The sequence below is a fragment of the Hypanus sabinus genome, chromosome 7 (assembly GCF_030144855.1).
Source record: "Hypanus sabinus isolate sHypSab1 chromosome 7, sHypSab1.hap1, whole genome shotgun sequence".
NCBI classification, from domain to species: Eukaryota; Metazoa; Chordata; class Chondrichthyes; order Myliobatiformes; family Dasyatidae; genus Hypanus; species Hypanus sabinus.
The window spans coordinates 71,793,482-71,933,612 of NC_082712.1; the positions used below are offsets into that span (position 1 = coordinate 71,793,482).

The 140,131-nt window shown below is 41.5% G+C and overlaps 2 protein-coding genes across 2 annotated transcripts; one reads left to right on the plus strand and one right to left on the minus strand.

The window, feature by feature from the left end:
- The first annotated feature begins 58,377 nt into the window (after positions 1-58,377).
- On the plus strand, positions 58,378-121,118 carry LOC132396346 (neuronal acetylcholine receptor subunit beta-2-like). Its single transcript, XM_059973860.1, has 6 exons — positions 58,378-58,488; positions 79,555-79,700; positions 84,811-84,855; positions 93,092-93,201; positions 94,690-95,641; positions 120,217-121,118. The coding sequence occupies exons 1-6, from the start codon at positions 58,443-58,445 to the stop codon at positions 120,367-120,369; spliced, it is 1,452 nt and encodes a 483-aa protein (XP_059829843.1). The 5' UTR covers positions 58,378-58,442; the 3' UTR covers positions 120,370-121,118.
- LOC132396345 (general transcription factor II-I repeat domain-containing protein 2A-like) lies at positions 65,424-67,753 on the minus strand. Its single transcript, XM_059973859.1, has 2 exons — positions 65,830-67,753; positions 65,424-65,744 (listed from the first exon to the last, which is right to left on the minus strand). Exon 1 carries the CDS (start codon positions 67,529-67,531, stop codon positions 65,834-65,836), a length of 1,698 nt encoding a protein of 565 aa, XP_059829842.1. The 5' UTR covers positions 67,532-67,753; the 3' UTR covers positions 65,424-65,744; positions 65,830-65,833.
- Positions 121,119-140,131: the final 19,013 nt, after the last annotated feature.

Here is a 140,131-nt window from a genome sequence, read left to right on the forward strand (position 1 = left end):
GATGTCAATATTTTGTTTACTATAATACAGTGAGGCCTGCTTTAAGTTCCTTAGCTTAGAATCTACAAGCCCTCCCAGCCCTTGGGAATGCAAAAAAAAAGGAACCACACTTGTCAGCTCCCAAAAATGAGCCTGTTCTCCAGTGTGCAGACAGAGATAAGCGATGCAACTGCCAGTGGGCCTACAATCTCAGTTTCTAGGGAGGCCGGCAGCTCTGGTTGTCAATGGAGCAACTCCACCCCTGTACCAAAATTGTACTGGAACCTCACAGCTGTCAGGACACTGAGACTGACATACCCCTGTAGGATCAGGTGGGGCTGACATTAGGATTCATTAACCTATGCCCCTAACTGGATGAGGTTCTGCAAGAACCACATTAATTGGTACCCCATGGTTATTAGCCCTGGGTTATTGGGAATTGTGACCACAATGTCAACAAAACCCTACCCCTGGACTGGGCAGAGATAATTGTCCTTGAGGCTTACAGGGTAAAGCAAGTTCATGTTTTTCACTATTATTTCCCCAGAAAGTGTCACCATAGGTGGCAGATCAAGAATCATAAGAAATTCTGCAGATGCTGGAAATCTTGGCTAACACACACAAAATGCTGGAGGAACTCAGCAGGTCAGGCAGCATCTGGAGAAAAATGAACAGTCGATGGCTTGGGGCAAGACCCTTCTTTAGGACTAGAACGGAAGGAGGAAGAAGTCATATAAGTAGGTGGGGGTGGAATAGGATTCCAAGTTGGCAGATAATAGGGGGGACTGAATGATGGAGAAGATGAGTGGGTGGAGGAGGGAGGATAAAGTAAGAAGCTGGGAGGATAGGTGGAAGAGGTATAGGGCTAAAGAGGAAGGAAACTAATAGGAGCGGTCAGTGAATCATGGAAAAAAATGAAGGAGGTGGGGAATCAGAGGAAGGTAATTGGCAGGTCATGAAGGCTGGGGAGGGGAAGAGAAGGGTGAAAAGGCCACCAGAATAGGGGAAACAAAATATTAGGGGTGAGTTAAAACAGAAGGGAGTGCTTACTGGAATTAGAGAAATTGGTGTTCATGTCATCAGGTAGGGGATTAACGAGGCAGAACATAAGATGTTGCTCCTCTAACCTATCTTTGGTCTCATCGTGACAATAGACAAGGCATTGGACCTGTGTAGGAATGGAAAGTTGAATTGGGATGTGTGGCAACTGGAAAATCCAGGCTATTACAGCTGACAGAGCAAAGGTGCTCAACAAAGTGGTGCCCCAAACTATGTCGGTCTCATTGACGTTGAGGAGGCTGCACCAGGCTCACTGTAGGATAAGACTCCTCTGACCACACAGAACACTGGATTTCACCAGCTTGTCCAAGTCCTGTTACCCGTTTGCTCGCAGAAGATTTGAAGAGAGCTATGATTAATATTTCAGTTATGACAGAGAAGAAAGAAAATAACACTAGGGCCCCACAAATTGAAATGAAGTCCTTATTTAAAGAAATGTTACAGAACTATATGGCCCTAGACTTCCTGCTGGTGGATGCTGAGAGTATTTAAACTGCTGTCAATGAGTCCTGCTACTATTTCATTGACTTGAGTAGTCACATAACAACAGTCATGAACATGAAATGGCAAATGAAATCCCATTGGATGGTGGATGGACACAACAAGATGGGGGTTGTTTGGGAGGCATTGTTACGCATTTGATAAGATATACCTCCAGCATATTGGCTATTATAGTGATGATCTACCCATCTATCCAGGTAGAATTATACCTAGCCCACACCTTACACAGAGATAAATGACAACAAACACCCTCTAAGCTGACAGCTGTTTTCTGTTCCCCATAATTGAAATTACAATAGAATTTGAGTCAGAAGTCCTTTACACCTTAGTGGACCTACAGTGTGTTGGTGACTGAAAACTATCATGGTTGCTGTTAAAGGTAAAAAGGGTAAGTGTGGAAAAATATTAAAAATATTGGCTCCAAGTGTTCAGATCACTGAATGGTCTTCCACACAAAGCTTGTGCAAAATATTTAATTTTCATCATAGTTGAAACAAAGTACATATATGGCTTTGAAAGGTTTCTATGTTTTGGAAAATGCAATGTGTTCTTTGGATGTTATTGTTGTTTGAATGAAGATTAATTTTCATTATTAAATAAACTATGCCCCAAGTTTACATAATAAGATTGCAACTAAATTGGTTGTGGTAATAATAATACTTGAATACTCAATTTTTAAAAATTATTTCTTGGCAGGCGGTTTGCTCTAAAGATACCCCAGTGCTATTGTGGAAAGCTATGAACGTGGTCATCAAAGAATAACATGATAACGTGACCCAACTGTATATAAAGCAGAGTCAGTTGATGGAGAGGATGGTGATTTCCCCTACGCTAGGCTGTTAATAAAAGAAGGACTTTGCTGTTAACAGTCAGTGTACTTGAGTTAATTCCCATAAAGTCAGAGCGCTCTCTACTAGACAAGAGCAGAGCAAGGAAACCTTACTGTTAGTGGTCAGGAAACCAAGCACTATTAAACAGACAACGAGTCGTTCCTCAATATGATCATTTGTCTAGATATATTTTGTTATAAAATACTCTAAAGGGGTCTTGGGAGTCAATATTATGAGTACATTAATATCTTGTTACCAAATCAGCGGATAACAAAGACTGGGATATATTTGTGCTGCTTTCCAATTAGTCACATTCACTGCCTGTCTGTTTTTTCTAATATAAAGGGAACTGACAAATACAGTTTGTTAAGTTCAAGGGAAATCAAAGCCTCATGGACCTGGGATTGTTTTGGGATTAACTGCAATGGAACAGCAGATCTTTAGTATCCCAGATTAAAGATGACCTGATAATGCTTTTGTTCATTACTGGGATGGAGTTTTGAGTGTTCTTTTACATGGAGTTGCTGGGATTGTCCTCCATGTGTTCTAGAGGCTAAGGGAAGACTGGATGCAGGAGCTTTGATGGTTAATGGGGAGAATTTCTGTCCAGCCACAGAAACTCAGGAGAGCTGGGGGGAAGGGTGGTGAATGTAGTGGCAGCAAATAAAGAAAAGCTTCTGGGGAAGCTGAAATGCCTGAATGTGGATAAATCACCTGGTCCAGATAGACTCTGAAGAGACAGCTGAAGAGACTGTGGAGACATTAGTAGTGATCTTTCAAGAATCATTGTGGTCAGGGAAAGTCTCAGAGGACTGACAATTGCAAAGTTGATACCGCTGATTAAGAAGCACAAGACAGGAAATTATAAGACCATAAGATCACAAGACATAGGAGCAGGATTAGGCCATTTCGCCTATCAAGTCTACTCTGCATTCAATCATTGCTGATTTCTTAGTCCTCTCAACCCCATTCTCCTGCTTTCTCACAATAACTTTTGATGCCCTAATGAATCAAGAGTTTAAATATGACAAAGGACTTGGCTTCCCCAGCTGTCTCTTTGCATCCTGAATGCAGGACAGCTTCATGTGATCTGTCCAGACCAAGAAAGGATGTTCTGCCCCCTCTGGCCAGTGTTGCCTTCCCTCCAGGGCCTCCTTGACAGCCAGAAGTTCCTGGTTCCTAACATCATAATTCCTCTTGGCTGTAGTCAGGCGACAGGATAGAAAGGCACAAGGGTGTAGATGGCTATCTGCAGAAGAGCACTGAGAGATGACAGCTCCAATGCTGACATCTGATGCATTCATCTGAACTATGAGTGGCTGTGATGGGTCTGGATGTTGCACACTGGGGCAGTGGTGAAACGTCACTTTAATTCCAGAATTGCTTGGTTGGTTCCGTCTGTCCAATGGAATCCCGCCGATGTCTTCCTGGTGAGTGCACTTAAGGGAGCAACAATAAAGCCGAAATTCCAGATGAAGCGGCAATAAAAGTTTGCAAACCCAATGAAGTGCCATACCCATATGACCGTAGATGGTTTGGGCCACTCTGCAACTGTCTGAACTTTGCTCACAATAAAGAAGCCTGCTCCTGCCAGCAATGTTGACAGATGGATAAACCCCATGTCCAAAGCCTCCTTGATGTATTACTCCAGGGCCACCATCTCAGGGCGAGAGAGGGAAAAGAGCCGGCCCTGGGGAAGACTAGCGCCAGGTAGGAGGCCTATGGCACAGTTGTATGGTCAGTGTGGGGCAGGGAGGTGGCCTTCCTTTTACTGAAGACCTCAAGAAGATCCGCATATTCAGCTAGAATCCCAGACAGGTCCACATATCCTTCGCTGAGATAGGAGAGGATTCATGAAATGAAGCTTTAGCTAGACCCAGACAGGTAGTGAGGCATGCTGGCCCCCACTCTTGGAGTGCTTTAGAAGGCTAATCGATCTATGGGTTAAGTCAAGATAACCAGGGGAGACCAAGTATCAGTGGCAGTTCAGGCAAATCAACCAGAGAGAAGTAGAGTTCTTCACTATGGTTGCCTTCGAGCAAAAATTGGAGGTGATCACTACATAGGTAGATCTAGCCAGTGCCCAAAGGTTGATCATCCAGGGTCTTGACTTTTGACTTTGGTCTTTTTTCTGTATTCCTGAGTTGGAACACCCCACCTTTGAGTTAGAGAGATCTCCATTAGTTTCCTGGCTGTGCTGGAGTCAATAAATGTCTTAAGATCATGGGTCTGAGATCTCTGTGACAAGGAGCTGCATGCATTACTCAATTAGGGGAAGCTGACTGAAGAGAGAACCGACCCGTCAGGACTCCCCTCTCTGCTGACGGGGATTCTCTTTTACTGGGCGCTTGTGACATGCTACCCGGAAATGTTCTGGATCGCCACAATAGAGGCAGGAACCTATTCTCCTGCGCCACTCTCGTTCCTCCTGAGGCAGTTATATGTGCCCTACTTTCATAGGTCCTCCGTGGACTGGGTGCCGGGTGGTGAGGGAGGATCAGAGGGCAAGGAAAGACGGTAATCAGACAGTGCATAGGAAGTTTGAAACATTCTTTCCCTGCGCCATTCAGTTACCCAGTTAGTTGTCAACTCGAATAGCCAGATTAATCAGGTACCCTGCTCGTCACAGACAGCATTATTGTGTGGGACCCCTGTGTCCAGTCCACGCTGGAAGGCAGTGATGAGAGATCTCTCATTCCATTCTGTCTCTACTGTAAGCATGCAGAATTTGAATGTATAGGCTCTCACCATCCCTCTCCAAGAGTTGGTGGGCAGCCTCCTGACCCCATGCTGAAAGGTTGAAAACTCTCCTACAGTGAATTGTTGGACTGAGCTGTGGGGTATTCTTGCTCCAGTAAAGCACTGACAGGCTGAGTGGAGACCATGTACACCTGTTTTTGCACATCATTACCAAAACAACCAGGCTGGTCTTGGAATGTCTGCGCACATTGGGAAATCAAATTCCTGCAGTCATCAGGATCACCAGAATATCTGCCTGGTGGTGGAATACTCAGTTCTTGTATACACACAGAGTCTGTGCTGTGAGAGTCCAAAGGCAGGAGTCAGTTCTGGTCCAGGCACGTTAGTGGCAGAAATTGTTAGGGCAGCAGAAAAGGAGGACCTGCGAGATGCAGGGTCCATCTTTGTGTGTTTGAAACTTGCTGCCAGTTTGTTCGGATATGGCCCAAATGTGGAGAGAGAGACACTGAAGCAGGTTGATAGTTCACAGACTTTAATGCAAACAGAGCCTAGAGGGAAAAGAAAACAATATACGTGAGGACAAACAGGGAAAATGATGCCAACACTCTGGCATCTCTTTCTTTCCCTTTCATAAATTTTAAAAACTCATAAGCAAACATCTATAATTTGTTAGATATCTGGCTTAAGCCAAAATGGGATTTAATTTTTCTAAAGGTAGGTTCAGTAGATTTAATTTAAGTAAAAGTAGTAAATTGCTTTTAATTAATACTATTTACAACATGAAAATTTATTGACAATGTTGAATAGTAAAGATACTAAAAACCATAAACCAAAACAATATTAATAAAAATATAGACTAAGATATAATTTTATACAAGACCTTGAGAAAAATTTTCTTATAAGTGACATCATCAGACTGAAATATAGGCCTAGCTTGTGAAACCTGAGCTTGTTTTTCTGCTGCACAAATATCAATTCTGTGTCAAACTTGAGATAAGCACACATGGATTTCACCTTCAAATGGAAATGAGATAATTTCTATCCTTGCTCCTGATGCTTGTTAAACAAGATAAAGCTTGCTCACACATACAAGAAGTTGAAAACTGCAACAAAATATTCATTCCTATGAACTGCACGATATTCTTTTTTTCACAGAAATCCAGAACTTGTCTAGGGACAAGTCAATAAATCTCATCTTGAGTGCACAATCAGTCTGCAGCTCACAAAGTTCTTCCTCTTTTCTCAAAATCAAGGTCTTAGACTGAGCGGACTATTTAGAGAAAGGATCCATCACCCAATCATACATTTGTGTTGAAAAGGAGGAAAAATACTGTTCAATTTTGTTCTGCAGTTCTTCCAGGTGGTTTTCAATAAGACTCTAGACTTTCCGATATTCTTCCCCAATCTCAAGCCCAAATTGCAGTGGAAATATTTCAGGATTTTCTTTTACAAAATGATTTTCCAAAGATTCTGTTTTCTTTTAAATACAAGAATCTTGTCACTTGAAGTCAAAACATTTTCTATAGGGCCTTGCAGAGACTTGTTCAACTGGTTCAAATAATGAAAATGTCTGTTAAGCAGGCTTTTTCATCTTCAAAGCACACAGAAAAATCTGGCCTACTATTTTCTTGAAAGTACTTCTGCAATTCACCTTTCAGCTCAAACACCTTGTTGAGAATTCTTCCTCTGCTAAGCCACTGGATTTCTGCATGCAAGAGGAGACTGGTGTGCTCTTTGTCCAGGTTTTCTCACAGTTTTTTAAACATTCTTGAGTGAACTGGTCTTGGTTTAATAGAATTAGCCATTTTTGTAGCATCATCCAGAACTTTATTCATTTAATCTCCAGTTTTGGACATTAACACCTCTCTGTGAAGAAAGCAGTGTGTTGTGATAAGATCAGGATTTTCTTTTCTTTTCAAGAGAAACAAAACCTCTCATTGAACCAAACATTGATGGAATACTGTACCATCAGTGCAGATCCCAACACAGTTCTTCCAAGACAGATATGAAGGCAAAAACATGAAATATATCTTGGCCTTTACTTGTTTCAGGCAGCTCTATGCAACAGAAAAGGTTTTCTTGAATTTCACTATCATCTGCAAATTGTACAAATGCTACACTACAACATGACACTTATTGGTGAAATCTGTTGACTCATCAACCTGGATAGAGAAGCTGTTGTTTTTCAGTTTATCACACAAAACCTCTTCAGCATCATGTGACATGTCATCAATATGTCAACTTATCTTACAGTTTGAGTGTGAAACCTGTCCAATTTCTCATATTGTATCTTGTCCTAGAATTTTATCCACTATAATTTTACATGCTGGCATTACTGGCTTCTCGCCAACTGTGTGGTTTTTCCTTTTCTAGGTAATAAGTTCTGCTACTAAATAACTTACTTCCTGAGTCCTTTTACTGACTATGACTCTATAAAAAAAAGACTTTTCTCTGTTTTGAGATTCATTGTAAAGACTGACTTTTTTTGTGTCAACGTTGCGTTACTACTATGAAATAACTCAGAATATTGTAGTTCTTCATCATTAACCTTATCAGAATTGTCCATAGGCCCAGTTCTAGAATCCCTCTCTTCCATCTCACACCTCCTCTTCAAAAATCGCTGCATTGGACTGTCAGACATGTCTGTAAAATACAGGTGTTAATAAAAAAATGGCATAATATATAACTGAACAAGAAAACTGCGAAAGATATGAAAACTTCACAATACAATTCACTTCTAACCTACAAAGTCCGCCTTTTGTAACATTTACAACAGCAAAGTGGCAGGCCAGCAGCTGAGTCATGGCACATAAAAATTCCTTCTTTTGAATGCAAATTTCCTTCCAATTTTCTACTATACTGTTAGAGTTTGTTTGCTCTCATAAGTCAGTTGGCAGCAAAAATCAGGGGAACTTGATGGAGGTAATTCAGGAGAGAGATGCTGATGACATGGCCCAAGTTGGGTGAGTCCATTCAATGACTGGAAAATGCATTTCCCACTCTCATCAGCCTTCTGCCCTCCACTTGGTGCAATACAGTGCTCACCAATTATCAACAGCCTCCTCTATCTCTCGTCAGAAACTGAGAATGGACTCAACCAAATAAACATGGTCCTACTGCCCACTACCATTCTGGTCTGAGACATCCTCTAACGAGATTGCCAACAGAGCTAATCAGTCATTGGCCACCACAGTGATGCTATCATCCTGCATTGTGTGAAGTTCAAAAATGATGGGTTTTTTTTAATTACGATCTCTTGCAGAACTCCTCATGACCTCCTGCAGAACCCGCTCCAGTTCAAGAGCAAACCATCCATGCTGTACAGGTCCCACCTTCCCTGATAAAAACCCAGTAATTCAAAAATCTTATGCCCTTCCTCCTACATAACTCCTTAGCCACGTATTAACCATATAACCTTCCTGTTTCTGACCTCACTAGCAAATGAGATCACAGCCCTGGAGGTCTTGCCCTTTAATTTAGCACCTAACTCTCTGAACTCCCTATGCAGAACCTCATCACTCCTCCTACCCATCTTATTGATACCTACATGGACCACGACTTCTGGCTATTCACCCTCCCATTTAAGAAAACTGAGGACTTGATCGAAGACAATTAGAACCCAGGCACCCGGGAGACAACATACCTTTCGGATTGAAGTCCCCTCCTCTCAAAACTTATAATGTTAGGAATGGCCTCAGGTCAAAGTTCTTCTTCACTGTAGCAGCCCTTTGCTGCCTTTTGTACTTGGGCAATGGATCTGATTGAAGTCCCCTCCTCTCAAAACTTCTGAATCTGGTTTGGACACTGGTTAAAGCTCTTTTGCATTAGGGAACCTTTCAGTTTCTCAAAGTAAAAGTGACTGCATTTATTCCTGCCTCCTGACACTCTCAAATTTCTGGCATACTGTGAATGTCTTCCACAGTGAAAATGAAGCAAAATAGTTATTAAGATCACCTGCATTGTTTTGTTCCTCCATTACCAGTTCTTCATGTCTTTTTCCAGTAGTCCAATATCCACTCTCACCTTTCTTTTACTCTTTATGTATCTGATATAACCTTTGGAATCCTCTTTATGGTGATGTGTGAAAACTGAGAAGATATTCCTCCTCTGTTTTGGTGATACCAACTGTTCACTAGGCAACCATTTGAAAGCCACTTGCATTTAGTTTCCTGAACATGTTATTTCAACACCCCTTCTCATTCCCACACCAGTCCTCAGCCTTTTCCACTGTCATGATGAGTCCAAACACAAACTTGATGAATAGCCCTCTTATTTTATTTGGAAAGCTAGTCACCCTGCGGTATGAACATTGCATTGTTCAGATTCAGGCAATTCACTCTTTTGCCCCATTTTACTTCCCCTCTTCTACTGGTTCACATTTTTATTGCCCCCCCCACCCCTAATTAACTAAATTCATTGCTAAAGTTTGGCCAGGATGACATGCTCAAATCAAGTCATAGCATACTGTCTCATAAGGAGAATGTTAATCTGAGGAAATTGTTGGGTGATCAACACATGGCTAATAGGATTCGGATAAAGGGACATAGGGCTTTCGATTGTACTGCAGGATTCAATAATTGAATTTTTTGTAATATGTTCTAAATGTTACTAAAGACTACTCAATAAGGAACAAGTACATTCGGCCAGAGACTCATTCCACCGAGATGCAACACTGAGCGTCATAGGAAGTCATTCCTGCCTGTGGCCATCAAACTTTACAACTCCTCCCTCGGAGTGTCAGACACTCTGAGCCAATAGGCTGGTCCTGGACTTATTTCCACTTGGCATTATTTACCTATTATTATTATTTAATTATTTATGGTTTTATATTGCTATATTTCCACATTATTCTTGGCTGGTGTGACTGTAACAAAACCCAATTTCCCTCAGAATCAACAAAGTATGTCTGTCTGTCTGTCTGTTATTAACTTATTGTTGGCTTAGACGCCCTTGGCTGGAAAGGTTTTGAGGATAATTTGCACTAAGGTCATTGTTTGACACTTGATTATTGTTAAATTATTTGTAGTGCTTAACTGCATTCTGCTTCAGTTAATATTAAAATAATTTAAGTACAAATAATATTATTAAAACTAAACATAGTGAAATGTAATCTTTAAAAATTATGAAATCATATCATCTACCCCCCTTTTGGAAGGTGTGAGTCTTGTGTTGTATACTGACCAAGGAAAGGTTCAGACAGGTCTAAAGTTTAAACTGAGGTCACAATGTGACGCCCTTCAGACTGGTATGTCTTATCTCATCTGGCCATAGGACATGCAGCAACCTCAGAAAAACTAGAAGGTTAAGGATGAGCTACACACACAAAATGCTGGTGGAACGCAGCAGGCCAGGCAGCATCTATAGGAAGAAGTACAGTTGACATTTCAAGCTGAGACCCTTCATCAGGACTAACTGAAAGAAAAGATAGTAAGAGATTTGAAAGTGGGGGGGGGGAGGGAGAGGGAGATCCGAAATTATAGAAGACAGGAGGGGAGGGATGAAGTTGAGAGCTGGAAAGGTGATTGACAAAAGGGATACACAGGTGGAGAAGGGAAAGGATCATGGTACAGGAGGCCTCGGGAGAAAGAAAGGGGGAGGGGAGCACCAGAGGGAGATGGAGAACAGGCAAGGAGTGATTGGGAAAGGGGCAGAGAGAGAAAAAAGGGGGGAGGGAGGGAGAGAGAGAGAGAGAGAGAGAGAGAGAGAGAGAGAGAGAGAGAGAGAGAGAGAGAGAGAGAGAGAGAGAGAGAGAGAGAGAGAGAAAGAGAGAGATAAATAAACGAACAGATAGATAGATAGATAGATAGATAGGTAAATACATATATAACCAAATAGGGGATGGGGTAAGAAGGGGAGGAGGGGCATGAACGGAAGTTAGAAAAATCAATGTTCATGCCATCAGGCTGGAGGCTACCCAGAGGGAATATCAGGTGTTGTTCCTCCAACCTGAGTGTGGCTTCATTGCAACAATAGAGGAGGCCATGGATAGACATATCAGAATGGGAACAGGACGTGGAATTAAAATGTGTGGCCACTGGGAAGTCCTGCTTTCTCTGGCAACAGAGCTTAGGTGTTAGAAATTTCCAGCATCTGCAGATTTCCTTGTGTTTAAGGATGAGCTATTTTCAAAGGTGAATACAGTTTATTTTAAATCTACCATCTTACTGCTGGCGATTTGTAACTTGTTGTACTTACCTTGGAGTAGTCTCACTAACCAGTCTGTGCATTAATAAAGCATGTGTCATTCTCATCAAAAGTTTGTTTAATTAAAAGTAAACTAGCTTTGATGATCAGTTAATTTTGTGTGATCAGTGCTTCATCTTAGGCAACTGAATGGCAAAAAGGACTACTCTAATTACAAAGTTAACTTCTACTCAGAAGTTTATATACAACCCTTATTAAGACAGTGTTACTTTTCTTTTTACAATTGCACAGTACAGTTGAATGCAAGTTAAGCTATTAAGATGGAGTGGCTTATTTTGATATCAAATAAAACATTTAAGAAGGTAGAAAGTAAGCATTCAAACAAAACCTTTGCAGTTCATAAATTCTAATTTAGAGTGTGTTCAATGCAGACACTCACTCACCATTCACTGGCTCATGAAGAATTAATAGGCTTTAATGTAGTATCTTGTGGCCATCTATGAGTTGAAAGCTATTCTTAGTCAGCTGCTCTGAAGTGAATGGTGTTAAAATTCAGGAAGGGTCTACAGCAGGGGTCTCCAACCTTTTTTAAGCCATGGGCCCCTGCTATTGACCGACTGGTCCATGAACTCCAGGTTGGAAGTGCCCTGGTCTACAAGTGTGCAGGGACAATTACGTTGCAAGCACCTGAGAACAAATGACAACACCAGGTGTTTACTGGAATGTACTGCACTCTATAAAGGACCTTTGGTATTGATGAATAGATAAAATTATTAAACCAGAAGTCCTAACTTAAACAGATCCCAAATCAAAATATAAATGTATGAAATACAAGTTTGCTGAGCTGTCCCACTTACACCTCAGCCTTCATATTGTCAGCCATGTTTAGTGCAGAGCTGATGATTAAATGCAGTATCTGCTGTCCTTTGAGTGCTGGCTCAAGCAGTAGGCTGCAACAGTGCAACCTGTGAAGTATAAGGGAGTTGTGACATCAATATCTGGATTTCCTTATTTCACTCCACCGGAGATTATGATTTCCCTCTGACTCTATAATGATGAATGTTGATAGCTTCACTTCTGTTACTCCTGCAAAATTCAATCGAATTCAGGCAGACCTTCCATTGCTCAAAGTCACTGACCACCTATCTCTGTGGCTCACTTGTTCTGGTGCCTGATTCCTGACACATGCACGGTGACTCATTGCAAAGTCGGGGCTGTCTCCACAGACACAGGCAGATGCACTCATGCAACAGCTTTACACCCATGAGCCCTCGAATCCAGGTGTACGGATGTCTAAGTTGTCCATGTGACCGGGACCTTTAATGGTGCTCTTAATGTTTTTATTCAATCACTTCCCAACTTCTTTTTATCTCTTAAAGTATTTAAGAAATCTTCTAAATTCCTAAGCTACACCTGGTGTTTCATTCAGAAAAAATTAGTCTCTCTCACCTTCATCAGCCACCGTTATTGCATCGGTCGGCATAACGATTTGTTGGGAATAATGTTCTGGGCACGACAAAACACAGGTTTCTGCTGTCAGCGTATGTATTACGTGGAAGAAAGCTCATGTGCATGCCCCTGTGCTGACCTTTTCTGCATGTGCAGAAAGCGTACAGTGTTCCCTCTGAGAGGTACTCGCTGAGCTGAGAGAGGAGTTTGCCTCATGGTTAATGGATGATAAAATAGCATCAGTTTTTATCCACAGAAGTGCAGTTGGTAAACAGTTTTGACATCTTGGCACATGTTATACATGTACAAAAACTGAAGACCTGTCACTTCAATCTCCACTATTGATTTAGGAATATTGTGCAGAGATATTTTTGTGAAAACAGTAACTGGTATGAATTTTGCTGTAAGAGGCTTTTTAGGTAATGCATCATCTTGTAGAATCATAGAGTTCTGCAGCACAGGTAAACCTTTCAGCCCATCTAGCAGCCAAACAGCCAGCCTGTTTTTCTTCATGGTTCCATCTACTCGCATCTGGACTATAGCCCTTCATACCTCTCTCATCCAACTATACAAACTTCCCATAAATGTTGCAGTTGAGCCTGTATCCACTACTTCTAGCAACTCATTCTATAATCACACCATCATCTGAGTAAAGAAGACCCCTCTCAGGTTCTCCTTAAATATTTTACCTTTCACCCTAAACCTATGACTATCAGCTATCAGCCTTTGGGATCTGTTGCTCTCTTCCCTCTGTTGCTGGATGTGGGGATCTCTTTGTGATGCAGCATTCTATCATAAGTTTTACCCATTTCAGGGTAAGTGCTTAATGAGGTTCAAAACTGCAAATATTTTTCTACAGTAGTCTGAAGCCAGAAGCAGATCAAAGAGTTCCTTCCCATTTGTTCAATGATAGCAGGAATATGTGTTAAACTTGAAAACTTTCCTTGACTTGCAACAATTTCTCTATCCTTACTCTGAGAAGGGTCTGCTGTAGATGGTACGTTGTTTAATTGACAGGAGACTTTCCAAAATGCAATCTATTGAACAAGTTCACAGTTTGGTTTTGACTTCATCATCAAATCCCGACTCTCACACCATGCAAGTCCTGGAAGCAATGCTCACTGATTACGTTCATTGCTTGATCAATATTTTGTTAGGTAAGATGAAGATATTGTGATAAAAATGGCACACACTGGCCAATTAATAATGGCATAGGATTAGTGAGACTAACTTTCCCATTTTAGATTAAAATTTTCTCTGAGCCTTGTTGAAACTTAGTTACAATGACAGGTATCACCTTTACAAATAAAATCTCCTGGACAGGAAACAATTTGTACCAACTCTTGATGACAGTACAGAGTTATTCAGACTTTGCTAATAATCTTCTGTTAAAGTTTAATCTTTTCTTCATTCTTATAGATTGAGTTTGAAAAGACTGAAGTGGTCTTTTTCACTTAAATAAAACTCAAAGACAAAAGGGAAGCTTATCCTTGATGTTGTGATACAGTAACATAGCAACAGGGGCTTACACATTTAGTTACACATAGTGAAACTTTTAAAGTCACAAAATCAAAGATGTGGAGTACTAAAGCAAGCTCCTGCACTTCCAGTAGAAATCAACATTCAGAACCTCACTGTCCCAAAATGCTTTGCAGGTAAAGAAGTGAAGCATAGTTACTATGGTAATACAGAAAATGAATCTACTAAATTACACACAGCAAGCACTTGCAAATGGCTGGCCAATTAATCTGGCACTGTTTTCTTTACATACATTTTGTGTCTTGGCAAGGTTGGCATGGCCAACACTTATTAACCTTCTCTCACAGCCTTTAATAAACTGTCTTGAACTACTGCACTGCATCCGCTGAATGTATTCCCAGATTGCAAATGGGGAAAGAGTTCCAAGATTTAGATTAAGTGACAATGAAGGTCCAACCTGTATTTTCAAGACAGATAGTGGTGTTCCCATGCAAATAAAGCCTTTGTCATTATTGATGGGAAAGATTGCAGGCTTGGGAGATTCTGTTGGAATAGACTAGGTGAGCAACTGCAATGCGTTTTATAGGTGATACACTCTTTGTGCCAGTGATGGAGTGTATGAATGTTCAGGCCGGTGGTAGGCTGTCATTCTGAGAAAGTAAATTTTGGGCAAGGCTCTTGTTTTTCAAAATAATTATGTGAGCCCTTTATGTCTGCTTGACAGGGCACTTTGGGCCTAAATATAGAGACATATCTGAAGGACACATTTTCTGATCATGCAGTGATCTAGTGTCCTGGCAGTGGGAATGCAGGTTTTCACCCTGTGGCCTCTAGAATTACCTAGCTCCAATGGGAGAAAGAGACTGGTGACCTGTGGCCAAATCAGCTAGGTGGGATATCAATTCCCTTGTCAAGGTGTCAGATATTAAAGAGAAAGGTTTAGAAACGAAGCAGAAGAGAAGGATTTTATGAGCCTCAACCAAGAAGAGTAAAGGTACATAGCTGGGCAAAGAAAGCAGGAAATGACTTGGATGCAATAGTTGGTGGAGTGTAGAGGTTGTAATCAGTTCAAGCAATGGAAGTTATAGAAGTGGGAAGGATGAGGCAACAGAAAGGTTCAAAAATGAGAATGTGATCACTATAAGAAAGTGATCAATGTTACACACACAAAATGCAGGTCAGGTAGCATCAATGGAGAGATATAAGTAGTCAATATTTTGGGCTGAGACCCATCATAAGGATGGTAAAAGAATGGTGAAAAAGCCAGAAAGAGAAGGGGCAGGGGCAGTAGGCCAAACTGGAATGTGACGTGAAGCCAGGTGAGGGAATGGGGAGAGGGGAATGGAGTGAGAAGCTGGGAACTGATAGATGGAAAAGGTAAAGGCCTGCAGAAGAAGGAATCTGAAAGAAGAGGAGAGTGGACTACAGAAGAAAGGGAGGGAGAAGGGGCACCAGAGGGAGTTAGGGGTAAGAGAGGAGACAGAATGGAAAACAGATAAAGGAGGAGAGGAAGAAATTATTAGAAGTTAGACAAAATGATGTTCATGCTATCAGGCTAGGCGCTACCCAGATGGAATATGAGATATTGTTTCTCGAGCCTGACAGTGGCCTAATCATGCTAGTATAGAGGCCATTGTCCAACGTGTCAGAACAGGATTGGAATTTTAAACTGGTTGGGTGCCAGTAAATTCCAGTTTTGGAGGATGGAGCTGCGGTGCTCGGCAAAGTGGAGTGCATCATCAAAGTGGAGGAGGTTACACTGGGTACCCCAACAGACTCACAAGAGAAGTGTTGCCTCTCTGGAAGAATTATTTGGTGACATGACTGGTGGTGAGGGAGGAGTTAAGGGGCAGGTGTGGCACTTGTTACACTTCCAGGGTGAGGGCCAACAGGGATATCAGTGGGGAGGGATGAATAGACAAATGGGTCACGGAGAGGGCAATTCCTGCAGAAAGTGGAAAGCGGAAGGTGGGTAGGAAAGTTGTGTTTAGTGATAGGATCCTGTTGAAGATGGTGAAAGTTAAGAGAATGTTGTGCTGGATGTGGAGGCTCTTGGAGAGTAGGTAGAGTCAAGGGAAACTCTATCCCTTCAGTCCTGAAGAAGGGCCTCAGCCCAAAGTGCCTGCTTTTCATTTCCATGGATGCTGCCTGACCTGCTGAGTTCCTCCAGCACTTTGTGTGGGCTGTTTTTCTACAATGTACTGTGTATCTTAATCAAAATGGCTTCTTTGTTTTGTTAAGAGTAGGAATGCTTCTTTATAAGTGATTTCTCTCGCAGTTGTTTAGTTTTAGACTTGCTTTTTTTAAAACTTTTTTATTGTATTTCAAGTAGCTACAAAATAAAAGTAGAGAAAAAAAATGTATATTACCCTTCCCCCCTCCCCTTAACCCCTCCCCCCAGCATCCCTATAGAAAAAAAAGAGAAAGAAAGAAAGGAAGAAAAGAAAGAAGGAGTGCCTGAATATCGGAAGATCCCCACATGCTCCATGGAGTTTGTAATAACTTTAATATATATATTTATTTCTTTCCCCAAATAACCAATTATTTCATCTTCGGAGCATCTATATATTTAATCCTGTCTTTTGTAAATAAGGGCTCCAAATTTTCAAAAATGTTTCATATTTATTTCTTAAATTATAAGTAATTTTTTCAAGTGGAATACAGCTATAAATTTCTTTCTTCCAACGATCTATACTTAAGTATGTATCCGATTTCCAAGTAACTGCAATAGCCTTTTTGGCTACTGCCAATACAATTTTTATAAATTCTTTCTGATATTTATTCAATTTGGGTATCGGCTTTATCCCTTCAATATCACCTAATAAAAATAATATTGGATTATGTGGAAGTTGTATTCCAATAATTTGTTCCAATAAAAATCTTAAATTTGTCCAAAAAGGTTGAATTTTAGAACAAGACCAAGTAGAATGTAAAAAAGTACCAATTTCTTGGTTACATCGGAAACATTGATCAGATAAATTTGGGTTTAATTTATTTATTTTTTGTGGTGTAATATATAATTGATGTAAAATGTTATATTGCACTAATCTTAACCGGACATTTATTGTATTTGTCATACTCTCAGGACATAGTCTTGACCAATTTTTTTCTTCAATTTTAATATTCAAGTCACTTTCCCATTTTTGTCTTGATTTATGGACTCCTTGTTTAATTGCCTGTTTTTGAATCAAATTATACATACAAGAGATAATTTTGAATTAAAGTTTCTATTTCATTAGATTTCGGCAATAACATTGTTTGACCTAATTTTTCTCTTAAATAAGCCCTTAGTTGAAAGTAACAAAAAAGAGTACTGTTTGATACTTTATATTTATTCTTTAATTGATCAAATGACATTAATATACCTCCTTCAAAACAATCACCTATATATCTAATCCCTTTTTGAAACCAATTATATAAAAGTTGATTATCCATTGTAAAAGGAATAAGTCTATTTTGAATTAAAGATCTCCTTGCCAATAAGGATTTCTTTATCTCATCGTCAACATTTGTGTTGGCGATAGAGCCATTAGCTGATTTAATTAGAGTGGACCCAGATATTAAGGGTTTTAGAGTTAATCAGGAAGAATACAAGATGAACTTATTTGCTGATGATGTTCTGCTTTATCTAACAAACCCATTACATTTGTTGCGTAAATTATCCTATAGATTAGAAGAGTATGGGAGAATATCAGGTTATAAAATAAATTGGGATAAAAGTGAAATTTTACCTCTTTCTAAAGGAGATTATAGTCAATGTCGATTAATAACCCAATTTAGATGGCCGGCAAATGGTATAAAATATTTAGGTATAAGAGTTGATAATGATATAAAGAATTTATATAAAAGCTTTAGACTTGCTGATATCGGGATTGTAGTCATTTGTTAACTAATGGGGGAATGTTACTTTGTCTTGTGGCTGGGAGCTAGGGGGTTTCCGCGGTCTTTTCAGGGAGTACGGGAGGTGGGGTTGGTGAGTGGTTGGATCTCCTTTTCCCCTAGACATATACCATCCTGTTGGGTAAGTGTTACACTTTGGATTACCAGAATCGGCAAAGTTTCTTGTGGTTATGAAAACTCTATCCCTGTTATGCTCAGGAGAAGATAGCATAAGGAGATGCAACTAAGGACAGCATCAATAGCAGGGGAAGTGAAACCTTGTTCTTCGAGTAAAGGGGAGATTTCAAATGCTCTGGAATGGAAAGTCTCATCCTGGGAACAGATGTGGTGTAGACAGTGTCACTACGTGCACTGGCAATGTCAGAGCCCAAATGTGGAGGTAAGACAGGCTCCAGAGTATAGGCAGCTGCCAGAGTTTATTCACAAGAATTCCAACAAAACTTCGGTGGGCTGGCTGAGCAACACTGCGAGATGTAACATTCTCAAAACTGGGAATCCATGATTAGGGCATCCTCTTAAATACTACCAGTAACTTGGAAACCCCACACCTATCAAAATAAACTTAACAAATGTAAAGGGGGTTTCTTCTTTTTTCTTTGTTACTGTGTATGTAATCAAAATGGCTTCTTTGTTTTGTTAAAAGCAGGAATGCTTCTTTGTTGTGAGAGAGTGCTGGAAGCTTGTTTGGGTTAAAATTTACTGATAACAAGAATTGTATTCCTTTGTAAACCAATTGGGATTAATGTTGTTCTTTCTTCTGAGTCTGTACGCTATTGTTGGCGGGCTTTTGGGGAGATCGGCGCAAGGGGTTGAGAGAGAGGACGCGATGCTGTAAGCTGGGCGAGGAACGGACCCCAAGCGGGGGTCCGAGGCCAGGAGGTACTCTGAGGAGAGGGGATGAAGCTAGATGTGCTTGGTTGACCACTTCAGATGGTCCTAAGCTGCGAGTCGAGGAGTTCGGAGGAGATCGAATGGTGACCAGAAGACTTCAGTAATTGAGCTCCAACGGTTGTGCACGAAGTGGTTTGGACTTTGATAAGTTTGGCGCCTTTTCTTTATTTTTTTTCTTCATATATACTGTATCGTTATTAATCACTTAGTTATAGTAACCTTTAAAAATTGTACTCATTTAATCGCTTATGGTGTACTGTCTGTTTTTGGGTGAGGCGGGGACATCACACAGCATCCACACCAGCTGATTACCCAGTTTGGCGGGGCCGAAGGTTGCTCCCCCTAGACGAGAACGAGCTGAGCGAGCCTGAGGGGACCCAGGGGGTTACATTGTGGGGTGCTCATCCAGGGTTGATTTCTGTGGAAGCTGTGTGATCACCCTCTTTAAATTATATCTGCGGCGAAGAGCTGGTGTGCCTTTGTGGGTGTGCGATTGCTGGTTATCGCTGCGTGTGTGTTGGGTGAGTGGCAGTGCTTGACTGAGGGAAAGCGACAGGGACTGGTTGAAAGTTTGAGTAGGTGGGCTGGTGGCAATGTTAGAACTGTCGGGCGCAATTACCTCAAAGTGACAGCTGCCAGTTCTGGGAAAGTGTGGGAAAATGTGTGTGGTTCGACTGGAAGTCAAATGCCACAGCTGGGGGGCTTATCATATCCGTAGCAGGAGATTGGTGGAAAGTTTTTAGGGTATCCCTTTTGGCTAGGGGGGCAGATAAATTGCTTGCAGTGCCAAGGGGATCTGTCAAGGGGATCAGTTGTTCCGTTGATCCGAGAGGTGTCAGGAAACTTAGAGGAGGCCCAGTGGGGGAACGGCTTGGGGTCTCTGGGGGAGCACGTTCACAGCAACGTACCAAGGAACTCCTGAAAGGAACAGACCCTATTCCTGAAGGCTTAGACGGACCAAGCGCACAGGTGTTGTTACGGATGGAGGGAAGTCAAGTTAAAGCCATCCTCGGCACCGGGGCACCGGTTAAGTTGCTGTACAGTTTGTTTTATAACTGTTATTGGAAGAACTTACCTTTGATGGCATTGAGGACACTGGAGATTTGGGGTACCAGAGCCGGTGATTATCCAGATGACGGTTGTTGGTCAGTGAAAATAGAGTTCTTAGAGGCAAATGTGGAGGTGACTGAGGTTCGTGAATCGTTAACGCTGATGTGTCCAGACACTGTTGAGACGGGCAGCGTTTCGGTTCTGGAGAGAACCAATATCCTGCTGGTGCGCTTGAGGGCCTGCCCGGAGGAGGCGGGTGAGCGCTGTTTAGAGGCATTGTCGATGCGCCCAGAGTTTCGAGCTGCTTGTGCAGACGTGTGTAGCAGCATTGGGCCAATACTGAATTCAAACAAGAGCCGGTGGTGGTACGGCCTGGGGGAAGTATCTGAGGGTGAGACCCTCTTAGTGGATGCTGCGAAATACCACGAGGGAGGGGAGTTGACTGCTGAAGACACCTCGGAGAGAGAGAGGTTGCGGCGACTGGGCCCTGAAGCTGTGGAAGACGTAGGCAGCGTGTGTGTGGATTATATTGCGCTGAGGAGGCACACTGTCAGTGACCAGAATATGGCCCTGAAGGCCGAAGAGGCGATGGCCTATCTGAGTGATGCGATGTGGCTTAAGGTGCTGGATCTGAGGAGTGGATGTTGCCAGATCCCGATGAGTGGGGCCGACAAGGAGAAGACGGCCGTTATAAATTCCCAAGGAGTCTTCCGGTCCGAAAAGATGCCACAGGGCATATCTGGAGCCCTTGCAACCTTCCTGCAGGGCAGGTGGAAGACCATAGGGGATGTGGAGGCGTTTGGAGTTTTGGTGTATGTGGATGATCTCTTGGTATTTGGATTTGCCTCAGGAGAATATGAAGTGAGGTCGTTGCAGGAGCGGCTGAGAACTACAGAGTTAAAGTGTTTTCTGGACACGTGCCAGGGCTGGCGAAGGTCGCAGCTCGTGAGTGACTGTCTGTACGGAATCAAGTTTGAAATGAAGACGGAGAGACTGGAGAAAGTAGATCTGGAAGAAGTCATGAGGAAGAAAAAGCTGGAGAGAAGTGCAGTGAATACTGAACAGGAGGCTGAAGAGACTGCAGGAGCAGTGCAGGCCACGTGTTTCCATTTGGAGATCAAACAGCAGCTACCGATCGCAGAAATGAGGAAGAATACAGATCCGATGGATAATGTGCTGGATGTGTGGTACATGCTGCCTTTTGCTGACTTTCCCTCAATTGAGGAAGAGACCTTTGGCCCTTCACCCACTGAGTCAGGTGTAGCGGGGAGAGTTAGCTGTGTGCAGTGTGGGGCATGAGTGAGAGGTTGAGAGAGGAGTTCGTAGTGGGCCCAAGGTAACCCCAGTTGTGTCCTAGCCTGAAGGGTTTAGGTGAGGGGGTACAGAGGTCTCAGAAGGGTTAGGGAACTCCCAGATAGTTGGCCTATGTAGCGCCTGAGGAACAGGGCGTGAGGTTTACTGTGTGGGGAGAAGATGTCACTGTTTATGTTTGGGTTACGGTGTGTTGGCAGGAAAGGTGGCGAGTTATTTAATAGTCATGAGGACGTGACTTTTATTTGGTGGGGGGAGAGTATAAAGGGGGTTTCTTCTTTTTTCTTTGTTACTGTGTATGTAATCAAAATGGCTTCTTTGTTTTGTTAAAAGCAGGAATGCTTCTTTGTTGCGAGAGAGTGCTGGAAGCTTGTTTGGGTTAAAATTTACTGATAACGAGAATTGTATTCCTGTGTAAACCAATTGGGATTAATGTTGTTCTTTCTTCTGAGTCTGTAAGCTATTGTTGGTGGGCTTTTGGGCAGATCAGCGCGAGGGGTTGAGAGACAGGACGCGATGCTGTAAGCTGGGCGAGGAACGGACCCCAAGCGGGGGTCTGAGGCCAGGAGGTACCACGAGGAGAGGAGATGAAGCTAGATGTGCTTGGCTGACCACTTCAAATGGTCCTGAGCTGCGAGTCGAGGAGTTCGCAGGGGATCGAACGGTGGCCAGAAGACTTCAGTAATTGAGCTCCAATGGTTGTGCACGAAGTGGTTTGGACTTTGATAAGTTTGGCGCTTTTTCTTTAATTTTTTTCTTCATATATACTGTATCGTTATTAATCACTTAGTTATCGTAACCTTTATAAATCGCATATGGTGTACTGTCTGTTTTTGGGCGAGGCAGGGACATCACACAGCATCCACACCAGCTGATTACCCAGTTTGGCGGGGCCGAAGGCTGCTCCCCCGAGACGAGAATGAGCTGAGCGAGCCTAAGGCGACCCAGGGGGGTTACACAAATTTAAACGTAAATAACCTGAGACCGCCTTACAAAGAATGAATCACTTGAGAAAGACACAAGGAACTCTAAATGATTAATGACTCTCATTAAACAACAATTAACCAATTCAGGTCTTCTAAAAGCCTCAGAGGTCAATGTTCTCTGGCTCCCTGTTCAAGCTCAAAAAGCTTATTACACAGAGGAACTGAGAAAAGGAAATAGTGTTTATACAAGTGACAGACGGAAGAGGTATAACCAAGATAGCTGTGTGAGTCAGGAGATTTATAAATGATATCAGTAGACAGTCTGTCTCCACAGATGGAGACAGCGAGCTGAGAAAGGGGAGAGGTGTCATAAATGGGACAAATAAATTTGAGAACAAGGTAGAAGATTGAGGCAAGTTTCATGAAATTGACAAGCACAGTATGGGTGCAGGAAGCAGCACAATGCAGTTATCAATGTAAGATAGAACGAGTTGGGGGCCATTGCCAGTGAAATCTTGGAGCATGGACTGTACCACATAGCCAGTGAAAAAGCAGGTATTCTGGGGTTGATGAGGGTGTTTTGGCGACATCTGTGATTTAAAGGAAATGAGAGGATCTGAAAGAGAAATTGTTGAGTTTGACGACCAGTTCTACCAGTTGGAGGAGGGCAGCGGTGGGGGGGGGGGGGGCGGGTGGGGAGCTGGTTAGGTCTGTTGCTTAGAAAGAAGTGAAGAGCTTAAGGTCTTCCTGACTGGACATCCATCATGAAAATAAGACTGTCACGGTCAGGAAATGGAAAGTATTTGAAGAAATCAGAAGAATGTGAAATGTTGTGGATGTAGGTGGGAAGGGACTGAGCCAAAGGGATAAATAGAGTCAAGGTATGTGAATGCAAGTTCAATGGGACAGGAGCAGGCCGAAACAATGGGAATACTGAGACAGTTGGGTTTGGGGATCTTGAGTAGGAGATTGAAACGAGCAGGCAGACTAAAAGAACTATGAGGTTGGTGGCAGTTGATGGTGCAGGAGACAATGGTCTAATGCTCCAGAGAGGGGTCCTTTTCAAAAGGCAAGTAAGGGTAGGTGTTTAGGAGTTGGCCTCAGCATGATAGAGGTCAGTCTGTCAGACCACAACAACAACATTTGTCTATGGATTTGATAGCAAGATTTGTATTGGCACCAAGAGAGTGGAGGAGATTGTGTTCAGAGGGTATAAGCTTCAAATAGGAGAGAGGAGTGCTGAAGATCCAGAGCAGGGTGGTGAAGAGGAGGATGAAGGCTGAGGATTGGAGAAGGGATCATTGATGTGCAGAGGGAATCCTCACCAAAGAAGTAGGCTCAGAGATGGAGATGATGGAAGAAGAGCTCAGTGTGGTGGTGGGCATGGAACTCACTGAGATGCAGTCACAGGGGGACAAAGTTAAGGCCCTTGTGGAGGACAGATGATCAGGTTTGATGGATGAATGTGATTTTATTCAAATTTGGATGGCAGTGGCTTGGTTTCTCAGTTTTCTGGATGTTGGAAAGGTAGAAGCTGAGAGCAATGGAATAGCTGAGTCAAAGAAAAACATGATTAATGGCTTGGTCAGGGTAGGCTAGAACTGGAGTGGAGATAGTGTAGCCAGAGACAAAAGCTAAGTATCTTGACAGAACAAAGAAGCACAGTGACGGAAATTCACATGACTACACCTGGTAAAAGCACAGCTAAGACATCTTTATAAGCATGTAATTTGACAGTGAGAAATAATACCAACAAGGTAAGCTGTCTTGGGATGACCTTTTTTGAAAGGAACTGGATAATGAACTGGAAATATGAATATGCACCCTTTTAATTAACAACTCTTTAGCCTGATAAGGAAAGACAATATATCTTCTTTACCCAGTTCTTGCATGAATGCCAGTGTGAAATAATTGATTTCAGAAGGGTGAGAATCCATGTCTGGGCCAAGAACGAAGAAAGCCTTTAGAAGAATGGAGGGAAAAACATATCAAAGAAGACAAAACCAAAACATGGGGAGCAACAACTCGGGAACAACCAGCACAAGAAAGAGGGATCTTGGTCTGGAGTATCAGAGAGGATTACCACCCACTGCCATGCAAGCCTGGCCACTTCATCTCACAGTGGTATTTGAGTTCAAACAATGTGTCTTGCAAATTAGTGTAAAAAGTGAAACAGTACATTAACACTAGAACACTAGAATACTACAGCACAGTACAGGCCCTTCAGCCCTTGATTTTGTGCTGACCCATATATTCCTTTAAAAAAAGTACTAAACCCACACTACCCCGTAACCCTCTATTTTTCTTTCACCAATGTGCCTGTCCAAGAGGCTCTTAAATACCCCTAATGTTTTAGCTTCCACCACCATCCCTGGCAAGTCATTCCAGGAACCCGCAACCCTCTGTGTAAAAAAAACTTACCCCTGATGTCTCCCCTAAATTTCCCTCCCTTAACTTTATACATATGCCCTTTGGTGATTGCTATTCATGCCCTGGGAAACAGGTACTGGCTAACCACCCTACCTACGCCTCTAATAATCTTGTAGACCTCTATCAAGTTTCCTCTCATCCTTCTATGCTCCAAAGAGAAAAGTCCCAGCTCTGTAACCTTGCCTCATAAGACTTGTTTTCCAATCCAGGCAACATCCTGGTAAATCTCCTCTGCACCCTCTCCATAGCTTCCACATCCTTCCTATAATGAGGTGACCAGAACTGAACACAATACTCTAAGTGTGGTCTCACCAGAGATTTGTAGAGTTACAACATGGCCTCTTTACTCTTGAACTCAATCCCCCTATTAGTGAAGCTTAGCATCCCATAGGCCTTCTTAACTATCCTATCAGCCTGTGCAGCGACTTTGAGGGATGTATGGACTTGAACCCCAAGATCCCTCTGTTCATCCACACTCCTAAGTAACCAACCATTAATCCTGTACTCAGCTTTCTGGTTTGTCCTTCCAAAATGCATCACCTCACACTTATCTGGATTGAACTCCATCTGCCACTTTTCTGCTCAACCCTGCATCCTGTCTATATCCTCTTGTAACCTTCAACCACCTACAGCTCCATCCACAACTCCTCCCATCTTTGTGTTGTTACGTATCCCATAACTGGATAACTTACCAGCAAAGATAGAGAGGTCCGTTGAAGTCTGATGTCACTATTTTCAAACATTTTTATTTATAAAGGGGCACAAAAGTAAGGTTAATACAAACATTCAGATAATGCATGTCGTCAATACTCAATCTAAAGCGCGGGTATAGTAATGATCATCATTAAGAAGTGAGCTCTACTGTTGTCTAGGGGATAATATATTGTCCGTTGGAAATATAAAAGTCACTCAGAAGTCAGCCTTTTGGGAATCGCTGGGTTTCACGTGGGGCGACCGAGAGAGAGAGGTTGGGGAGAAGAGAAAAAACTTGCCGGGTCTTTATGAAGCTTCCGTGAAATCAGGGGAGCGTTGGTTCCCTCTCCCCGATGTTAGTTAAAAGCGGTTTTCTGTGATTCCAGCCACAAATTCCAATCCCGGAATCTAACGCACGTGGCTTCCTTCAGAATGGCTTCCCGCTGCTGCGGGACACTCTCGTGTCTTCTTGGTGCGTCTGAGGGGCTGTCCCCCTGAGACTCTCCTTTATACTTCCTCACGGGGTCGCAGGTGTCAATCAGGTTGGGATGATGCAATCTCTCTCTCAACCAGCCCACCTTGCCCGAGGGCTTTTCACGTGGTCTCCATGAGACAATAGTCACTGTCGCCTTATTTTGCATCCCGGGTGGAACGTGCTCTTCGGCACATTTCTCTCTCTCCAACTTCCTGAGTCTATTCAGCGCGTCTCCCTCTCTCTCTCCCACTTCCTGGGTCTACAGACCCCCCCCTCAACGGGTGCTCTTGCGATTCTCACAAAGGAGGGTGCTGGGATCATAACAGTGTCATCCGCAAACTTACTCACCCATCCTTCTGCCTCTTCATCCAGGTCATTTATAAAAATCATGAAGAGCAGGGGTCCCATGAAAGTTCCTTGCGGCACTCCACTAGTCACCGACCTCCAGGCAGAATAATTTCCTTCCACTATTTCCCTCTGCTTTCTTCCTGTAAGCCAATTTTTTATCCAAACAGCCAAGGTTCCACTTATCCCATGCCTCATGACTTTCTGGATGAGTCTGTCGTGGGGGACCTTATAAAATGCCTTGCTAAAATCCACGTAGACCACATCTACTGCCCTACCATCATCAATTTCCTTCATTACCTGTTCAAAAACCTCTATTAGGCTCATGAGGTGCAACCTTCCCTTCACAAAGCCATGTTGATTATTCTTGAGTAGACTGTACTTCTCCAAATGCTCGTACATCCTATCCTTAAGAATACTTTCCAATAGTTTGCAGACTACTGGCGGAAGACTCACTGGTCTATAGTACCCAGGATGTTCCCTATACCTTTTCTAAACAAAGGAACTACATTCGCCATTCTCTAATCCTCCGGCACCTCCCCTGCAGCCAAAGAGGATTCAAAGATCATAGCTACTGATCCAGCCATCTCTTCTCTCACTTCCCACAGCACCTGGGGTATATCACATCTGGCCCTGGGGATTTATCAATCTTGATGTTTTAAAGAAGATCCAACACTTCTTTTTCCTTAATCTCCACATTGTCCAGCACACAGGTTTGTTCTGTTTCGACCTCACCCTGATCAAGATCCTTTTCATTTGTGAATACTGAAGCAAAGTATTCATTTAGGACCTCCCCAACCTCCTCCGCCTCCAAGCACATGTTGCCCTCTTTATCCTTTAGTGGCTCCACCTTCGTTCTCGTCATCCTCCTGTTCTTCACATACGCATAGAAGGCCTTGGGGTTCTCCTTAATCCTACATGCCAAGGCCTTCTCATGCTCCCTTAAAGCTCTCCTAAGTCCTTTCTTTAGCTCCTTCCTGGCTACCCTAAATTTCTCATGAGCCCCTCCTGCTTCTTATATCTAACATATGCTTCCTTATTCCTCTTGATGAGTTGCCTCATGTTTTCGTCAGCCACGGTTTCCTTTTCCTACCATTTTTTCCTTGTCTCAGTGGGACAAACCTATCCTGAACCCAGCAGGTGGTCCTTAAACTTCCTCCACATTACTTCTGTGCTTTCCTCTTTGAACATATATTTCCAATTTACTCTCACTAGTTCCTGCCTCATCCCTTCAAAGTTAGCCCTTCCCTAGTTAAGCACGTTCCCATTTTGTCTGGTTTTATCCTTTTCCATAGCTATGCTGAAGCTAAGGGAGTGGTGGTCACTCTCACCAAAATGCTCCCCCACCAAGAGGTCTGTCACCTGACCAGGTTCAATACCCAGAACTAGATCCAGTATGGCCTCTCCTCTCGTCAGCCTGTCCCCATTTTGTGTCAGGAATCCTTCTTGAACACACCTGACTAACTCAACCCCATCTATCCCCCTTGCAGTCAGGAGATGCCAGTCAATATAAGGGAAGATGAAATCACCCATAATTACAACCCTGTATTTTGTGCGCCATTCTAAAATCTGCCTGCTTATCTGCTCCTCAGTGTCCCGAGGGCTATTTGGGGGTCTATAGACTACTCCCAGCACAGTGATTGATCCCTTCCTATTTCTAACTTCTACCTCCTCCCTACCTTTTCTACCTCCCATCCTATTCCTTTTAAAACACCTAAACCCTGGTACCTGCATCAGCCAATCCTGCCCTTCCTCCAACCAAGTTTCAGTAACGGCCACAACATCGTAGTTAGACATACTGATCCATGCTCTAAGTTCATCCCCTTTATTCCTAATACTCCTAGCATTGAAATAGAAACATTTTAACCCATCTAACTAGCTACATTTATGTTTTGTCCCCTGCCTGTCCTTCCTCACCAACTCAGAACACATAGCATTATGCCCTTGTCCTTCTACCCTAATCTCTGCACTCACATTCTGATTCCCACCCCCTGCCAGACTAGTTTAAGCCCTCTCGAACAGCTCTAGTAAACCTGCCCACCAGGATATTGGTCCTTTTCCAGTTCAGGTGTAGCCCGTCCTTTTTGAACAGGTCAGACCTTCCCCAGAAGAGATCCCAATGATCCAGAGATCTGAACCCCTGCCCCCTGCACCAATTCTTCAGCCACGCATTCATCTGCCATAACTTCCTGTTCCTACTCTCTCTGTCTCGTGGCACAGGCAGCAATCCTGAGATTACCACCCTTGAGGTTCTGCTTTTTAACTTCTTTCCTAACTCCCTATATTCCTTCATTAGGACCTCATCCCTACTCCAATCTATGTAATTGATCCCCACGTGGACCATGACATTAAATATGAAGTTATTTGAGATCAGTGATATACATTCACGCTTAAGTAACTTGAGTGCTATTAAAGATTAAGTTGTTCTAAACTTGATGTAGGATCTTTTTGTTTGTGACATCAATTTATATCCTGTAGAGGTAATACGTTCAACCATTGATAATGTTACAGAACTGTATGTTGGAAGATATGGGATTGGACACTCGAGCTGAGAATACCAAAGCTTTGAATAGACTTGCTTGGTCTGAGATATTAGCCAGGGAGGCAGCTGGAGTCATTGGAGCAGAAGCAATGTTTTCACTAGGCCTGAAGACAATTTACTTCTCTGTGCTTAACTCAGAATTACAGCTAACTCTGTATTGCAGATTGCATGGGTTGACTGCACTGAGGCAGGTGAGGGCAAAAGAGAGAGTAGCAATTGTAAATTTAAGTTTTGTGTTTCCTGAAAAGCAATATTATTTTTTAACTGACATTCAAATTATTAGGAAATGCTACTTATGAAAACCAGAAGGGGACCAAAGATAGATTACCAAGACACCCAAGTGCTAACTGCAGAGAAATAGTAAACAAAGCCATCATTGGAGATGATTTGGGTATAGCTGGTTGAAGAGGAAGGACACAGGCAGGGATTGTTCCACCAGCTGAAAACTGGAAGAAGGAAAATGGAAAAGGATAGCACAGGCAAGCAGGTCAAAGGTGGCAGAACATTTGAGAATTGAAAGGGGATGGTGAGCTATTGTTACAGAACCTGAGTAGATCAAAGTTCAAAGTAAATTTATTATCAGAATATGTACGGGACCTGAGATCTCTTTTTTTTTTTGTTTTGCAGGCATTTAAAGAGGAGAAAAAGAAATACAATAGAATTTTGCAAAAAAAAAATACAAGAACAGACAAAGACTAAGAAACACTAATGTGCAAAAGAAAAAAAAAACTGCAAATAACAATAATACTGAGAACATGGGTTGCAAAGAGTCCTTGAAAGTGAGGCCATAGATCATAGCTTCAGTTCAGAGTGTGGTGAATGAAATCATGCAGCCTGGTTCAGCTTGATGGTTACAGGGTAACCACTGTTCCTAAACTTGGTTGCTTGGCACCTAAAGCTTCTGTACCTCATGCCTGATGGTAGTAATGAGAAAACGGCATGGTCTGGACAGATAGGGGGGGTTTGATAATGGATACTGCTTTCTTGTGGAGTCTAAGATCAGAGGGCACAGACACAGAATAGAAAGGCGTTCCTTTAGAACCAAGATAAGGAAGAATTTCTTTAGCCAGAGGGTAGTGAATCTATAGAATTCATTGCCATAGACTGCTGTGGAGGCCAAGTCATTGGGTATATTTAAAGTGAAGGTTGATAATTTCTTGAATAGTGATGGCATCAAAGGTAATGGGGAGAAGGCAGGAGAATGGGATTGAGAGGGATAATAAATCAGCCATGATGGAATGGGGGAGCAGACTCAATGGGCCAAATGGCCTAATTCTGCCTCTGTCTTATGGTCTTCTAGAATGAGGAGAGATTTGACAGAAGTATTCAAAACTGTCAGTGGCATAGAGAAGAAAAATGCAAGCAGGCTTTTTAAACTTAGGTTTGGTTAGACTAGAACAAGAGGTCATTGGTTAAGGGTGAAATGTGAATCGTTTAAGGGGAACTTCTCCATCGGAGGGTTGTGAGAATGTGGAACAAGTTGCCAGTGGATGCAGGTTCGATTTCAACATTTAAGAGAAGTTTGGATAGATTCATGGATGGGAGGCGTATGGAGGGCAATGGTCTGGGTGCAGGCTGATGGCACTAGGCAAATTTAGAGTTTGGCATGAGCTAGAGGGGCTGAAGGGCCTATTTCTGTGCTGAGTACTATGAAAAAGAAAGTTATATTTCAGGTCAGGTATGCTTGTCTGAATAGGGGAATGAAAGAATGGTTTAAGTTATAGAGAATGTGAGGGAGCATTGGACAGGATAATGGGATTAGAGTTGTCTTAAGGCTAAATTGAGTTCATTCAGATTTTGTTTTAATGAGACCATTTGGACAGAGAGAATGTAAGGGTTGTGAAAAGTAGGACTGTAGATTATGCCCAGATGTGTCAGGTTGTACTCATGAAGAAGTCAGGACTGAGCCAATATCAAAGGTGGCTGACCGACAGCACAGGCAGAGAAAGCATAGACCTGATGTTAAAGAATTTGATGTTGGATGTTGAATGTGGAAGGATGTAACATGGCCAAACAGAAGATGAAGTGCTGTTCCACAAGATTATGCTGGGCCCCGTTATAACAATGCAGGAGGTAATGCTTCACCCTGAGTGTGCCGGAGTGTTCAGGTTTTTATTTCAGATTGCTAGTTTTTTTAAACTTTCATTGACTTTCAGGCATATATTTGAATGCATTACAAGTTAAAAAGTTGTTCCGGAACAGGCTTGAAGTCGGCTCAGGGATAGTACAGCTGGCTCTAAACTCAGAGAGGTGAACTAAAAAGCAAGGGCAGAAGAGCTGATGTTGAACTCGCGATTTTTGATGGAGTGGTCAGGGAGCAGTGTTCTATAAGATGTTTCACATATTCCCAGGAATTTGGAAATGTTAATTTCACTTCCAGAAAAATCAGACAGGAAGCAAAGAGCTGTTTATGCATTATTAATTAGTCAGTACCTACCTGAGAGTGGGATAAATCAGAGATATTTATATTCATTTGGGGTTTGCAAAGTTGGGATGGGGAAGGTATGGAGTTGGTAGATGTTGAGAGTTTCCAGGTGGATTTTGGTGGCAGAACCTCTCACCAACCTATTCAAGGTTCATTGAAACCAAGCTGCTGACTTAGGGGTGTGGAATCCCTGTTAGATATGACTGTTAAATTTCATGACTATGATGATCAGAAGACAGCTATTTAGCCCACTGGATGTGTGCAGAGAATTCCCATGAGTTTTAGCCCACTTCTCTTTTCACTTGCAGCTGTGCAACATGTTCCTTTTCACACCTATCCACACTCAATGGTCATTTCTTCTACTGGCATATGGGAAGAAACCAGACTGCCCATAGGAAACCCAGAGGGCCATAAGGAGAACACACAAACTCTACACATATAGCATCAGAGGTTAAAGTTGATCTTGCATTCCCGGAGCTGTGTTTGTGATCCATGGGATTCATGTGGAAATGCTAATAACGTGCCAAATAACATTGTGTAAGTAAAGTCACCTCCCCTAACAATGAGCAATAAACCTCAAGGACAGAAAAAGAAAGAATCTATGAAATAGTCCCCTTTAACACTGGTGTATTGCTTTAGCACTTCATTGGAACTAAAAACCACAGATGCATGGCTTTATAGTCGATGTATTAAAAGACACATAAAATTCAAAACAAGATTGAAATGCAGAATGGCTGATTAGATTAAAAAAGGGTATTATTCAAATATCTTAATCAGTGTGCCAGCCAATATTCTTCTTGCACTGCCATGTACACATCAGCATTAAGTAACAAGGCCACCCATACAAATTGGAATCATGCTGCAAGACTTAATCTTGATTAAGAATATTGCGTAAGGACTGGTTTGCTTTCAATGCCTTTTTTAACAAGTAGAAATGTGTGTCATTCAGATTCATGGCAAATGAATATATGTTATCATCCATTTTATAGACAATAGACAGTAGGTGCAGGAGTAGGCCATTCAACCCTTCTAGCCAGCACCACCATTCACTGTGATCATGGCTGATCATACACAATCAGGAGTCCATTCCTGCCCTCTCCCCATATCCCTTGACCCCACTATCTATAAGAGCTCTATCTAACTCTCTCTTGAAAGTATCCAGAGACTTAGCCTGCACTGCCTTCTGGGGCAGAGCATTCCACATATCCACCACTCTCTGGGTGAAAAAGTTTTTCCGCATCTCTGTTCTAAATGGCCTACCCCTTATTCTTAAACTGTGGCCTCTAGTTCTGGACTCACCCATCAGTGGGAACATGCTTCCTGCCTCCAGCGTGTCCAATTCCTTAATAATCTTATATGTTTCAATCAGATCCCCTCTCATCCTTCTAAATTCCAGTATATACAAGCCCAGTCGCTCCAATCTTTCAACATATGACAGTCTCGCCATTCCAGGAATTAACCTTGTGAACATATGCTGCACTCACTCAATAGCAAGAATGTCCTTCCTCAAATTTGGAGACCAAAACTGCACACAATACTCCAGGTGGGGTCTCAGCAGGGCCCTGTACAGCTGCAGAAGGACCTCTTTACTCCTATACTCAATTCCTCTTGTTATAAAGGCCAGCATGCCATTAGCTTTCTTCACTGCCTGCTGTACCTGCATGCTTGCTTTCATTGACTGATGTACAAGAACACCTAGATCTCGTTGTACTTCCCCTTTTCCTAACTTGACTCCATTTAGATAGTAATCTGCCTTCCTGTTCTTGCCACCAAAGTGGATAATCTCACATTTATCCACATTAAACTGCATCTGCCATACATTTGCCTAGTCACCCAACCTGTCCAAGTCACCCTGCATCCTCATAACATCGTCCTGACATTTCATACTGCCACCCAGCTTTGTGTCATCGGCAGATTTGCTAATGTTACTTTTAATTCCTTCATCTGAATCATTAATGTGTATTGTAAACAGCTGCGGTCCCAGCACCGAACCTTGCGGTACCCCACTGGTCACAGCCTGCCATTCCGAAAGGGATCCGTTAATCGCTACTCTTTGTTTCCTGTCAGTCAGCCAGTTTTCAATCCATGTTAGTACTCTGCCCCCAATACCATGTGCCCTAATTTTGTCCACTAATCTCCTATGTGGGACTTTATCAAAGGCTTTCTGAAAGTCCAGGTACACTACATCCACTGGCTCTCCCTTGTCCATTTTCATAGTTACATCCTCAAAAAACTCCAGAAGATTAGTCAAGCATGATTTTCCCTTCATAAATCCATGCTGGCTCAGACTGATCCTTCTACTGCTATCCAAATGTGTCATAATTTCCTCTTTTATAATTGACTCCAGCATCTTTCCCATCACTGCTGTCAGGCTAACCGGTCTATAATTCCGTTTTCTCTCTCCCTCCTTTCTTGAAAAGTGGGACATTAGCCACCCTCCAATCTGCAGGAACTGATTCTGAATCTATAGAACATTGGAAAATGATTACCATTGCATTCACGATTTCTAGACTTAAGTACATCCAAGGGTACCTCCTTAAGTACCCTGGGATGCAGACCATCAGGTCCCGGGGACTTATCAACCTTCAGACCCAACAGTCTATCCAACACCGTTTCTTGCCTAATATAAATTTCCTTCAGTTCATCCTTTACTCTATTTCCTTTGGTCACTATTACATCCAGGAGATTGTTTGTGTCTTCCCTATTGAAGACAGATCCAAAGTACCTGTTCAACTCATTTGCCATTTCCTTGTTCCCCATAATAAATTCACACATTTCAGTCTTCAATGGCCCAATTTTGGTCTTAACTATTTTTTTTCTTTTCACATACCTAAAGAAGCTTTTACTATCCTGCTTTATATTCTTGGCTAGTTTACCTTCATACCTCAAATTTTCTCTGCGTATTGCCTTTTTTGTTATATTCTGTTGCTCTTTAAAAGCTTCCCAGTCCTCTGGCTTCCCACTCATCTTTGCTATGTTAAACTTCTTCTCTTTTGTTTTTATACTGTTCTTTACTTCCCTCATCAGCCACGGCCGCCCCTTACTCCCCTTAGGATCTTTCTTCCTCTTTGGAATGAACCGATCCTGCGTCTTCTGCGTTATTCCCAGAAATGGTAATGACACTATCAGAGGAACCATTGGGCATTCCAATTGTTAACCGATTTTCTTATGGCTATCAGGATGAATATTTGGTCATCAAGTATGTAGCCTTGCTGAAAGGTTTAATCCAATATAACAAAAAATACAACTCGTACTTTATGCACTCATGTTTTTATTATGGAAGGAGCAATCAGTAATTAAAATTCTAAACTTATCACCATTGCTACTACTTATCATTTCAAAGAATTGTTCTAATTGTATTACTCACAATTTATTTAATTCAATAGAAATAAATATGATCTGTAAATCGTATGATTGTCATTAAAATTTTTATTGATCATAGCAGTAGTAAATCCTGACAATTCTACTGAAAGTGTAATTAACTTTAAAATGCTTTGGATAATCTTTCCTGTGTCTTGAGACTTAATCTTTCCTTGAAGCTTGAGTATTTATCAAATGAACTGACATTCAATCATCTCCTCCCATGTGCATCTGTTTTATATATAGTTTCTCCGTTTTAGCATTCAGTGTCACCCTGACTTCATGTGAAATAATGCTCTGCTCTATGAATACCTTCTGAGCCATTGATTCATTTATCAAGCTTAAGGCTGCTTTCTGGTTGAAGGCCATTTTTAACTGTAAGCTGAGTGAGTAATTTATCAAGTTGCTTTCCGTTTCAACAGCACATAGATTAATAATAAGGCCACACACAGCAACTGCACTGTTTAAAAGTCAATTTCAGAAAATTGTCTGGAAAAAAATCATTCAATAAATCTGAACTTGAAAACTCCTCAGTTACGGAATTAGTTCATTTTACTATCGGTTTTCAGTCACTTTGATGGTACAATTTCAGGCTCTTTTTAGGATCATTTGATCTTGTGGAAAATAGTCATAAGAATCAAACAGTGCAGTTGAAGGCATTTTGGTTCCCCATGTCAGACTGATTCCCAGGTTGACTTGTTTGCCTTTTGAGGAAAGATTAAGAACATTATGTTACACTCTGTTGAGTTCAGAATAAGGTGTGATCTCTTTTTGAAACATACAAAATATTTAGTTTGACAGGGTATCTGGTGAATTGATGATTTTCCAGGAAGAACTGTCTAGAAATAGGAGTCACAGTCTGCAATCTAGGGGTCACCTATGCAGGACAGAGCTATTCTCAACGTATTGGTCATTACATGTTCAGAGATTGAGAAAATCAGGGAAAATGGTGTTATACAGAAACTGCCTCTGAGATAAAAGATCAACCATGATCTTATTGACTGGCAGAGCAGGCATGGTGATGGGGAGGGGGGGGGGGTGATTAGTGTTCTCCTGCTTCTATATCTTATTCCCTTCTAATGTGGTTAGCCTCTACATTTAAGAAAGAATAAATACACAATTGAAAAATTAAGAACAATTATTTTTGAACTTGCAGTAGAAGACAACTGCTACTATTTATAGATTGGAAAAATATGAGGGCCTCTTCGGCAGCTGTTTCTAATCCTGCTTACTTTGGAAAGTCAGAATCAGAATCATAAAAGGACCAAGACCCCCAGTTGCCCACCATCATAAACCATCCTTTACCGGCATTGCAAAGGCAGGGACTGGATAGTGAATCATGATAGCACAAAGGGAAGTCTTCAACCCTGTTTGTCTCTGCTGGCTCTTGGTTAGAACTTTCCAATTCATCTGTTTCTCCTATTTCTTTGTTTATCCTTGTAGCCTCAAGTAGTTGTGAAAGACCATGGTACCAACACATCCCTGCAGACCAACCAAAGGTTGCGATCTCACTAGGTCAGTGGTCCCCAACCTCCGGGCTGCGTACCGATATGGGGCCGCGAAGCATGAGGGGTGCAGTGGTAGCCAGCACACACACAGCACGTCTTTAAGAAAAAAGCCAAAATAAACAAACTAATTAATTAGGTGCCACCCGGCACGTAAATGTCGGCCCAGATCAGAGGCGATTGCTGATTGCTAATTAACTAGCTTGTTTATTTCGGCTTTTTTCTTAAACATGTGCTGGGTGTGCGCAGGCTACTGCTGCACCTTTGCATGCTTTGCAGATCGGTATCAGTCCACGGCCCGGAGGTTGGGGACCACTGCACTAAGTATTTCAAAAATTGTTTCACCATAACTTTCTGTCACTTTCTTCACAATCAGCAGGGATTCTAGGATTGAGCTCCGTAGTACTTGTGTTGACCTGCTTTCCTGAACTCATGATAGCTTTACTGCGAAAGTAAATTTAAAGTTTAGATATCCCAGTTGGGAATTGACCCACAATGCATCAACGTTTCTAGCTCAGCATTCTGAGTTAGCTATCCGGTGTAGGCCACAATGAGTAATTCAATACAATAGTCATCATTGTCCAGCAGCTATTGCATCTGTCCCAGCTTTTTCAAAGCTTATCCTCAATACTTCTTAAGGAACAGAGAACTTGTAAAATGGCAGGTTTTGGTTCTTGTTGGTTTCACTTTTCCAGGAGTCAGGAGCTGAGGGTGAGAGCAGTAACTTGTAAAAAGGCAAATCTTGATGATTAGCTAATGGAAGCAAACTTTATCCAATAAAAGAAAGGTTATGTTAAGCGGAGAGGCTATTTTGGAGTAGCCATTGTGACAGTGTGTATGTGAGAGGCAAGTTTTTTTGCACAAAGAGTGGTAGGTGCCTAGGATGGGTTATCAGAGCAAATAATGGAAGCAGGAAGCTTGATAGAGTTCCTGGTGCTTTTAGACACATGTATATGAAAGGAATGGAAGGATATGGATGACTAGCCATATAAGGGGAAGCTAATATTTAGTATACATTGGAATTAAAATTGACACAACATCATGGACCAAATGGCCTGTCTAGAACAATACTGTTCTATGTTCGAAAACTAGCCATACTCTTCACCCACGGGCGAGGACAAATTTGTTTATCATATGTCTTTCTTCATAATGGACCAGTCTATTCAATTGCAATATGAGCTCACTAGTTGCTGCTTAAGTGCATATTGTGTATTGAAACAAGGCTATCAAAGAATCAATGTTAACCACTGGAGGATGAAATTTCTTCAATAATAAGTCTAATCAGTATTTGACTACTCATTTTGAGTATTGTCCTTTTGACCAATGAAACTTCCAAAGAGCTTTACTGTGATTTCTGCACTTGGGTATTGCTTATTTTCATGTTACTGCAGATGGCAATTTTTTTTTGTGTGGAAGCTTCCAATTAGGTTTGTCAGGCAGAACAGAAGTATCTCAGGATACGAAGGAAGCAGTCTAGTTTGAGTCATGTTCACACATTTCATTCCCACAAAGTCAACCAGGACTGTATCATTCCCAAGATTCAATAATCCAGCAAGCTTGTTATACTCAAACTCTCACTTGGAATTCAAAGCTTTTCATGAATCCTTCCCTCAAAGTTCAAGTCATAGTTGACCATGCAAATGATTTTGTTTCATGGTCAATGCTAAGTAGCCAGGTGTTCACATGACATGCTCCTCCTTTACCATATACCTGGATTCTGGAGGATAAAGTACGTCCCCATCTTCCATGGCTTCCAATTCCTCTGTATTCCATCTATTTCAGCTAAGCATTGCTACAGTGAAACTCAGGCTGCCACCAGGGTTTAAGTGGAGAACAATATTTGATCCTGAATGGCAAAACATTATTCTGAAGAAGCTACATTCTCTTCTCTCAAGTTCAGATATTTAACCAGATGAAATATTGCGATATATTGAGAAATACTGTATTCACAAATGTCATGGAAGCGCCATCAGATCAGCAAAGAAACACAGTCGATGACATCACTACTATTTCTGAATGCTAAACCAACTCTCGAAAGACAAAAGCAATCAGATTTCTGACCATAAAAGTAGCCATCATTGTGCATGCATCATTTTCAAAGATTTATCACAAATTAAGTCACCATTGTTAATTTAAAGATGATCAGTAAGAAAGAATTGTTTTGTAAGATTCAGTCATCACTATCAATGTCTTTTTGGAATTCTAATATATTGTATTAAGTAGTCATTTACAGAGGCATCTTCCATGATAAATGTCTGTGCAAAAGCCATTCTCTATGACAGGTTATTAGTAATAAGAAAGATCAAAGGAATTATTTAAAATATTTGCTTGTGCTCATGACACCTATTAACATAATGGCGATCATTTAATCTTGCTGAATGTCCAGTTTCTACATTGAATATCAACCAGTTGGAGCAGTGAGTTGTGAAAAGAACTGTGGAAAACAGTTTCCTTTGATATTATGTGAAAATGGTGGAGCAGACTCGATGGGCCGAATGTCTGACTTCTGCTTCTTTGTCTTATGGTCTTACTGTCCTTACTATTGAGCATAGGACATTGGAGCAGGCTTTGCCCATCTGACCCATTGGGTCTGCCCTGGCATCTAATTATCACTGATCCATTTCCCTCTTAACCCCTTCCTTCCGCCTTCTCCCTATAACCATTCATGCCCTGACTTCTCAAGAATCTACCATACTCCGCCTTAAATACACTTAATAATGTCATCTCTACAGCCACCCATGGCAAAGAATTCTACAGATTCACCACCCTCTGGCTAAAGAAATTTCTCTTCAACTCCAATCTAAATGGACATCCCTCTAATCTGAGCCTGGTCCTAGACTCTTCCAGGACAGGAAGCATCCTCTCCACATCCATTCTATCTAGGCCATTTTACATTTGATAGGTTTCAATGAGATTCCACCCCCCCATTCTTCTGAATTCCAGTGAGTACAGGTCCAGAGCCATCAAACACACCTCTTTAATAACAACCTCTTTCAATCTCTGAATCATCTTCATGAACTTCTTTGAATCCTCTTCAATGTCAGCCCATCCTTTCTTAGAAAAGGAGCCTAAAACTGCTCATTATACTCCAAGTGTGGCCTCATGGGTGCCTTATAAAGCCTGACCATTACATGTTTTTATATTCTAGTCCTCTTGAAATGAGTGCAAACTTTGCTTTTGCCTTGTTCACCACTGATTCAAACCTGAAAGTTAACTTTGAGGGAATCCTGCATGAAGATTCATTAATCCCTTTGGATGTTGGATTTTTAAATGTTCTCACCATTTACTACACTTTTACTCCTTCCGCCACAGTACATGGCTATACACTTCCTGACACTGTATTCCATATTCCATCTGCCACTTCTTCGCCCTAATCTAAGTCCTTCTGTAGCCTCTCTACTTCCTCAAAACTATTTGCCCCTCCACCTATCTTCATAATGTCTGCACACTTGGCCCCAAAACTATCAATTCTTTATCTAAGTCATTGACATAAAAAGAAGTAGTCCCAACACCATTAGTCACTGGCAGCCAATCAGGAAAGGCTCGCTTTATTCCCACTCTTTGCCTCTGCCAGTCAGCCATGCTAGTATATTTCCTGTAATACCATGGGCTCTTATCTTGCTTAGCAGATTCATGTGCAGCACCTTGTCAAAATCCTTATGAAAGTGCAAGTACACAACATCCAGAGATTCTACCTTTCCTATCCTGTTTGTTATTTCCTCAAAAAATTCCAACCAATTTGTTAGGCAAGATTCCTCCTTAAGGAAGCCGTATGGTCTTTGGCTCACTTTATCCTGTGCCTCCTAACACTCTGAAATCAAATCCTTAACAATTGACTCCAACATCTTTGCAACCAGTAAAGTTAGGCTAACTGCCCTGTAATTTCCTTTTATTGCCTGCCTCCCTTCTTGAAGAATGGAGTGACATTTACAATTTTCCAGTATTCCAAAATCGTTCCAGAATCTAGTGATCCTTGAAAGATCATTACTAATGCTTCTATAATTTATTTTTACCTCTTTCATAACCCTAGTGTATAGTCCATCTGGTCCAGGTGACTTATCTACCTTCAGACCTTTCAACCTTCTCTGTAGTAACAGCAACTGCATTCTCTTCTGCCCCCTGACACCCTCAAACTTCCTGCATACTATTATTGTCCTCCACAGTGAAGACAGATAAAAATACTTAGTCAGTTCATTCACCATTTCCTTTCCCCCATTACTATCTCTCCAGTATCATTTTCCAGTGGTCCGATATCCACTCTCACCTCTCTTTTACTCTTCATGTATCTGAAAAAAAACTTTTGGTATCCCCTTTGATACCTTTGGCTAACTTACCTTCGTATTTCATCTTTTCACTCTTTATGACTTTTTAAGTTGCCTTCTGTTGGTTTTTAAAAGTTTCCCAAATATCTAACTTCCCATTAATATTTTCTCAATTATTGCTTTAACTTTTGCTTTTATGGTGGCTTTGAATTCCCTTGTCAGCCACAGATATGTCAGCCTGCTTTTTTAATACTTCTGGAGGCTGTTTTTAAACTGCTCCCAGAAACTCCAGACATTGCTGCTCTGCCATCATCCTGCTAGTGTCCCCTTCCAATCACCTTTGGCCAGCTACTTGCTTATGTCTCTGTAATGTCACACATGAACTATTAAATTCACACTGCTAACACTGCATTTTTTCAACTACCAGTCTCTTTAATTGCAATCCTCTCGAAATGCTGCCATACCAGTTAATTTACCAAATGATATGTGAAGCAGAGTCAAGTGAGTTGCAAATTGAATATTTTGTCTGGGTTTACAAATGGCATCTCTTTCTCAGTTACCCATATCTCTGGAAACATGCTGCTGTTTTACACAACAAATTCAAACAATAGCAGAAAAAGTTGGAAGCATTCAACTGGCCAGGCAGCCTCTGTGAAAAGAGAAAGAGGGTTAACACTTCAAGATGAAGACAACAAGGAAGAAGCAGAGGGCCTTCAGACCCTACTGATGTAGAATAATGTGAAATTTCTTCCAACCTTGACTCCATCCTTTCTCCCCAGTTCTTCGTTTTTCTATGTCTCTTCAGATCTCCTCCACCACATCGAGAGTTTCCAAATCCCTTATCGCAGCCATTCATCTGCACCTTTAGCATAACCATTCAAAACCTCATTGCACATCAGAAATATTTGAAGATAGTGCATTTTTTTTTCCTTTCAACAGATGCCCTATTGTTGATGCCTTTCCACCAACACACATATTTGCCTGGCTAAATTTGTCTTCAGGTCAAACAAATTCTCTTTCAATTCTATCCGCTTTCCCCAATCATAATTATATGTAGCTATGGGCACACGAATGAGCCAAAGCTATTGATGTCTTTTATGGCAGACGGAACAGATTTGGCTTCAGTGCTATCCAGCCAACTGCCACAACTCCTGTTCTGAACTGGCAGTGACTGAACTGGTACTGTTTCCTGCATTCAAGTAGAATTCAGATTTCATTTCACTCCAACCAGTTTCCACTCTTTCTTTTCCTTTCTGGACCTCTCATCCTCTATTACAGGAAATGGGCTAACCAAATCCATACAAGCCCATAGACTCCCACAGCTACCTTAGTTATACGTCTGTAAGAACACTATTCCATTCTCCCGATTCTTCATTATTCCTAAACTATGGTTTTCCCTCATAGTGAGTAAAGCTCTTGATAACAACTCAACTATTTTCAACATCACTGCCTTCAACAACTCTCCTCTTGCTCAAAGTAAGAACAGGATGCTCCTGGCCATTACTGACAATCCTAACAGCATCCACATTCAATTAATCATCTTTTGCAATGTCCACCAAGTCTGATATGTTTACTCTAATAGAAAAAATATTCACTGCTCTTCCACACCTAATCATGACTTTTTATATTTCCCATGTAACCATTGGATTTACATCTGCCTGTTCACATCTTCACCTTCTCCTCATATTCTTCCTAGGAGAAGCAGTGATTCACTTGCACTTCTTCCAATCTAGTAATCAGCATTTAGTGGTCGTAACCTGGTATCCTCTATGGAGAAACCAAGCATTGAAAGAAGGATCACTTTGTGTTTCACTTGCATTAATCTGCAGGAGTTACCCTGAGCTTCCATTTCCTGCCCCTTTAATTTTCCATTGCATTGCCAGTCTGAAGCTTCTCTATGTCCTTCTACATAGTAAGAATAAATATTGAAAATAACACTTCATCTTCTGTCTGAACAAGTTCTAGCCCTCTGGACTTAATGTAAAAATCACTGACATTAGGTAACTTACTCATTCCTCCAGCATGTTACAGATTTGACCATTTCAGCCAATCATTCAACTGTGCTTTTGGCTCAGTTTTTCTTTCTCCATTAGTAGAACATGGCCTGCTGGACATCTCCTACAGCTTTGTAAATAGCAAAAAACATAAAAGAAGCTTAAGATAGCAAAAAAAAAAAGTTGGTTCCTTTCACCTATTGATCTCACCCTATCAAAACGTATTCCCTCTTCATGTTGCATCTCTATAAGACCTTGATGAGACTTCACTCAGAATATTGCTTGCCATTGTGGTAGTCATATGATGCAATGGTGAAAGATGTGATTAACCTAGGGAGAAAGTAGAATAGATTACAAGGCTTTTGTCAGAACTGGGATGTCAAGGGGTTAATCTTCAAAGTCTTTGACTTATTTTGTCTATTCAATGTGCCTAAAGTAGAAAACTCATTAAGTGGACATTTCCCAAATGCACACATTTTACAAAAGGTATTATATTGAAAGAATATCAATATTGTTGCTGAACCTGGTATGATTCAAGAATAGATAGCATAACTTTGATTAGAGTGAGCTTTTAAGGTGCATCTTATAGGATGAGTAAAGTAAAGAAAGATTTAGGGAAAGATTCCAGTCATCAGGTCATAAATAACTGAAAACTGCAAGCAATGAAAACAAGGGATGTGACTGAAGCTAAACAAAGTGCAGAGATTTACGAGTTTTATAAACAGGGTTTAAACTAGTAAAGATCAATAACCCATGGGATATTACAAGTCAAGCAATTAATTAACTGGGAGCAAAATCAGTTCTTTCAAAAACAAAGGGAACTAATGGACAGTAGCGCACAGAATGCACCAAATTACAAGTGTGCTTTCACTTGGGATGAAATGCACTTATATCACAAATGATGAAGCTCAAACATCATCCATGCCTCACAGCAAATGCAATACTTTATTTTGCACTACATGTCCAGGATCTGCTTTGTTGTTTTTGTGCTGACATTGAAGGTAATGTTTGTAAGTATCGACACAAATGTGGCTTAATCTAATGCCATTGCTCAATTATCTAGTTTTCATGTTTAACTGCTCTAACCAAACTATCAAAAATGAGCTTTTCTGCCATTGGAAAAGTGATCCAGGAACACCTAGGACAAAGCCATTGTTGATTGCAGAACACTTTAGGCTTTATAAGCAGAATTAAAAAGAAGGGGAGTTCATTACAGCGCACATGGATTGAAGAGATTGTCTGAACATTGTCAGTTCTGTAAATGAGCTTAATGATGCACTAAGAATTGTTTAGTTTATGGAATCATAAAAGAAAGCATTCAAAAAACAGCTCCTAACTGAAACACATTTTACATTCAGAAGATCAGTTGAAATCACTGTTTCAATGGAAACCACAGACAGAGATGCAATTGAGTTTCAGACAGCAATGAAAGTGAGTCTGAATAAAAATACAGCATCTAAACAGAAACCAGCCTGGCCAAATAATTTTTACACTATTGTGACAGGGGCTCAAATACACCAAATAAGTACAGATTTAAAGCCAAAACTTGCAAAAAATGCAAAAACATGGGACATTTACAAACAGTGTGTCAGACAGCACTGAGAAGAGAAAAAGATAAAAAGTCAAGATACAGTTTCTAAAAGAGCACTAATCTGCATGGTGTTGATGAAAAATCTGAAAATGATGACAGTGACACAGGATTGTGTAGCCCTGAGATTTACAGTCAGAAAATTAACAATAGACAAGTAATATGACTTATGCCAGCAGTGAATGACAAATTAATTAAAATGATATTAGACACAGGTTTAGCTATTTCTGTCATCCCACAAAGTGGGATTGAATGGCATTTCAAAGATATCAAACGGAAATCTGCAGATATTCAACTAAGAATTTATGCTGGAGAAAAGATAACTCCTGTGGGAATGACATTCGTAACTCGGAAATACAACAACCAACAAGTCACATTGGGCTTGTATTGGTAAAAACAGAAGGACCAGCATCTTGGGGGTGTGATTGGCTGAGACAAATACAAATTGATTGGAGATCCATTCACAATTAGCATGCCACATCCCCTGCGATGAACTATATGAAAGTGAATTAAGAAAAGTACTGGATGATGCCACGATTGTCTTTATGCTGAACACTATGAACCATTGCCCAACAGAGGACAAACAGACGTGCCTCTGGTTGTAAAGCATATTGACCAAGGAAGGACCGTACTGAGTGAGTGACAAAAACAGTGGTCCGACAACAAGGGAACCATCTGCACCTAATTCCAAGTGAAAGACTGTCAGAAGCTGCCAGGTTTTCCTTATCAAACCCTGTTAACTTGATGTGGCTTGGTTTTAAGCTGGAAGAGAGTTCAAGGAGCTTCAGGAAAGCTCATTTAGCTTTTGTGAGTATATAGAACCTGAGTCTAATCTGTGTGCATTAAGTTTATTGTATAAACTTCATGTGGGAGAGAAAAATACTTTTTCTAAAAGTAACTGCAAGGACCAAAGCCCATCTAGATGAATGGAAGGCCAAAAAGAAAGGAGTCAATGGAGATATAAAAAACAGAGGATTTGTTAGATGATGTCATGGATGTGGAAACCAAGAAGAGTGATCAGATTGTGAAGGAAGCAATAGAAGTATTAATAAGAGAATACTCCAGTGAACTAAATGCACCTTCCCAAGATCAGGATGCACAAACTAGAAGAAGAAAAAGGAAGAAGAGGAAGACGAAGAAGAAACATGGCTACCACTTCCTGCAGTCTCAGAGTCAACACCTACAGCCACCACAGAATGGCCCCAGAACATGAGATTGTTTCACAGTCACAAGTCTCACCTGCCAAACAGAGTGATCCCCCTTTTCAGGACAGACGTTATTCCACAACAGTAAAATATCTTCCACAACAATTAAATTTTTTAGCTTGAATGGGACAATTTAAAATTTACTCCACTGAGGATGTCTGCTTAGTAGCTGTATGATATAACATACTCAGTGTATGGTTCAGATGCAATGTCTATTGAGTTGGAGTTTACATCTAAACAGTGAGTGTTGTGTATTTAATACTTAAGTAACATTTCCTATATATGTTGATTGATAAAGCATTTGTGTTCATTTAAATAATTCACTAGGAGTTATACATTAATTAAATACGTTATCACTCATCCACATAATACGTGCACATCTCGCTTAAAGTAAAGACAAAGTTAGACCCGCATTCTTGGACTCCTATGTCTTCCTTTGAATTAGTTTAATGCCTTGAAGTTACAAAACATAACCTTGTTACAGAGTGGAATTACAGAAAAGAATTCAGGTCTATTGAATCAGAATCCGTCTCCCTCTGTCCTCCCTCCACTAGCAATCCAAGGGAAACTGCGGTGGCACATTATGTTGATTTCTATTCAATATTGCCTGATACAGTTATGTAAACAGGAACATGTCTGACAGCATGCATCAAATGTTCTTTCAGATCATTTCTCTAAACTGGAATTTACTGTTTGTTTACTTCCTTCATTTAAATGCACTTCATTGTGGAACATATGTTGTCAAGTGAACTGGATGTGTTCCAGTTGCATTAATGAGGTCCCTGTATCAATGTCATATGATGCTAACTTAATTCTCAATGAAGGCCATTCTGGCATCTGTTAACTGGAGCTAGGTTTACCTTCTCCTACTGGATAGAGGATTGCCAGACTTTCCAAAAATCAGAAATCAGATGATGCAAGAAATGTGAAATGAATCCAGACAATGCTCTAAGTCAGTGGCCCATATGATCCCTGGGTGGCCATGACAGATTCCATTGGGACTACAAGTAAAAAACAGGAAACTGGGGTGAGGCAAAGGAGTTTCTAAATGGTCCATGTTAAGTTTACTGTTTTAATGAAATATTATTAAACTATAGAAAAAATGAATATATCCAATTTAATTGGAACCCCAAATGAAATGAATGGGAAAATATGCTAGGTTATGCAAATGACGCTGAACATCAATCATCATCTCTGCTTCTGAATGATCAAATCTCAATTCACACTCTGCAGGGCAGCCTACTGAACCCCACTCCAATTCACTGATTATAGAGTGAGTAGGTGGATGTGACCCAGCATGATACGCTGCAATGTGCTCCACCAGCTAGTGATTAGGATTACTTTGTTATAGATACTTATTGCCTGTTATGTCGCTGGCATTTTGGGCAGCGATGAAAGTCCTCCATCTCAGGCACTGTTCAGGCTTTCCTTCACCATGTCAGTAGCTTCCTCTCAGTTTTCACTGCTCTCAGCCATACAAACCCCAGGTGAAGACTCAGGAATATTGTTACACTCAGATGTAGAAGGATTCCTCAGTGCTGTTTTCATAACATTTGAGTTTTACTAGTAAGGGCTGTTAGCCCTGAGCTGACCCCCAAACCTGGAGGACCCTTTGACCTGTTATGGGTTACCCTACCAAGAACCAAAGCATAAAGCCCTGACTCAAGCCAATATACCTTTCTGGGTCATTGAGTCACACAATCCTCCAAGCCACGACAAGTCTGTAGTCCTCTTGGAGGCCTGTTATAGATAATTAAATGCTAACAGGGAACTATCTACACCTAATTCCAAGTGAAAGACTGTCAGAAGCTGCCAGGTTTTCCTTATCAAACCCGTATCAGCGGTGTATAAGGCCAAGAAAGACAAGACACTGGACTGCTTAAAAAAAATACTGTACATGATCATTTTCAGTCAGGCTGACAGCAAAGCAAATACAGTATTTAGTGAAAAAGCAGCCGGGATAGAAGAAGGTTTACTTGCACCTGATGAGTTTTCAAAATGAATTGCAGATGCTTGCAAGTCACATAATAAAGTAAAATCATTGATTCTGCCTGCAGTTTCTGTTGTAATTTCTCATGTTATGAATCAAACACATATGAAACTATTCAAGCCATAATCTTGAGCAACTCATCAGTGTCAAGGCAATTGATAAAATGTCAGTTGACATGGAAAAACAACCAGTTGCACAACTGCAAGTTAAGAACTTTGCCCTGCAAATCAATGAAAGCACATTATGTGATAATGAAGCCCTTCTGAAGACTTATGTTTGATTTTTCAATGATGATCAGGCCAGTGAGGAAATGATTTTTGCCTGAAAGCTTAGAACAGATACCAAAAGTGAAACCACTTTTTGAAGAAGTCAAGAGCTATTTCTTGGAAAACAATATTCTGCTAGAAAATATAAAGGCTTGTGCAACTGATGTTGCTGCTTTGATGGTTTGATGGCTTGACGACACAGAGGATTTATTGCTCATTTACAAATGCTGTGCCTGACGACTTTGCATACATGTGTCATCCACCTTCAGCATTTGGTTGCAAGAAAATTGGGAGGATGTTTGCTGCTGTAATAATGCTCTGAATTTCACCAAATCAAATGCACCGCAAGATCATCTTTTTTGACAACTTTGTGAGGAAAATGAAATAGATTTTAAATGGCTACTAATGCATTCAGAGGCCCAGTGATTATCAAAAGGTAATTGCTTTCATCGGTTTATTGCACTTTGGGATAGCATTGTAGCATGTCTAAAAGATAATTAGCTTGGAAAAACAATTGGCTGCTAAGTCTTGACATATTTTGCCTGTCAGTTAAAAAGCATTTGTAAAACATGCCTTGCAACCATATATTCAAAAATTCACTCATTTGCATCAGTCACAGGGTCTTCCTAAATATCCAAAGTAACAATATTAAGTGCTTTTTCTTTGTTGGTTGGAAGAATATCATATATTACTAATAAAGTATCCTATTCAGAGCTTTGAAATAGCTTGTATTTTTCATATACATCTGTAACATTAAATTTAACCTATAATCTGTTGAAATGTAAATATTAACTGTATATTAGAACAGTTAGTATATGTGACAAAAAAAAACTTCAGCAGCTGACAGAAACTATGGAGGGTAGGGTCCATAGATGTAAATCAAAGCAACAAGTGGGCCACAAACAGAAAAATGTTGACAACAACTGCTCTAAGTGCTCTACACACTGCATCAGAGAGGAAACCAAAGTTATCATTTCAGGTCAATGGCCTTCCAAGGGTTGCTTTTTTATTGCAGAACGTCTTGTAGTTATTTAGTTACTAATGTCACTTTGACTTTCCTTCTGAGAGCAACCATTTACAATTTATCCAACCAACTGCAGTGGATTGCTATTAACATTTGTAGCAAATTGCTTCTAACCTGAATATGAACTGAAGAAACGATGAAGCATTAAATGTATAAATGGAAATCGCAAACTGGAAGAGTCTAGATAATCCACCGAGCCCACAGTGGAATGATTAGAAATTTCCATCACATCCCACCACGTCACCACACCCCTACTTCAAGCAGCTCTCTATAACCATGTAATCTTTTAGAAAGAAATAGAAAAAGTTCACTGGGAAATATTTTGGTAAAATTTATGAGATGTTCAGAGCAAAAAATAACAGCATAGTAAAACAATATGTAATAACACAAATAAATAAAATAAATAAAAATTGATTCACTCTACAGTAAGTACTAGAGAACAAGAAAGAAGACAAAGAACAAAGAGCTCATTGTCATCTTTATTCTGAAAACTAGTTGAAACTAGACACATGATCACATCAATCAATCTTGAAAATGTTGAAAGGGATAGATAAGATAGTAGGAAAGTTGTTTTCATTGGTAGGCAAGACTAGAACTAGGGGACATTGCCTCAAGATTCAGGGGAGAAGATTTAGGAGGAGATGAGGAGAAATTGTTTTTCCCAGAGAGTGGTGAATCTGTGGAATTCTCTTCCCAGGGAAGCAGTTGAGGCTTCTTCACTAAATATATTTAGGATACAGTTAGATAGAATTTTACATAGTAAGGGAATTAAGGGTTATGGGGAAAAGGCAGGTAGATGGAGCTGTGTTTACGAACAGATCAGCCACGATCTTATTGAATGGTGGAGCAGACTCGATGGGCCGGATGGCCTACTCCTGCTCCTATTTCTTATGTATGTTCTCTTACTGTAAAACCTCCTGTTAAGTGCAATCTCAGGTGTAGTAAAAGGAAGCATATCATCTCCCTGTTCGAGAAATGCAGAGTTAGCATGTACCACAGCCCCCAATCCAGTGTATTTCACTGTCAGGTCATGTCAGTTTAAATGCACATTCTTTAGTCCTGCCTCACAGGTCAAACGAAAATTGTTATTATTAGGTATGCAATTCAGCTCTTTAATTATTTTATAATTACATCTGAGACCATCTTGAAGTCTGTGTATTACAAGGAAAGAAGCAAGACAACCATTCCATAACCGCTAATTGATTTTTTTGTTATTTAATCATCAATAAATAGGTTTATGTAGTCCACAATCACTTAAAGTAGCATTAAATGCTAAGTACATGGACATACTCATAAATGTACCACTTAAGTCAGAATCAGAATCAGATTTAATATCACCAGCATATGTTGTGAAATTTGCAGCGGCAATACATTGCAATACACAACAACAAAAATCTGTGAATTGCAGTTTTTTTTTATATATATATATATATATATATATATATATATATATATATATAGTAGTTAAATGAAAAAAGTAGCGCAGAAAAGAAATAAAGTAGTGAGGCAGTGTTCATGCGTTCAATGTCCCTTCAGAAATTGGATCGCAGAGGGGGAAAAGCTGTTCCTGAATCACCGAGTGTGTGCTTTCAGGCTTCTGTACCTCCTTCCTGATGGTGGTAATGAAAAGAGGGCATGTCCAGGGTGATGGGGGTCCTTAATGATGGATGCCACCTTTGTGAGGCATCGCTCCTTGAAGACGTCCTGGAAACTACAGAGGCTAGTGCCCTTGATGGGGCTGATTGAGTTTACAACTCTCCGCAGCTTACTTTTATCCTGTGCAGAAGCCACCCCACCCCAATAACAGATGGTAATGCAGCCAGTTAGAATACTCTCCACAGTACATCTGTATAAATTTGCAAGTGTTTTTGGTGGCAAATCAGATCTGTTCAGACTCCTAATGAAATATAGCTGTTGTTGCGCCTTCTTTGTAGCTGCATCAATATATTCGTAAGTAATGTATTTTCTGTTAAAGAATTTTGTACTTGGAACTTGTGCCCACGTTATCCTGAAGAACTGAACTCCTTTTCAGTTATGGTTGCCTCATTATATGAAGGACATAGAAGCTTTAGAGAGGTGCAGAGGAGATTTACAAGTCTGCTGCTGGACTAGAGTGCCTCCTTCAAGATATAGTGAAGTAAAATCCGTTTGGGGAGCATGCCTTTATGAGAACAGCATGAGTGAACTCGGCCTTTTCTCCTTGGAGTGATAGAGCATGAGAAGTGACCTGATAGAGGTGTACAAGATAATGAGAGACATTGTTCATATGGATAGTCTGAGGCACTTTTCCCAGGGCTGAAATGGCTAGCGTGAGTTTTAAGGTGCTTACAGTAGGTACAGAGTTGATGTTGGGAGGTAAGTTTTTTACACAGAGAGTGGTGAGTGCGTGGAATGGGCTGCCGGTGGCAGTGTTGGAGGCAGAAATGATAGTGTCTTTTAAGAGACTCCTGGATAGGTACATGAAGTTTAGAAAAATAAAGGTCTATGGGAAAGCCAAGGTAGTTTTAAGGTAAGGACATGTTCCGCACAGCTTTGCAGGCTGAAGTTCCTGTATTGTGCTGTAGGTTTTCTGTGTTTCTATGTTATGACATCCATATGTGACAATTAAACTTTATTCTTTCACAATGGGAATTTCAATGGAAAATTGTTTCTGGAATAAGAATCCAACTTACTACTCTTTTCATCTTCAAGGCTCATTACACCAAGCCAAAACCAGTTCATTATTTCCTTTGAAGCTCAATATATCCAACAGTGTGATACTCTTCCAGCACAATGAAGTTAAATTGTCCATTCAGATCTTCATGGCCATCAAACTCATTTTCCTCTAATACTGATGTGATGATACATCAGTGAGCCAAGGCTATGTTAGTTTCAGTTGTAGAATGCCAATGAACAATAAATTAAATATAAGTAAAACACAAGAGCTGGAATCTGCAGCAACGTATAAAATGCTGGAGGAACTTGGCCAGTCACGGAGCATCTATGCAGAGAAGTGGGCAGTTGATGCTTCACATTGAGACCCTTCAGAAAGAAGTGTTAACTGTCCTCTTAGACACTGCCTGACTCAGTGAGCCACTCCACTGCTTTGTGTGTTGCGATGAATGAAATACATTTTAGAAACTGTAATAACAATTGATTGTCCGTATTTAACAAAGAATATCAGTAAAACTGCTTCTTCTTGACATGCCAAGAACATCTGCATTAGGTTTCTAAAGACAAGAGAGGCTTAAATGTGCTTTATGAGATGTTGTAAAACAGAATAATTGCTTCTTCATCCAGATAAATGAGTTTGTTTCTGTCTTGGAGCGATCTGGTCGCTTCATCATCCATGTGATATCCATTCTGAGTGAATCACCCTCTGCAATACAGAGGTGAATGCCAGATGATATCAAAGGGTGTGTAAGTTGTTCTGTTTCAAATTATTATATAACCATATAACAATTACAGCACAGAAACAAGCCATCTCGGCCCTGCTAGTCCATGCTGAACACTTACTCTCACCTAGTCCCACTGGCCCGCACTCAGCCCATAACCCTCCGTTCCTTTCCTGTCCATATACCTATCCAATTTTACTTTAAATGACAGTACCGAACATGCCACTACCACTTCTACTGGAAGCTCATTCCACACAGCTACCACTCTCTGAGTAAAGAAATTCCCCCTCGTGTTACCCTTGAACTTTTGCCCCCTAACTCTCATGTCCTCTTATTTGAATCTCCCCTACTCTCAATGGAAAAAGCCCATCAACATCAACTCTATCTATCCCCCTCATTATGTTTAAATACATCTTTCAAGCCCCCCTTAACCTTCTATGCTCCAAAGAAGTGTAGAAGCATATCCATTGGAATCTTCAGGGAAGACTTTCTAGTATAGGAGTGGTACAAAGCTTTTCTGAGGATCCCTACCACCCATCCCACAATCTCTTTGACCCAGTACCTTCAGGAACGGGGTACGGGAGCATCAGGACAAGGATTGCCAGACTGGGTAACAGCTTCTCCCCTCAAGCTGAGAGTGTAATGAGTACTCTGTCACCACCAAGGCATTGTCACTAGGGGCACTGAGCTCTTCATTGTTTACTGTGTTGTTAATTGTTTACCTGTGCTATGCACTACATGCACTTCGAATCATGTTTTATTAACTTAATTGTGGTAATATTTCATGTCATGTACTGTGTGATATATGTTTTGTGGGTGCACCTTGGTCTGCAGGAATGTTGTTTAGTTTGGTTGTACTGTATATATGTACAGTCAGATGACCATTAATTTGACTTTGAACTGGGTGGACTCCAACTGTTTAATCCTCATCAGGATATTTTAATGAACTCTTAAAGTAATGTATAAAAAGAAATAGAAGGAGCCCAATCAATAACACCATGAATGTGGAAGCACACTAATAATGAAAGATGGCTCATGTCAGAGAATACTTGAAACTAAAATCACTGAGTAATGAAAAATGACAGAATATGCATGACTACTAAATCCCACAGCATTAGCAACATTTGTCCTCATGCCTCATTAAAGACATAATCCATTGGCTTTAAACTTTTATGGCACAATAGTACTTTGCTTTCAACTTGAGTCGATCAAGTGAGTAGCCTTGCAAATGCACTCAGTAGCTCTTCAATTGCCAGAAGCTCTTGTGAGGATGCTGGATGCAAGTTTCTCAAATTTTCATCTGAAATTATCATCAAACTTGTGATCACCAGTTACCAGCTGAACAACATGCCACAAGAATTCTGTACTATGCATTTGAAATTCCAGCAATAGCTCAACTGGTAATGATTATGCTGTGCTTTGCAGAATTAATTCATGGCTAATATTGATGTAGAGCTGCATGATCATAAGTGTTACTTTTCTGATGCTAATGCAGATCTCATCTGCTTGTAAAAGTCATCCCTTGGCACTAGTTCAATGAATTGATGCACTGGGAAGGATATTGAATGGTGTGGAGAAACAGAGGGATCTTCGACTGTCCATTCACAGATCTTGAAATGTAATGCAAAATGTCAATAAGCTAGTTAAAGAAAAAGTATGTAGATGCTTTCTTCAGGTAATTGAGGTATAGCATTTCAGGACAGGGACATTGTACTAAAACAGTGAAAAAGCTCATTAAGTCAATATATCCATTTCTGGTCACCACATTAGAGTAAAGCAACGATTGAACTGGGGAGGATGCAGAGGATATGTCAGGATAAAACAAATCTAGCAATGAGGAAAGACTGGATAAAGGAGGTTTGTTTTCTTTGAAACAAAGGAAAGTCAGGAAAGATTGAATTGAGATGCATAGTAAGGGGTCGACCTAGAGTAGATAAGAAGGGCCCACTTCTTTTTGCAGAAAGGTAAAGACTAGGAGGTATAAATTAAAATTCAATAATAAGAGGTTTAATGAGAAGTAAGGAAAAATGTTTCCATGCAATGGATGATAAGGTCTCGAACTCACTGCATGAAATGATAAGAGATGCAGAAACCCTCATCCCATTTAAGCAGTACTCAGTTGAAGATCTGTAAACTGCAGGGCCACAAAGCCATTGCTAGAAGGTGTAATTAGGCCAGGGATCACTTTGTCAACTGGTACAGATACAAAGGGTCAAATATGCCTGGTTGATTTTATGATTTGAGGCTGAGTTCTCTGTTGTGTACTAGCCAGTGAGAACTTTGGAAGATGAAGATGGCCGAGCATTCCATACCTAGTCAATTGGAGGATCTGGTGATACTCTGTTTCTTTCTCAAACAGAGGCCCAACCAGTTCCCCTTCACCAATTCTTTCATTCACCCAGCAGAGCTTATCCTCATGCTAAATAACTTCTTCAATTCCATTAATTTTCTCTAGATCAAGTGTATATTTATGGGCACTCACAGGGACCAAACTACTGCTGTCTTTTTGTTTGATATGTGGAAGAGCCTTTGTTTCAACCCTCCTCAGGCCCACTGCCACACCTCCTTATCTGGAGCATTAGTAGCAGCATTTGTCCCTCTTCCTGCACTCATGCTGAAATTGAACATTTAACCACTCTTGCAGCTGATGTTCACCTTGTGTCACCTCCAAATAGTCTCTCTCTGACTCTTCCCTTCCCTTTGTTGATCTGAAATATCTGCCTTCTTCCTTACCTGTGGTTTCTGCTCTTCCAGATTGGAAACTAACAAATTCACTGCAAACTCACAAGATAGATTGACTGTATTTCCTCCCAATCTAATTTCCATTAGAACTTCATTGATTCTATTTCATATTTTATTGATTCTATTATGGATTTATTGAGTATGCCCACAAGAAAATGAATCTCAGTATCATATATGGTGATATATATATATACTTTGAAAAATTTTACTTTGAACTTTTGAATTATTCCCTCAGTTCCTTTGAGGCCTTGAATTTGAGAAGATTTGGTATGTCACCAAAGATGCAGGCAAATTTCTACAGATGTACCATGGAGAGCATTCTAACCTGTTTCATCACCGTCCGGTATGAAGGGGCCACTGCACAGGGTTGTAAACTCAGCCAACTCCATTACGGGCACGAGCCTCCTCACCAACAACATCTTCAAAAGGCGATGCCTAAAGAAGACCCTGGCCATCAAGGATATGCCTTCTTTTCATTATCACCTTCAGGAAGGGGATACAGAAGCCTTAAGATGCAAATCCGACATTTTAGGAACAGGTTTTTCCCTTTTGCCAACAGGTTTTGGAAAGTCTATAAAGCCATGAACACTACCTCACTACTTTGCTCTTTTGTTCCACTATTTTATATATATTGCATATATTATTTTTGTAACTTACAGTAATTTTCATGTATTTCTGTGTACTACTGACACAGCACAACAAATTTCATTACACATAATAAGCCTAATTCTGAATTTACTCCAATGATGAAATATTCTGTGCAGGTGCTTCTGAAATATCTGCCTTCTTCCTTACTGTCTCTGTTCTTCCAGATTGAAAACTCTTGGCTGCATCTCAAGTATTTACCACATCTAAGCCTTTGCTCCTTTCTCCTTCTGGACAGAACAAGAGCTGAGTTCCCCTGGTCCTTACCTCCCCTGCCACTGACCTTTGCAATCAATGCATAACACTTCACAATTTCCACCAGCACCAGTTAAATTTCTCCACTAGACACATTTTCCCCTCACCTCTACTTGCTGCAATTGCTCCCTTTCCAATTCCTTGTCACTTCTTTGCCCCCACCTGCTACTCCTTATCACATAGCACTTCCCCATCTAATCGCAGGAGGTGCCAATTCCCTTCACATTGAGGAGCCCAAACTGCCATCCACTTCCACTTCTTCCCATTTAATGTATTGTACTGAGAAACCAATGTGGATTGAGTGAACTTCAATTTCCAGTTGCCTCGTCATTTTTATTCAACATTCTGCTTACTCTGATCTATACGTCTGTTGCCCTCTACATCAATATCCAAGTCATTTCATCTTCTTTCTGGGTATGTTGCAAGCTTCTAGATTTAATATTAAATTCTATCATTTAAATCCCTTGTTTTTTCTTCCTGTCAATATCAGAAACATTTCTGCTGCCTTACATAGGCATTTGATAAGGTACCCCATGCAAGGCTCATTGAGAAAGTAAGGAGCATGGGATCCAAGGGGATCATACTTTGTGGATCCAGAATTCACTTGCCCACAGAAGGCAAAGAGTGGTTGTAGACAGATCATATTCTACACGGAGGTCAGTGAACAGTGGTGTACCTTGGTGAACTGTCCTGACACCCCTACTCTTTGTGATTTTTATAAATGACCTGGATGAGGAAGTGGAGGGATGGGTTAGTAAATTTGCTGATGACACAAAGGTTGGGTGTGTTGTGGATAGTGTGGAGGGCTGTCAGAAGTTAAAGTAGGACATTGATAGGATGCAAAACTGGGCTGAGAAGTGGCAGATGGAGTTCAACCCAGTTAAGAGTGAGGTGGTTCATTTTGGAAGGTCAAATATGATGGCAGAATATAGTATTAATGGTAAGATTCTTGGCAGTGTGGAGGATCAGAGGGTTCTTGGGGTCCGAGTCCATAGGACACTCAATGCTGCACAGGTTGACTGTGTGATTAAGAAGGTATATGGTATATTGGCCTTCAGCAACCGTGGGATTGAGATTAAGAGCTGAGAGGTAAAGTTACAGCTATATAGGACCCTGGTCAGACCCCACTTGGAGTACTGTGCTCAGTTCCAGCTGCCTCATAGGAAGGATATGGAAACTATAAAAAGGGTACAGAGGAGATTTACGAGGATGTTGCTTGGATTGGGGAGCATGCCTGATGACAATAGGTTGAGTGAATTTGTACTTTTCTCCTTGCAGTGACAGACGGTGAGAGGTGACCTGATAGAGGTGCATAATGTGATGAGAGGCATTAGATAGTCAGAGGCTTTTTCCCAGGGCTGAAATGGCTAACACAAGAGGGCACAGTTTTAAGGTGCTTGGAAGTAGGTACAGAGGAGATGTCAGGGGTAAGTTTTTTACGCAGAGAATGGTGAATGTGTGGAATGGGCTGCTGGTGACGCTGGTTGAGGCAGATACAATAGAGTCTTTTAAGAGACTCCTAGACAGGTACATGGAGCTTGGAAAAATAGAGGACTATGGGTAACCCTAGGTAATTTCTAAAGTAAGTACATGTTCAGCACAGCATTGTAGGGCCAAAGGACCTGTATTGCACTGTAGGTTTTCTGTTTCCTTTTCTTTTTTGCTTTATATCATCCAGTCTGTTGAACATGTCCTTAAATACCAGAAACACACCAGCAACATTCCCTTCTCCTACCTACTACATTCGTGCCTGCACTCTATCAGAAAAAATCTTTACACACACACACACACCCAAACAAACCATTTCTCCAGTGTGATAAAGGGGCCTTCGTCTGAAACATTAACTGTTTCTTTTTTTCCCCACAAATTTTGCCTGACTGTTTAGTTTTCCCAGCATTTCCCATTTTCTGCTTTTCACGGAATCACCTGTCCACGCGGACTGTGATGAATATCTATGCCAATCCCACTTGCCAGTATTAGGCCCACATTCTTCTACTCCTTTCCGATCCAAGTACCAGCCCAATGGTTGCCTTCCCTTGCCATTCCAGATATTCATCAGCCTCTGGTCGGTTCAGTTTAACTATCCTGCCAGATAGTTCTAACCTCCTTACTGATAACAATACACATCACAGAACAAAAAACTTAATGTATTGGTGAAAAAGCAGGCAGCTGGAGGTCAGGCAGGATTTGCTAATTTCTCCCTACAAGTGTTGCAGGAACTGCAGAACTTATTATTTATTTACTACTGAGATAGAGCGCGGAATAGTCCCTCGCGCACTTCCAGCCTCGTCGCCCGGCAATCCCCGATTTAACCCTAGCCTAATCACTTCCACTGCCATGCACATAAAGAACACCTTCTTCTTTACATCCTTCCCCCACCTTCTCCCCTAATATAAACTATGTCTTTTTCCTAGATCTATCGAAGAGTTACAGACCTGAAATACTGACTGTTCCGCTCGCATTATCTGCTGCCTGACCTCCGGAATTTTTATCCATCACTTTCTACTTTCGATTCAATTTCTAGATCCTGCAACCTTTTTTTTTCCCATCGTCATGGCAACTTTGAAGATGTGGCATTGTTGGTCCAGAAGCCTGTCCCCCTCAGCAACTGCTGGGTGGACGGATTGACGAGGCGTGAGCAAGGAGTAGATATTCAAAAGTTTGTGGGAGTCAGTGCAATGTCACAGTGTAGAGATAGGATATGGAATGCTGATGGGTAGAGTCGGAGAGAGAGATAGGGACGGCCACAAAGGACAGTGTGCAGCCTGCAGCTATTTATAAGTACAGAAAGATAAAGGTTTATTTTGCCCATTCATCCGACCAGCAGAGAGTCTTTCCTCATAACCTAGACACCCAGTCCAATGGGGGTGACTCTTTCATTCACTCTCCCGTTGTTCACGACTTTCGTACTCGCTCTCTCCTCCTCCTCTCCACAATCTCCCCTCCCCATTCCGTTCTCGCCGATCCGGAGCCGGACTCGCCTGCTGCCTTCGTCAGCCTGCGTGCGGATCACAGGAAGCGAGAGCTGAGAGGGGGCTCGCTTCGCCTGTTCGCAATTCCGGCCTCACCTGGGTAACCAGAAGGGGTTCTAGGGGTGAAGACCATGCTGTTAACGTTAACAGTCTCCTTGCTGTTTCTCGTCTGCCAAAGTAAGTGCAAACTGGTCTTCCCGTGGTTATCGACCGGGGTGAATTTAACCAAATGTGGGGGAAATCTTATCCCAAAGGTACAGGGACAGGATCGCATGAGCTGATCTCTAGGAGCACAGTATTCGCAGATTTCACACCAATCGCAGTGTTACTGATGCAGCGCGTGTTTATTTCGGAGGATGCGGGAGGCTCTGAACCTGGGTCCCTCTGCTGTATATTCAGCAATGTCGGCGCTCGTTATAGTAACGCCATCCCACGGAACGATCTCTGCAGGGCAGCGCATCATCTCCCATTATCCGACTTGCCGTCTGAGTGGAACTTTCTAGAAAACTTGAATTTTGTGAATGGCAGCAAGAGTACTATAATTAGTTCCTAACCGGAAGCATTGACACAGTCCCGTGAGCTCCTGCAGAAATTGACACTCCCTACTCCAATTCACTCTTACTTATTTGAAGCTTATCCCGCTCTGCTCGCTCTACCTCCTACTCAAAATCCCGAAAGCGGACTGTCCGGGTAGGCCTATTGGCTCTGCCTGCCCCACTGAACTCTTATCCCGAGTCTATTCCATCCCCTTTGGTTCTGACCCTTCTCACCTACATCCACGGCTCTTCTCATGCTCTCGATCTCCGCACTAACTTTCAATTCCCTGTCCCTGACCGCCTCATTTTTACCTTGGATGTTCAGTCCCTGTACACGTCTGTCCCCGTTCAGGAAGGGCTCAAAGCCCCACACACAAAATGCTGCAGGAACTGAGCAGGAGAGTCGCATCCATGGAATAGACTGTAGTCTATGATTCGGGCAGAGACGTTTCAGCAGGACCGGAGAAAAGAAGATGAGGAATAGAGTTAGAAAATGAGGGGAGGGAAGGGAGAAACACAAGGTGACAGGTGAAACCGAGAGGGGGAGGGGTGAAGTAAAGAGCTGGAAAGTTGATTGGTTGAAGAGTTACAAGTCTGGAGAAGGGAGAATCTAACGAGAGGACAGAAGGCCATGGAAGAAAGAAGAAGGGGGGTGGGGGGACGAAGCACCAGAATGAGGTAAGGGGCAGGCAAGGAGAAAACGTGAAAGAGGGAAAAGGGGACGGAGAATGGTTAAAGGGGGGGGGCATTACTGGAAGTTCGAGAAATCAATGTTCATGCTGTCATTGGAGGCTACCTGGATGTAATATAAAGTGTTGTTCCTCCAACCTGAGCGTGGCTTCATTGCAACAGTAGAGGAGGCCATGGATAGTTGTATCGGAATAGGAAGTGGAATAAGCATGTGTGTCCACTGGGAGATCCACTTTTTCTGGTGGATGGAATGTAGGTGCTTGGTGAAGCAGTCTCACAATCTATGTCAGGTCTCATCTATATACAGGAGGTCACAGAGGGAGCACTGGACACAGTATATGACCCCAACAGGCTTACAGGTGAAGTGTTGCCTCACCTGGAAGGACTGTTTGGGGCCCTGAATGGTAGTGAGGGAAGAAGCAAAACGTGGTGGGGGGGGGGGGGACGGGAAAGATCTGCTTGGTTGTGGGATCCCATTGGAGATGGCAGAAATTGCAGAGAATTATGGAATTATGTGCTGGGTGCAAAAAGTACAGGCCCAGAGCCATCAAACACTCCTCATATGATAAGTCATTAAATCCCAGAAACATTTTCATGAATGAACTTTGAATCCTCTCCAACGTCAGCACATCCTTTCTTTGATAAAGAGCCTAAAGCTGCTCATAATACACTAAATAAGGCCTCAGCAGTGCCTTATAAAGCTATAACATTACATTCTTGCTTTTACATTCTAGTCCTCTCAAAATGAATGTTAACATTGCATTTGCCTTCTTCATCACTGACTTAACCTGCAAATTAATCTTTAGGGAGTCTGCACAAGGACTCAAGTCCCTTTGCACCTCAGTTTTTTTTATTTTTTTAAATTTAGAAAATAGTCTCTACTTTTATTTTTCCTACCAAAGTGCATGACCATACACTTCCCAACATAGCATTCCATCTGCTGCTTCTTTGCCCATTCTCCTAATCTGTCTAAGTCCTCTGTAGCCTCTCTGCTTCCTCAATACTAACTGCACCTCCTCCTATCTTAGCGTTGTCCGCAAACTTTGGAAAAAAAGGTTGAGAATCCTCAGGATTTTACTTGGGTTTTGGTTAACAATTCAACTAAAAGCAGCTTGTTCTCAATCAGTCAAACTTATCTGTGTCATGTTGAAATGAATCCAATCTTTGAGAAAGTGAACAAAACAAAAAGAAGATGCTAGAGGAACTCAGAGTGCTAGGTAGTATCAATGCAGAAAAGTGGACAGTCAAAATATCAGGTCACGACCCTTCACCTGGACACTTCATCTTCATTGTTGTCCAGATGAAGAGCTTTGACAACAGAAGTCAACTGTCCATTTCCCTCCATAGCTGCTGCCTGACCCACTGATTTTTTTGCTCCAGATTCCAGCATCTGTAGTCCCTTATATCAACAATGGGAAAGTGGTGTTCATTTCACTTTGGTTTCCCTTGGTAGTGGCAAGAGTGAGGACTGTGCTAGAGGGAAACCATTGAAAAGAACAAGTCTCATTTTGTGTGAGTTTCACTTGGCTCAATAAAAAGAAGTGAGGTTTAAATGGAGCGGCCACTACGGGAGTGGCATTTTTGCAGTAAACAGAGTTAGAGGCTTACCTCCAGAGCAGGGGTTCCCAACCTGGGGTCCATGGATTCCATGCTTAATGGTATTTGTCTATGGTTGAGAACACCTGTTCTAAAGGCTTCAGTGAGAAGAGGTGGTGGCAAAGGTTCCTGAGGGTCTGTTGGTTCGGCCAATAATAATAAAACTCTGAAGTTTGAGGCTTTGCCTCAAAAGGTTTCAGCAAGGAGCCACAGATGAGGTGCAGGCAAGGTTATTTTTAGAGCAGTTGACTAAAAGAATATCAAATTACAACTAAAGTAAGGATGCATAATCGGGTGATGTGTTGTAGCTGCAAGATGTCGGAGATGGTGGACCCCATTGTGATTCCTGATGACTACATCTGCAGCAAATGTAGGTTGTTTGAGGATCTCAGGCTCAAAGTTATGGACTGGAATCTGTGCTTTAAACAGCGCAATACAACAGGGCATGGGAGAGTTACCTGCACACCATCTTTCAGGAGGCAGGTTGATATTAAGTCACCTGGGAGCTTAACATCAAGGAGACATGAAATATCAAAAGTACAGATAGGTGAGCAGGGTTGGGTAGGGTAGCTTTGTTGGTAAAAAAAAACAATGAAATCATATTCTTAGGACAAAGTGCTGTAAGGTCAGAAGATACAGAATTCTTGTGGGGAAAATTAAGCTCAAGGGTAAAAAGACCCTGATTAAAATTATATACAGGTCTTCAAACACTAGCCAAGATGTGGGGTATAAATTACAAACTGGAGTAGAAATGACATGTAAAAAGGGCAATATTACAATGGCAGGTGGGTGCTCAGTAAGCAGGTGGATTGTAAAAATCATATTGGTGTTGGATTACAAGAGAAGAAGCTTGTAGAATGTCTTCAAAATGGCTGTCTAGATCAGCTTGAGATTGAGCTCACTAGTTCTAGATTGGATGATTTATAATGAACAAGAATTGACTAGGAAGCTTAAGGTAAAGGAACCTTTTGGAGCCAGTGAACATAATATGGAATTCACCCTGGAGTTCAAGAGGGAGAAGCTAAGATCAGATATATCAGCATTACAGTAGAGTAAAGATAACTACAGATGCATGATGGAGCAGCTAGCCAAATTTGATTGGAAGGGGACACCAGCAGGAATTATGGTACAACAACTATGGCTGGAGTTTCTGGGAGGAATTTGAAAAATGCAGGATCACTTTTGTAATTTATACAAAAGAAGCATTCTGAAGGAGGGCAACTGTGGCTGATAAGGAAAGTCAAGGACTGCATAAAAGCAAGAGAGAGGATATACAATATAACAAAAAAAGTTGGAAGCTAGAGAATTGGAAAGCTTTATAAAACAACAAAAGGCAACTAAAAAGCAATAAGGAGAAAAAGGATGAAATATGAAGTTAACCTAGCTAATAATATAAAAGAGGATAGCAAAAGTTTAATCAGATATATAGAATAAAAGGGAGGCAAGAGTGTACGTTGGACTGCTGGAAAATATGTTGGAGAATAAGTAATGGACCACAAAAAATGGTGGATGAACTGAATAATAATTTTTGTGTCAGTCTTCACTGTAGAAGACATCAGCCGTATGCCAGAAATACAAGAATGTCAGAGTCAGTATTAATAAGGGGAAAATGATTGAGAAGCTGAAAGGACTGAAGAAAGATAAATCACCTGGACCAGATGAACTATACTCCAAGGTTTTAAAGAGGTAGCTGAAAAGATTGTGAACGCATTAGTATTGATCATTGAAAAAACATTAGGTTTTTCAAATAGTTCCCGAGGGCTAGAAAACTGCAAATATCACTCCATTCTTTAAGAAGGGAGAGAGACAAAAGAAAAAAAAATTATAAGTCAGTTAGCCTGCCTTCAATGGTTGGCTTTATTAGAGTCTAATACTAAAGATAAGTTTTCAGGATACCCTCGGAAGTGCATGATAAAAGTGGCTGAAGTCAGCATGGTTTCCTTTAGGAAAGATCTTGCCTGACCAATCTGTTGGAATTATTTGAGGAAGTAACAGACAGGATAGACAAAGGGCTGTCAGTGGATGTTGTTTGCTTGGATATTCAAAAGGCTTTTGGCAAGCCACCATACCTGAGGCTGCAAAACAAGGTAAGAGCCCATGGTATTACAGGAAATATAATAACATGGACAGAAGATTGGCTGTCTGGCAGAAGGCAAAGAATGGGAATAAAGAGGACCTTTACTGCTAGGCTTACCGGTGACTAGTGGTGTTCTACAAGGGTTAATACTGGGTCTAATATTGATGATCTGGATCATGGTATTATTAACTTTGTGGTTACTTTAATGAATGCAGGGAGTCTGCAGAAAAATTGGAACAGATTAGGAGAATGGGCATAGAAATGGTAGATGGAAAACAATGTAGGAAAATGTATGGTCATACACCTTGCTAGAAGGAATAAAGGCATAGACTATTTTCTAAATGGAGTGAATTCAGAAATCAGATGTGCACAAAGTCTTGGGATTTCTAGAGCAGGAATGTTAATTTGCAGCACACACAAAATGCTGATGGAACGCAGCAGGCCAGGCAGCATCTATAGGACGAAGCACAGTCGCGTTTTGGGCCGAGATCCTTCGTCAGGACACCTTTAATAGCGGGTCTGGATCAAAGTATGATCAAAAAATTGAAGGACCGAGGAAGTTACAGATGGGGAGCAGTTAGAGAGGGTTTCACTGAACTCCCGTCGAAGAGAAGATTTGAACTTCTTCAGTGTAGGTGTCACTAGCAGAGGCTTTGCAGTAGTGAATTTGAAAACGCAAACATGAGGAAATCTGCAGATGCTGGAAGTTAAAGCAACACACACAAAATGCTGGTGTAACGCAGCAGGCCAGGCAGCATCTATAGGAAGAAGCACCCGAAATGTTGACAGTGCTTCTTCCTATAGATGCTGCCTGGCCCGCTGTATTCCACCAGCATTTTGTGTGTGTTGCTTGAATTTCAAGCATCTGCAGATTTCCTCATGTTTGTGTTAACTTGCAGGCTGAGTTGATAGCAAGGAAGGCAGAAGCAATGTTAGTGTTTATTTCAAGAGGGCTAAAATAAAAAATATAAGAGCAAAGATGTAATGCTCAGGTTTTATAATGCATTCGTCAGAACATATTTGAAGTATTCTGGGAGAGTCTAGGACCAGCAGGCACAGCCATGGGATGCAGTTTGAACAGAGATGCAAAGGAATTTCTTTAGCAAGAGGGAGGTGAATCTGGAATTGAATGTCACAGTTGCTTATGGAGGCCAAGTAATTGAATATATTTAAAGTGGGGGTTGATAGGTTCTTGATCAGTGAGAACGTCAAAAGTTTCTGGAAGAAGGAAGGAGAATAAGGTTGAGAGGGATTATAAATCAGTCTCGATCTTATGGTGAAGCAGACTCGATTGGTCAAATAGCACAATTCTCTTACTATGTTTTCTGGTCTTATTTTAGATCAACATCCTTCATTCAGTAATTTAATAAAGGATATCAAATCAACAGAAGGTTAGATAAACATACAGTAAAGCTTAAACTCAATTTGTAGTCCTGCTGAATGAAGATTGGTTCATGAATAGAAATGCATTTATGTCCCAGGGAAATGTATTCACAACTAGGAGAATATATTAATTTACATATTTGATACAACTATAAGATATACTTTTGCATCTGTTAAAATAGCCAAAAGTGCTTTTCAGCATTTTAATTTTCACAAATTAAAATATGACATTTTTAATATATTTAGAAGTAACAATATTTTACTTAAGCAGTAATTTGCTATTCATTTTGTGTAGGCTAAGTAAATTATGCAATTCAGCTGACAGGATTTAACAACAAACAGATCATAGATTCAGAGCTCATTTGGCCCGTCAGATCTACACAAATTCCATCTGTCACATCTCCTCACTCTTGTAGCACTGCAGATTGTTTTCCCTTTATTTCTACCATGCAGACCAGATCATAAATAGTCTCTGCAAAATACTGTAAGCTATTTTTCTTCATTTCCTAATCTCCTCTCACTCTCTGGTCCAGATGAAACTTCTTAACCAAAACATCGTCTGTCCACTTCCCCTCACATTTCTGCATGACCTGCTGAGTTCCTCCGTATTTTTGTTTGCTGCTACATCTTTTGTCTTACACATTTAACTCTTGTATTCTGTGAACTATCAACCAACGGCAACAGTTTCACTCTATTTGCCCTTATCTTATAGACCTCCACCAAGTTTCTCTTCAAGGATAAAAACACAGCTGAAATTCTTAGGTCTAGACCAGGGGTCAGCAACCTTTACCACTGAAAGAGCCACTTGGACCCGTTTCCCACAGAAAAGAAAACACTGGGAGCCGCAAAACCCGTTTGACATTTAAAATGAAATAACACTGCATACAACGTTTTTTTTGCCTTTATGCTATGTATAAACAAACTATAATGTGTTGCATTTATGAAATTGATGAACTCCTGCAGAGAAAACGAAATTACATTTCTGCATGCAACAAAAACATTTTGAACTCCGAAAAAAAGACGTTGGGTTGAAAGTTACTTTTAAGTAAAATACTCAATGTCTATTTGAGTCCTTCTTGTATTTATGAAAAACGCCGAACTTAAATTTTCCGCCAGCAGCAAACCAAAAATAACATCAGCCAGCTGTCAGCCTGAAAAATAAAAGGACTATTTCACTGAACAATGAAAAAATATGAATATACATAAAATAATAGGCAATTAAAATATTTATCATACTTGGTTAATGGGATTTCTGCTCCTGGACCTCAGCGCATAGCGTCTGCACATCAGGGCTGTATGACGTCACCTTCATCTTTACACAGGATCGCAAGCTGTCATCTGTGAGGCGTGCGCGATGTTTGTTTTTAATAAAGTTCATGTTGGAGAACACCTGCTCACATACATATGTGGATCCAAAGATCGACAGGACTCCAAGCGCATACTTTTTCATGTTTACATAAATGTCGGGCATAGCATTCCATGTTTCGAACACAAGTTTGTCCGGTTTTGGAAGGTTTTCAATATCACTCCATTTGTGATTCTGAGCAAGAACGGCCTTCTGACGGGCAACATCTTCAAGGTCTGCTGTCAAGCGTCTAAACTTGGACACCCATATGTCTTTGTCGGCTATGTCGGCCAGTTCCATCTCAAGATCAGGTTGACTCACACCTGCCAATGCAGTTGTATTCAGTAGGGAAGGATCGATGCTTAAGGGAGTGACCGGGAAGGATAATGTGTTTTTTTCCTCTCTGAACTCACAGAAGCGTTTCCCAAACGATGTTTGCATTGCGATGATTGCAGAATGTAAATACTCCGAAATTATCATGTCGTGACCTTGTTTGAACTCTCTCAAATTGGGGAAATGAGACAAAGTGCCTTTCTGTAAATCTCTGGCAAGCACTGTCAACTTGCGCTCGAATGCCAAAACATCCTCCAACATGTGCAGGGCTGTGCGTCCTTTCCCCTGAAGAGCTGTGTTCAGCGTGTTCAGGTGCGCTGTCATGTCTACCATGAAGTGTAGCTTTTCCAGCCACTCTGGCTGTTCCAGCTCAGGAAAGGTGATCCCTTTGCTGCCCAGGAAAGTTTTCACTTCTTCCAGACACGCGACAAAGCGTTTCAGCACCTCCCCTTTGGACAGCCACCGGACTTTGTTGTGCAGCAGGAGATCAGAATATGCGCTTTCCAGCTCGTCCAGTAACAAACGGAATTGACGGTGATTTAAACTTTTTGCCATTATTTTATTGACAATCTGAATGACAACATCCATTACTTCTGTGCATTCCGGAGGAAATGTTTGAGCGCACAGTGCCTCTTGGTGCAAGATGCAGTGAAAAGTCAGCAGCTTTCTGTCCAGCGACTTCTGCAGTAAAGCCACAAATCCCTTGTGCGTTCCCGTCATATTCGGTGCCCCATCAGTAGCTACTGACACCAGATGGGTGGTCTTTATTCCTTTGGCTCTTAAACAATTCAAGACAGCCTCACAGATGTCCTCCCCCCGTGTTTGGTCTTTTAGAGGTATCAACTCAATCAGTTCTTCCTGTGGCCCGGCAGAGTTTACATACCGGCAGAACAACGCTATTTGTTCAATATCACCTTTGTCTTTAGACTCGTCACAGGCAATCGAGTAGGCCACAGCTGAATTGATGTCTTTAATTTGCTGTCTTGTGATGTCTTCTGCCATTTTTATGGTTCTGTCTTTGACAGTCTTTGCAGAGAGGGGCATATCCCTGATTTTCTGCACAATTTCACTCTTGTTTTTAAAGTCCGTGAATAGATGTTCTGAAATCTTAATGAAAGATTCTTTTATATATTCACCATCTGTAAACTGCTTCCCGTGCCTGACTATTTCCTGAGCGGCAATATAACTGGCGTATGTCATTGATTTTCCAGACTTCATCCATTTCTGGAAATGATTTTTGCTCAGATCAACCTTCCGCATCAGTTCCGAAACGGCTTTTTTTCTCTCATCTCCATCCGGATATTTTTGAGAAAAGGCTGCGTGTTTATTCTGGAAATGCCTTGCGACATTTGACTTTTTGTTGTTTGCTGGTTTCTCATTGCATATTAAGCATACCGGTAAACCAGTCTCGTCAACAGTGAAAGCAAATGAATCTGTCCACGTATCATTAAACGTTCTGTTTCCTTCAGTCACTTTTCTTTTTTTAGAATTCTCCATATTTGGCTTACCTTGGATCGAAAAATTAAAGAAATCGCGCACTGGCGGGTGTCAGGTATTGGCAGTGGTGACGTATATTAATAGCGATAAAAACACGTTGTAGCGGTGTGCTCACGCAGTCAGTAAACTGCAGTCGAATAACTTTGTTCGAACTAAACAGCCTTGCTTTTAAGCCTCCCTCAACCCAGCCCCCATGGACGCAGATGCTGCAAAAGACGTGTACTCACAAACCCCCGTAGGCTATCTCCCTTAGCCGGAATGCTGGCTAATTGTGAGCCGTTTCGGATGTGCCAGGAAATGTGTCGCCACACTTAGATTGTACAAGATCACCATAATCTTCAAATTTAGAATTACATTTCAAAAGCTAACAAACTAACATAAAATACATTTTAATTAAATACTGACCAATTATTTCCCAAAGCCACAGGGAGCCGCAGCACAGAGGTGAAAGAGCCACAAATGGCTCGGGAGCCGCAGGTTGCCGACCCCCGGTCTAGACTGTTCTAGTTAGACCTTTCTGCATGTTCTTTAGAACATCTAAATGACTTTTGAGGGCCAAATCAAAACTTTAATGCACATACAGACAAAAACTTGGAGTGCTCTATTGATGAAATGTGGCCTGCGTGCTTGGTTCAGTAATGTTAACAGATAAGCTGTCACATACACTCAGTGGCCACTTTACTGCCTATACCTAATGAAGTGGCCAGTGAGTTATGTTCATGGCCACCTGCTGCTGTTGACCATCCAGTTCAAGGTTTCACCGCAGTTGTAGCATGCGGTTACTTGAGTTACTGCCACCCTCCTGTAAGTTTGAACCAGTCTGGCCATTTGCCTTGGACTTCTCTTATTAAGAAGCGATTCCCCCCACAGAACTGCTGCTCACTGGATGTATTTTGTTTCTCTCACTATTCTCTGTGAACTCTAGAGATGGTGTACGTGAAAATTCCAGGAGATCAGCAGTTTCGGAGTTACTCAAACCATATGCTGTACCATGTATGACACCAGCATACTAGACCACCCAAAAGCACATGCTCATTCAAGTAGGTCTTGACAAAGTCAGTGACAACTGGGACATGTTCAATCTGATCCAAAGATGAATCCCTGTACACCAAATTCAAAGCAGACCTGCAAGTTTTTGTCCGTATCCCTTGACCATACCTTCACAGTCCTCACCATGGTGAAGCGGTCCTCAGTCTCTGCCTGTATATCAGGTGAAAAGTACGACCAATTGATCAGACTTCCCAAAGTGTGGGCATGGGATGACATCTGCTGCAAGAGGTGAAATGAGTGGGATAATTTAAAGCAGGAATTCTTGCTCATTGGACCCATCATAAAGCAAACAGAAGTAAACCCTGCAGCTGAGCTTTCCAGAACCCGATTATAAAATTCATTGGTAGGTCCATAGTTACAGAGCGCTATACATCATTACTGATAAAATCCCTGCTAAATCTCAGAGGCCACTTTGTTAGGTACTTCCTGTACCAAAATAATGGCGACTGAGTGTATGTTTGTGGCCTTTCTCTGTCGTAGCCCATCTTCTTCAAGGTTTGATGTGCATTCAGAGAAGCTCTTCTGCACACCACTGTTGTAATACATAGTTATTTGTGTTACTCTTGTCAGTTTGAAGCAGCCTGGCCATTCTGCTCTGATCTCTCATTAACAAGGTGCATTTTCCCACAGAGCTGCCACTCACTGGATTACTTTCTTTTGCACCATTCTCTGTAGACTGTTGTACATGAAAATCCCAGGAGATCAGCAGTTTCTGAGATACTCAAACTACCCTGTCTAGCATCAACAATCATTGCATGGTCAAAGGCACTTAGGTCACATTTCTTTCTCATTCTGATATTTGGTCTGAACAACAACTGAACCTCTTGACTATGTCTGCATGCTTTTATGCATTGAATTGCTGCCACATGGTTAGCTGATTAGATATTTATTTTAACGAGCACGTGTACACATGTACCCGATAAAGTGGCCACTGCGTGTATATTAAAACAGTCACAGAAAGAAAATAAATTTCACTTATAAACTCCCCTTGAGCACATGATGTGTAAGAACTGGCTACCATATTTGTGGAGACAGAAAACTGCAGAGGCGGGAATTGGGAGAAACACAAACTGTGCTGGAGAAGTCAGCAGGTCAGACAACATCTATGGAGGGAAATAGGCAGTTGATGGTTTGGGTTGAGAATCTTCAGTACAGATGAGGTGTCTTGACTAGAAATACTGCCTGTCCATTTTGCTCTATTGATGCTGTCCGACCCAATGAGTTCCTCCAGCAATTTGCGTGTTGTGTCACATTTATATTTGTAATTATAGGATGTACTTCTGCAATAATTAATTAGCCAGATGCCACTGGGTATGTTGAAAACCCAGTAAGTCACAATGTAAGTAAGATGTAGAAAAGACATCTGGTTGTTGGTACGAAATAAAATGTAGAGTACAGGCTATTTGTTGAACTCTGTTCCCGACATTTGGATCAATGAATCACATTGGCAAGAATATGGGAAGGAGAGCAAGCAAGTAGGCAGTAGTAAGCCAATTCTCTAATAGTATTGTTGTACAGAAATCACTGAAAGCCAACAGGCAGATACAGCAGACGGGAAGGAAAATAGAATGATACTTTTTATTGCAAGAGGTTTGAGTACAGGAGTAAAGATGTCTTCTTACAGTTGGAGCCTTGGAACCATTCCTGGCTTATTCTATACAGTTTTGGTACTGTTACTCAAGAATACAATACTTGCCATAAAGTACTTGCAAGGCTTTTAGAATGATTCCGGGAATCTTTAAATTAGAATGTTTGACCGCTCTTGGACTGTACTCCTTGGAGTTTAGAAGAATGGGGGGGGGGGGACCTCATAGAAACATTTTGAATGTTGAAAGGCAAAGGCACAGATAGAGTGGATGTGGCAAAGTTGTTTCCCATGGTGGGGGAGTCTAGTACGAGAGGACATGACTTGAGGATTGCAGGGTGCCCATTCAGAACAGAGATGCAAAAATTTTTTTTTAGCCAGAGGGTGGTGAATCTGTGGAATTTGTTGCCACGGGCAGCAGTGGAGGCCAAACAATTGGGTGTATATAAGGCAGAGATTGATAGGTATCTGAGTAGTCAGGGCATCAAAGGTTATGGTGAGAAGGCAGGGGAATGGGACTAAAGGGGAGATTGGATCAGCTCATGATGAAATGGCGGGGCAGACTCGATGGGCTGAATGGCCGACTTCTGCTCCTTTGGCTTATGGTCTTATGGCTTGTAGTACAGTATTTGCAAGATTACTTCCTAAGATGACAGATTTGTTCAAAAATAAATTCAAGCACCAAATTAACAGAATGTAACATTAGAAATAGAAACAGGAAGAGGCTATTTGGCCACTCTGTCACTTAATAAAATCCTAATAGATCTTGACCCAAGTACTATTTTTCTGTACCATCCCCATATCCTTTGACTTCCTTAATATCTCAAACCTATCAACCTATCTGGAATGTACTTAACAAATGAGCACAGTGGCTAGAAGAGTTGCTTCCTCAGCAACCCATGTTCAATCTTGACCTGTGCCTTGTACAACAACAGAATTCCTCCCCCAGCAAGATTGATCCTTCTCCTTGCTGAAACAGAGTTTTAACATACATCATTCACCAGCAGGCATTAGAGGGAGGCTTGTTTAAAGCTATAGAGAATCCAGGGATATGGAGATTGTTTTATTTCAATTTACAGTTTCATTTTGGGAATTTTCCACATGGATCCAATGGCACTGGCAGAAGATTGGCTGACAGGCAAGAAGCAAGGAGTGGGAATAAGGAGGGCTTTTTCTGCTTCGCTGCCAGTGATTAGTGGTGTTCCACAGGGGTCTGATTTGGGACTGATACTTTTTACGTTATATGTCAGTGATTTGGTCGATGGAAATGATGACTTTGTGGCCAAGATTGTGGATGATGTAAAGATAGGCAGGGTGGGCGTCATTTTGTGTGGATGAAGCAGGGTATCTACAGAAAAACTTGGACAGATTAGGAAAATGGGCAATGAAGTAACAGATGGAATATAGTGTTAGAAAGTGTATGGTCATGCACTTTGGCAGAAGATATAAAGATGTACACTATTTTCTAAATGGAGAAAATTCAGAAATCAGATGTGCAAAGGTTCTTGGGAATCCTCATGTAAGATTTCATAAAGGAACTCACAGTTTTAATCAGTAGTAAGAGCGTAAGACATAGGCCACTCGGTCCATTGAGACTGCTTCTCATCTCTGTTCTGAATGGGCATCTAAAACATCCTCTGCACATGCGCACTGTTTAGGCCTTTCAATATTTGATAGGTTTCAATGAGATCCCCTGTCATTCTTTTAAACTCCATTGAGTACAAGTCCCGAGCCATCACATGCTCCTCATACTTTAACCCTTTCATTCCCAGAATTATTCTCGTGAATCTGCTCTGGATCTTCTCCAGTGCCAGCACATCTTTTCTTAGATAAGGGGCCCACACTTGCTCACAATACTCCAAGTCTGACAAATGTCTTATAAAACCTCAGCATCACATCCTTGCTCTTATATTCTAGTTCTCTCAAAATGAATACTAACATTGCATTTTCCTTCCTGAACTACCAGTGACTCAACCTGCAAGATAATCTTCAGAGAATCTTGCGCAAGGACTCCCAAGTCCCTTTGCACCTCTGATTTTTGAATGTTCTCCATGTTTAGAAAATAGTCTATACCTTTATTCCCTCTACTAAAGTGTAGGGAAGTACACTTCCCTACACTATACTCCATCTGCCACTTCTTTGTCCATTCTCCCAATATGCCCAAGTCCTTCTGCTTCCCCAACACAACATGCACCTCCACCAATCTTTGTATACTCTGCAAACTTGGCCAAAATGGCATTAATTCTGTTATCCAAATCTGTAGCATATAACCTGAAAAGAACCAGTCTGAAAATCAACCCCTGTGGAATACCACTTGTCATCGGCAGCCAACCAAATAGACCCCTTTATTCTGACTTGAGCAGGGGTAAAGGAACCCCTGAGAGGCAGTGATCATAATATGATAGAATTCACCCTGCAGTTTGAGGGGGAGAAGATAATATCAGATGCATCAGTATTACAATAGAGTTAAGGAAATTTTAGAGGCATGAGAGAGGATTTCGCCAAAGTTGATTTGGAAGGAACACTGGCAGAGATTATGGCAAAGCAGCCGTGGCTGGAATTTCTGGGAGCAATTCGGAAGGTGCAGGATAGAAATATCCCAAAGATGACGAAGTATTCTGAAGGGAGGATAAAACAACCATGACTGACAAGGGACATCAAAGAGAGCATGAGAGCAAAAGAGAGGGCATCTAACCAAGCAAAAATTAGGGGGGATTTAAAGGATTGGGAAGTTTTTAAAAACCACCAGAAGGCAAAGATTAAATATGAAGATAAGCTAACCAAAAATATCAAAGAGAATATCAAAAAGCTTTTTTAAGATAAAGAATAAAAGAGAGGTGAGAGTGGAAATTGGACTGTTGGAGGGGTGGTAATGGTGGAGGGGTAGTAATGGTGGACAAAGAAATGGCAAATGAACTTAATATGTCTTATTCATCAGTCTTCACTGTGGAAGACACCAGCAGTATGCCAGACATTCAAGAGTGTCGGAGGCAAAAGTGAATGTAGTTATAGGCCAATTAGCCTGACTTCAGTGGTTGAAAAGATCTTGGAGTCCATTATTAAGGATGAGGTTTTGGAGTACTTGGAGGCACATTATAAAGTAGCCCAAAGTTAGCATGGTATCCTTAGAGGAAACCTTGTCTGAAATATCTATTGGAATTCTTTGAGAAAATAACAGGCAGAATGCACCAAGGGGAGTCAGTCTTTGTTGTTTATTTGGATTTACAGAAGGCCTTTTAGAACTACCACACATGAGGCTACTTAACAAGATAACAGTCTCTGGTATTACAGGAATGATACTAGCATAGATAGAATATTGGCTGATTGGCCAATCCAGTATTGCCTTTCTCCTAGTGGGCTCAGCCACAAGATGCTCTAAAATACCATTTCATAGGCAATCTACAAATTACCACTCTTGGGATCCAGCACCAACCTGATTTTCCCCAATCTTCCTGCATATTGAAATCCCCATGACTATCATGACATTGTCCTTTTTACATGCCTTTTCTATCTCCCTTTGTAATTTGTATTCCACATCCTGGATACTAGTTGGAGGCTCGTATAAAACTTCAATCATGGTCTTTTTACCCTTGTAGTTTGTTAACTTTACCCACAAGGATTATGTCTTCTGATCCTATGTCACCTCATTCTAATGATTTAATTTTAACAGATATTTTACCAACAGAGCCACCCCACCCCCTCTGCTTGTCCATTTGATACGAAATGTATCCTTGGATGTTAAGCTCCCAACTATGATCTTCTTTCAGCTATGTCTCAATGATCCCCACAATGTGATGAAATGTTAGCTTTCATTTTGAGAGGACTAGAACTATAATGTTGTTATATAATATCACCAAGGATATAATTCTGAGGCTTTATGAGATATTAGTCAGACTGCACTTGAAATATATTGAGCAGTTTTGGATGCCTTATCTAAGAAAGTATGTGCTGGCATTGGAGAGGGTCTAGAGGAGGTTCTTGAGAATGATCGTGGAAATGAAAGGGTTAATGTAAGAGGAATACACAAAAAAATTCTCGTTGAATTGAGCAAGCTAGGCAGCATCTATAGAAAAGAGTAAACAGTCAACGTTTCAGATTGAGACCCTTCATCTTGGCCTGAAACTGTGACTGTTTACTCTTTCCATAGTTGAAGCCTGGCTTGCTGTGTTCTTTCGGATTTCCATCATTTGCAGGTTTTCTCGTTTTAATGTATGTGGAGTGCTTGTAGGCTCTGGGTCTGTTCTCACTGGAGTTCAGAAGAATGAGAGGGGATCTCATTGAAACTCAGCCAGCATTGAAAAGCCTAGGTAGAGTGGATGTGGAGAGGATGTTTCCTAGCGTGGGAGAGTCTTAAGACCAAAGGGCAAAGCCTCAGAACACATGTACTTCCCTTTAGATGGACATGAGGAGGAATTTCTTTAGCCAGAGGGTGGTGAAACTGTGGAATCATTGCCTAGCATCTGTGGAGGCCAAGACATTGGTATATTTAAAGCAGAGGTTGGTAGGTTTTTGACATATTAAGGGTGTCAAAGGTTATAGGAGGAAGTCAGGTGAATGGTGTTGAGAGGGATAATAAATTAGCCACGATATAATGGTGGAGCAGACTCAATGGGCTGATTGGCTTAATTTTGCTCCTATGTCTTATAATCTTAAGGCATAGCTCAGTCGTAGAATTGGTGAAGGCGAATCTGTACTTGAAGGTATTACGTAGTCCTTGCTTGAGGTAAAATATGGGAATTTTATTGTGAAGGTCTGTAAGTGGTTGGGCCATTAATGGAGACAAGGATATCAGTCTGTTGGGAAGTTAATTTTAGTCTTAGATCAAGGCCTTATGAAAAATAAATTGTGATTTATTGAAGTTCAATAGGAATGTAATGTGCAAACCATAAGCACAAGTGATTCTGCAGATGCTTGAATTGCAGAGTAATACACACAACATGCTAGAGGAACTCAATGGCTCAGGCAGCATCTATGGAGAAGAATAAAGAGTTGATGTTGTGGGCCGAGACCCTTCATCAGGATTGGAAAGGCACAGGGAAGAAGCCAGAATAACTAGGAGGGGAGGGTTTAAAATTCATAAAGGGAAGCTGGAAGATACAAGGAAGGCATCATTTCCTTAGCTCCCCCCACCACCACGTTCAGGAACAGTTATTACCCTCCACCTGAAGGTAATTCATCTTCGCAGGGAGTTAAGCGAAATTGTTCAGAAAAATCAGGAAGTCTATACATTGTGATTACCCTGATCCAGACTCATAATTATTTAATGTAATTTCCAGTACTTAAGTGTAAAGGAGAACAAAATAATTGTTACTCTGGATCCAATGCACCACAAAAACAACACACATTAAGATAAAGAATGCAACAATAAAAAAACACAATTGATAGAAATACATAAGATAGCTTATAAACATAGATTGATTTTATGTCTATTAAAATGATGCTAGGTACAGGAGTGTCTGTACATAAGTTGAACATAGAATAGTACAGCACATTACAGGCCCTTTGGCCCACAACGTTGTGCCGACCCTTAAACCCTGCCTCCCATATATCCTCCCACCTTAAATTCCTCCAAATACCTGTCCAGTAGTCTCTTAAATTTCACTAGTGTATCTGACTCCACCACTGACTCAGGCAGTGCGCTCCATGCACCAACCACTCTCTGAGTAAAAAACCTTCCTCTAGTATCCCCCTTGAACTTCCCACCCCTTACCTTAAAGCCATGTCCTCTTGTATTGAGAGCAGTGGTGCCTTGGGGAAGAGGCGCTGGCTGTCCACTCTATCTATTCCTCTCAATATCTTGTACACCTCTATCATGTCTCCTCTCATCCTCCTTTTCTCCAAAGAGTAAAGTCCTAGCTCCCTTAATCTCTGGTCATAATGCATACTCTCTAAACCTGGCCTCATCCTGGTAAATCTCCTCTGTACCCTTTCCAATGCTTCCACATCCTTCCTATAGTGAGCAACCAGAACTGGACACAGTACTCCAAGTGCGGCCTAACCAGAGTTTTATAGAGCTGCATCATTACCTTGCGACTCTTAAACTCTATCCCTCGACTTACGAAAGCTAACACCCCATAAGCTTTCTTAACTACCCTATCTACCTGTGAGGTAACTTTCAGGGATCTGTGGACATGTACCCCCAGATCCCTCTGCTCTTCCACACTGCCAAATATCCTGCCATTTACTTTGTACTCTGCCTTGGAGTTTGTCCTTCCAAAGTGTACCACCTCACACTTCTCCAGGTTGAACTCCATCTGCCACTTCTCAGCCCACTTCTGCATCCTATCACTGTCTCTCTGCAATCTTCGACAATCCTCAACACTATCCACAACACCACCAACCTTTGTGTCGTCTGCAAACTTGCCAACCCACCCTTCTACCCCCACATCCAGGTCATTAATAAAAAATCACAAAAAGTAGGGGTCCCAGAACCGATCCTTGTGGGCACCACTAGCCACAATCCTCCAATCCAAATGTACTCTCTCCACCATAACCCTCTGCCTTCTGCAGGCAAGCCAATTCTGAATCTACCTGGTCAAACTTCCCTGGATCCCATGCCTTCTGACTTTCTGAACAAGCCTACTGTGTGGACCTTTATCAAATGCCTTACTAAAATCCATGTAGATCACATCCACTGCACTACCCTCATCTATATGCCTGATCACCTCCTCAAAGAACTCTATCAGGCTTGTTAGGCATGATCTGCCCTTCACAAAGCCATGCTGACTGTCCCTGATCAGACCATGATTCTCTAAATGCCCATAGATCCTATTTCTAACAATCTTTTCCAACAGCCTTCCCACCACAGATGTAAGGATCACTAGTTTATAATTACCCAGACTATCTCTACTACCTTTTTTGAACAAGGGGACAACATTCCTTGGATGCCATTCCTGTGGACAACGAGGGCATAAAGATCCTAGCCAGAGGTTCAGCAATCTCTTCCCTTGCCTCGTGGAGCAGCCTGGGGAACATTCCATCAGGCCCCGGGGACTTAACTGTCCTAATGTATTTTAACAACTCCAACATGTCCTCTCCCTTAATATCAACATGCTCCAGAACTTCAACCTCACTCATATTGTCCTCACCATCATCAAGTTCCCTCTCAGTGGTGAATACCGAAGAGAAGTATTCACTGAAGACCTCTCTCACTTCCACAGCCTCCAGGCACATCTTAACACTTTTATCTCTAATCGGTCCTACCTTCACTCCTGTCATCCTTTTGTTCTTCACATAATTGAGGAACGCCTTGGGGTTTTCCTTTACCCTAATCGCCAAGGCCTTCTCATGCCCCCTTCTTGCTCTTCTCAGCCCCTTCTTAAGCTCCTTTCTTGCTACTCTATATTCCTCAATAGCCCCATCTGATCTTTGCTCCCTAAACCTCATGTTATGCTGTCCTCAAACAAGTGCCTCACAGTTTTCAGACCAGGTAAAAATTTCCAACTCTGAGTCTGGGCAGCTATTAAAAAAATTGAGGCAGAAATTGCTGGTGGCCCTGGCATGGATGCTACGTGGCCTCGTTCCCGAGTGGAGTGAGACAGACAGTCTGTGACTGACAGGATGATAATGTAATGGTTGTTGGGGGTGTGAAGGAGTAGGTTAGTGGATGGAGGTGTTTTTCAGCCTTATTGCTTGGGGAAGATAACTGCTGTTGAGTCTGATGGTCACTGTTTCCTCTAAGTTGCGTAGGTGCACAGCTGCACAATAACTGAAATGCAGCCATGCACAGGGCCTGTTGCGCAGCTGGAATTTTCTTTTATGTAATGTTAATATAGTTTTAAATTATGCTAATATAATTTTGAAGTCTCTGTTAATATAATTGCAAAATACTCTGTAGTTAATTATGTGTTAATATAATCCATAAATTTTATAAATAATAAATATATCACCGCCTTTACTTTGAAACCTTTTAGAGCTTCAATGTACTTACATTGTCAGTATTTCAAGTTACAACTCTATTACAAATCATAACAATAAATGCAGTATAGAAGTCAGCATCTCCTTGTTAAGAAACCTTGTCTCTGTCTTGTCAAAACATTTTACTTCTGCCATTTTGCCTGTCAGTTGTTTTCGCTGCCCGACATTGTTCACTTGTTTTGTGAATTGTAGTTTGTGATTGCTCAGTGTGAAAAATTCTATATTCTAACTTTTTTGTTAAGCAAACAGAAGTATGTGATTTTTGTTAATGAAGCTGACAAGTTAAAGGATAGTGTGCCTATTTTGTTCTCTTGCTTTCAGGTGTAATTCTAAACATTCATAGTATGCCTATTTAAAAAAAAAACAGTTGCCTCAAACAAGTGCCTCACAGTTTTCAGACCAGGTTAAAATTTCCAACTCAGAGCAATGGTTGGTCTGCGCAGCTATAAAAAAAAATTGAGGCAGAACTTTGCTGGTGGTCCTGGCATGGATGCTACGTAGCCTCCTTTCGGAGGGCAGTGAGACAAACTGACTATAAGCAGGGTGGGTGGGATCCTTCATGATGATACAAGCCACTTCCTGGTACCTTTCTGTATATATTGATGGAAGTAGGCTGGTGCCAGTGATGTGTTGGGCGCAGTTCTGACTGCCCTTGGTAGAACCTTCCTGTCCACACAGTGCTATTTCCATACCATGCAGTGATGCAGCTTGTAGAATGACATGATGATAGACGTGCACAGACCTGCTCTCTTCAGCCTCCTTAGAAACTAGAGGTGTTGGTGAGCTTTCCTGGTTGTGTAGAATGTTCTGGGACCATGTGATGTGAGACATGCACTCCCAGGATTTTGGCATCACCACAGTGTGTCATTGGCGAACTTGACAACGTGTTTACTTGGGTGACTGGCTGCGCAATCATGCGTGAGCGGAGTGCACAGCAGTAGGCTCAGCCCGCAGCCTGGGGAGCACCCATGTTGAGGAAGGAGGAGTGGTTGTGCATCCTGACTATCCGAGGTCTGTTAGGAAGTCCAACACCCAGTTTCACCGTGGTGTATTTAGACCAAGGAGTAGGTTTGTTCACCAAGGATGAGCTAGGAAAGAAAAATCCAGAAACAAAAACTAGAAGAGTGTTCTAATTTCTTAACACTGATGGACTGCACCCCACTTACACTGTAAATCAAAATAGAAATGGAATCAGTTAAAGGATAGTGTACCTGTTTTGTTTGCTTGCTTTCAGGTGCTCTACCTCCTAATACAGAGGAACGCTTAGCTAGTTATCTCCTACATGCCGATCGCTATAATCGGCTCATCAGACCTGCAAAGAACAGTACTGATATAGTAACCATTGCAATAAAGGTGTCCCTCTCACAGTTAATAAGTGTGGTGAGTACGCTATTTTATTTGAAACTATCCATTTGAGATGCAAAGAGACATTGAACTTTGTAAAGATGTCTGCTGTCTGAATGTTGGCTTCTGGTTCAGGTTCACGTACATTTCACCCAGATTCCAGCACTTGGTAGTCTTTGTTTTCTCACTTATCACCCTCCAGCAGCTGTCTCCACCTTCACCCTCCCCACACCCCTCTTGGCTCCATCGCTTATTGTCTGCCTCCTATCCTCCTTCCCCGCCACCTAACTCAATCTGACTGTCATCCTTCCACACTCCCTGGTCCTCCCCCCCCTCCCCCCGATCCATCAATCAATGTGTCCAATCACTTCTGGCTTCACTCTCACTCTTTCTAACCATTTCCCATTTCCATTCTCCATTCACATGCAGGGTTAGGACCCAAATTGTTGAGCATACTGTCTCAATACACGATACTGCTCAGCCTGCTGAGTTCCTCCGGCAGGTGGGTTGTTAGTCTGAGAAATGCAGCAGCAATTCAGAACAGATACAGGCCGACCAGTCCATGCCAACCAGAGTTCCTACATAGTTAGATCTAATTTTCTATGTTTGCCCAATACCCCTCGAAGCCCTGTCCCTCCTTGAACCGCTTTGGCTTCTTCAGTGAAGCTGTTGTACCTGCCTCAACCATGTCTGGCAGTTCATTCCATAAACTCAACACCCTCTGCTTGAAAAAGTTTCCCTTCAGGTCCCTTTTAAATCATTCTGCTCTTAAATCTATGCCCTATAGCTTTAGTGTCACCTACCCTGGGTAAAAGACTTACACACCTTATACATACATCTTTCATCATTTTAAACCTTTCTATAAGGTTGTTCCTCATTCTCCTATGTTCTAAGGAATATGACCTAGCCTGGCCAGCCTCTCCCTTGACTCAGGGCTTCTAGGCATGGCAATATCCTCAAATCTTTCCTGCACTTCCTGCTTTAACCACATCTTTCCTACAACAGGGTGAACAATGATTTATAATACTGTTGCCCTATTACTACAGCATGATGTCCCAATCCCTGTACTCAGAGCCCTGACCCATGAAGGCCAGTGAGCTAAATGCCGTTCTCCACTCTGTCTACCTGTGATGGCGTTTTCAACAAATATGCAACTGCATGCCTGGGACCCTGTGTTCCACTACATTCCGTAGTTCCTTACCATCCATTAGTCCTACACTGGTTTGACTTTCATCACCTCACACTTGTCTGTATGGAAATTCATTTGCCACCCTCAACCCACTTCTCCAACTGATCAAGGTCCCCTTGTGATCTACGACAGCCTTCACTGCCAACACCTCCTAATTTTGCATCAATATTCAAAGATCAAAGTAAATTTATTATCGAAGTACATATATTCCACCACGTACTCTCCTGAGATTCATTTTCTTGAGGACAATCGATGAAAAACTGCAGGTAAACATCCAATGTGCAAAAAACAACAAGCTGTGCAAGTAGTAACGTAGAACAAAAAAAAATAAATAAGCAATAAATATTGAGAATGGGTTGTAGAGCCCTTGAAGGTGAGTCCATAGTTTGTGGGATCACTTCAGTGTTGGAGTGATTGAAGCTGAGTGAAGTTTTCCCCTCTGGTTCAAGAGCCCGATGATTGAGGGGTATATTTGTTTCTTTATCTCCTTCCTGATGCAGCAGCCCAGAAGGAGCATGGCCTTAATGGTGGGGATACTTGATATGGATAATACTTTCTTGTGACAGTGCCCCTTGTAAAGACTGATTTATACTTGTGTGTCGTATCGACGCCATTGGCTAAGCGTACCCTACGCAGTACCTATGCCATACCCTACACCGTAGGGTGACGTGTACCTCTCCAGAAAAGTTACTCACGCGTCACAGCAACGCAGACCGGAACAACTGGGATTGGTCCGCTTGGTAGCATTGCTTTTCCTCCAAAGCATTTCTGGTTGCTTCTTCTCTGCCATGCCTGTAGGCTGTGTGTACACTGATGCGAAATAGATGAACCAAATCATCAAATATACCTGCCGACATGCAAAAATGCATTTCCTCATCCATGTCTCTCACGAAGAAACACAGTGCCATAGAAATCCCACTGCCAACTAGCGTTTTGGTGCACGCCAATGCATGCTCACTACAGCGTAGAGTGACCCAGAAGTGAAAATCAGGGCTACGACATAGGCTGCGGTGCAGCCTGTACACACAAGTAAAAGTTAGCTTTTTTAAAGAATCAGCATTACCTCCTTGCTTTTATGTTCTATTCCCCTTGAAATAAACACCAACACTGCACCGGCCTTCTTTACCGCAAACTCAACCTGTAATTTAACCTTCTGGGAGTCTTGCATGGGGACTTCCAAGTCCCTCTGCACCTCCGATGTTTGAACCTTCTCCCTATTTAGAAAATAGTCTGCACTATTATTTTCTTTTACCAAAATGCATTATCATACATTTCCGAACACTGTATTCCTCTGCCACTTTTTTGCCCATTCTTCCAATTTGTATAATTCCTGATGCAATCACATTGCTTCCTCAGCACTACCTATCACTGCACCTACCTTTGTATCATCTGCAAACATTGTCACAAAGCCATCAATTCCATTATTGAAATCATTGACAAACAATGTGAAAAGCAGCAGTCCTAATACTGACCCCTGAGGAACACCACTAGTCAGTGGCATCCAACCAGGAAAGGTCCCTTTTATTCCCACTCATTGCCTTCTGCCTGTCAGCCATTCCTCTATCCATACCAGTATCTTTCCAGTAATGGCATAGTATTTTATCTTGTTCAGCAGCCTCATGTGCGGTACCTTATCAAACTCTTGCTGAAAATCCAAGTAAGTGACATCCACTGCCTCTCCTTTGTCCACCCTGCTTGTTATTTCCTCAAATAACTCTAACAGATTTGTCAGGTAAGATTTCCCTTTAGAGAAACCATGCTAACTTTGACTTCTTTTGTCATTAGTCTCCAAGTACTTTGAAACCTCAGTGTTAATAATCAAATCCCAACGCTTTCCTAACCACAGAGGTTAGGCTAACTGGCAACACTTTCCTTTTGTTTGCCTTCCTCCCTTCTGAAAGAGTGGAGTGACATTTGCAAACTTAGTCCTCTGAGACCATGCCTGAAACAAGTGATTCTCAAAAGATCATGACCAATGCATCCATTATCTCCAGGAACCTCTCTCAGGACTCTGGTATGTAGTTCATCTGCTCCAGATGACTTATCTACCTTAAGACCTTTGATTTGCCTGGTGCTTTTTCTTTTGTAGTTGCAATGTCATTCACTCCTGCTCCCTGACACTTACAGACTTCTGGCACACTACTAATGTCTTCTACAGTGAAGATAAATGTAAAGTACTCATTAAGTTCATCTGCCATTTCTTTGTCCCCCATTACTACCTCACCAGTATCATTTTCCAGTGATCCAATATCAATTCTCACCTCCCTTTTTCTCCTTATATAACTGAAAACAACTTCTAGCGTCTTGCTTTATATTATTGGGTAGTTTGTCCTCATATTTCATCTTTTCCCTTCTTATAGCATTTTTAGTTACCTTTGGTTTGAGTTTAAAAGCTTCCCAATCATCCAACTTCCCATCCACTTTTGCTACCTTATATGCCCTTTCCTTGGCTTTTATGCAGTCCTTAACTTCCCTTATCAGCCATGGTTGCCTACCCCTGCCATTTGAGAACTACTTTTTCTGTAGGACATATCTGTCCTGTGCCTTGCGATCTATTCCAGAAACTTCTGTCATCCCTGCCATGACCCTACTTCAATCCGCCTGGCAAGCCCCTCTCTGAAGCCTCGGTAATTCCTTTTATTCCATTGTGATACTGATCACTGCCTCCTAAGGGTTTGTTTACATTGACCTCATAAATCTGCGTTATTACACAACACTCAATCTCAGATAGCCTTTCCCAGAGCAGACTCAAACACAAGCTCTGTAAAGCCATCTTGTAGGCATTCAGCAAATTCCCTCTCTTGCAATCCCACACCATGATTTTCCCAATCCCTTTGCATATTGAAGTCCACATTTCAGTTGTGTCATTACCCGTGTTACATGCCTTTTCCCAGCTCCCTTTGCAATCTCAAACCAACATCTTGGCTACTATTTGGAGGTCTATATATGATAGCTATATTTGTTTTAACTCTTACACCTTTTTCTAAAATTTTAATTCTGTCTATTACCAACAGAGCCACACCACTGCCTATGCCTTCCTGCCTGTCCTTTCAATACAAAGTATATCCTTTGATGTTAAGCTCCCAGCTATGGCCTTCTTGAGCCATGACTCAGTGATGCCCACATCCTCATACCTACCAATCTCCAATTACACCGTGAGTTCTTCAACCTTATTCCAGATGCTACATGCATTTAAATACAGCACCTCCAGTCCTGCATTCTTCGCCCTTTTGGATTTTGCCTATGTAGCACAATTTAACTCTTTGCTCTGTCTGCATTTGTACCCAGTCATTGGCTTGTCCTTCCTTACATTCTTGTTACTTCCATCATCTACTTGTAAACCTGCTGGCTCATCCTTAGCTCTATCATCCTGGTTCCCATTCCCCTGCCATGTTGTCTTGAACCACTCCCAACAGCTCTGGTAAACCTGCCCTCAAGAATATTGCTCCTCCTCAGATTCAAGTGCAACTAATACCTTTCATACATGTCCAAGCTGCCCTTGAAGAGGTCCCAATTATCCAGAAATCTGAATCCCTGTCCCCTACTCCAATTTTTCAGCCATGCATTTATCTGCCACCTCATTCTATTCTTATCCTCACTGCCCCAAGATTACTACCCTCAAGGTTCTGCTTCTCAGCATCCTTTCTAACTCGTGGTATTCTTTTTATAGGACCTCCTCCCTTTTTTTAACCTATAGACAAAGTAATTAGTAGGTTAATTGGTCACATGGGTGTAATTGGATAGTGTGGGCTGATTAACATGTTCTGTGAATTAAATAATAATGTAGTGTTTTCACTTTGCCAGTGTCATAAAATGTCTTCACCTGTGTTATTTGTAGTAAAATATGAATATAAATATTAAGATACAAATTATATCTTAATATTTAATAATTGTATTAAATTTTATAAATTATATATTTATATAGGTATAAATATTAAAATTTTTATATTTCTCCAGAATGAGCGGGAACAGATTATGACCACAAATGCTTGGCTCACCCAGGTTTGTATGATTTATTATATTGACGATAAATTTAAAACACGGGAACTACATTAAACATATTGCATGATGAATAGAGTCTTAATTATTAAGCTTTTCTTCCTGGATTTGTGCAATGAAATGAATGGGACAAAATCGAGCAGTTCAGTTCTAAAGGTGACAGTGTATATACATGCACCCTGAAATTTACATTGAAATTAACTCTATCTCTGTGCTAGGATATGAAAAGTAAATAACAGGTATGGTTTCCTGCAGTATATCAAGAGTGTCCAAGAGCTCATTATGGATATCATCAGCAACACTAAAGTGAATTACTGATGCATGGAAACTCAGTTTTTAAATCAGAACACAGATACTTTGAAGGATCAGGATTAATATTCAGGTTGAAGGTGATACCCAGCCTCTTTCCTTCAGTAATAGCTTAAACCCTTTCTTGCTGCTCCATCTATATTGCTGCTAAATCTGAGTTTCTTTGTCACCATGCTCAAGTTTGTGTACTTGGCTGTCCCTGCCAAATCCCTACTTCCATATCACCAAGTTAAATCTCTTCCAAGGTCCTATTCTACACTAGTCATAAAACCATCTCTGATTTTCCTACTGTTTCTACTCATTCAATTTCTAGGCTCATTTTTAGCCTCCGTTAAACTCATTTCATGCCAGTCTGCCTGATTTGCTGCAAGCTTCTATGCTCCCAACTTCGTTGCACTGGAAATTGCAAACTTTTCCTTTCAAAAGTGCAACTCCACTGTCAACCCCCACCCTCCCTCCTGGTGTTTGCAAACTTAACCCCATTTCCTTGCCTAGATACCCAATCTTTGCCATTTTTCTGAGAATTCCCATTTTCAGATTTCCCCTTTGGTACTCTCTCATTGCCAGTGCTTGAACGTAGTTCCAGCTGAGTCAATAGCACTGTGGTGAATGATCCCTCCTTGTCCTTCTCAATCTCATGTACCATCTGACATGGAGGATTTTGCCAGCTTTCACCTGCTCTTGAATTGCCTAGCTCCTGATCAGCATAAAACTAAAGCATCTTCTATTGTGGCTAGTCATAAACAAAAGAGATTCTGCAGACGCTGGAAATCCAGAGCAACATACACAGAATGCGAGAGGAACTCAGCAGGTCAGCCAGGATCTATGGAAATGAATAAACAGTCAATGTCGTATCCTGAAACGCCGATTATTTATTCATTTCCATAGATGCTGCCTGGCCTGCTGAGTTCCTCCACCATTTTGTGTGTGTTTCTATTGTGGCTTCTTAATTCAATCCCTCAACCAGATCTCTGGAGTCTCCTAATTCATGGGCCTTTCCTCTTCCTCAAACTGCAGTTGATAGTACCCTTTGAAGATCACATAAAAACTAATGGGTCCCAGTTCTATTTGTCCATAGCCTCACTTAATCTTTCAGCTGCATGTTTTTTCCAATATCCAGTTATGAAACTGCTGCATTAAAATTAATATTATCCCTGGCCTCTAGATCAAGTTGAGAGGGATTATCTACCATCCCAGTTTGCTACGTGACTCCTAATCTCAGTTTCAAACTCTTATCCGCTCAGTCACAAGGACCACTTGTTTCTACCTCTATAACACTACCCATTGGTTAGCTGAGAGATCACCAATAGATTCTTTACATTGATGGTGGATAATGACTGGGACGATAGCTAAGGTTCTGGGGCTATGGTCTCAACAACAGGAAGGGTGTGTGCAGCACATTAGAAAACAGATGAAGAACAGGAGAAAAACAGCTTTGGCAATTGCCTGAAGTTCTCATGATAAATTTGAATCATGTTTGATCCTAGATGTATTTAAGGATTCTAAGTGTTTTTGATTACAATTAATACATTACTGGAAATATTTAGTGTTGCTGTATCACTTTCTTTAAAGATAAGTCCAGTGGGAATGAAGTTTGGTCTTGCAGGATATTTTGTAGATAAATTTTATATATTTTATATGATGCACAATCCTCTGGGTAAGGAGGTTTTAAAAAAAGTTATTCATAGAGTTTCAAGGAGTTGGAAACCAGAGTGCCAGAGCAGCTAGGGGATTAGTCATGAGAAAAGATGTTGTTATGCCTTCATACAAAGACAGGAATCGGAAGATTGAGCATGATGGGATTAAAATTCTGAGTTGCATCTATTTCAATGCAACGAGTATTGTAGGTAAGGCAGATGAGCTTGGGGAATGTATTGGAATATGGCATTATAATATTGTAGCCGTAACTGAGACTTGGTTGGAAGAAGGGCAGGACTTGGCAGCTCTGGACTTAGAAGAAGACGGATTAAGGGGGGGGGGGGGGGTGCTAGCATTACTAGTCAGGGAAAATGTCATGGCAGTGCTCAATCAGGACAGACTGGAGAACTCATCTACTTTTGAGGCTATATGGGTTAAACTGAATAAGGAAGAGATGACCACATTAATGGGATTATATTATAGACCTCCTAACAGTCAGTGGGATTTAGAGGAGCAAATTTGGAGAGAGATTGCACACTGTTGTAAGAAATGCAAGGTTGTGATATTAGGTGATTTTAACTTTCCACTTATTCACTGGGACTGCCATACTGTGAAAGGGCGGGTTGGCCTACAGTTTGTCAAGTATGTTCAGAAAAGTTTCCTTGATCAATGTATACAGGTCCAAACTAGAGTGTGTGTGATACTGGATTATCCATTAGGGAACGAGACAGTGCAGTTGGTAGAAGTGTGTTCAGGGGATCACTTTGTATCGAGTGTTCTTAATTACATTAGTTTCAATATAATAACGGAAAAAGATTAGTTTGCTCCTCAGGAGAAAGACCAATTTTAATGGCATCAGAAAAGGTCTGGCAAATGTGGACTGGGACAGGTTGATTTATGGCAAAAGGCATGCTTGGTAAGAGGGAGGCCTTCAATAGTGAAATCTTGAGAGTACAGAGTTTGTATGTTTCTCTCAGAATGAAAGGCAAGGATAACTGGTTTAGGAAACCTTGAGGGATATTGAGGCCCTGGTTAAACAGATACAGGCAGCAAAGAACAAATGGGGTACAGTCGGCCCTCCTTATCTGCGAGGGATTGGTTCCTGGACCCCTCGCGGGTACCAAAATTCATGGATGCTCGGGTCCCTTATTCAACCTGTCTCAATGCAGTGGATCTTAAGACCCAGTGGAACGCCAGACCTTATTGTTAACCTGTCTCAGTGCGGTGGACATTAGGACCCGACAGCATTTCTCTGAATCCGCAGTGTTTCCGTTCACGAAAATAATCACGATCACGATTGAAAATAAAGTGGAAATAATAAAGTGATCAGAAAGAGGTGAAACGCCATCGGTCATTGGAAAAGCGTTAGGCTAGGTCGGCCAACGATCAAAACAATTTTAAAGGATAAAGTGAGAAAGTCTCTGCCCCGGTGAAAGCTACAATTATTACTAAGCAACGCAGTGGTTTAATTATTGGGCTTTTGATCCACATCAACCTGGCACGGTGGAGAGCGCACTCGGGAGCGGTCTGTCACTGGCTTCCGAGCCCGGCACTGAAACATACGTTCTTAAGTGTTTTATATGCATAGGAAGGTAAAATATGTACTATATACTAAGACAAACCTTTGACTAACTGATGCTAAATAATACCAGATGTACCTGTTCCAACTTAAGAGAACTTCTGATTTTTATCGTTCCCGATCCACGATAACCCATGCACGTCCTCCCATATAATTTCAATAATCTCTAAATTACTTATAATACCTAATACAATGTAAATGCTATGTAAAATGGTTGTTATACTGCATTGTTTAGGGAATAATGACAAGAAAAAAAGTCCATACATGCTGAAACAACAAGTGCTGGAAGAGCACTTCCAGGTTTTCATGATTCGCGGTTGGTTGAATTCACACATGCGGAATTCGCGAATAAGGACGGCCGACTGTACTTGAGTATAAGAAACGCAAGGGAACACTTAAGAGGGAAATCAAGAGCGCTAAAAGAAGGCATAAGCATATTTTTGCAGACCAGGATGAAGGAGAATTCCAAGGGGTTCTGCAGATATATTAAAAGCAAAAGGATAGCAAGTGGCAAAATTGGAACTCTTGAATATCAGAGTGGTCATCTATGCAGAGAGCCGAAGAGATGGGGAGGATCTTAAGTGGATCTTTTTGCATCTATATTTACTCGGGAGAAGGGTACAGAGCCTATAGAAGTGAGGACACACAGCAGTGAGGTTGTGGACCATATACGGATTACAAAGAAGGAGGAGCTTACTGTCATAATGCAACTTAGAGTGGGTAAGTGTCCAGGCCCTGACAAGGTATACCTCAAAACTTTTCAGAGGCTAGTGCAGAAATTGCAGGATCCCTAACAGAGATATCTTAAAAACAATTTTGACAGAAGTGAGGTGCTGGAGGATTGGTAATTTTGTTCCACTGTTTAAGAAAGGTTCTAAGAATATACTGGGGAAGGAAAAGCCAGTGAGTCTGATGTCAGTAGGGGGTATTCTAAGTATTCTATTGTAAGGTACTCTAAGGGATGGGTATATTAGTATTTGGATAGACAGGGATTGATTAAGGATAATCAACATGGCTTTGTGCATAGTGAGTCTTGCCTAACCAATTTTATACATTTTTTTTGAGGAGGTTACCAGGAAAGTTGATGGAGGAAGGCAGTGGATGTATTCTTACATATATTTTTGCAAGGTCATTGGCAAGGTCCTGCATGGGAGGTTGGTCAAGAAAGTTCAGGCATTCAGGTTGTGGTAGTAAATTGGATTCGACATTGTCTTCATGGGAGAAGCCAAACAGTGGTAGTAATTAGATGGTTGCCCCTCCGACTTGAGGTGGTGTGCCGTATGGATCAGTGCTGGGTCCGTTGTTTCTTGTCATTTATATCAGTGATCTGAATGATAATGTGGTAAACTGAATCAGCAGAATTATGAATGACACCAAAATTGGTAGTGTAGTGGACAGCAAGGAAGGCTATCAAGGTTTGCAGGGGGATCTGAAGCAGCTGGAAATATGGGCTGAAAACTGGCAGATGCAATTTAATGCAGGCAGTTTTGAATTGTTGCCCTTTGGAAGGTCAAACCAGAGTAGAATTTTCACAGTGAATGGTAGGGCACTGAAGAATGTGGTAGAGCAGAGAGATATGAGTGTGCACTTAGAGGTAGGTAGGGTTATAAAGAGATCTTTTGGCATATTGGCCTTCATAAATCACAGTATTGAATATAGGAATTGGAATGTTATGCCGAAGTTGTTGAGGCATAATTTAGAGTATTGCGTACAGTTCTGGTCACCTATGTACAAGAAAGATATCAATAAGATTGAAAGAGTACAAACAAAATTTAGAAGGATGTTGCCGGGACTTAAGGACATAAATAATAGGGAAAGGTTGAATAGGTTCAGACTTTATTCCCAGACTGTAGAAGAATGAGTGAAAATTTGATTGAGATATATGACGTTAAAAGGGGCTTAGATAGGGTACATGCAAGCAGGCTTTTTCCATTGAAGTTGGGTGAGACTAGAAGTAGTGGTCGTGGGGTAAGGGTGAAAGGTGAAATATTTAAGCTGAACATGGGGGGAGGGAGCTCCTTAACTCAGAGGGTAGTGAGAGTGTGGAATGAGCTTTCAGCAGAAGTGGTGGATGTTTGATTTCAACCTTTAAGTACATGGATGGAGGGTGTGGAGGGTTATAGTCTATGTGTGGGTCAATGGAACTAGGCAGAGTAATATTTTGTCACAGAAGAGATGGGCCAAGGGGCCTGTTTCTATGCTGTAGTATTCTATGTCTCTAACTGGGGTTACATAATTTGGTGCAATTTTACATAGTTATGATTATGAGTTGTATACTTAAACTGTTAATAAATCACTTTTATTGCTCACAGCTTGAAAATCACTGTAAACATTACTATTATTATGCCTATTGTTGATTATGGTTTGTTTCAAATTCCTTCTTCAGGAAATGTGATAAGTGTGTTATAAGTGTGCACAAAACACTCTTAATACTAATGGCTTTATTGATGAAACATGGTTTGCAGATATGCACCTGTTAAACAAAAATACAGATTCTGTTGCTTGATGTAACTTGAAACATGGGTCTACAATGTCTCTTGGCCTTTAACAAGGGAAGTAATTATAATAAAGGGTGTTTGTTATTAGGCACTCTAATCTAATTATAGAATCATAGATTCTATTGTATAATTTCCCCATTTAAGTTTTAGAGATCAAGGAATTTTAGTTTCCTGAGATGCATAAACAAAAGTTGCAAATGCTCAAAATAAGTTTTAGTACAGTTGGAATTCATACAATGGTTATACTTGTACCTTTGGACCACAGACCATTAAAGTTTAAGTTTCTATATTTACTATATATTTTGCCTTGTAATAAACATTTTGGGGATTCACAATACCACTTAGCAGTGCACCGAGTTTTTGATATCTTCAAACTTTGGAGAGGCAGTGTTGTATAAGGGAAAATGGTTTATTTGAGTATAGTTTCTTGATATGATATCAGTTACAATTGAATAAACAGAAAAGGTTAGTTGACTGAGAGTCTGTAGCATTTGTGTTAATGCTTTTGTAAAAACTAAGGTTTACACATTTACAAGTGTTGCTGTAGTTCATGTGTCACTGCTAATGAAACTACAGCAAATTGGCAAAATGTTGCAACATTTTCCAAGGTTAGTCTCATTCAGAAGTCGGCAATTATAGATAATTGCTTTGTTCTGCTATTGAGTCATGTCTTAGACTGTGAAGTAGATTGTTTTAAGTTGATTTAATGACTTATATAATTTGCAAAATAGGTAAGTGGGGAAAATACATCAGATAGAGGGAAAAATAAATCATTCCAAACCTTTGCTCCACATTTATTGTCTTATTAACATATTATCTCCCTATAAAACCACACATAATAAGGTTTTATAACAAGCTTGCAAAAGCACATTTAGATAGAATAAACCAAAGCAAATATCTGCGTGAATGAAATTGGTGTAAGAGCATGATTTGCCTCACATTCCCAGGGTCATTGTAGGTTTGTTTAAGGGAGAATTGAATTGACTTTATTTCTTACATCCTTCACATACATGAGGAGTAAAAGTATTATGTTACTCTCCGTCTGAATGCGCAATGTGCTATTTATTGTAATTTGTAATAAATAGGACGTACAACAATATAGCATAGAAATACAATTGTATCAGCGTGAAGGAAGACAAGGAAACTTCCACATTTCCTTCCAATTGTAAATCCAAGGCACTAAGAGTCTACGTGACATAGAAAAGTTGAAAAAGAGCTCTGAGGCTTTTTGCCAAATTATTGATTGGGCACGTTGGTTCAAAGAGCTTATTAAAAGAGGAGAAAGAGGCAGAGAGGCAGAAATATGTCAGATGGGAATTAAACATCCTGGCTGCTGCAGAAGATATGGCTGTCTATGGTAAAGGAATTAATTGCTCTTTGACAAAGTGTGATGGCCCTGAATCTTGAAGGATGAAGTTATCTGTATCTGAGTGATTATTTATGAAAGCTGTTTTAATAGATAGATGTGTTATTGATCCCAAATGAAATTAATGTGTCACAGATATACAAGTGTACAAATGTTAAAAGGGAAGTAAGAAAGAATAAAAAATAAATTGCCTCAAACATTCTAATGGCAGGGGTGTCATCACTTCCCTGGCTAAAGGTTGACTCATTATAGAGCCTGATGGCCAAGAATAAGAATGACCTCATTTAGCACTCTTTGGAGTAGCACAGTTGTCTTAGTCTATTACCAGAAGTTCTCCTTTGTTCAGCCAAGGTGGCATGCAGAGGATGAGAAACATTGTCCAGAATTGCCTGGATTTTGCATAGGGTCCTTTGTTCTACCACAGCCTCCAATGTGTCCAGTTTGACTCCAGTAACAGAGCTGGCCATTCTAATCGGTTTATTAAGCTGTTGCCTTCACCCATGTCAATGCCGTTACCCAGCACTGCACCGCATAGAAGATTGTACTGGTGACAACAGACTGGTAGAACATGTGAAGGAGAGGCCTGCATACTCCAAAGGACCTCAGTCTCCTCAGGAACTAGAGCCATAAATCATCAAATAATATTCCATAAAAGTCTTGTAATGAGTGTTTGACCAAAATGCAGCAATGGGTCCAGTTTTCACGGTTATAAGGAAATCTCTTTAATGACATTTGACGAAGGTAATCCGACATCGCTCTTACAAGGTTTATTCTGTTATAGAATGAACAAAACAAAGTAAAGAAACATTGCTAGTCACCCGTGATCTGTGATTGATTTTATCCAACCAGGAATGGAATGACTATCGGTTAAGATGGGATCCAGGAAAATATGAAGGTATCGACAAGCTCAGAATATCTTCTCGGCATCTTTGGCTCCCTGACATAGTGTTATATAACAAGTAAGTTAACTATTTATCTCATTTTTTTTGTACTTTGATAGAACTGCAATTTTAGGGATTTATAATTTCACCTAGTCCTGTTTGGGTGAAGGCATGAAAGAAGCAGCAATTATTTGCTCCAAAAATGACTTAAGATGGTGTAGACATATGTTTCCTGGTTGAGCTGTTGAAGACGATGCTGCAGGGTCCAAGTGGCTACACATCCTGGGGGCTTATCTCTAGAAACATTAGGATGACAACCTCAGATACATTGCCGCCAGAGAATCAGATTGCAGAATCACTTTTCATGTGTTGTGCTTTAGAGGCAATTTCTGCTTTTAGCATGTAAGTATCATATAAACATAAATCCTGGGAGGATGGTAGAGGCAGAAAGCTTTGCTTATATTAACTACCACCTTCAAGACTGTGGATTGAGAGCCAAGGTTAGTCTCAATATCTATTTGTCAGCCAGCATATGAATTAGGAGCAATAGGTCATCTGGCATCTGACATTTTTTTATTCATTTATGGGATGTGGGCCTCACCAGTCAAGCCAGCATTGTAAGAATATCATTGTTGATCTCAACTCCACGTCTGTCCAGCTGAAGGAACCATTCACCCCTATGCTTATCAAGTATTTATCCACAATACCTCTGTCTTAAAATATTCTAAAACTTGGCTTCCACTATCATTTGAGGAAGAGAGTGCTAAACACTATTACTCTCAGAGAAGAAATGTCACCTCATCCTTGTCTTAAAAGGGTAACCACCTACATTTAAACAATGTCCCTAAATAGTTCAAGTCTTTCTGAAAAGAGAAAAATCCTTCCCATGTATACATCTCATAATCTCATGGTTCATTCAGGTCCCTCTCACCCTTCCAAGCTCCAACAAGTATAATCTACTCTGTCAGGCAACCGGCCCACTACATTCTGTAAACCAGTCCAAGGATTTGGATCGGAGCTGTCATGTTCTTCTCAGGTAGTCTCTCAGAATCTAGGAGGACTTGCTTCCACTCTGATCACTTGGATTATGAAGTAATTGATGAAGCTGTTGAGGGAGTTGCCGACTCTTGTACAAATTGGGCAGGAGGCTTGACAAACTAGGAGGTGAGTCGGTTGAGATGCGGTTTGATTGTTCTGCCACTTATGCTGGGTCCCTCTGGGGTTAGAATTTCCATTATTTCAAGAAGGATTTGTCTGCACTGTTGAATCATTTCCTCTCTCTGCCTCATAATGTATTCCCGTAACAGCTCAGAATGGAGTGTCTGCTTCAAGAATATAAATGAGGTGGCCTTCCCCATCATTACCAACTGAGTATATTTTGGGTCTCAGACCTGGGGATATTTTCCTGGGGGTGGGGGGGATACTGATGTGATCTGATTCCTTTGTCGCTCAGTGTCATCTGCAGACAAACAAAAAATGGAAAGTCCCAGCCATTTGAAAGGAGGAAGTATTTATAGCTCCCCAAATATCCTGAGAAATTAACACTATATATTTCTTTCTTTCCAGTGCTGATGGAACCTATGAGGTGTCCCTCTATACTAATGCAATTGTATACAGCAGTGGAGATATCTTCTGGCTGCCTCCTGCCATCTACAAAAGCGCCTGCAGAATTGAAGTGAAGCACTTCCCTTTTGACCAGCAAAACTGCACGTTGAAATTTCGATCGTGGACATACGATCGCACTGAAATTGATTTAGTTTTAAGCAGCGATGTTGCAAGCAGGGATGACTTCAACCCCAGCGGAGAATGGGACATTGTGTCACTTCCAGGTAGAAGGAATGAAATTCCAACAGACCCAACGTATGTTGATATCACGTATGATTTTATCATCAGGAGGAAGCCATTGTTCTATACCATTAACCTCATCATCCCCTGTGTGTTGATCACTTCTCTTGCAATTTTGGTGTTCTACTTGCCCTCTGATTGTGGTGAGAAGATTACACTGTGCATTTCTGTTCTGCTGGCATTAACAGTCTTTTTACTGCTCATATCGAAGATTGTTCCACCAACATCACTGGACGTTCCACTAATAGGCAAGTACCTGATGTTTACCATGGTTCTGGTAACTTTTTCAATAGTCACCAGTGTCTGCGTGTTGAACGTCCACCATCGGTCACCCACCACCCACACCATGCCTGAATGGGTGAAGCAAATATTTCTGAAGAAGCTGCCAACTCTTCTGTTAATGAAGCGGCCAGAAAATCGAAGTATAAAGGACCGAATGAGGAAGAAACAGCTGTTGGCTTGTATTGATAGTGAAATAGACCAAGCTGATTTTGAAACAAGCTGTGGGAACAAAGAGCCAGCACTGAGATGTGGCTGGAGGCTGAGAGACATGTCCCATCAGCAGGATTTGAGGAAGAAGGGATCACCAAAGGGTCGATGCAACATAGAAGAGGCAGTGGATGGTGTCAGATTCATAGCAGAGCACATGAAATGTGAAGATGAAGACCAGAGCGTGAGCTTATCCTTTCCTTCCTCTTATTTCAACATCTAGAGAACAAAGTTACTAAGCAGTAAAAATTATCCAAATTGATGGTTACTTTAATTAAAGCTATATTTTAGTATTATAGTCAAACCAACTTTGTCTCCCATAGACCCCTGCCCTGTGTTTTATTCCAAGTAGAGGCATGAGAACCTATAATGCAGAAAGTGGTCATTCAGCCCATCAAGTTTATGGGTGCTCCCTCTTGGGACAGACATAAACTAAGGATATTGTACTGTCGCTCTCCATACATCCACTTCCAAAATACTTCCTTTTGTAATTCATTGGTCTCTGGATGAGTTGGCAGCCCTAGTTGATCAGAAATAATAAGGTGCTGGTTGGAAATAAGAAGGAGGCATGAGTCCAGGCAGCTGGGATCAAGTGAATCTCTGGAGGAGTATAGAGGATGCAAAAACCTACTCAAGAAGAAAATCAGGTGGGCAAATGAGAGGCATAAGTCAGCTTTGGCAGGGAAGATTAAGGAGAATCCAAAGAGATTTTATAAGTATGTTGAGTGAAAAAGAATTAACTAAAGGGGAAAGAAGGCCCCTCACAAAGCAAGTATGTTTGTTTGGAGCAACAGGAGAAGGGCAAAATGGCAAATAAGAGAAAATCTGCAGTTGCTGGAAATCCAAAGAAGAACACACAAAATGCTGGAAGAACTCAGCAGGCCTGGCAATATGTATGGGAGTTAATAAACAGTTGATGTTTTGGGCTGAGAAAATGGAGTCCTGATGATGGGTCTCAGCCAAAACGTCGGCTGTTTACTCTGTTTTCTCTGTTTTTACTGTAGAGAAAGACATGAAGACATTAGAACTAAGGAAAGATAATTGAGATGTCTTGGGGATAATCTGCGAGGGATGATTGATAAATTCATGGCCTAAGGTAGAAGGAATCAATTCTAGAAAAATTAGCACACTTATTTTTCTTACATTTTCACACTTAGTCCAGCGGTTGTGAAGCATATGGATCCCTTCTTTGTCGAAGTCTGCATCTTGGATCTCCAGAAGTGGTCCACAGCATGGGGTGATTGATAAGTTGGTGGCCTAAGGTAGAAGGAGATGAGTTATTCACTTCAAACTCTCTGCATTTTCACTCAAGAGTTGAGCTGCACATGTATGTAACGAGAATTGTCTAACTCATCTCGTCCTACCTTAGGCCACGAACATATCAATCATCCCGGCTGTGGACCACTTGGAGGTCCAAGCCACTCTCGTTACACGCCCGTGCAGTTTAACTCTTCGAGTGATAATGCAGAAAGTTTGAAGTTAATAACCCATCTCCTTCTACCTTAGGCCACAAACTTATCAATTACTCCATGCTGTGGACCACTTCTGGAGATCCAACATGCAGACTTCTACAAAGAAGGGATCCATATGCTTCACGACCGCTGGACTAAGTGTGTACATGTAGGAGGGGACTGTGTTTAAAAGTAAATGTGCTAAATTTTCTAAAGTTGACTCCTTCTACCTTAGGCCACTAACTTGTCTATCACCACTCATGTATTGCAGAAGAGGAGGTGCTGGGTATCTTAAAATATATGATGGTAGACAAATCTCCATGGAAATTAATTACAGCAGCCCTGGTTGAGATGTTTACATCATTGTTAGCCCCAAGTGAAGTGCTGGGAAACTGGAGGGTAGAGAATGTTGTACAACATTTAAGAAGGGCTGCAAAGAAATGCCTTGGGATTATAGACCAGCAAGTTTAACATTTGTGGTAGGTAAGTTACTGGAGAAGATTATGAAGGGGTAAATTATATGTATATCTGGAAAGACAGAAGTTGATTTTGGGTAGCCAGCATGGCATTGTGCATGGAAAATCATATCTTATGAACGATTGAGTTTTTTGATAAAGAAACTCGGAAGGTTAATGAAGTGTTAGACATGATCTTTCAAGGACTTGACTAAGGCGTTTGCTAAGGTTCCACGTGGTAAGCTGCTCTGAAATATTAGATTACATGGAATGCAGGAAGAGCTGGTTAACTGGATACACAACTGGCTATGATGGCAAGCAGCAGAGAATGATGGCGGAAAATTGTTTCTCAGAATAGAAGTCTGTGTTTAGTGGCGTGCTCAGTGGTTGGTGCTGGACCCATTGTTGTCTCATGCGAATCAAGGTGTGGTTAAGATTTGGATGAGAATTTACAAGGCATGGTTAATAACTTTGCAAATAACACAAAATGACAGGGTGGACAGCCAGCACCTCTTCCCCAGGGCACTACTGCTCAGTACAAGAGGACATGGCTTTAAGGTAAGGGGAGGGAAGTTCAAGGGGATATCAGAGGAAGGTTTTTCACTCAGAGAGTGTTTGGTGCGTGGAATGCACTGCCTGAGCCAGTGGTGGAGGCAGATACACCAGTGAAATTTTAAGAGACTACTAGACAGGTATATGGAGGAATTCAAGGTGGGGGGTTATATGGGAGGCAGAGTGTGAGGGTCGGCACAACATTGTGGGCCGAAGGGCCTGTAATGTGCTGTACTATTCTGTGTTCTATGTTCTAAATTGATAGTATCATAGAGAGTGAAGAAGCTAATCAAAAACAACAGGGGAATCTTGACTATCTGTATGAGGACCAAGGAATGCCAAATGGAGTTTAATTCAGATAAGTGTAAGGTGTTGCATTTTGGAATGTCATATGAGGATAAGACTCTTCACAATTAATGGCAGGTCTCTCTGGACTGTTGTATAACACAGTGACCTTGGAAATCAGGGACAGAGTTCTCTGAAGTTGGAGTCACAGATGTACAGGATGATGAAGAAGGTTTTTGACATACTGGCCTTTATCAGTCAAGGCATTCAGCATGGACATTTGGAGCTGATGTTACAGTCATACAAAAATCTATGAAGCTACACTTTAAGTATTGAGGAGTATTATGTTCAGTTTTGTTCACCCTGCTAAAGGAAAGATGTTATTAAATGGATAGAGTGCAGAAGAAATTCGAAGGGTGCTGCCAGGACTTGAGGAACTGAATTATAGGGAGATTTTGAGACAGGCGAATTTTTTTTCCCCCCTTTTAGCACAGGAGACTGCAGGATTAATAAAGTCGTAAGGACAGAGATAGGGTAAATGCTGTCAGTCTTTTTTCCAGGATTGGGGGACCAAGAAGTAGTGGGCACAGGTTTAAGCTGAGAGGGGAAGTTTTCATAGGAAATAGAAGTGCAACTTTTTTATGCACAGATGATGGTATGCATATGAAATGAGTAGTTAGATAAGGTGGTTGGGATAAGTACAAAGGCAACTTTTCAAGTATGATTGGGCAGGTACATGTTTAGAAGTATAATGACCAAATGCAGGCAAAAGAGACTAGTTTGGATTGACATCCTGATTGGATGGACCAGTTGGGTTAAAGTGCTGTTTTCATGCTGTTTGTCTCTGGCTTTGCAGCTGCATCAGGTAATGGCAGAACATTTCATGCACTACCACCCTCTGTGCGCAAAATGCCCTTTGTATATCATTTTTCTCTCTTTAAAACAATTGTGCATTGATTCCCCATGCAGAAATACTCATCTTTTCCAATTCACTTTATTTGAACCCTTCAGAACTAAAGAAAGCTAAGAAATGTACTCGAACCTCTATCAGCTTTCCCTCTGCCCAAGACATAATGGTTGCCGCATACAGAGCAAACATGCTTTACCAATGTATTGTTGTCCTGTGTTAACTTAAAAAGTAATTTCTTCCAGCACATAACGATCAATACAGTTTACCATGCTGCTGAAAGCTCATTAAAAAAAAGCAGAAGATTGTTTTGCCCTCAACAGAAATGAGGCCACCCAGCACTCACCTTACTGAGATAAGCTTACTTAAACATAAACTTACATGCTTCAGCAGACCACTGTGAAATCAGAATTCCACCACAAGCCTTTGCTAGCAAATTGGAACACATCTTCCCATCCTTCCAAATCAATTAAGAGAAATGCTTAACTAATCCACGCTATTAAGTCCATCCTCTGTTCTGCTTCATCTAACTGCCTGGTCTCAACCACTCAGCAGTCATCTCCCATCAAAGTCTATATCAGCTTTCCCTCTGACATCACTAATCATGACTTCTGCTGTTGTCTGTGTGTAACTTGCATGTTGTCACTGAAATATCGTGGGTGTTTCAGTTTCTTCCCACATCCCAAATGTATGCAGGCTGGTAGGTTGATTTGCTACTGCAAAAGGGCTCCAGTGTGTGAGCTAAAATCTCAAGGAAGCTGCGGACAATACGGGTTGAATCCAGTGTGATGAATGTAAATGGGTTGTTAATGGTCAGCAGGAACTCTGAGATAAATGACCTGTTTCCATGATGGATGACTCTATGAACTCCATCAGCATTAGTGAACACAAAGTTTGCCACCCACCTTGTCCTTGTTATGGATGAAGGCAATTATTCTCTCAAATCAACTGAGAAGAGAGAGTTTATGAATAACCCTTCCTTCTCTATTCTACATCTAATAAAAATTCCGCTTCTGAGTCAATTGATCACATCTTATACTCATATTAGAAAGTAAATTAATCTGTTAGAACACAATCCTTGCTTTTTCTACTCCTTTTACCCTACTTCATAGCATTGAGACTTGCACAAAAACAATCAAATTCTGAGTCTGTCTGCTCCTATGAAGTGAGGACGAGCTTCCCAAAGCCCCCCACATCCTCTACTACCCCTACTGTGCCAGCCTGCTAGCCCTGCCCATGTATATTGACAAATCCAGGAACAGATCAGACCTCTGTTGGAGGTTTGTCAGGCAGTAGCACCAAGAAGTGGATCTTGCACGCATCTGAAGCAAAAGAAAATCTGCAGATGCTGGAAATCCAAGCAACACACACAAAATGTTGGAGAAACTCAGCAGGCCAGGCAGTATCTATGGAAAAGAGTACAGTCGACATTTCAGGCCGAGACCCTTCAGCAGGTCTCATGATGAAGGGTCTCAGCCCGAAACATCTACCTGCTGAACCATGTCTACGCCCACCTGGACAAGCCGGCGAGCACTGTGAGGGTCATGATTTTTGACTTCTCCAATGTGTTCAACACCATCCGCCCTGCTCTGCTGGGTGAGAAGCTGACAGTGATGCAGGTGGATGCTTCCCTGGTGTCATGGATTATTGATTACCTGACTGGCAGACCACAGTACGTGCGCTTACAACACTGTGTGTCAGACAGAGTGGTCAGCAGCACTGGGGCTCCACAGGGGACTGTCCTGTCTCCCTTTCTCTTCACCATCTACACCTCAGACTTCAACTTCTGCACAGAGTCTTGCCATCTTCAGAAGTTTTCTGATGACTCTGCCATAGTTGGTACAGGGCTACGGTGAGAAACTTTGTCACATGGTGTGAGCAGAATCATCTGCAGCTTAACGTTAAAAAGACTAAGGAGCTGGTGGTAGACCTGAGGAGGGCTAAGGCACCGGTGACCCCTATTTCCATCCAAGGGGTCAGTGTGGACATGGTGGAGGATTACAAATACCTGGGGATATGAATTGACAATAAACTGGACTGGTCAAAGAACACTGAGGCTGTCTACAAGAAGGGTCAGAGCCGTTTCTACTTCCTGGGGAGACTGAGGTTCTTTAACATCTGCTGGATGATGCTGAGGATGTTCTACGAGTCTGTGGTGGCCAGTGCTATCATGTTTGCTGTTGTGTGCTGGGGTAGCAGGCTGAGGGTAGCAGACACCAACAGAATCAACAAACTCATTTGTAAGGCCAGTGATGTTGTGGGGGTGGAACTGGACTCTCTGACGGTGGTGTCTGAAAAGAGGATGCTGTCCAAGTTGCACGCCATCTTGGACAATGTCTCCCATCCACTCCATAAATGTACTGGTTAGGCACAGGAGTACATTTAACCAGAGACTCATTCCACCGAGATGCAACACTGAGTGTCATAGGAAGTCATTCCTGCCTGTGGCCATCAAACTTTACAACTCCTCCCTCGGAGTGTCAGATACCCTGAACCAATAGACTGGTCCTGGACTAATTTCCACTTGGCATTATTTACTTATTATTATTTAATTATTTATGGTTTTATATTGCTATATTTCTACACTATTCTTGGTTGCTGCGACTATGACGAAACCCAATTTCCCTTGGGATCAATAAAGTATGTCTGTCTGTCTGTCTGTCTGTCTATCTGTCTTTTCCATTGATGTTGCCTAGCCTGCTGAGTTCCTCCAGCAATTTATGTGTGTCCTTTCACATATCTGCCTGATCTGTGGTAGAAAATCCTCATCCTCCTTCCCAAAAAACCTGTTAAACCCCAGGACAAATGGTGATGACATTGATTCCTGCTGGAGTAGTCTGGTGAATCATTTCTATACATTCTCTGTAGCAGGTATAGTAATGAGATTAAAACTGTCCAGTATACTTCATGTATAGTCACACCAAAGCCCCATATAATTGTGGTGAGACATCTTTACTCCCGTAGTCATTTAGTGCCAGTATGTCATTTGTCATCCTAAACACCTGCTTTAGCTGCATGTTATCTTTCAGTAAATAATGTACAAGGGCTCATGTGTTCCTTTGAACATCAGCTTTTACTCAGTGTATCCTTCAGAAATATTTAGCATATCTGCTTTTAACAGTGAATATGAATAAAGTGACCATTTTACTAGGTACACCTGTACCCCTGTTCATTAATACAAATATCTAAACAGCCAATCATGTGACAGCACTTTAATGTATGAAGAGCATGCAGACATGGTCAAGAGGTTCAGTTGTTGTTCTGTCCATACATCAGAATAGGGAAGAAATGTGATCTAATGGAATGGCTTGAGTATCTCAGAAACTGCTGATCTTCTGGGATTTTCTTTTTCATGCACAACAGTTTCTACAATTTACAGAGAATGATATAGAAAACAAAGATTGTCCAGTAAGTGTCAGTTCTGTAGTTGAAAATGCTTTGTTAATGAAAGACTTCAAGGGAGAGTGACTAGACAGGTTGAAACTGACGGGGAGGTAAATAACCTCATATTACAACAGTAGTGTGCAGAAAAGCATTTCTGAACCATGCAGTCAAGAGGCTATATTGTATTTAGGATATATTGTATACATTCTCTGATATTAAGGGGAACTATTGTACTACAGCAGCAGAAGACAACAAACATACTCTGATTAAGTAGCCATGCATGTCAATGTTTCAATTATCTGCTATATTGTCCACTCACCTTTCTTTTGATAATCCCTTGAAGTCTCTTTGTTTTCTCGTCATTCCCACTTACTGTATATTTGTGTCATTCGCATAATCAGAAATGTCGCATTCGGCCTATGCAGCTAAATTCCCTTTATGAGTATGAGTAGTTGAGACCCCTGCACTGCCCAGTATTCATCACCTGGAAAGGAAAGCCCCCTTTATTCCTTCTCATTCCTTTCTTTCATTCATTAACTACTTATCAAGCCACTCTCGTATATAACCCAGTATTCATCACCTGGAAGGGAAAGCCCTCTTTATTCCTTCTCATTCCTTTCTTTCATTCATTAACTAATTATCAAGCCACTCTCGTATATAACCCAGCTATCTCAAGCTCTAACCTTGTTCGCCAATCATCTGTGTGGAAGCTGACGGAAAGTCTCCTAAAAGTCCAAATACATCGCATTGACTGGAACCCCCCCACCTCTGCTCTACTGGAGACATCCTCAAGAAAACTTCCCTAGATAGCCAAAAAACAGGTTTTGCCTTCACTTGTCCATATTGTGTCTGCACAATCTGTTTATTATTTTTTATAGATGTCACGTCCTTTTTTACGGATGCTAACATATTCCAAACTACTGAAGTAGGGACAGCAGTTTGATAATTTCCTGTCACCCCTCTCTGTCTGTTGTTAAATAGTGGGGTTACATGTATACCCTGTAAAAATCAAGCATGGCTTTGAACATGATAACTATTGCATCCAACTACTCTGTGTTAACAGCTGTCAAAATTCTGGACATGTAGACGATCAGGACCACACAAGTTATCAAATTTCTGGCTGAATAACTCCTTGAGTGTTTTTCCATGAATTAATCCTTTACATTGTGGGTGCTAATATGATTTGTCCACTCTGTCAGTAGATTAAAAGCCTCTATTACAATATGACCTTGTTTTAATCCCTCACTTCCCCCACAATTACTATTCACCACCAATGCTTTCTACTCTCTGCCACATTAACCCTACCTAGCCATTTTACTTCCATACTGTGATATGATCCAAAGATCTCTCTAACTACTGCTGTTATTAATACTTCAATCCACCTCATATTCTTAAATTTTGAATATGCATATGTAAGGGAAACAAGTAGGGTAGTTATGGAAACTATGGTGATTAAAGAAGAGGAACTACTGGAGCTTTTAAAGAATATAAAAGTGGGCAAGTCACTGGGTGCTGACAGGATATTCCCTAGGACCTTGAGGGAAATTAGTGTAGAAATAGCAGGGGCTTTGACAGAAATATTTCAAATGTCATTAAAACCAGGGATGGTGCCAGAGGATTGGCGTATTGCTCATGTAGTTCCATTGTTTAAAAAGGTTTCTAAGAGTAAACCTAGCAATTATCAGCCTGTATGTTTGACGTCAATGGTGGGTAAATTAATGGAAAGTATTCTTAGAGATGCTATATATAATTATCTGGATAGACAGGGTCTGATTAGGAGCAGTCAACATGGATTTGTGTGTGGAAGGTCATGTTTGACAAATGTTATTGAATTTTTTGAAGAAATTACTAGGAAAGTTGATGAGGGTAAAGCAGCGGATGTTGTCTATATGGACTTCAGTAAGGCCTTTGACAAGGTTCCACACAGAAGGTTAGTTAGAAAGGTTCAATCGTTAGGATTAATATTGAAGTAGTAAACATGGATTCAACAGTGGCTGGATGGGAGATGCCAGGGAGTAGTGGTGGATAACTGTTTGTCAGGGAGGACATGGCTTTAAGGGGAGGAAAGTTCAAGGGGGATATTAGAGGAAGGTTTTTCACTCAGAGAGCGGTTGGTGTGTGGAATGCACTGCCTGAGTGGTGGAGGCAGATACACTAGTGAAGTTTAAGAGACTACTAGACAGGTATATGGAGGAATTTAAGGTGGGGGGTTATATGGGAAGCAGGGTTTGAGGGTCGGCACAACATTGTGGGCTGAAGGGTCTGTAATGTGCTGTACTGTTCTACGTTCTATGTTCTATGTTCTTACTCTTTGGCTTAGCCGGTGGGCTATCTCTGTTATCCCTGCTACCCCTTTGATAGCTCTTGCTCGGGAGAAACTTTACCTTGTGGGTTAAAGCATACTTGTCTGCTAACTTAGCAGTCTCTGACAATGTCTCTGCCGCTTTCTCATCTAAGTACGTCCTCATACATTCAGGGATGCAATCAATATCATCTCTTTCAGTTTGTCAAAATTCTCACTTGCCCCTTTTGAGGTACACCAGCGATCAAAGTACACGCTTTTCTCTTGGGCAAACTCCACATACATTTGGTTCCAAGGCTTCCTCAAATCTCTGAACATTTGTCTCTCCACCTCCGGAACCAACTTATGGACTTTATGCACTGCATCTTTCACTGTACCATAATTCCTTGACTGTTCAGTGGTCAGGGCAAAATACGCCTGCTGAGCCTTCCCCTTCAACACACTTTGTAACACGATAGCCCACTTATCCCTCGGCCATTGTCGAATCCCGGCCAGCTTTTCAAAGTGTGGGAAATACTGGTGGACCTCAGCTTCATCAAAAGGCGGTATTAATTCAATTTCTTGGCCTATATTAAATGGTACCACCAGTTCGTTACTCCTACCTGACGCTTGATCCTGTCACTGCCACATCTCCCTCTCAAACTGTCTCTGTTTTTCTGCCTTTTCTCTCTGTTTTTCTGCTTCTTCCCTCTCTAATTTCAGTCTCTCTAGCTTCACTTGTTCCAGTTGCAACTGGAGCTTCTCTTTACCTAAAGGAAACAGTTTTAACTCCTCCTCACGAAATTGCTTCATAGAAACATAGTGTTCCACTATTATTCTTTGGAGTTCCACCTTCGTCATACCCTTCTGTGCCTTCCTAAGTTTCAATGCAGTAACAACCTCCCACAGCTCATCTTTCTTAGCTTTCTTTAAGCCCGCAGGATATGGCATTGCCAGAAAATCAACATCCGTTTCTGCTGTTACTCCACACAACCAAATCAAAAGGGATTGTCTCCAATCAATTCAAACAAGCCTCACCCAACCAATTTGTTCATATCCGGGACACAGGCCCCAATTTTTGTCACGTACCCCATGACGAGTTAAAGAACCAGCAGAAATGGAGAATACTTTGGAATCTGGTATTGCTAATAACTAATAGTGTTTATTAGTAACTACACAATACAGTAATATAAATGCAGATATATCAAACAAGTTAGCAATGATTATAGATATATATAAGTGTGGAAATAGAAATACCAAGTTTCTTCAAGCTAAGGGGTAAATGAATACAGTCTTACAATGCTGTAAAGTTGAGTTCAGTTTGTGGTATTAAGTAGAGTGAGAGTGAGAGTGAGAGAGAGAGAGAGAGAGAGAGAGAGAGAGAGAGAGAGAGAGAGAGAGAGAGAGAGAGAGAGAGAGAGAGGGGAGAGAGAGAGAGCAAGTGAGAGAGGGGGGAGAGAGAGAGAGAGGGAGGGAGAGAGAGAGAGAGGGGGGGAGAGAGAGGGGGAGAGAGAGAGAGAGAGAGAGAGAGGGAGAGGGGGAGAGAGAGAGAGCGAGAGAGAGAGGGGGGAGAGAGAGAGAGGGAGGGAGAGAGAGAGAGAGAGAGGGAGGGAGAGAGAGAGGGAGAGAGAGAGAGAGAGAGAGAGAGAGATGTGTAGGTCTTCAGGTGAGCTGGTGCCGTCGATCTTCCCATTGTCCTCCGAAATCCTTTTAAAGTCACCGACTGTGACCATAACCAAGGCAACCGTTCTTCTGTGGTAAAGTTATCAACCCAGGCCAGGGTTGGACACACCAATAACTCCCCACCGGACACACCTTTTCTGCACTGCGAGAGACGCTGATCGATTCTCCTGATCGATCCTCCAAAAACCCACCTTCCTGTGGGCACAACGAGCTCATCCAGTGTCCAAAACCTTGTGTGTCTGTGTCTGTCGGGGTCCAGCAGCTGACCTGGTATTTATTCCAGCATGCTGAACACCAGCTGTCCATCGAACTGCTCTGCCCTGCTCTCTCTGTAAGAACTTTACAAGCAGGCAGTGTCCTTGTGGAAATGTAAACAAACTGCCAAGAAACCAAAACATCAATCTTCCGAGCATTCTTCGCATCCCTCTCGCTTAATAACAAGGTCTCTGTGTTGGACACCTCCCTCTCTCTTTTTAAGAGCACAGTTCATAGGGTCGGTTCAGGACCCCGTGACAAGTTGATAGTGCAAAACAATCTGACTTCTCAGAAAGAAACTTTCCTGAAATTGCTTGTGTTCCTGCTGGATTTAGCATTCTAATTTTCAGTCCATCTGCATGATCTATTTTATACACATGGACTCTCTCAATCCTTTTGTTTTTCCTCAACCTTTATCACACATTCTTGTATTCCCCCTTTACCTCACAGAAGAAAATGAAGTATAAAGGCTCAGTTTAAAGTAAGCAATGACATTATTGCAGCGGTCAGGAATGATATAGAATTATTTTGGGTAGAGGTAAAAAAAATCAGTAAGAACAATAAGTCACTGGTGGGCATGCTAACAGTACCTACTCTGTAGTATAAAGTGCAAAACAAGACATAAATGGGGCTTGTACGAAAGGTACAGTCATAATTATGGATGCTTTGAATCATCATATTAATCAGACAAATCAAATTGACAAGGATAACCTTGATGAGAAGTTCTTAAGGTATATTCAAGATGATTTCTAGGTTGTGTAATGAAATTGGATTTAATAATAATCACAGTAAAGGATGCCTTGAAAAGAGTGCAGCACTTCAAATTCAGATTGAAGGTGCAAAATTTGATTATGAAACTAATGTCTTAAAGTTAAATAAAGGCAAGAATAATGGAGTTGTCTAATATGGACTGGAAAAATAGATTAAAGGGTAAATCAGTGACAAATAGGTCAGGAAACCTATAGTTTCCTGGTGGTTCTCTGCAAAGCTACATTCCAAAGAGAAAGACGAGTTTGATGAGAGTTATGCACTACTGTGTCCAAGAAGTTCAAGGTGGAAGAAAATTGAAGGAAAGATCAGAAAATTGGGAATTACTGTGGAACCAGCAATAGACAGCTACAAATTATAAAGAGAGCTAGCAAAGAAACAGAAACAGAGAAATGAGCCACTGAAGGAAGCTTGTCCTCATCTTCTAAAGGGAATCTTGCACTGTTCACTCTATAGCAGAAACCTTAAAGCAAACCTTGGGGTTAGTTTGGGAAGTAGATGGTCCTGGATGAAGAGAACTGTGAAGGACAATTTGTAGACAGAGAGAAGCCCTATAGAGTGCAGGGATCTAAATGTCACCCTCCTCCTCCAGCATATCATACATCATAAGGAAAGAATACAAGTGGCTGTTTACTTCACACAAGGCAGCATGTCAACTTTGATAAACCTAAAATCTTTAGTCACTTTTTACCGTATGTCAAAAGCCTAACTCCAGTTTATTGAAGGATATAGTGAGTGAGTAGTGGTGACCTACTAAGTGAGGCAGCCATTTACTCACCAACATTTCCTTTCAGGATCAAGCTGATGAGAAGATCAAATTACATACACAAAATGCTGGCAGAACACAGCAGGCCAGGCAGCATCTATAGGAGAAGAACTGTCGACGTTTCGGGCCGAGACCCTTCGTCAGGACTAACCGAAAGGAAAGATACTAAGAGATTTGAAAGTAGGAGGGGGAGGGGGAAATGCGAAATGATAGGAGAAGACCAGAGGGGGTGGGATGCAGCTAAGAGCTGGAAAGGTGATTGGTGAAAGTGATACAGAGCTGGAGAAGGGAAAGGATCATGGGACAGGAGGCCTCGGGAGAAAGACAGGGGGAGGGGAGCACCAGAGGGAGATGGAGAACAGGCAGAGTGATGGGCAGAGAGAGAGAAAAAAACAAGCAGCTAAATATGTTAGGGATGGGGTAAGAAGGGGAGGAGGGGCATTAACAGAAGTTAGAGTAGTCAATGTTCATGCCATCAGGTTGGAGGATACCCAGCCGGTATATAAGGTGTTGTTCCTAATTTATCTTATCAAATTTTATTTTTAGGTGACCTGGATCATTCATTTTTCTGTTCTTTTCACATTTTCACCTAGCTTCATGATTTCTATCCGGCTAACTAACGGCCTATAATTTTTGGAAGATTTTTGTAATTGCTTCAGATTGAACCAGTGCTGGCATTTGCTGTTGACAACACGGGAGCATGTCAATTGGAATATTAGACTGTTCAGTGTACACAGGGTGAAATCTACAGGCTGCTCAGTGATAATGGATTGCTTTGTAGTGTTGACTCAGCAAGAGGTTAATTAGCTGGTAGAATTTATTGTGCAGCTTTCCACCCTGTTTGAGCTCAGGTTTAAAGTGCAGATTTCCACCAGTCCTCTGGTAGCAAAACATTAATATTTCATTGGCTCCTTTCATGTCCCCTTCATCTTTAGTTTTCTCTTTGAGGTAACTCGAAGCAGTAGGCTCCTAATGTTGTCCTATTTCCCTTTCACTGGACTGAAAAGCAGGATTTACATGGCATCTATGCCCTTTCAAGCTTTTTAAAAAATATTTATCAGATAGTTAGCAAGAGTTTACAATAAGTAAGATGTGCTAGAGTGATCACACATTGGCCTTGAAATTCCAGTTGTGGAAAGGCCAGAGGGTGGGCATCTTGCCCACTAGTGGTCTGGACTGTGAGGGTCCCTCCTTATTCAGCCAGAGGTGGCTATTCCAGACCCTGAACAGGTGAATGTCCTGCCAGTCTCATTTCCTACTCTCATGTCAAGAATTTGTGTCTCAGGTGATCTTCTGGCCTGACCAACAGCCGTGAGTTGTCGAAGATGGCCCTGAAAAGACTCCTGCACCTTATCAACTCCATGCTGATCAATGTTGAGAATGATGCACTGTCTCTTTGATGTCTCTCCTGCTCTGCCTTTTGAGCAATGTGATTATATCCTGGGTTTCCTGGTGGAGTCAGAGCAGAGCCAGATCCCAGTTGGAGATGAGCCATATTGTTGTCAATGAAGTCTGAAAGGAGCTCTATCTTGCAAAAAATTCAATTTGAGTCGGTCCATACTCAGTGAAAAGAACTAACTTGTCTCATCACTGCAAATTATGACATATTTCACCTACTTTCCAGGGCTAAGATGAAACTGAGATGGAGTGAAACACAGCAGTGCGATTCAGATGTTGGGGCCCACTGTAACCATCAAGCAGTCACCAGTGCTGGAATCATTTAAATCTGTCAGCAAATATCCTGAGTCTGAAGCAGCATTTCTTTGTTAACTGAAACACAATTTCCATAGCAAGCTGATAAATAATGGAAAGAACAATCAGGAAAAGATAATTGATGGGATTTTCAACTTCATTAAAGTAACTTCTCGTTATTCATTTTAGGCTGGATAGGTTAGTGAATCTCAGTTAAACAGATCCCCAATTATTCGTTTGGAGATACAGCGCGGAATAGGCCCTTCTGGCCCTTTGAGCTGCATCATCCTGCAGTGCCTGACAGCCCTGATTTAACCCTAGTCTAATTGTAAGACATTTTACAATGACCAATGAACCTACCCAGTACATCTCTGGAGAAAGTCCACACATTCCACGGAGAGGATGTACAGAGGCTCCTTGCAGCGGATGTCAGGATTGAACACCAAAGGGCGACACCCCGAGCTGTAATGGCATCATGCTAACAGCAATGCTACTGTGGCACCCAGTTCATTGAATTCTCCAGCTCATCCTTTTAACAATTTTGTACTAGACTTTCAATATTCCTCCAGTTTCTAATTTTGCAAAATGCCTCCTGGAAAAGTCTATTCTTTACTTGACTTGCAACAAACTTTTCCATTGTGTGAGGTTCTCAGTTATTTGTGCAGAGTACTGCAAAGGAACACTTAGTGACTTGGGGGGACTCGGTAAGACACATGCTTGACTGAGACAATGAGATCACCCAATGGTCGTTTGGCCAAAGCCCAACAACGCTTGCTAAAGTGATGAGGAGTGGAACAGAAATCAGTCAAGTTCACTAATAACCTGATGTTAGGGAAGATGCCATTTAGCCGTGATGCCATTCACAGTTCCCAAACCAAAAGCTATGAATGAAACAGGATCTTTATTGTCTGTTAAGGGCTAAAACCGTGGCACTTAAGTCTGGTGACCCAGGTATGACTCACAGAGGGCTTTTTCAAGAGCAAAGAAATAATTCCAAGTGAGGTTGGTGGCGACGTCAGATGCCCATCAACTCTGACAGGTTTTGCAGGACATTAGTTCCTACAAAGTGAAACCCAATAGCATGAATGACAACAATCTTTCACCACCAGATGAGCTCAATGCCTTCTATGCCCGCTTTGATAGCGAGAATATAACTACAGCTGTGAAGATCCCTGCTGCTCCCGGTGACCTTGTGTTCTCTGTTTTGGAGGCCTATGTCAGGCCAGCTTTCAGGAGGGTGAACCTTCGCAAGGCATCAGGCCCTGATGCAGTACCTGGTAAGGCTCTGAAAACTTGTGTCAACCAATTGACAGGTGTATTCAAGGACATGTTCAACCTCTCATTGCTATGGTCAGAAGTTTGTACCAGCTTCAAAAAGGGAACAATTATATCTGTGCCCAAGAAGTGTAGTGTTAGCTGCCTTAATAACTATCATCAAGGAGGCACCCACATCTATAGTGATGCAGTGCTTTGAGAGGTTGGTCCTGGCCAGAATCAACTCCTGCCTCAGCAAGGACCTGGACCCACTATAATTTGCCTATTGCCACAATAGATCTTCAGCAGACACAATCTCTTCACAAGGCCTTAGATTGCCTGGACAATACAAACACCTATATCAAGATGCTGTTCATTGACTACAGCTCATTGTTGAACACCGTCATTCCTACAGGCCTGATTGAAAAGCTACAAACCCTGGGCTTCTGTACCTCCCTCTGGATCCTTGTCTTCCTAACCGGATGACCACAATCTGTGTAGGTTGGTGATAATATCTCCTCCTTGCTGACAGTCAACACTGGTGAACCTCAGGGGTGTGTGCTTAGCCCACTGCTCTACTCGCTCTATATCCATGACTGTGTGGCTAGGCATAACTCAGATACCATCTATAAATTTGCTAATGATAAACCATTATTGTCAGAATCTCAGATGGAGACGAGAGGGTGTACAGGAGCAAGATATACCAGTTAGTTGAGTGGTGTCACAGCAACAACCTTGAACAATAGCAGAAAACCGAAGAGCAAACTGTGGACTTCAGAAAGGGTGGGACGAGGGGACACATAGCAATCCTCATGGAGGGATCAAAAGTGGGGAGAGTGAGAGATTTCAGCTTCCTCTGTGTCAAGATCTCTGAAGATCTATCCTGATTCCAACATACTGACATAAAGAAGGCAAGACAGTGACTTTATTTCATTTGGAATTTGAGGAGATTTGGTTTGTTACCTAGGAAACTCAAATGTACTGTGGGAGAGCATTCTGACAGACTGCATCACTGTCTGGTATGGGGGTAGGGGGCTACAACACAGGATTGAAAGAAGCTACAGAAAATTAATCAGCTCCATCTTGGGTACTAGCCTCTGTGCTAGTAAGAAATCTTCAAGGAGCGGTGTCACACACACACTTACTGTAATTGATTTATTTATTTTTCCCTATATTATGTATTGCATTGTACTGCTGTTGCTGCTAAATTAACAGATTTCACAACGTATGCCAGTGGTACCAGGTAGTAAGCCTGATTCTGATTCTGATACTGATACTAGGGATAAGCCGACATGGAATTGGCAATCTGATAATAATGTCCATGCCAGGTCACTTCTCCTCTCTCCCGAAGCCCATCCCAGTGACCAGAATTCACACAATAATCTGAGATTACATCGATAAGCATCCACTTAGTTGCCCTTTCTAACCAGTGAATATTTTGTAAATTCATTGTGGCAATAAACTTAAATGAACCCCCGGAGCCTGAGATTAAGTGTAACAGTTAGTATAGGGGGAAAAGAAACCAAGAGTATAATTCCACCGTGAGTGCCCTATGGAGAAGGAGGAACTACTTGTTCTTCCAAATGGTGCCATGGAATAATTATTCCCCCCACCTAAGTGGTAAGGATAGCCTTACTTTCACATTTCATTCAGAAGTTTTACACCTGCTCATTACTGCACTGCTGTGTCTTCCCTGATTATGTTCAAATAGTGTCTTATGTTATTATACTCAAATAACTGCCGACGGGACATCGACCATTTCAACTTCACCACACCTTGTTCCAATTCCAACCTCACTCCTTCCGAACTGTCTGCTCTTCGCTCCCTCCGCACCAATCCCAACCTTACTATAAAACGCGCTGATAAGGGGGGCGCTGTAGTAGTCTGGTGTACTGACCTCTACCTTGCCGAGGCACAGCGACAACTCACTGATACCTCCTCTTATTTACCCCTCGATCATGACCCCACTAAGGAGCACCAGGCCACTGTCTCCCACACTATCACCAACCTTACCAGCTCTGGGGATCTCCCATCCACTGCCACCAACCTCATAGTTCCCACACCTCGCACCTGCCGTTTCTACCTCCTACCCAAGATCCACAGACCTGCCTGTCCAGGTGGAGCCATTGTCTCAGCTTGCTCCTGCCCAACAAACTCATTTCTGCATACCTTGACACTGTTTTATCCCCCCTTGTTCAATCCCTTCCCACTATGTTCGTGACACTTCTCATGCTTTGAATTTTTTAATGATTTTAAGTTTCCTGGCCCCCACTGCCTAACTTCACCATGGATGTCCAGCCCCTATATACCTCCATTCCCCACCAGGAAGGTCTCAAAGCTCTCCACCTTTTTTTTGGATTCCAGACCTAGCCAGTTCCTCTCTACCACCATTCTCCCCTGTCTAGCAGAATTAGTCTCAATAATTTCTCCTTTGGCTCCTCCCACTTCCTCCAAACCAACGGCGTAGCCATGGGCACCCTTTTTGTTGGTTTTATGGAACCCTTGCAAGCCTGTAAGGGTATCCGTCCCCTACTTTTCCTTCTCTACTTCGACGACTGCATTGGCGCTGCCTCCTGCACACATGCTGAACTCGTTGACTTCATTAACTTTGCCTCCAACTTTCACCCTGCCCTCAAATTTATCTGGTCCTTTTTCGACACTTTCTTCACCCTTCTTGATCATTCTGTCTCCATCTCTGGAGATGGCTTATCTACTGATATCTACTATAAGCCTATGGACTCTATTAGCTACTTGGACTTTTCCTCTTCCCACCCTGTCACTTGCAAAAATGCCATCCCCTTCTCGCAATTCCTCCGTCTCCGTCACATTGAAACATATAAGATTATGATTGAAACATATAAGATTATTAAGGGATTGGACACGCTGGAGGCAGGAAGCATGTTCCTGCTGATGGGTGAGTCCAGAACTAGAGGCCACGGTTTAAGAATAAGGGGTAGGCTATTTAGAACAGAGATGCGGAAAAACTTTTTCACCCAGAGAGTGGTGGATATGTGGAATTCTCTGCCCCAGAAGGCAGTGGAGGCCAAGTCTCTGGATGCAGTCAAGAGAGAGTTAGATGGAGCTCTTATAGATAGCGGGGTCAAGGGATATGGGGAGAAGGCAGGAACGGGTTACTGATTGTGTATGATCAGCCATGATCACAGTGAATGGCGGTGCTGGCTAGAAGGGCTGAATGGGTTACTCCTGCACCTACTGTCTATTGTCTATTATCTACTCTCAGGATGAGGCTTTTCATTCCAGGATGAAGGAGATGTCTTCCTTTTTTAAACAAAGGGGCTTCCCTTCCCCCACCATCAACAATGCTCTTAAACTCATCTCTCCCATTTCCTGCACATCTGCTGTCACCCCATCCTCCCGCCACCCCACTCGGGATAGGGTTTCCCTTGTCCTCACCTACCACCCCACCAGCCTCTAAGTCCAACATATAATTCTCCGTAACTTCTGCCACCTCCAGTGGGATCCCGCTACCAAGCACATCTTTCCCTCCCCCCCCTTTCTGCTTTCCACAGGGATTGCTCCCTACGTGACTCCCTTATCCATTCGTCCCTCCCATCCCTTCCCAGCGATCTCCCTCCTGGCACTTATCCTTGTAAGTGGAACAAGTGCTACACCTGCCCTTACACTTCCTCCCTCACCACCATTCAGGGCCCCAGACATACCTTCCAGGTGAGGCGACACTTCACCTGTGAGTTTGTTGGTGTGGTATACTGCATCTGGTGCTCTGGGTGCGGCCTTTTCTATATTGGTGAGACCCGATGCAGACTGGGAGACCGTTTTGCTGAACACCTACGCTTTGTCTGCCAGAGAAAGCAGGATCTCCCAGTGGCCACTCATTTTAATTCCACATCCCATTCCCATTCTGATATGTCTATCCAAGGCCTCCTCTACTGTCAAGATGAAGCTACACTCAGGTAGGAGGAACACCTTATATTCCGTCTGGGTAGCCTCCAACCTGATGGCATGAACATTGATTTCTCTAACTTCCATTAATGCCCCTCCTTCCCTTTTTACCCCATCTCTTATTTATTTGTTAGTTTGTTCATTCATTCGTTCATTCCTCCCTCTCTCTCCCCCCCCCCCTTTTTTCTCTCTCTGCCCTCTCACAATCTCTGCTTGCCTGCTCTCCATCTCCCTCTAGTGCTCTCCTCCCCCTTTCTTTCTGCCTAGGCCTCCCGTCCCATGATCCTTTCCCTTCTCCAGCTGTGTATCCCTTTTGCCAATCACCTTTCCAGCTCTTAGCTTCATCCCTCCCCCTCCTGTCTTCTCCTATCATTTCAGATCTTCCCCTCCCCCTCCCACTTTCATATCTCTTACTATCTTTTCTTTCAGTTAGTCCTGACAAAGGGTCTCAGCCCAAAACGTCGACCATGTTTCTTCCTGTAGGTGCTGCCTGGCCTGCTGCGTTCCACCAGCATTTTTGTGTGTGTTACTTGAATTTCCAGCATCTGTAGATTTCCTCATGTTTGCGTTTTTAAATGGTGTTGCTTGTGCTTTTTTAACAAGTTAACATGCAAGCAATGATAAACTTAGAAGTTAAGAAAGTCAAGGTTGAATTTATTGTCATTTACACAAGTACACGTATTTACATGTTATGTGCAGCAGCATCATTGGCACATGGCATCATATAATCATCATTCACAAGAAAAGTATAAATTAAACAAATTATACATAATTTTTACAATGAAGAAAACAATTATAACAAAAAACATAAGTTTTAATGCAAAGTCATCAATATGGTCACAGTGCTGCTAAACTCCAATGATTTGTGTTGAGCCAGTTGGTTCAAGAACCAAATGGATGAGGGGAAGTAGTTGTTTTTGATCCTGGTGGTGTGTGCCTCTGCAACACTGTGTTCTACTGTCATGATGAGGCCACAGGGGAGCAACACCTTATATTCTATCTGGGTAGCCTCCACCCTGATGGTATGAACATTGATTTCTTGAACTTCCAGTAATGCCACCTCTTCACCAATCTCTGTTCCCTTTTTCTCTCTCTCACCTTATCTCCTTGCCTGCCCATCACCTCCCTCTGGTGCTCTCCTCCCCTTTTCTTTCTTCCATGGCCTTCTGCCTTCTCCTATTAGATTCCCTCTTTTCCAGCCCTGTTTCACCAATCAACTTCCCAGCTCTTTACTTCACTCTTACCCCTCCGGCTTTCACCTATCACTTTGTGTTTCTCCACCCCTCCCCTCACCTTTTAACTCTACTCCTCATCTTTTTTCCCCAGTCCTGATGAAGGGTCTCAGTCCGAAACATAGATGCTGCCTAACCTGCTGAGTTCTTGCAGCATTTGTGTGTGTTGCAATAAGATAGGATGTCCTAGATGGTGGGATTCTTGATGATGGATGTTGCCTTCTGGAGTCATTTCAACTTTGAAGAAGAAACTGCAGAAAATTCTGTTGTGAAAGTCTTTGCTAGATTATAAATGGAGCGTTTTTGGACATTTTGTCCTGAAAATAGATTTTATAGGAAATTTAGAGTAGCAAGCTCTTAAGGCTACCTTTTGAACTGAAATACTGTTTTTCTAACTGGGTATAAGAGTAATGGAAAATACAGGAAATACTTAGCAGGTCAGGGAGCCACTGAGAAAATGGAAACAGAAGTTAACATAAAGCTACCCTGACCTGCTCATTATTTCTAGCATTCTCTTCTTTTTATATTCTTAATTATAGCTACCGAAGTATTTGTATTTTGAATACTATGAATGCATGTTTGGCTACAGACAAGGGTAAATTGTGCCAATATTTGCTCACCCATACATTACAGGTTACTTTCAATTTTTCTCCCTGTTTAGCATCAGTGGAAGTGTAAAGGAACAAAGTTCAGCTAAGTTGTTAAGTTTCCTCTTGCCCAAATTCAGAATGCCACCTGTTGAGTTTTATGCCGTATGATTTAAAAGAAGTAGATGAAAGGTTAATGACACTTTTAGAGAAGGAATGCATATGACTGGAAGATCCCAAGGATGACATCACTCAAAAAGGACAGGAAAAATTTGCAGGGGGGGGGGGAACCAGAGTGTTAGAGCAGATGGTGAAGTGGAGGAGGATAAAGGTCATGCGAGGACTGCTTGTGTGGACAGAAGTCAAAGGTTTGTATGTGATAGAAATGTTCTCAGGTGCCAAACTGAAGAGACTGGGGAAGAGGTGTCTGGCTCTCAAATAGAGAAAGATAGGAGACAGAGTGTGAGGGAGGATAGGCAGGCGATAGAGAAGGGACGCGCTCAGACCGAAGGTTTGAGATGTAACTATTTTTAACACAAGCAGTGTTGTGAACAAAGTGGATGAGCTTAGAGTGTGGATCAGTGCTTGAGGGTGTGATGTGATGGCCATTACAGAGACTTGGATGGCTCAGGGGCAGGAATGGTTACTTCAAGTGCTGGGTTTTAGATGTTTCAGGAAGGACAGGGAGGGAGGCAAAAGAGGTGGGGGCGTGGCACTGTTGATCAGAGATAGTGTCACGGCTGCAGAAAAGGTTGACGTCATGGAGGGATTGTCTTCAGAGTCTCTGTGGGTGGAGATTAGGAACAGGAAGGGGTCAATAACTTTACTGGGTGTTTTTTATAGGCTGCCCAATAGTAACAAGGACATTGTGGAGCAGAAAGGGAAACAGATCCTGGAAAGGTGTAATAATAAGAGTTGTCGTGATGGGAGATTATAATTTCCCAAATATCGATTGGCATCTCCCAAGAGCAAGGTGTTTAGATGGGGTAGAGTTTGTTAGGTGTGTTCAGGAAGGTTTCTTGACACAATATGTAGATACACCTACAAAAGGCTGTACCTGATTTGGTACTGGGAAATGTACCTGGTTAGGTATCACATCTCTCAGTAGGAGAACATTTTGGAGATAGTGATCATAATTCTATCTCCTTTACCATAGCAATGGAGAGAGATAGAAACAGACAAGTTAGAAAAGCATTCAACTGGAGTAAGGGGAATTCTGAAGCTATCAGGCAGGAAATTGGAAGCTTACATTGGAAACAGATGTTCTCAGGAAAAAGCACGGAAGAAATGTGGCAAATGTTCAGGGAATATGTGTGTGAATTTCTGCATAGGTACGTTCAAATGAGACAGGGAAGTTATGGCATGGTGCAGGAACCATGCTGTACAAAGGCTGTAATAAATCTGGTCAAGAAGAAAAGTGTACAAAAGGGATCAAAAGTGTACAAAAGAGCTAGGTAATGTTAGAGATCTAGAAGATTATGCTAACAGGAAGGAGCTTAAGAAGGAAATTAGGAGAGCCAGAAGGGGCCATGAGAAGGCCTTGGCAGGCAGGATTAAGGAAAACCCCAAATTCTACAAGTATGTGAAGAGCAGGAGGATAAGATGTGAAAGAATAGGACCTGTCAAGTATGACAGTGGGGAAGTGTGTATGGAACCGGAGGAAATAGCAGAGGTACTTAATGAATACTTTACTTCAGTATTCACCATGGAAAAGACTCTTGGTGATAATAGTGAAGACTTTCAGCAGATTAAAAAGCTTGAGCATGTAGATTTTAAGAAAGAGGATGTGCTGGAGATTTTGGAAAGCATCAAGCTGGATAAATCGCCGGGCCCAGATGAGATGTACACCAGGCTACTGTGGGAGGTGAGGGAGGAGATTGCTGAGCATCTGGCAATGATCTTTGCATCATCAATAGGGACGGAAGAGGTTCCAGAGAATTGGAGGGTTGCGAATGTTATTCCTTTATTCAACAAAGGGAGTAGAGATAGACCAGGAAATTATAGACCAGTGAGTCTTACCTCAGTGGTTGGTAAGTTAATGGAGAAGATCCTGAGAGGCAGGATTTATGAACATATAGGGAGGTATAATATGATTACAAATAATCAGCTTGGCTTTGTCAAGGACAAATTGTGCCTTATGAGCCTGATTGAATTTTTTGAGGATGTGACTAAATATATTGATGAAGGAAGATCAGTAGATGTTGTGGATTACAGCAAGGCATTTCATAAGGTACCCCATGCAAGGCTTATTGAGAAAATAAGGAGGCATGGGATCCAAGGGGACATTGCTTTGTGGATCCAGAACTGGCTTGCCTACAGAAGGCAAAGAGTGGTTGTAGACAGGTCATATTCTGCATAGAGGTCGGTCACCAGTGGAGTGCCTCAGGGATCTGTTCTGGGACCCTTAAACTCTTTGTGATTTTCATAAATGAGCTGGATGAGGACGTGAAGGGATGGGTTAGTAAGTTTGCTGATGTCACAAAGGTTGGGGGTGTTGTAGCTAGTGTGGAGGGCTGTCAGAGGTTACAGCAGGAGATTGATAGGATGCAAAACTGGGCTGAGAAGTGGCAGATGGAGTTCAACCTGGATAAGTGTGAAGTGGTTCATCTTGGTAGGTCAAATATGATGGCAGAATATAGTATTAATGGTAAGACTCTTGGCAGTGAGGAGTATCAGAGGGATCTTAGGGTCCTAGCCCATAGGACGCTCAAAGCAGATGTGCAGGTTGACTCTGTGGTGCAGAGGAGATTTACAAGGATATTGCCTGGATTGTCTTATGAGGATTGGTTGAGTGAACTTGGCCTTTTTCCTCGGAACAACGGAGGATGAGAAGTGACCTGATAGAGGTGTATAAGATGTTGCGAGGTGTTGATCGTGTGGATAGTCAGAGGCTTTTTCCCAGGGCTGAAATGGTTGCTACAAGAGGACACAGGTTTAAGGTGCTGGTGAGTGGGTACAGAGGAGATGTCAGGGGTAAGTTTTTTACTCAGAGAGTGGTGATTGCATGGAATGGGCTGCCAGCAACGGTGGTGGAGGTGGATGCAATAGGCTCTTTTAAGAGTCTTTTGGATAGGTACATGGAGCTTAGCAAAATAGAGGGCTATAGGTAAGCCTAGTAATTTCTAGGGTTGGGACATGTTCGGCACAACCTTGTGGGCCTAAGGGCCTGTATTGTGCTGTAGGTTCTCTATGTTTCTAAAATATACACAGCAATAAATTCCTTTCCACATTTGTGTTAAGATTTTGACAAATTATGTTCTGACATACATCTATCTCTGATTTTCAGATCAGTGAAGACTGGAAGTATGTCGCTATGGTTATCGACCGCCTGTTTCTGTGGATATTTGTATTTGTGTGTGTGGTTGGTACTTTAGGTCTGTATCTTCAACCTTTCTTCCAAAACCACACTTCACCACACGTCTTTTCTGATGCAGAGTAATGCTTTTCCCAGCATGGTGGTTGCATTTTCCAATTTGAAAGAAAATCCAGGGCACCAAACAAGCATGTGCTGTTTAGAGACACAGAACAATGGTGATATTGATGACACTATTCACTTTAAAACAAATACTGTTACATGATTAACCAATAAAGAAATTTTAACATGATCTGCTGTTTCCCTCACCCACACCAATTTGGAAAAAGTTGAAATAAAAGCTTATTGCGAGTATGCGCTCTGCCAAGTAAGAGCTTCCACATTTGAAAACTTCTAGCACGTCGGTCTCTATAGGCTCAGTGCCAACATTGAATTTGATTCAGAGATTATTACAATAGGATGACTGTAAGGATGAGATTATTACAATAGGATGACTGTAAGGATATGAAAGAGCAGCACTCTTATGTCAAAAGCCAATGAACAAAAACTTCCCACCCTTGATTTGCAGTAAATGATAAAATCCAGGAATTCCCACTGGAACTGCTGACTCTTCATTACTTCAACTCCTAATAGACAACATCTTCATGATTTATACAATTGTGTGAGAAAGACCAAATGGGATACTTTTTAATCACCCGAATCTGTACATGAAACATAGCTCATGCTTTTATTGTTTAGTACTGTTGATGCCATTGCATTGCTTGTTTGTCAACATTTTATTCAATATGAGGATGGCTTTACATTAATTCAGCGATCCATGCAAATTATTGTAGATGTCATTCAGGTAAAAGGTATGAGTTATGTTTGCAATTCTGGCCTGTGGTGATAATGAGTATATTGGATGTTTCTGTAAGGAGAAAAAATGGACCAAGATATTGAACATTAATAAAAAAAAACTTCTTCCTGTAAACCTGATACATGGATTGATCTATTTAGCTCTTTCCCCAGAATATATTCTTTCATATGCAGGATGAGAACATCCTACTGATGAGGCTAGCATGAACTGCCCACCACTTGATTAAGACGGGTGAGCTACCTTTTGCACTGCTGCAGTCTTCCTCCTGAAAGTGCTTCCTCAGAGCTCTCCAACAGTGTACCCTAGGATGTGGATATGATGATAATAAAGGAGCATTAATTTATTTCTAATTTAGGATATTCTGTGACTTGCACATAGCCGTGTACATATGTAATTGCTGCCCTTATAATTCTTAATGGCAGGAGTGGAAGACTTTGGGAGCTAGGCTTGGCAAGTTGTTACAGTACACCTACTAGATGGCATGCATTTCAATATTGTGTGCCTAATTGGGGAAGGAATTAATATTTTGGTGTGGAGATTGGAGGGTCAATGAAGCAGGTTTTTTTTGACAAGGGTAGTTTAGCTTCTGGAGTTGCACTCATCCAGGTAGAGATAATTCCATCATACTTCCAATCTATCATTGTAGACCATGGAAGGACTTTGGGAAATCAAGTGGAGATTTCACCACAGGATATTCAGCCCATGTTTTTGTGGCTGTTCCAGCCAAGGCTCTGCTCGATGGTGGCACACAGGATGTTGTTGGAGTATCAGTAATAATCAATTTATTGATTGTTAGTAAAGACCTGTCAATTGTCTGGTGCATATCACTCACTATCAGCCCTTACCTGAAGTTTGTATAGGTCTTGCTGTCCATAGACATGGACAAGTTTGTGATTTAAAGATTTGCAAATTGAACCAAACATTAACAATTATCAATGAAGAGCCCCACATCTGACATGACTGGGGGACGAGAGTTAATGTAACAGCCTGGAACAGAGACAACTTCCTACAGTGATGTCCTTCAGTGGAAAGGACTAACCTCCAGTTAATGTTATCATACTTTGCTCTGGGTAGGTTTCCGCAGATAGAGATTTAATGCGATTACAACTGGCACCTTTACTGGGCTGTGTTGATGCTACACTTTTACCTTGACCTCAAGGCTAACTCTTGCTAATTTCTAGAATTCACCTTTCTACATCAGGATGCACTGAGATCTGAATGAATTCTGAAATCAATTGTCAAAAGCCAAATGGAACAACAGTGAGCAAGTGCTTGGTGAGCAGGTGCAGCTAGCTTGCACTATGGATGAGACTTTTCATCACCCTACTAAAGATCATACAAGGCTAAGGGGTTTTCACTTCTCATTTGTTCTGCCACATATGGTCTGGACCTGGCCAACTGCATGTACTGTTGGGTGGATGCTGGTGTTGGGCTAAACTGAAACAACTTAGACTGAAGCATACATAGTTCAGAGCAAAGTCTTGAGCAGTAATTAGGAAGATGTCTACTCCCATGACCTCTGTTGTAAATGTTCCTGATGATACATGGAATGAGTGGAATTTGCTGAAGACTGGCTTCTGAGATGTAAGGGACTTCAGGAGGAAAAGCAAGATGTCATCCATAGTACTCTTCTGTCTGAAATTGCAATAAAAATTATTTGGCCTGGAGTCCAAAAACTGAAGGATTCTGTGGTGCATTATCACACTGATTTTTTTTTTCAAACTACATTGGGACAGTTGTTAAAGTTCAAAACATAAAGTAAATTCATTATCAAAGTACATCTAGTCACCACATACAACATTGAGATTCATTTTCTTGTGGGCGTTCACAGTGAGTACAAAGAAACATAATAAATCAATAAAAGACCCACACAAGATGGACAAGATAGGCAAATAACCAAAGTGCAAAAGACAGCAAACTGAAAATTAAAAGAAAACAATAATATTAAATGAATAAGCAATAAATATCATGAACATGAGATGAGGAATCCCAGAAAGTGATCCATTTTTCCTCAGCCCTAATCTTCTGTCTTTCCCCATATCCCATTATGTCCTGACAAATCATGAATCTGCCTTAAATATACATAAAAATGCGGCCTCCTCTCCTGCCTGTGGCAACAAATTCCACAGATTTACCACTCTCTGTTTAAGAAATTCCTCCCCACCTTTGTTCTAAAAGGATGCCACTATTCAGTGGCTGTGTCCTTTGGTCTTGGACTCTGCAGCTATAGAAAACATTCTCTCCACGTGCACTCTATCAAGGCCTTTCACCATTGAAATAGGTTTCAATGAGTTCACCCCTCATTCTTCTGAATTTTCGTCAATACAGGACCAGAGCCTTCTAACGCTCTTCATGTGACAATCCATTCAATCCTGGAATCATTTCCGTGAACCTCCTTTGAACCCCCTCCAACTTGAGTACATTCTTTCTAATACAAGGGGCCCAAAACTGCCACAATACTCCAAGTGAGCCTCAGCAGTGTTTTATAAAATCACAACACGATATCCTTGCTTTTATATTCTAGTCCTCTTGAAATGAATGCAGATATCACATTTGTTATCACAGATTCAACCTGCAAATTAACCTTTAGGGAATTCTGCACAAAGGACTCCCAAGTCCCTTGGTGCCTCAGTTTTTATATATTTTTTTTTCCATTTAGAAAAGTCAACCCTTTGATTTCTTTACATTATCATACAATTCCTAACACTATATTCCATCGGCCACTTCTTTGCCCATTCTCCTAATCTGTCCAAATCCTTCTAATATATGCTCTCCACTTCCTCAACACTACCTGCCTTCCACCATCTTTGTATCATCTGCAAACTTTGCAATAAAGCCTTCACTGAAATCATCGGAATTGTACTTAAAAAGAATTGGTCCAAAAATAGACCCCTGTGGAACACTACTAGTCACTGGCAGCCAACCAGAAAAGGCTCCCTTTATACCCACTCTTTGCCTCTTGCCGAACAGCCAATGTTTTATCCATGCTAGAATCTTTCCTGTAATACCATAGGCTTGTAACTTGTTAAGCAGCCTCATGTGTGGCACCTTGTCAAAGCTGTCTGAAAATCCAAGTATACAACATCAATCAATTATCTTATATCTATCTTGCTTGCTATTTCTTCAAAGGATTCCAACAGATTTGCCAGACAAGATTTTCCCTTGAGGAAACCATGCTGACTATGGGGTTTTTTATCATGTGCCTCCAAGTACTCTGAGACCTCATCCTTAATAATCAAATCCAACATCTTCCCAACCACTGATGTCAGATTAACTGGCTTGTAATTTCCTATCTTCTACTTCTCTCCCTCCTTGAAGAGTGGAGTAACATTTGCAATTTTCTAGTCTTCCAGAATCATTACAGAATCTAGTGATTCTCGAAAGATCATTACTAATGCCATAACAATCTCCTCAGCCATCTCTTTCAGAACAGTGGAGTGTACACCATTTAGTCCAGGTAACTTATTTACCTTCAATCCTTTCAGTTTCCCAAGAACTTTGTAATGGTAATTTCACACACTGTATGACCCACTGAACTTCCACCCTACTTCCCCCAACTCCAGGTAAGTTTCCTCTTTTATCCCTGATTGGTCCTACCTTCACTCAAGTTATCCTCCCATTTTCTCGTGCTTAGGACGTTTCCTCAGTGTTACTCACCAAGGCCTTCTCAAGCAATGTACTAGCTTTCCTAAGTCCATTTTGCAGCTTTTCCCTGGCTATCCCACAACTTTCAAAAGCCTTGTCTGTTCTTTGCTTCCTAAAACTTAAGTAAGCTTCTTTCTTCCTCTTGACTAGGTGTTCTACATCTGTTGTCAGTAATGGTTTCTTTAACCTACCATCTTTTCTTTGCCTAAATGGGACTAACCTATCCAGAACACCATGCTAGTCCTCCCTAAATAACCTCCACATTTCTGCGATACATTTCCCTGAGAACATTCCCAGGTTCCTCCATAATACCCTTGTGATGAACCCTGCTTCAATAGATACTTCCCCATATAATCTGCTCCTTTTCTTGTCCATGGCTATGCCAAGGGACAGGGAGATATGCACACTGTCTCCAAAATGCTCACCCACTGAGAGATCTTTAACTTGACCAGCTTCATTACCTAGTACTAGATCTACTATGGGCTCTCTTCTGTTTGGCTCACCAAACAAAAAATTATGCCCCATCTAAAATTTCTGCATGAAGGAAGTGCCAATTAATATTAAGAAAGTTGAAGTTATCAAGAAAACAACCCAATTATTTTTCTATCTTTCCAAAATCTGACTACTTATCTGCTCTTCAGTATCTCTGTTGGATGGGGGTGGAGGGGATGGGGAGGCTATAGAATATAGTACCTTATAGTACTATAATATAATACCTGTATTCTACAGGTACATACTATCTAGAACCTAGTAGGGTGAGTGCTCCTTATTTCTGAGTTCCAACCACACACAGTAGATGTCCTCCCTTTCTGCAGCAGTGATAGTATCCCCAATTAGCATTACCACTCCCTACACCACTTCATCTCTTTTGACACCCTGGAATATCAAGCAGCCAATCCTGCTCTTGCAATAGTAAAGTTTCAGTAAAGACCACAACATCATAACTCCATGCACTGATACATGCTGTAATAATCCATACTACTCCAGTGAACCAGATTAGGATCCAATGATGCTAACAGACAAATCACTCTTACTCCAATTTACTGAGAAGAATGGCCTTTTCTAGATGTAATGGCCAAGGCTATAATGACACCTGGAGCTCAGTGGTCTTTAGATTTTCATTCTCTTTTCATAATCAAGCAGACTGAGATAATTCCAACTCATGCAATCTTTTACTGATAACTTACCTGGTGCAGTTCTTCAAATCCATCCTTGCCCACGGTAGGTAGCATCATCCTTGTGTCTGAACTACATAATTAACTGAACGTAGACAACATGAAATGCTGAAAATGCTCTCCACTGCACTATGTGAAGGACCCTGGAAGAATATTCTCAATTATGGGGCTAACAAAGCATGAATAGCAACAAAGCAGTAAATAGCCTTTGACAGGTTTTTATTTATTTAAAGCAGATGAAAAATGGACAGTCAAAAGGATGCCAGCAAGATGCTTGAAAAAAAGTCTGATTTGCAATCGATTGCTTCAGGTGACATGGGAAAGGTGTAGAGTAGGAGTTCCCAAACTTTTGTATGCCATGGGCCAATGCCATTAAGCAAAGAATCCATGGACCTCAGGATGGGAACCCGTGGTTTAGAGGTACATAGACAAATGGGACTAACTTAGATGTATGTTTTGGTCAGCATGAACCAGTTGGAGCAAAGGGCCTGTTCAATGATGATTCTATAAGGTCACTGCTCTACGCTCATCAGGGGATTACTTTATTGTTGGATGGGAAAGTCATGTGGTATGACAAATTTATAACGTGACAATTTTATAAATGCTCAGTTTATGGCACAAACTTGAAGATTTCACATTGAAACAATTTAAGTGATGTCATTGTGCCTTCCCAAGAATGTATAAGACCATAAGACAAAGGAGCAGAATAAGGCCATTTGGCCCATCAAGACTGCTCCACAATTCCATCTTGGCTAATTTATTAACCCTCTCAACCTCAATCCCAGTGCCTTCTTTCCTTAACCTTTAATGCTCTGATCAATCAAGAACCTACCAACCTCTGCCTTAAACATACCCAAACACTTGGTCACACAGCCGTCTATGACAATGATTTCCACTGATTCATTACCCTCTGGCTAAAGTCATTCCTTCTCATCCCTGATCTAAGTGGATGTCCCCCTATTCCAGGGGCTCCCAACCTGGGGTTCACAGACGCCTTACTTAATGGTATTGGTCCATGGCATAAAAAAGTTTGGGGATCCCTGTTCTATTTTGAGGCTGTTCTCTCTGAACCTAGACTTACCCACTACAGGAAATATCCTCTCCCCATTCATTCTAACTAGGCCTTTCAAAATTTGATAGGCTTCAAAGAGATCCCCCATCATTATTCTAAACTCTAGCAAGTACAGGCTCAGAGCCATTGAACATCCCTCATATGTTAACCCTTTAATTCCTGGGATCATTCTCATGAACCTCCTCCGGACTATCTCCAATTCCAGCATATCTTTTCTTTGAAAATGGACCCAAAACTACTCACAATACTCCAAGTGCAGCCTGACCAATGCCTTATAAATCCTCAGCATTACACCCCTGCTTTTGTATTCTAATCAAAATGAATGCTAACATTACATTTGCTTTTCTTGCCACCAACTCAACCTGCAAATTAATCTTTAGGGAATCCTGCACAAGAGCTCTTTGCACCCATAATTCTTGAATTTTCTCTCCACTTAGAAAATAGTGAATGCCTTTATTTCTTCTTTCAAATTACATAACCATGCACTTCTCTACACTACATTGCATCTGCCACTTCTTTGCCCATTCTTCCAATCTAAGTCTTTCCACAGAAACCGAACTACCTCAACACTTCCTGCCCCTCTACTTATCTTCATATCATCCACAAACTTGGCCACCAAGCCATCAATTCCTTCATCCAAATCATTGACATATCATGTGAATGGAAGTGGTCCCAACACAGAAGCCTGCAGAACACCACTAGTTACTGGCAGCCAATCAGAAAAGGTCCCCTTTTTTCACAATATTTGCCTTCTGCCAGTCAGCCATGCTTCTATCTCAGGATGTACCAAAATTCCTGTTTAAAATAAGCTGTAAACTGAAAGGAATTCTTGGAAGTATTTGTTTACATAAACACATCCACTTCCTCAACAGATGAAAGCATAAATAACTGTGGGGAAACTTACTGATGAATTTGAAACTGCTGGTGTTACATCTTATTCCATCAATGCACCTTAATTGTGCTCATGACAAAGCACAGACATCAGACTATCTATGGACTTATAGTAGATGGGGAAGTATTGCCCACAAGCTCAAACTCAGCAAAACATTCTGACTGCCCCAGTAACATATCACATTATTTGTGGAGCTTGGCTAATATACTTTTAAGAGTGTTCTGGGTTGAAGATGTGATTGATGCTGCAGTTAACTACCCATGATGATCTGTTCTGAAATTAAAAATTGTGCCTTAAAGTATTTTTGAAGACATTACCAATTAGTGAATGCTGAGGAACATTGGTAATTTCCACTTGGCTAGTTTTAGTTGATTTTGTTGCGTCAAAGTTGTTTTTATGGAGTACATCTCAAAGACTACTTATGCAGTATCATGTTTGTTTAGGCACTCAAGTGTAGAAATGGGATGCACATCACCATACAGCCACACATAAACAGAGGTAGAATGTCCATACATACCACACGTTTATATTACAGATGTGGCTAAGATAGATAAAACTATACATTGTATGTGGATCTGGCAGGAGGAACTTCATTCTCTGCTTTACTTCAGATAACTACTCCAGGAGTTCCCTGCTCCATCCATATTCTGAACTTCTGTAGGGTTTTGATTTATTGCTGTATTGGTACACCACATTTATAATAATATTTGCTTTCTTTTTAAGACTGCTATCTCAGGTGTGGTAATACAGCATCCAGCTAATATTTTGCACCATGTTTGTCAGTGAGCCCGTATAATTAATTACAACAACCATGAGGGTGAACATTTTGCATTTCTGAATACTGCTGGAAATAACCCTTTTGATCCAGGGTGTAGGAACTTCTTGCATCTGTTTCTTGTAAGTGAGTCAACCCACTATTAAAAATGCATCTCCTCAATTAGTTGCCCTGTATCACACTTTTAACTAAATGTCTTAGGATGTCACTAGAATGATCAATGCTAATTGATCAACATTTTATTGGGACTTTGAGTTATGGATATTTTCTGGAAAGTATCCAATGAAAAAGAGCCCTGATGATTCTTCCATTGATATAGGCTTATGATACAGCATGGTAATGCATTTGAGTGTGAAAATTATTGAATGAGTGAGCAGAGAAAGAATATTTAGGGCACTATGCTAACCCTATTAAGATATCTAACCTGCCCCAATCCCTTTGTGTTCACAATTGTTTTTTTTTCTCAATTCTGCAAGACTATAAACACCTACATGAAAGTTAAAGACAGGAACAAAATCCAATTTTACTTGAAATTTGAGGTTTTTAAAAAATATTTTTCTTGTTACTATTAACAGGAATGGATTAGGCAATTCAGGCTGATAGACCTGGGCCAGTCTCACCAATCAGAAAAGAAAAAGGCTTGTATTTATATAGGTCCTTTCATTACTTGGATGTTTGTGATAACCAGTGTGGTGCTTCTTGAAGTGCAATCATTATTGCCATCTTACATTTGAAACAGGCAATTACATCACAGTAAATGTATCATATTTATACTTGTCTGGAAAATAATCCTTCTATTCTCTTTGTGATATCCAGTGGAACAAAAGCATCAAGCCTCCATCAAGACTATGGAGCATGTTAAAGCATCTATGCTTCAGTGTTTAATGTGGAATCCAATTTAGACTCCTTTGCCTTACCCTGAGTTTATGCCAATGCTTTTGCTCTAAATGAGCCAGAAAATATGTGCAGCATGGAGAGCGCAACTGTTAGCAGAAATGTTTCACAGGATCACTAAGCAGTCAGAGTACCACACTGTAACATTTATATGAAAAACTGTCACCTCTTTTCCTCTGCCTAATAATCAAAATAACTATGGCTAATTTGACTGCCAATCTATCATGTGAATTGAACACATATATCTCACTCCGCAGTATATGTATTTGATATCAAGAATATTCCAAAGTAGCATTACCTTCATTAATCATTTCTGCAGGCATTTATAGCCATCCATGAAATGCAAAATAAATCAAATGATTGGAAGTTTGCTTTTGCATTAAATGACAGCTGTTAATTTGTGCCAAAAAAAAATGATAAGGTAGCCCAAGGGGCTTTCAAGGAATGAATAACTACATGATTTAACAATTGTTTAGGTTAAAAAATCATGATATTTCAGGGATATTTAACATGATCCCATTTTGATGGTAGAATCAAAACTAAACATAGTCTAAATTAAGAGTGATTTAAAAATGCAACAATCTTTCCTTGATACACAATGTGTGATAGATATTTGTCCCTAAAACATGACATAACTTTGAATTTTACACAACAGCATTAGATTCAAAATGCAATACAAAAATTTCAGTTAAGTCTTACTCTCCAGTGCAGTGCTGAGAGAGTGCTAGACTGTCAGAGATGTTGAACTTGAAGTAATGCATTAAACTGTGAAGCTGCCTGTGCTCATAAAAGATTCCAGGGCACTACATGGAAGAACAGTGATGAAATTATTCCTGATACTATTACCAGTAATTATCCTACCACCAACTTTACTCACTCATGTCTACATTTTGTTGGTAGAGTTAAACACACATAAAACTATCAACAAACGTCTCTGCTCACCTCTACAAAGTTAATTAGAGTTTAACCCACAGAACAAAGTGTGGAGACCTGCATACTACTGGCCACCTACAGTACATTCTTGTTGCATTCCGTATCAGTGACCAAATTTCCCCTCAGTCTGCTGTTTTCTGCTTTATTGATTGTGGGAGTTTGTGCAAATTGACGGCTTCATTTCCTGTATCATATCTGCTCTAAATTTTTAGACAACCCAAAATCTTTCATGGACAAATGGCCACAGTGTTGTCCAACAGGTCCCAAGTAAAGAGAAAAACTATTTATACTAAGTCTTTCAAATTATTTTTAAAGGGTGGTCTCTGTTGTAACACAGGAACTGATGGTCTGCTTACCATTAACTGAGAGGAGTGTGGTTGTGGTATTAACTGTTTCTGGAGGTGAAATGCTAACTACTAATTACTGACATAGACACTTATTAAGTGGCAATCTACAGTATTTCAGAAAACAATTTTAAAAGAACTTGTTTCAGTGACAGTTTTTAAACTTTCTCTGCTATGTTTCCTCTCATGCCAATATGCCAATGAGACCACCCAGTTAGGTATGATTACAAAGCCACACAATTAATTTTACTTTGTACTTTATTAACTTGAGGAAAAATGAAATTGCTTTATCTGTTCATATTTACTGATTCCACAACATCTCCAGACCTACTGGTGAAGTATCAAATCAGAGTCAATGGTATTGAACACATTCAGCCTGCTCCAGTAGATGGGCCACAGGGTTTGTACATCTGCTACCAAATCCTTGAAACTGAGACACTACTGTGAGTTCCAGACAGGCAAAAAAAAAACACGTCAACTCAATCCTCACCAACTCAGGGGAAATACTGACCTGACACAAATCAAGTATCTGGAAAGGCACTGAACACCTTGAGTCTCATCAGTGGATGAACAAATAAGTCAAACGAATATGGGGAAAGGAGCTGAGAACTTTCTGAACAGCCATCAAGAACCTCTGGCTCCATCCTCAGCAGAATCTGGAGATCCCACTTAGTCTGCATCAACCTCCTTTGAATCATGAATCTCAGGGAAGTATAAGGTAAAATACTGTGTATGTAGTTAGATAAGGAACTTATTTTGAACTTTGAATCACAGTCCTAAAGTAGAAGGAAGATAACAGCACTCTGAAAGTGGTTCTTTCTTCCTCATGATACAGAATGGCAAGCAATGAAAGAGAGAGTAATTTACAGTATGTAGGCAGTCCAATGGTGCTGGCATAAGGGGATGTCAAAAATGATTTATCTGATCTGATCTGGCTGACAAGAATACCAAAATGTTTCTCAGCTAAGTTCCAGATTGCATTCCTGCTGTCACCGGATGCACCATATTAATCACTGACATCTTCTTTCTATTTGTAGGGGATAGAAAGCCACTGTATCTCCAGTCAGCATTTACCATGAGCTCCAGCAACCATGTGGTACCTCTTGGGTAATCTTTGCTCCATCTGTTGGCTTGCTTGCATAACTAGCTTCAGGATCCAACAGAAACTATTCTAGCAATGTGCTATAAGTTGAATCAGTCTGCCGTCATACACCTGTTCAGCCTAAATTCAAAGATAATTTATTACCAAATATATGCAGTATACAACCCTGAAATTTGTCTTCCCCACAGATAGTCAAGAAACAAAGAAGGAAAATGGTACCAACCCACTTAAAAAACATCAGATATCAACCACCCCATCTCCCAGTAGGATTCTGAAGAATCCTGAAGACAATATGTGAATTTGTATATGGACCAGCTCCTTCCACTCCCAACCACACTCCTACCTGCTACTTCTAGTGTGTTGAGTCATTAACATCCAGGTCATTAAAATTTCCAGATAGAAACATAGAAAACCTACAGCACAATACAGGCCCTTCAGCCAACAAAGATGTGCCGAAAATGTCGCTAACTTAGAGATTACTAGGCTTACCCATAGCCCTCTATTTTTCTAAGCTCCATGTACCTATCCAGAAGTCTCTTAAAAGACCCTATCATATCTCCTCCACCACTGTTGCCGGCAGCCCATTCCACACACTCACCACTGAGTAAAAAATGTACCCCTGACATCTCCTCTGTACCTACTCCCCAGTACCTTAAACCTGTGTCCTCTTGTGGCAACCATTTCAGCCCTGGGAAAAAGCCTCTGACTATCCACAAGATCAATGCCGCTCATCATCTTGTACACCTCTATCAGGTCACCTCTCATCCTCCGTCGCTCCAAGGAGAAAAGGCCGAGTTCACTAAACCTATTCTCATAAGGCATGCTCCCCAATCCAGGCAATATCCTTGTAAATCTCCTCTGCACCCTTTCTATGGCTTCCACATCCTTCCTGTAGTGAGGTGACCAGAAATGAGCACAGTACTCCAAGTGGGGTCTGACCAGGGTCCTATATAGCTGCAACATTACCTCTCAGCTCCTAAATTCAATTCCCCGACTGATGAAGGCCAATCACCGTACACCTTCTTAACCACTGAGTCAACCTGCACAGCTGCTTTGAGTGTCCTATGGACTCGGACCCCAAGATCCCTCTGATCCTCCCCACTGCCAAAAGTCTTACCATTAACACTATATTTTGCCATCATATTTGACCTACCAAAATGAACCACTTCACACTTATCCAGGTTGAACTCCATCTGCCACTTCTCAGCCCAGTTTTGCATCCTATCACTGTCCCACTGTAATCTCTGACAGCCCTCCACACTACTCACAACACCTCCAAACTTTATTAACTTTATTATTTTTTATAAAAATCATGATGAGTAAGGGTCCCAGAACAGATCCCTGAGGGACACCACTGGTCACCGACCTCCATGCAGAATATGACCTGTCTACAACCACTCTTTGTCTTCTGTGGGCAAGCCAGTTCTGGATCCACAAAGCAATGTCCCCTTGGATCCCATGCCTCCTTATTTTCTCAATAAGCCTTGCATGGGGTACCTTATGAAATGCCTTGCTGTAATCCACAACATCTACTGATCTTCCGTCATCAATATATTTAGTCACATCCTCAAAAAATTCAATCAGGCTCGTAAGGCACAACTTGCCCTTGACAAAGCCATGCTGACTATTTGTAATCACATTATACCTCTCCAAATGTTCATAAATCCTGCCTCTCAGGATCTTCTCCATTAACTTACCAACCACTGAGATAAGACTCACTGGTCTATAATTTCCTGGTCCATCTCTACTCCCTTTGTTGAATAAAGGAATAACATCTGCAACCCTCCAATTCTCCAGAACTTCTCCCATCCCCATTGATGATGCAAAGATCATCACCAGGGTCTCAGCAATCTCCTCCCTCTCCAATCCCACTGTAGCCTGGGATACATCTCATCCAGTCCCAGCAACTTATCCAACTTGACACTTTCCAAAAGCTCCAGCACATCCTCTTACTTAATATCTACATTCTCAAGCTTTTTAGTCTACTTCAAGTCATCACTACAATCACAAAGATCCTTTTCCTTAGGGAATACTGAAGTAAATTATTCATTAGGTACCTCTGCTATTTCCTCCAGTTCCATACACACCTTCCCACTGTCACACTTGATAGGTCCTATTCTTTCATGTCTTATCCGCTTGCTCTTCACATACTTGTAGAATGCCTTGGAGTTTTCTTTAATCTTGCTCGCCAAGTCCTTCTCATAGCCCTTTCTGGCTCTCCTAATTTCCTTCTTAAGCTCCTTCCTGTTAGCCTTATAATCTTCTAGATCTCTAACATTACCATCTCTCTGAACCTTTTGCAAGCTTTTCTTTTCTTCTTGACTAGCTTTATTACAGCCTTTGTACACTATGGTTCCTGTACCCTACCATAACTTCCCTGTCTCATTGGAATGTACCTGTGCAGAACTCCACACAAATATCCCCTGAGCATTTGCCATATCTCTTCCATACTTTTCCCTGAGAACATCTCTTTCCAATTTAAGCTTCCAATTACCTGCCTGATAGTCTCAGAGTTCCCTTACTCCAACTAAACACTTTTCTAACTTGTCTGTTCCTATCTCTCTCCAATGCTATTGTAAAGGAGATAGAATTATGATCACTATCTCCAAAATGCTCTCCCACTGAGAGATCTGACACCTGACCACGTTCATTTCCCAATACCAAATCAAGTACAGCCTCTCTTCTTTTAGGCTTATTTACATATTGTGTCAAGAAACCTTCCTGAACACACCTAACAAACTCCACCCCATCTAAACCCCTTGCTGTAGGGAGATGCCAATCAATATTTGGGAAGTTAAAATCTCCCATCATGACAACTCTGTTATTATTACACCTTTCCAGGATCTGTTTCCCAATCTGCTTCTCAATATCCCTGTTACTTAAGGATGACCTATAAAAAACACCCAGTAAAGTTATTGACCCTTCCTGTTCCTAACCTCCACCCACAGAGACACCGTAGACAATCCCTCCATGGCTCCTACCTTGTCTGCAGCCGTGACAGTATCTCTGACCAACTGTGCCATGCCCCCACTTCTTTTGCCTCCCTCCTGTTCTTTCTGAAACATCTAAAACCCAGCACTTGAAGTAATCATTCCTGTCCCTGAGCCATCCAAGTCTCTGTAAGGCCACCACATCATATCTCCAAGTACTGATCCACACTCTAAGCTCATCCACTTTGTTCACAATACTCCTTGTGATAAAACAGACACATCTCATACCTTCAGCCTGAGCACCTCCCTTCTCTATCTTCTGCCTATCCTCCCTCTCGCACTGTCTACAAGCTTTCTCTATTTGTGAGCCAACCTCCTCTTCCCCAGTCTCTTCAGTTTGGCTCCCACCCCCCAACAAATCTAGTTTAAACTCTCCCAGGTAGCCTTAGCAAACCTCCCCACCAGGATATTGGTCCCCTAGGATTCAAGTGCGACCCATCCTTTTTGTACAGAATCCAATAGTTGCTTGCAAAATGTGAAAACATGATATTTTGAACTAACATTTGGCACTTTACAGAGATGACTGATATCGAGTAAAACTATTGAACAAGTTTAGTGCTGCTATGACATGTTCCTGTGTGCAGCCTTCTGCACCAGAAACCAATAATCTCATTGTGCTCATTCTTTACAGCAAAATGGCTTGTCAAACCTACAGATGATACCCTTTGTTGCTCGCTCGATGGCAAAAAAATAAATCAGCTAGCTGTTTTCTGTCTTCTTTCAACAGTATCACCGCAGAGCCACCAGAAGCCTAATTCCAGAAATTGATTCTTTTGTGCTAGTCTAGTGGTTGAGTTGGCTACTGAAATGCAGTATCAATGTAGAGGTCAAACAAGGTAGTGGCCTATTTATACAGGGCCCACTCACAGTACCTCGTTTCAATATTCATTTATTATTATAGAATGCATAAATTATACATCCTTGAGATTTGCTTGTTCACAGATAGCCACAAGGCAAGAAGTCCAAAAGAACCCAATTAAAAAAAGGAACAAAAACAAAAGGACCAACATTTGATGCACAAGAAAAAGAAAAAAATACAAATCATGCAAACAATTGAAGAGAACAACAGTATTCTGGACCGAAATTGTGACCTCAGTTCATCATATTAGCGGGCACAGAGCACTGCACCTGGGGCAGGCTTCATAGCCTCAGCGCCATGGAGATGATCATCGCAGATCAATACCCTGTCTTTTTTTACCTGGGACAGCTTTTAAATTGCTCAAACAATGGAACAGTGAAAGGAGAGAGGAGTGAAGATCACAGAGAGTGAGTGAAATTGGCTCTCGCCTCCTATCTGGGCTAGCATTTAAATAGTGTAAACAGTGAATCGTACCCCACATTAGGACCCAATTGCTGCAAAAGGCTCTGGGCCTGGATCACGCTGCCCAGTGACTCGTTCTGGGCCCAGATTCCATCAGCCAGCCAGAAGCTGCTCTCTAGCTCTTCAGATCAGCTTGGTGCCCAGAGAAACCCACCCTTGCACCCAAGCCAGTTGAACAAGCATCAGATCTTCTCTGCCCAGACCCTGACTTCTGCCTCTGGCACCAGAGTGATCCAATCTTACTCCTGGGCCAGTTGTAAGTGCATCGGAACTCCAACGGCAATGAATTTTCAGCACACCATCTTGGCTCACCCCGCGAACTCACTTCACCATCATTAACCCTTTCACTGTTTGTGGCAAAAATTTAACACAACCTATCAAAGAAAAGGTATGTTTAGTGATGTTCTTACTCATATTTTTATCTTTCTGACTACCAGAAGCTGTCACACACATTCGGTAATGTCATCTTAACCGGAAGCCAGCCAGTACTTCACACACTTTCAGCTACAGGGTGTCATCTTGTTAATAATTACCCTGCTCATTGGACTCAGGGGAAGGAAAAGCAGCAGGAATTTCAGAAGCAAGTCAGGGAACTGGATTATGAAGCCTTGTAAGGAGTGGTTTTCTCAGAGCTTCAATACATTTGTGAAACATGCATAAATATATGCAGAAGTATATCTTTTCTAGGTAGGAGACATCTGAATCTCTTCACATCCCTTTGGAAAGCAGTGTTCATACAAATCTTTCTCACTTAAAACATAATAGCAGCAGAAATACTCAAATGTGTTTATTCCTCTTTTCCATGCTGAACGTTCGTGGGAAATATGGTAGTTTTCATACTATTTCTCATATCTTTCTTACAACATGGAAGGAGGCCATTCTGTCCATTACTAAGAAATTCCATCACTCTCACTCCCTCTCAACTTTCTTCCCTTTAATCTATTCTCTTTCACATGCCCATCACTTTCTCCTGATTTGCCTGTCACCCACCAACCAGCATAGGATGAGCTGGGATGTGGAAGGAAACAGCAGCATCTGCAGCACTTGGTCATAGGGAGGACAGTCACACTCCACACAGACAGCACTGGAGATCAAGATCTTAGCACACTGGAACTGTTAGGCAGAAGCACCATCTGCTGCAGCACCATGCAAGTATGAATAGTTTTAACCAGTTATAATTTGGTAGCTACATTTTTAAATCTCCTTTCAGTTTCCTGCATCAAGTCCATATCAATATAGCCTGCATGTTTGATTTTTTTTGCAAGCTGCTTAATATTCCAACAGCAGCGAGTGTTGACTTAGTTCATACATGGGTAATTCTTTCTTTGATCAGAATCACAATAAATCTTTTCTTTGACTGGAATGGATACAGCCTATTCGACTGGATGAATCTGACAGAAGTCTCTGCAGGAAATCACTTGAGAAGAGCTAATGACTCCTCTTTAAAACAATATACCTTATTTCACAAGGATCGGCAGTTTAACTTGTCTCCACAATTCAATTAAAAGAATCATTGAAATGGTTGAGAAATATTTCTTTTAACAAACTTTCTATTGCCATACAATAAAGTTACTATACCATAAGATAAGAAGGTATATACTAGGAGAAAACCTCCTGAAATGAATTGAAAATTACTTATTTACTTATTTAAAGATATAGCCCTTTCATCCACACTGCCCAGCAACCCTCAAATTAGTTAAACATCACTGTGAATGGAGTTGCAGCTACATGAGAGAGGGTCACTCTCCGAGCAACACAGACTTCTGAGCTGGCTACTGGTGTCTTCAGTGTACAGAAATGTGTCGGGTATTGTTGCTTACAGTACCCACAATCAGGAAACGATATTAAATGGGACCAAACAACAGACAGATCTCGATTAATTTGCACTGGGGAATATGTTAATCTGACAGAGCAAGGTAAGCAATTGTTCAAAGGTTCATTTACTAACAAGGTATACAACTCTGAAATTCTTCTTCTCCAGCTAGCTACAAAACCAAGAGAAGAACAGCAACATGATCATCAACCCTCAAATCCACTTCCCCGCACAAAAAAAGCAGACAAAAACAAAATAGGAACATCCTCCTCCCCCACACACAAAATATGAGAAAGATCAGGTGATAAACACAGAATATAAAAAAACTATAAGACTGAAAAAAATCATAGTCCAAGTCTGTATCCAAAATGGAGAAAACCTGGGTAACATTCTCCAGACACAGAGACCCCACTAGTGATCAAAAGGGAGTCTCCACTCTTCAGCAGCAGTGTGATACTCCAGTGATCAAAAGGCAGTCTCCCGTCTTCCGTAGCAGAGCAATCCCACCAGCCATCAAAAGGCAGGCAGCCGATGCTCACCTTCTACATTCGCCCCAATGTTTCTATCTCTTTCATCACTTTAATTGGCAAACATTGGCTCATGCTCCCCCCTACAGCTTTCTAGCCATGAGGTTCATGAACGCTACCCCTGCCTCCCGGAACCCCTTCGGAGACTGCAGTGCTGAAACACGCAAACCATCTCCAAACTGCAAACCACAGGCTCCAACAGTTCCAGAATCACAAGTCAAAAAACAAATGTAAAATACATAAAAGAAGTGGTTATATATGGTCCTACTGAAGGGTCTCAGCCCAAGACATCGACTGTTCTTTTTTCCATAGATGCTGCTGGGTAAGCTGAGTTCCTCCAGCACTTTGTGTGTGTTGCTCAGATTTCCAGCATCTGCAGATTTTCTCTTGTTTGAAATATATGGTTTCATGATCTATCCATAAGGTGTCGACCGCAGCAGCGCTGCATGCAGGCGCCATCTTGACTGGAAGTTCCCTCGTCTCAGAAGGACTTTCATAGTTTGGTTCATCAGACCTTCAATGTTGGTCTTCTTACAGCAACACTCCTGTGGATGCTGAACTCCTGGGCCAGGTTCATGGTGATAACCGACTGGACAGTATTCAGCCCAAAAATCTACATTTATCATGGCACATGTGAAGTGGGCAGTATCGTGGTCTTTCACCTTTCAGTATTATAATCCAGCAGATACAGTGTCTAGACCAAGAGTGCTGCCTTAACATGTTGTGGCTGTTTCCCTGACAAAGCAGGATTTTCTTTATGACAAGATCAAGCTTCAATCATTTTATTGAAGGACTTCATTACACTTAGTCTATCCTACATTTACCTTGCTGATCACATTTTGCCATAAAATTGTATCCTTTGCGACCCCGGCACTGAAGAAGTTCATGAAGATCAGCTCTTACCACTCTTCAAGGATACATCCAAGCACTGTTTAAATGTACTGGGATTCCTGCTTCTACAGTCTTGAAATTACAAAGATTCAGACTGTTACTACTGTTATGAAGGTACCACAGCTCTGAGGGGCCGAAGGAGCAGGAGCAGCCCCCTCCTTCTGGAGAATCACAAGATCACTATTAATTCGGGTCTCGGAAGTGAGAGACAATGCAACGGTTCTGGCCATTGTTCTTAGAGGCACCTGTGTGTCCCCACTACGTGACAGCTACCATGGACATGGACACCCTCGGGCAATGTGGGGGGTGGAGATTGCATCACCCTACATTTTTGGACATCTACAACTCTGCAAGTCAAGATAAAAGCGGACTGCAGGAGGCGGTACGGGAGCGATGCCCCAGAAGAACTCGCTCACTCAACGCTCCCGTGAGAGCTGGAAGCCACTCACGCCACGTGTGCTCCTAACTCCTTTGGCCTAGGGAGCGGGTGGCTGATAATACCGAGAAGGACTTCGACCTAACAACGGGGAAAACAACGCTCCCCTGATTTAATGGAGTGGCTTCATAAAGACCCGGACAAGTCTTCTTTTCATTTTCACCGATCCCTCTAAAACACGTGAAACCCAACGATTCCTCAAAAGGCTAAAGTCTGCAGACT

Bases quoted from the DNA above. Each gene is read 5' to 3' on its own strand.
- LOC132396345 (XM_059973859.1), bottom strand. From the start codon at position 67,531: ATGCGGAAGGTTGATCTGAGCAAAAATCATTTCCAGAAATGGATGAAG.
- LOC132396346 (XM_059973860.1), top strand. From the start codon at position 58,443: ATGCTGTTAACGTTAACAGTCTCCTTGCTGTTTCTCGTCTGCCAAA. The intron at 93,202-94,689 runs GTAAGTTAACTA...CTTTCTTTCCAG, and splicing joins GACATAGTGTTATATAACAA to TGCTGATGGAACCTATGAGG. The intron at 95,642-120,216 runs GTGAGCTTATCC...TCTGATTTTCAG, and splicing joins GTGAAGATGAAGACCAGAGC to ATCAGTGAAGACTGGAAGTA.